Source organism: Schistocerca cancellata, chromosome 7 (assembly GCF_023864275.1).
Source record: "Schistocerca cancellata isolate TAMUIC-IGC-003103 chromosome 7, iqSchCanc2.1, whole genome shotgun sequence".
Lineage (NCBI taxonomy): Eukaryota > Metazoa > Arthropoda > Insecta > Orthoptera > Acrididae > Schistocerca > Schistocerca cancellata.
Genome location: NC_064632.1, coordinates 299628051 through 299772229, shown reverse-complemented (window position 1 = coordinate 299772229; position 144179 = coordinate 299628051). Strand labels below are relative to the sequence as shown.

The 144179-nt window shown below is 40.1% G+C and overlaps 1 protein-coding gene and 1 long non-coding RNA gene across 2 annotated transcripts; one reads left to right on the top strand and one right to left on the bottom strand.

The window, feature by feature from the left end:
• Positions 1-27902: 27902 nt before the first annotated feature.
• LOC126092039 (protein SYS1 homolog) lies at positions 27903-76678 on the bottom strand. Its single transcript, XM_049907442.1, has 3 exons — positions 76309-76678; positions 52173-52240; positions 27903-28248 (listed from the first exon to the last, which is right to left on the bottom strand). The coding sequence occupies exons 1-3, from the start codon at positions 76477-76479 to the stop codon at positions 28008-28010; spliced, it is 480 nt and encodes a 159-aa protein (XP_049763399.1). The 5' UTR covers positions 76480-76678; the 3' UTR covers positions 27903-28007.
• Positions 76679-78702: 2024 nt separating this feature from the next.
• LOC126092394 (uncharacterized) lies at positions 78703-127068 on the top strand. The gene is made up of 2 exons (XR_007521328.1): positions 78703-78864; positions 126621-127068. It is a non-coding gene; the product is annotated as an uncharacterized LOC126092394 (long non-coding RNA).
• The last annotated feature ends 17111 nt before the right edge of the window (positions 127069-144179 follow it).

Below are 144179 nucleotides of genomic sequence, written 5' to 3'. Positions count from 1 at the left end.
GTTGACAATAAATGTCACTAGTGACGGTTACATCTTAGGGATGCAACTCAGTACATCACACCATTACTCCTCCAACAGATGCATAACATTATCTTTTGTCGAAGTGCGCAGGTCTTTATACTGGGAGCTGCTGCTTTGTTAGGGCTCAACCATTCCTTTCTTTTCCTTATGTTAGTGTAAAGACACCATTTCTTGTCACCAGTAACAACACAGGACAGGAATGGTTGGGGTTTTTCATGAGCCAACTGGTGACGAGCAAGCAGAGATCCACATATGGGCACCTGCTGAGTTCTGTATTTTTAGATTAGAGCATGTGGTACCCATATGCTCAATTTTTTAACCTTCCCCATTGCAATGCAAGTGTTGCATGATGGTGTAATGATCACAGTTCATCACACCTGCCAGTACTCGGGTACACTGACAAGGATCATAGTGGATTAATGCGTTTCAACAATCTCTGCCAAACCCCGCACTTCTTCCTGAATGTGGAGAGTCACTAATGTCAAAATGATTTTCCTTAAAATGAGAAAATCATTCTCTTGCCATGCTCTGTTCAGTGGCATTATCCCCATCTACGCCACAAAAGTTTCTGGCTGCCTCCATTGCTGTTACCCCCTCTATCGAAGTCAAACAGAAAATCTGTCAGAAATATCCTGATTTTCCCATGTGGTACTCCACTTTCTAGCATCCACAGCCTCACACACTACCTCCTAATGACAATATGTAAACTCAAATAGCAACCGTGAACTACAAATAAAAAATGACAGTCGTTAAAGAAACCCATAGCAACCAGGATACCAACACACAATAAAACACTATGAACTTATGCACTAACCTAATCTGTACGTAAAAATATTTCTCTGCATAGACTGATGAGTGTTTGAATACAAAATACTGTTGAGGTATCATGATTTTTAGTCTTGTGGAAGTATATTATTACAGTATGTTATACAGTCATAAGAATTATTTTCAGTAACATGATGATTTGCTAATGATACTGTTTTTTTTTCTATGCAACCTGTGCATGTAACTTCTGTAGATGTATATAAATATGCATTAACAGCAGTATGATTTGGATGTGCTGTATGCTGTGGAAGAATTTTAATATTTTTGCTGCTATTTAATCTATAAGGAATGTTAAAAAAAGAAAAAAAAAAGTTGTGAGACAACACTGTGGGTGTAACTGAAGTATTTATTCAAACGTGATCACCAGAGACCAGGGCACAACTATCCCATTGTTCCATGATCCGAAGGATTCCGTGTTTCCCAAATGCCTGTTACTGTGACAGGAGCCAGTCCTCCACTGCCATTTAGTCTGTCATTCCAGCTGAAGTGCTTCCATTTGCAAAGATATTTTTTAGTGCACCAAACACATGGAAGTTGGCAGGGCGACATGTCCAGGCTGTAGGATCTAACAATACACATCACTATTAATGGTTTGTCCATGCTTGAGGAATTCAATGAGTATCGGACCTCATATGCTGAAAATAATGGTGATCGCCACCTTGCCTGCTGAGGGCACAACTTTGAATTTTTTAGGGAGAGGTGGTGACGCTACATTCACGCCCATAGATGTCTCATTACGTTATCCCAAATTGACATACACAAATTGCAACTGGTTTAGTTGTTACAAAGTTTTGTATCTTTTCATTCGAACACTCCTTATAGTTATATGACAAATTTGTTTTCTACATATTTTCATTGCCTCCTTATAACATATACAAACTAATTGTAAAGATCATAATTATTGGTGTATGGATGAGAGAGTGTGAAGTGTACATGATATTTCTGTTGTATTACAGTATAACAACTCATGAGGGAACCATTGCTGGGTTGTTTGTTAGTTATTTGTTTCCATGAGAATCTTGCTGCTAGCTCAAAATTTCTGTGCGAGTTCTTTTTCTTTTTCTTTTATTTAAAAAAAAAACATTTTTCTGGAGTTTTTACAAAAAAATCTACTGGCAGGATGTAGGGTTCCTCTTTTTGATGTCACAATGTACTGATATTGCCGATCGCTTCTCTTCTCTGAGGGAACATTGCCATGCTGTATAATGACAACAATGCCCCAGCAGTTGTGGTCAAGTGCCATCTTGGCATGTGCACAACAGTCAATGTTGGGCTCCCACATGGAGCAGTCATGCACAGCTGATCAAGAATAAATAGTATGAAGGATTTAGAAGAATGTGGAATTAATAGATGAAAGTGTTACATCAGTTTGTGGAAGAAAAGTATTTTTGTACTTCAGTTATTTTGCACGGATTAATAATGAGATTTATGGTTGATAGTAGAGTAAGGAATGTAGAGATTAGAAAGGACCTCAAACAAGAAAGTATGAGAGAAGAAATTGAAAGAAAGAGATTAAGATGGTACGGGCATGTTAAGAGGATGCATGGGCAGAGACTCCCCAAAATTATGGAAGAACTAAAGATGGATGGGAAAAGACCTAGAGGGCGCCCAAGAACACGGTGGAAAATGGGAGTGAGAATATCTGTTGAAAGGAGAGGTGTGACCTGGCAGCAAGTGGAGGAAGAAAAGTGGTGGGAGGACCGAGCCAAATGGAGAGGACTCGTCAGCACCCAGACCCGGCAGTAGCTGGAGTGGGATTCGGATATAGATAGATAGATGGGTGATAGTGTCATGTTTGAGAATCAGTAATTGTTGTGGAGAAACTTATTGGTAATAGAGTGTAAACTAAAATGCTTTTGTGATCAGTGAATACCTGTTTAATTAATGTGGAAATGCAATGTAGCGCATGTTACTTCACTGTGAATTTGAAACAAACATAACTGTTAAACGAGTCTAAATGAGCAAAGGCGTTGTTAAGGAAGTGTGTTACATGAAAAAGCAACAAGCAAAAAGTAATTTGACTTGTACTTTTATCATTCCAAAGTGAGATTTTTCATTCTTCAATTGGGTATCTTTAATATTTGAAAAGTAAGAGAGACCTATATGCATATTAGGCATGTGATCGGGTTTATTTTGCAATAAAGCATGCTCTCTATGTAAAGCTCCCATAATTGAGTCCAATAACTACAAAATTTAATTAAAAATAAACAGAAAAGGCATTAATAATGAGAGAGGAGCTCTACAACAGGTGCACCTATGGATTTGCATTCTGCCATTAGGTTAGTGATGGAATGTGAAGAAACTGTCATATCTACAGGGGTACAGGGTAGACGTGGGGTATTTTCTGCGAACATTGTGTTATAGGTGTGGATGTAAAGGAATCTGCAGAGACAGTGTCACCAGCCACATCAAAATAGAGGATATAGAAGCTATCAGCAGCAGAATTTTGGTAATGGATCTGGGGGTGGACAAGGAGGTGGTAAAGTGCCATTAAAGCAAGGGGGAACCCAAAGTCCACCTACAGGCATTCCTGTCAAAATTAGATGAAAGAAATATATATGCAGAGGTGGAGTGCGCAGTAATGGGTTTTGTAAGAGGTAAACAGTATAATATTTTGTTGGACACAGGGACACACAGAAACAGAGTGTCTGAAGCAATGGAACTTGTCACACTATAGGTTATATGAGGTCGGCAATAATGATGTGAGGCCATTGGGGTCAGTGACGTACAGTTTCGTATACAAGTGTTTCAGTTTACAGTGTGTGGAAGTGGTACTGGACCAGGGCTACAGCTTGATCCTACGGCTAGGTTTTTCGTATCAGCATTGTGTTAAAACTGATCTTTGGCAACATACCGTAGAATTTAGTGCAACGATATTCCAGATAGGGTAAGCTGTTGCCAGTGTAGAACTGCCATGAGGAGCAGCTAGTGTGTAGGACAGACCAGTTGACATGTACTACTGCACTAGGTTTGATTTGCTTGATTGTTTGCCAGTTGGCACTGGGAAGTCACTTTGGATCAATGTGATGCCAGAAGTACCTGTGGGTATAGAATGATATATTGGATCCAGCAAGCTGTTTTATTAAGGGAACTGTTGTACCTGTAGAAGAGAGGAATGGCGGGAGAATGGTACCCGTAATTACAGATAATTTTGGTGATGAGTAAGTGAAGTTAAGGAAGGTGTTGTGAATAGTAGGTTTAGACATTCTGGTTGAGAATAAGTGGTGCACAAAGAGTGTGAGCCAAAAAGCAGTCACAAGCTGCCATTAAGACTGCATTACATAAGAAAGTGGAGATGTAAAGGAAGTATGTAGAGAGAGAGAGAGAGAGAGAGAGAGAGAGAGAGAGAGAGAGAGAGAGAGAATGGAAGAATTGCTGTTAGAATTTCAGACTTTATTTTTTCCATGGGGTTCATTGCCACCAATGCCTGTGACTCTACACCGAATGGTACAGGAAATGAATCATCAGTGTATTGGAAGCCATATTGCATACCTAGATATTTTTAACTGATCATGTAAGATTTTATTAACCAGCCATCAGCTAAGAGAAGATAGTAATAGACCGTGGGGTGCAGGAATTGTGGTCATAAAAAAAAAAATTCTATAGATAATTTGATAATTTGAGACAATGCAAGTTCTGCTGCAATTACTACGAGGTGCATTCAAGTTCTAAGGCCTCCGATTTTTTTTCTAATTACTACTCATCTGAAATCGATGAAACTGGCGTTACTTCTCGACGTAATCGCCCTGCAGACGTACACATTTTTCACAACGCTGACGCCATGATTCAATGGCAGTGGTGAAGTCTTCTTTAGGAGTGTGTTTTGACCACTGGAAAATTGCTGAGGCAATAGCAGCACGGCTGGTAAATGTGCGGCCACGGAGAGTGTCTTTCATTGTTGGAAAAAGCCAAAAGTCACAAGGAGCCAGGTCAGGTGAGTAGGGAGCATGAGGAATCACTTCAAAGTTGTTATCACGAAGAAACTGTTGCGTAACGTTAGCTCGATGTGCGGGTGCGTTGTCTTGGTGAAACACCACACGCGCAGCACTTCCCGGATGTTTTTGTTGCAGTGCAGGAAGGAATTTGTTCTTCAAAACATTTTCGTAGGATGCACCTGTTACCGCAGTGTCCTTTGGAAAGAAATGGGTAAGGATTACGCCCTCGCTGTCCCAGAACATGGGCACCATCATTTTTTCAGCACTGGCAGTTACCCGAAATTTTTTTGGTGGCGGTGAATCTGTGTGCTTCCATTGAGCTGACTGGCTCTATGTTTCTGGATTGAAAAATGACATCCACGTCTCATCCATTGTCACAAGCGACGAAAAGAAAGTCCTATTCATGCTGTCGTTGCGCGTCAACATTGTTGGCAACATGCCACACGGGCAGCCATGTGGTCGTCCATCAGCATTCGTGGCACCCACCTGGATGACACTTTTCGCATTTTCAGGTCATCATGCAGGATTGTGTGCACAGAACCCACAGAAATGCCAACTCTAGAGGCGATCTGTTCAACAGTCATTCGGCGATCCCCCAAAACAATTCTCTCCACTTTCTCGATCATGTCGTCAGACCGGCTTGTGCGAGCCTGAGGTTGTTTCGGTTTGTTGCCACACGATGTTCTGCCTTCATTAAACTGTCGCACCCACGAACGCACTTTCGACACATCCATAACTCCATCACCATATGCCTCCTTCAACTGTCGATGAATTTCTATTGGTTTCACACCACGCAAATTCAGAAAACGAATGATTGCACGCTGTTCAAGTAAGGAAAACGTCGCCATTTAAAGTATTTAAAACAGTTCTAATTCTCGCCACTGGCGGTAAAATTCCATCTGCCGTACGGTGCTGCCACCTCTGGGACGTATTGACAATGAACGCGGCCTCATTTCAAAACAATGCGCATGTTTCTATCTCTTTCCAGTCTGGAGAAAAAAAATCGGAGGCCTTAGAACTTGAATGCAACTCGTATCTCCTGAACAGCAGAACCATAATGGATGCATACGCCATCCCCAACATTACTGAGAACATCTGTAACTTGGAGCCATGTCGGTACTTTTCCACCATGGATCTCAGAAGTGGTTACCATCAACTGGAGGTTGTTCCTGAAGACAGCATTTTTGGTACCATGTGGGAGCTATCCACTCAAGCAAAAGTCATTTGGATTGACAAATGCACCTGCAACATTGCAGAGGTTAATGATGGTGCATTGAGGAATTTGAAACCGTGTCAGTATCTAGTTCACTTATATGGTATCATCGTATTCTCAGGAGACACAGAGCAGCATAGACAGCATCTGAAAGACATGTTTAAGAGACGGAGGGCTGCTCATCTGGTGTTGAGCACTGAGAAATTCCATTTTACACTAGAAGAGGTAGAGGATTTATGCCACATAATTAGTAAAGATGGAATATGGACAGACTCCAAGACAACTTCAAGTTTATGATAGTTCTTAAGTTGATTAAGGAACTACAGTAATCTTGGGGATCTTAAAGTACTACAGAAATTTATGGAAGGGTTCACTGATATAGCACAACCAAGTACGCAGTTGCTAAGGAAAGGTGTGAAACTCGTTTGGACAGAAGCGCACTCTGAAGAACTAAGAGAATTTGAGATCCAGCAGAGTTCTTGTATTTCCAAAATTTCATAAGGAGTTTATCCTTTTCTATGACACCTCTAATCATGCTTTGGGATGTGTTTTAAGCCAGCAGATTAATGGTAAGGAGTTTTCTGTAGCTTACATGTCAAAACTGCTGAATACAATGGAGAAGCACTATTCAGAGAGAGAGAGAGAGAGAGAGAGAGAGAGAGAGAGAGAGAGAGAGAGAGAGAAAGAGAGAGAGAGAGAGAGAGAGAGATTTTGAGCCTCATTTATGGTGTCACATATTTTAGATGTTATCTTTACGTGAAAAATTTGTGGGTAACTGACCAAGTTGCTTTGCTTTGAAGTTGTTATTGGGACTGAAGGACCTATTTGGTAAGATCCCTGAGACTCAACTATGAAGTAGTACATAAGCCATGGAAGAGACACATTAAGCAGAAAGATAGCAGAGTTGAAAGTTCTTGCCAACTAACTAGCACATTTACCGCAATATAAAGTAGAACAATGGGTGATGTTTCCAGTCCTTGCACGCTGAAAGGGAAGATGAAGTTCATCGCTAGGCATTAAGCACTTTATCAGGTGATGGAGACTACTTTACGAATCAACATGAAGCTACAGTTGTCAACAAGAATGCCAATAGTACATTTTGGGCACCTGAGACCTTTCCTAGGTAATCCATAGTCGATTTCTAGAGTTTCAGGGGTGACGCTGGAGAAGAAGGAACTGGGGGAAGAGACAAGAAAATGCATTTGAGCCTGTGCACAAAGTATTGTATTCATTAACATCAAGAAAATGAGTGGTGTTTCTCAAGGGTTTCTTTTTATTTTTTTATTTTGCATTACTGTAATGGATAAAATACGTTAGTGTAAATATTATTTTCTGTTATTTTTGTTGTTTGTGAATAGGCTTGCCAGAAGCAGCAGCCTTCTGAGGAGGGAGGAAGGGTGATGTTAGCTTGTCCTTAGGTTGTGAGATACTAAGGGCAAGAGTGGAAGTCATAGAACTATTACATTATGTCGCCTGAATAGTAATTGTCAGGGCTATAGATAACAGAAAGATGTGCACAGTGTAAGTGTTACACCTTTCACACGTACCCAGTGAAGTGGGTAGTTCATAGAAAATTCATGCAGGTGAAGATCCAAGGGATTTTGGAAGATGGCAGCAGGCATGCAGTAATGACAAAGGAAGTGTAAAGCATTGTCAAACAGGGAAGAGGAAAGGTCATGGTTTGTCTGACCAAGGTAGCACAAAGCACAATGCATTGTAAAGTTGCCAGAGGGATATCGTGGAATCCAGACTGCATTTCCAGCAAGCAGGATTTCATTGGATTTATTCCATTTATGAAGACATGGTAATAATGGTGAGTTGTCAGAAGCAGGGAAAGCTCATGCAGGTCAGACAGACTGAAAGTAAGTTATTAATCAATGGGACTACATGTTACATAACAGGGCTAATGTTCCATCTACCACCAGCAATTACAGGAATCATGAAAGTGAGCATCTCGCAACCACAGTTTTATTGGCCAGATGTACTCTGGAATTATTGTCAGTGTTGAATATAATGTTCCTAAATCAAACTCTAGAACCTGACCAAATCCATTCCCTGGATCAATTTATTTCTGTGCAGGAAGGAAGCATTTCAGTCAAGCAGTTAAAGCAGCACTCAGAGCAGTTCAGAGAAGGCTGACACATGACGTCGATTTTGAATGCTGCAATACCAAGTGACACAGTGGAACTAACTCTGCTGTGCATAGGTTTCTTTCCTTCTGAGGTTGGAAGTCAGCTGTCAGCATAAACCACCAACAGCCCTGATTCCTGGATTTCTAGAGCATAAGAGAGAGAGTTAGAATGAAACCTTGTAGTGTCAATATGCAAAAGATGTAAATTTAAGTTTAAGATAAAAGGAAGCAACAGGACAAGCTATGAAGGTTCAAATTGTTAGAAGTGTAAAACATGTGTAATAAATAGACTCATAAGTAAAGTAGCAATAAGATTGGATGTGGTATATGATCCATGTGGGCAAACCGTCAGTTGTCTTGGTTAAAATTTGTCTGTATTTTGGTACGAACATGAAGCATGAGACTGTTTTTAAAGCTGACCTGAGGGACTGGGTCTTGTTCATATAGAGGGCTAATGAAGTGTACCAGTAGTACATATTAGTGCAGACCTGAGTGATGTATTGCAACAGTGCTGACAGCAGGCAGTTGCGGGATGTTGTCACTATAATAATTCAACAACACCTACACAATGCTGCGAGGCAGGTTAGCTTGCTGAAACAGCAAACTTGTGCAGTAAAGGGCAAGTCGGATATGAACAGACAGTGGCAACAGTGTTTTATAGGATATATGACTGGTAGCGGCAGTTAAGCAAGAGAGGTGGATACCCCTTGCTGTGACACATCTGCTCAGGGGTGCAGCAGATACACGTTCATAGAGCACACACGTCATTGGTATGTGAACTATGCTGCCAGTTTACATAATGAGGCCACTGGCGCTTGGTGGAGAATCTGTGTCAGCATTGCAGGGCATGCAAGCAAGCAGCCCAGCAGAATTCAGCAACCAGCTTGCCACTGCCCTATGCAGCACAGATGCTTCAACAAAGAACTTGTTACCTTTGCAGCTGCCTTTCTCTGGAGCCATGTGGGCTCCACCACCCACTCACACCATCCTGGCTCATAGCCAACCCACTTTGCATTGGAGGCACTATAGAGGATTTTCAATTGCCTGAATGATGTGTACGAGCAGTCTGTTTTAGACTTTTGAACTGAAATATAAAATTCCACTCTAACCTTGGATAGGGACACACAGTCTACATGGAAATTATTATTACTTCTAATATTGTGGCTGTGAATTGCTCAGCAGTTTTTGTATAACAAATACTTTTTGACTGTAATAGTATTACCTTAAAAAATTGTGCCGTAGGACAGTATTGTGTGAAGTGATTTTTAAGTGCAAAGCAGGCAAAACTGATATTTTTGGTGAACTTATACACATGCTGTGGCCACTTTGGTTTATTGACCATTTGGATGCCTAAGAATTTCAATAGACACAAACTGGATGGGGCTTCACGTGTGATATCCAATGCTTGCGCCTGTAAATGATTTTAATTTGGAATTATGTAACACAAATTTTTCTAATATTAATGGTTAAGCTGTTTGTCTGAACAGTTATTATCGTGTTCTATTACTATCCCGGCTGTTCCATTTTTCTCCTGGTATGGATGTGTTGGTGCTTTTCAACAGTACGTTTGTTTTGTAAGTGAACATTGCACGTTTTCAAAATTCTTCTGATGCCCTGGGCAAATTGTTCCCGTTTGTCTTATTGTCTTGCCAGTGTCTACATGACATACTTCAAGCATCAATATGTTCACCAATCACCAAAGCACAATGATAGGATTATTTTGTGGCCGCAATATGTAGATGATGTATCTACGCTGTACAGAGGTTTGAACAATGATTGTAACCAGTTTGTAAATTGTCTGAACTCTCTGCAGGATGAAATTCGACTTTCAATAGGACACAGTATAGATAACTGCTTACCATATTTAGACCCACGGGTAACTATGGAAGGTGTTACTTTATCTTTCGATGTTTTTCAGAAGCTGACTACCAGCATGACTATCCATCAGTCATCACAGCTTCATTTCTGCCAGTACCTCATCTCCTATCTTCCAAACTTCACAGAAGCTCTTCTGTGGAGTTTGGAAGGCAGGAGATGAGGTACTGGCAGAACTGAAGCTGTGAGGACGGTTTGTGAGTCGTGCTTGTGTAGCTCAGTTGGTAGAGCACTTTCCCGCCAAAGGCAAAAATCCCGAGTTCGAGTCTCAGTCTGGCACCCAGTTTTAATCTGCCAGGAAGTTTCATATCAGTGCACACTCTGCAGCAGAGTGAAAATCTCATTCTGGAGAAATTAGTTGGTTATCAATATATCGGAAGTACATACATTACGTGGGATTTTAAGTATTACTTCAGTTTCTATATAGTTGGTATCTACCGGAACTTATAATATATTCTTCCTGGTGTTATCCAGTAAGCTGTTTTTCAGAGTTCTTCCATTCTTGATGCTTTGGTTCCATATTGGATTATTATTTTTGGGATTATTCCCCGTAGATTCACAGTACTTTCCCTAGACATTAGTTATTTTTAGGCATTTTACCCCAGTTACATTCATTATTGGTCTCCCCTCCCCCCCTCACACGCACCACACACACACACACACACACACACACACACACACACACACACACACACTTTTTTTAGACCAGTTCATTCAGCTGTCATGCTTTGTACACTTTTATAAGCATGCTTTGGGTGTATCCAATTTTATTCAGGCAACCCATCATTGTGGTTTGACTTTTAACATGGATACCTTCCCAAAAGCTGGGACTCTATAATTGTCCATCTACATTACAGAAATATTAGCTCTGTGAACGCTCGTCATTGTTATTTGTTGAATGTCAACACTATGGTTCTGTATTTCGACCATATCAATAATTTCATACATGATACGTATTTCTGACAGATAAACCTGAAGATGTGTCTATACTGACAGGAAACCCATAGTTGCAAATAAAAGCACCTTCATACAGCTATGCGACATCTTAGTCAAAATAAAATGTAAACAAAGGTGAAAGTGAGGTTACAGTATAAAAAACGGGTACCAGTCAAGTACAATTAAAAAGTTACAGAAGGAACATAAATAATGAACTAGTAGCATATTCATCATAACAACAGTCGGAAAAGAGTGTAAATAAAAATTTAATATTATTAATGACAAAAATGAGATGTAGGTAATGTCTGTACTAAAGTACAAGCTTTATGAGCACATAAATACATTAACAACACAGAAGAAGGAAAAATAGACCATCAATCTTATATAGTTAACCCTCTTCAGTTGATTAAGTGCCATGATCACATGTTAAGTGATCCTCATATCAGGTGAGAACCCTAATTGAATGCATGAAATTTCAGCTAGGTATTTATATTGCAAAAGTGTCTTCACACTGTAACATCACTTTCACCTTTGTTCACATTTTATGTCAACTAAGATGTCTCCCACAGATATTCTATCTAGCTCTTGTCAGCTGTCAACTCATTCTAGACATGAACTTTCATATATAGTAATGGAAAAAAAAAGTATTCAGTACCATTGTTTATGTAGAATAACTTCATTTATTAGAACTGAAGATCAAAACCAAATATGTTATTCAGTAAATTAACAGTATTGTGTTTTCTTCCTAATCTGTACATGTTAAAAGGATTAACTAAATTAGCCTTCTTCAAAAAGTAAATAAAAATTCTGAACCAGGTTGCTTCGCAAAGTGTGGTAAGGGAGGGGGGGGGGGGGGGGAGGGGAAGTCTTCCTACACTACTAGAAATGTAAACACAGAAATGACTATAAAACCACTTGCAGCAAGCAATGCCTTCAGTGGCATGCTGCACCTCATGCATGTTGGTTTTGATACACGGCGAATGCTGTGCAACAGAAAAATTGGGCCACAATGTGTAATAGCTTCAAGTTGAACAAATATATTTCAAGGAAGACGCAATACATGAAAGTCACAGATCAAGTAAACAGAGTAAGACGTGTGTACACTTTAACAGTCAAATCATAACTGAGTCCAAGTCTAGCGGCCGCTGGCTGGCTGGTCGCTTAGGTGGCGCTGCTGCTGCATGGCTGGCAGACAGCGCCGCATGTAGAGGATGCGCGTAACTGCACGGCGGCACTTTGAAAGATCGGCAAGTCACAACACTTTTCCCCCCTTTGAAATTTTGGCACAGGTCTTGATGGAGGTGGCCTGTAGATTGCTAACGTCCATAGGTGTCGTTTGACTGGCCGTAACGTCACGACGAGGAGGCTTCCCGTACAGACAGAAGTGTCCCCGATGATAATGGGTCGAGATGACAGGAGACGTGGGGGCCAAATCTGTTGGGGCCCATTGCGGCAAGTCCAGTTGTTATAACAGGAGACATGGGCGATGTGTCCGCCTCTGTAGGAGAAGGAGGCGAGTAGAGTTGCTCAGACAGATGATGGTCATCTGGTTCCTGCATGGGCACGTCTCCTGGTGGCGTCAGTTCTTGTGCTGGCACCGATATGATGGTGAGAGGACTTCGTTGTGAGTAATGAGAGATTCCAGTATCCCGAGCATCAGGTAGAGCCGAAGATGTGTAACGGCATCCGGAACAGGTGCTGCCGGCACACGAGGCCAAAGCTGGTCCGAAGGACGCCCTGCAACACCCATGTCCATCTGGATTTCATACAGGCATTCGCCACGGTGTCGTAAGATGCGGCCAGGACTCCATTTTGGCCGCCTGCCATATCCCTGTACCCATACAAGGTCGTCGGCGGTGAACCGGCCAAGCGACAGCACCCGCGGCCGTCAGGTTGAAGGCCGCAGAAGATGAAGTAGCATGCGGGGCTGTCGGCCATGTAAGAGCTCAGCCGGGCTGTGGTCGCCCATGGGGGTGAAACGGTAAGAAGCCAGAAATTGGAGAAGCGCTTCATCAGCAGAAGAAGTCAGGAGTTTCCTCATCTGAGCTTTAAATGTGTGGACCAGTCGTTCAGCCTCACCGTTTGACTGTGGATGGAACGGAGGGGCTGTGACATGCATAACGCCGTGACGAGCACAAAAAACCGCAAAATCGGAAGAGGCAAATTGTGGACCATTATCAGTAACAAGAGTAGAGGGAAGGCCTTCCAAAGAGAAAATGCGAGCTAGAGCATTGGTGGTTGCCACTGTGGTAGGTGACTTGCAACGGACAACGAAAGGAAAGTTAGAGTAGGCGTCAATAACAAGAAGCCAAGAAGTACCTAAAAAAGTCCCGCGAAGTCACCATGAATACGCTCCCAGGGCTTCTCAGGCGAAGGCCATGGTGACAAAGATGACTTCGGGGCGGCGGCCTGTGACACACAAGGGTCGCAAGCAGCAACCACGTCTGCGATTTCAGAGTCGATGTCGGGCCAGTACACATGGCAGCGCGCCAAAGATTTTGTGTGAGAGACACCCCAGTGCCCTTGGTGAAGGAGGCGCAAGACCAAAGCACACAAAACCACAGGTACCACAACACACGGCTAAGCATTTTCGGTGGAAAGGAGGATAACACCATCCCTAGCAGTGAGGCGGTAACGCAAAGCGTAGTAGTTCCGCAACGGATCAGAAGTCTTAGTGGACGGACGATCTGGCCAACTCTTCTGAATACAGGGTAAAACCAGGGAAAGGGTAGGGTCAGAACCCGTAGCAGTCACCAGCCAGTCCCCGGTTATGGGGAACCCGTCCACAACCCGCTGCTCAGCAACATCCAGGTGGAAACACAATAGTTCGTCCCTATCAAATGACAGATCAGGACCCATGGGAAAGCAAGACAGTGCATCAGCATTCGCATGTTGAGCCGTCAGCTGGACATGAATCTCATAATTGAAACGAGACAAGTAAAGTGCCCAACGCTGGAGGCGGTGTGTAGCCTTGTCAGGAAGTGACGTTGATGGATGAAACAAGGAAACAAGTGGTTTGTGATCCGTAACAAGATGAAATTTAGATCCACAGAGAAAAACACCAAACTTATGAAGAGCATAAATAAAGGCCAAAGCTTCTTTTTCAATTTGAGAATACTTTTGTTGGGCATCCGTGAGCGTTTTGGAGGCATAAGCAATGGGTTGTTCAGAACCGTCAGAAAAACGGTGCGCAAGGACTGCACCGACCCCATATTGAGTAGCGTCCGTGGCAAGAACAAGATGTTGGCCAGGTCGATAAGTATCCAGGCATGGGGCCTCCTCAGTGGTGGAGCCAGTGACAACAATGTCGTTCTGGTAATTTATACACTCAGGGACAGTGAGCAATAATTGTTCCAAGAATCGCTGAAAGAGAGCAGGGGCGCTGGCAACCCCGAATGGCAATCGTTAGTATTCATAGAGGCCGAAAGGCGTGTTAAGGACCAGAAACTGCTGGGAAGCAGCGTCGAAGAAAAAAATGGACGAAAATGTCGTCGACAAGGAATCCAATTGAGCATAAGGAATAGCATCAGAGACGATACTGACATAGATGATATTGACAGAGTCATCTTTGGAGTACCCAAAAACGCGAAAGGCATCGAAACCAAAAAGTTTCTCCGCATTACTATGGTCGACCACAAATATGGGAACAGTGTGAATGACAGATTTGTAAGATACCTCAGCATCAAATTGTCCCAAGAGAGAAATCTTCTGTTTATTGTAAGTCCGTAATTGCCTAGTGACAGGTAACAGGATTGGAGAACCCAACTGAAGATACGTCTGAGAATTGATGATAATAGCAGCAGAACCAGTATCCACCTGTATGCGAACATCTCGACCAAGTATTTGGACAGTGAGGAATAACTTCCCTGAAAGGGAAGAAGTACAATTGACAGACAACACAGAATCAGAATCAGCGTCATTTTTGCATTTGTGACACACGGCCTAACATTGTGGACAATCTTCTTGTGAATGTTTCGTAAAACACCGTGGACATGAAGGAAGTTGCTGTGGGTTTTGCTGCAGTTTCTTAGCATTTTGTTTACGGTTAGGCCGAGGCTGCGCTTGAGAGTGTACTGTGGCCACGTCGGCCGGCGGGGACACGCCACACGCTTCGTCAACATCGCACACAGGTTGTATTTCCCCGACGTCGCACCATGCCTCTATTTGCGCTCCAGTGGCGCAAGAAATTTCAAAAGACTGAGCGATGGATAGGACTTCATCTAGAGTTGGATTTGCCAACTGAAGGGCATGTTGCCTAACTTGTTTGTCGGGTGCCTATCGGATAATAGCATCCCGTACCATGGAATCGGCATAACATTCTTTGTGAACTTCAGTAACAAAATTGACACTTTCTACTGAGGCCATGATGTTCAGCAGCCCAAGTGCGATAGGATTGATTTGGTTGTTTTTGACAATGATAAAAAGCAACACGAGAGGCCACCACATGCGTTTGCTTTTGAAAATAGACGGACAGAAGTGAGCACATTTCAGCAAAGGACAAAGACGCAGGATCTTTCAAAGAAGCCAATTGCAACAACAACCGATGCATTTGAGGTGAAATCCATGAAAGGAACAGAGACTTACACGTTTGTTCGTCCGCGACATGAAATGCCAAGAAGTGCTGTCGAAGACGTTTTTCGTACTCAGACCAGTCTTACGCCATCTCGTCGTAAGGAGGAAAAGTAGGTAGAGATGACGACGAGAGATGCCCCGCATTTGACGCCCCGACGAAATCACGAATCGCATTTGTGAGAAGCATTTGCTGTTCTATGAGACCTTGCAATAGTTGCTCTAAAGTAGCCATGGAATCATGTGGGTCAACGATGGAAAAGAAAAATCACTACCTCGTCGCCAATTGTAATAACTTCAAGTTGAACAAATATATTTCCAGGATGACGCAATACACGGAAGTCACAAATCAAGTAAACAGAGTAAGGCGTGTGTGTACACTTTAACAGTCAAATCATGACTGAGTCCAAGTCTAGCAGCCGCTGGCTGGCTGGCCACTCAGGTGGCGCTGCTGCTGCTGCATGGCTGGCAGACAGTGCTGCACGTAGAGGATGCGTGTAACTGTGTGACGGCACTTTGAAAGGTCGCCGAGTCACAACACAATGGTAAGGAAACAACTGTAGAGGAAAGACAAATAGTTATCTCCCAATATGAAAAGAGAAAATCATTTTCAGAAATAACTGATGTTAATGGAAGCACCTGGTCAGCAGTGCAGTAAATAATATTGTAATTTAGAGAAAGAAATACTCTCATTAATAGTGAAAGAAGAGGTCAACCACAAACCAATGTAAAGAGAATGGAATATGTCAATAAGGATGGTCAAAAAAGATCCTAAATTGACAGCTTCTGCATTATCTGCACATATTAATGATCAGTTAAGGAAGGAAATCACAATAAAAGCTGTTTGCTATATTTTAAGTAGTGCATGTTACGGAGCTAGTATGACCAGAAGAAAACCATACACCAGCAAGAAGAACAAGAAATTAACACTCAAATATGCTTGAGACCACATAAGCAAGATCACAAGTTTCTAGACAAGGTACTGTTCACAGATGAAAGTAAATTTAATATATTTGTAAATGATGGCAGAAGAATGATGTGGAGACAACCAACTGAACTGGATCCCAAACACGTTCAACCCACAGTAAAGCACAGTGGTGAAGGAATTAGGGTATGGGGATATACAGCCACATCTGGTAAATAATTTGTTTTTGTTGAACGTAATGGGGATAGATTTCACTATTCAAATATCCTAAAGGAAAAACTGCAAAGAAGTGTTCATAGCTTGGATTTAGCCACAGATTACTACTTTCAACAAGACAATGACCCAATGCATACAAAAGAAACTGACTGTGTTTGATGTACAATACTCCCCATATTCTCAAGTTTTCATCACAAAGCACATCTTTGGAGTACATATGAAAGAATAGTCAGAAAACATGAAATATTAAGTAAGACTGCTCTGAAACAATGTCTACAACAAGAATTGAGAAATATTATCTCAGAGACCACAAAAATTTGGTTCATTCCATGGCAAACAGGTCAATGGAAGTGATGCATTCAAGACAAATGCTAAAAAAGTGTTAACATTGTCATTACATTTATGTACATTGCAATTTTCTTTGTATGAATGACTACTTTTATCCCCACTGTGTAAAGTTAGCTGGTCCACAATTTTTATTTTATTTTTGCAGAAGGGAAATTTTGTTTATTCTGATCGAAGTAGATTAGAAAGAAATCCACATGCTGGTAGTTTACCAAATAACATCTCTGGTTGTGATCTTTAGTTCTAATAAATAAAGTTATTGTACATGAACAACAGTGTATGAATACTTTTTCTCACGACTGTATATCGATAGAATGTGCTTTGATATTTTCCTTGACTTATACTACACAGGTTACACTGTATAGCCCTAAACTCTTTCATTTCTTAACCATTTGTACATCATTACATTAACTGTTGCTACATTGCCCACATCTCCATTAGAATTTTGTGGAAAATGTTGTGTTCTTTTCTTGTACCTATTAAGACATTTTGGATTTTCTGTTAGACAGAAATCAAAATTATTTATTTATGTACCTGATCTATTTTTGCTTTTTCAGTATTCATGAACAGATTATGCTTATTTACCTATTACACACTTTGCAGTCTGTATTTTTCATGTGCACTTACTAGTTCCATTTTGTACTTTTGATAGATATCATCTGAAGATGGTCCATGACCAAAACTGGTTGATATTAGAGATCAAATAAAAACAGCTGAGGGTTAAAGTATCTTTTTCTACATCAAAAGCAGTCTTGTTCCTGTGGTATCCATTACCTCATGTGGAATTCTGTTTTCTGGTATATATCATTCTACAGCAGCGAGATTTTTGGGGACAATTTAAGTTTATGTCAAAACGACAGGGAAATGGGAACTGGAGGTGGTGTATTTATCACAATAGACAAGAAACTCAAATCCACTGAGACAATATTGAAGCTGCATGTGAGACTGTTTGCGCAAGACTCAGTATCAGGGGTGCGCATAAAATGATAACCGGATCCTTCTGTTGCCTCCCAGAATCATATCCTGATGTAACAGAAAACTTTAGAGAAAACCTCAGTTCTCTTGTACGTAAGTTCCCCAATCAAACCATAATCATCAGTGGAGACTTGAATCATCCCACAATCACTTGGGAAAACTACAGTTTTGTTAGTAGTGGGTGTCATAAGACATCCTATGAAACATTACTAAATGCCTTCTCTGAACACTACCTATAATAGATAATTTGGAAACCCGTTCATGATGGAAATTTATGGGATCTAATGGCAACAAATAGACCTGAACTCTGAGTATATCCACATTGAATCGGGTATCAGTGATCATGACATGGTTTTGGCAACAAACAAAGGACATCTAAAACAAGCAGAAAGATACATCTGTTCAGTAAACTTGATAAAAATCAGTAGTGTAACATTTCAATGAGGAACTTGAAACTTTCAGCACAGGGCAGAGCATGTAGAGGAACACAGGCGCCAACTCCATGGAGCCTGAAGGGGCCCAAGCCCCCTCAAAAATTGGTTTGTGGGAGGGGAAAGAGCCCCCCAATAATTTAATAAAATTATTAGTTATATTATGCTTTGTAAAATCACAAAATTATGTTGGAATTTTTTATTTTCCTTGTTTGATGATAGCTACCTTTCAAAATACATTCAGTAATGAGTATAACAGAAAACGAGTGGTGTGAATCATGATAGTGTTACAGGGCTGCAGGCACACTTAGAATTTGTCCTGGTGCACGAACCTTCGGGTAAAGTCTGGTGCCGGTGGGCCAGCGCTGCAGCCACAATGACATCAAAAAGACTGGAGCAGAAGCACCTGGAACCCTCCGCCTCGCGCCGCCTTGATGCTTTGAGACATTACGACGCTGCAGCTGTATAAAGCCCACCCTGCTGTCACAGTCATTCAGTGAGGATAGTTTTGTTCAGTGCATGCTGCAGACGTGTTTAGTGTTCCAACTTTAGTGTCTAGTGGACTACTTTATATGACTGTATTTTATTCGTTTACTTTAGTCTCTTAGTGTATTGTGAATTAAGTTTGCAATGGATAAATTTGTTACCGAAAAGGTGCACTTGGAAGTTGTTGACACTGCAAGTCAATCTCCAACAATTATTATGTTGTCAATTGCTTTATTATCTTCAGGCAAGAACTGTTCACAGCCGAAACATGGACAACCCGATAAGGGAAGATCATTTCAGAAGTCTTGGTTGATCAAATATACAGGGCTAGAATATGAAGCATCTACCGAAAACGTTTTTGCAAAACCTGCAAAGAGGCAGATGCTAAAAATCTATTACACTTTTCTTCAAAAAAGGAAGATTCATTTACTTCCACAGGGTTTTCCAACTGGAAAAAGGCTTTGGAAAAATTCTGCCTTCATGAAAATACGTTATGCATAAAGAAGGTGTTCTGAAACTAAATTCTATCACTAACTTAAGTGTGGCTCCCAACGGAATGAACAGTTAGATAGTGATATGAAGCAAGGCTGTTTACCTCCTGAGACAATTTATACTACCGTACTATTTCTATGCCAACAAGGACTCGCAATAAGAGGGCGTGAAGAAGTAAACTCAAATTTTTTTTCAATTGTTGGAACTCCAAAAGAATGACATACCTGAGTTTAAAGATTGGTTGGATGTTCGGGGGTATAAGTGGATGTTCCACGATATTCAAAATGAGACCATTGACCTACCAGGAAAGTGTGTGTTGAGAAAGGTATTAGCTTCAATCAAGAAGACTGAACATATTTCTATTTTGGATGACGAAACAAGTGATTCTTCGATTCACGAACAAGTGTCATTTTGTATTCGTACTGCTGATGATTCCTTAATCATCATGAAGACTTTATTGGCTTATACAAGACCCCAAACACTGAATCTCAAACTCTGTTTATTATTTTAAAAGACTTTTTTGCTCATCTTGATTTGTCAATAGATAACTTAAGAGGATAGTGCTATGATGGTACCTCAAGTATGAGAGGTAAGTTCAAAGGACTGAAGAAGTTAGTTTTAGATATACAACCAGAAGCAGGTTATGTGCACTGCACTGCTTACAGTTTAAACTTGGCAGTTGTAGACAGTCTCCGCCATCTTACATCTATGAGGGATATTATGGCTTTAGCCAAGGACTTAATAAGTACCGTAAGGGAATCCAACAAAAGGATGGGACTTTTCAGAATTATACACTGTGGGAGCGCCAATGACCAAGCTCGTCTACAACACCTTTGCCCAACTTGATGGACTATGCGAGCTTCTAGTATCTTGAGAATACTGAAAAACTGTGAAGAACTAGAGTTTTTTTAAACATTTTCTGCAGAGGACAAAACAGAGGCAGGTTACAAATGTGCAGGCTACCTTGAGTCAATGTTACAATTAAGGACTTATTTCTTTTTACATCCTTATTGGCATGCAATGAACCCAGCAGAGAATGCCAATGAAAAAATTCAATGCCCTCATCTAAATATTGCTAATCTGGAAAAAATATATGAGGTTTTGATTTGTATATTGAATGGAAGGCATGATAGTTTAGAACACTTTTGGAAATTGTGTTTAAAAGAAAAACCTTCAAAAGTTGATCATCCTTTGCTTCCCCGGAATTGAAGTATACCAAAGAAGTATGAAAACAATAAAGCCAGCTCACTGCACACTTTCAAAACTCCAAAGGAATCCTACAAAGCTATTTACACTGAAGTTTGTGAAATGATGCACTCTTGAATTACTGAGCAGTTTGCTTCAACTGGACTCACACAGGTCATTGCAGTTGAACAAGAGTGCTTGCTTTTAGTAAACAGAGGTGAAACAAATTTGGAAAAATCAAATGAGTTTTTTTAAAAATGACCTAGACACTGAGAGACTGTGCTTACATTTGAATATGTTAGCCGATGTCGCTAATAAAAAACAGCTTGTCTTAACAAACATGTGTGATGTAAGAAAGTACATTACACAAGAGCCTACAGTTGGAGAGATGTTATGCAAAGTAGTGAAGTGCATTAAGCTTCTCCAAGTAGTTCCAATCACGACAGCAACAGCAGAATAGTCATTTAGTGCCTTTAGACATCTGAAGTCATATCTCCGATCAACAATAGGACAGAAGCGATTGAACAACTTGGATGTTCTTCATGCCCACCAAGATGTTTTGGATGAATTGGATATTCGACCAGTCAGCAATGACTTCATATTCAGTAATCCAGTCAGACGGTTGACATTTACACCTTTCTAAAGATACTCTAGCCCTAATAATGGCATTTAGAGCAATATTAAAAAAAATTATAAAATAGAGAATTAAATATATACTTAATGTTAAATTTTCAGTTTCAAAATATTATTACCAGTCTAATACTGTATTACTATATTACTATAGTACTGTATTAGTTATTTTCAAATACCCAAATATTTTTAGGGTGTAAGACCCAATTAAAACCTGCTATTTACATACTTTTTGACTGAAAGTATTAGGCATACTGTATTAACTTCATTAACTGTATTAAAGCATTCACTTTGAGATAGTGCTTTTATTCAAAGTAAGCTTAAATTGGCTATTTCACTTATTAATCAAAGTGCTATTACTGCACGACAGCAATATTTTATGTTTTATTCTTTTAATGATAGTTTAGGATTTATTTAAATATAATTTATAGTTTAGGATTAATTTAAATATAATTTCAGTCTTTTCAGAGCTATATATTCACTGATCATATGACTCTAGAATGCTTAAAAAAACTCTGAAACTCACTATTTTTCATCTAAAATTTAGAAAATTTGCCAGGGCAAGACCACCCCCGCCCCCCAAAAATTTTTTATATGTTGGCACCCCTGTAGAGGAACTATGACTAAAGTTTAAAAGAATAGTTGGATATGTATCCAGTAGAACAGTTCATAATGGAAAGGGCCCTCCATGGTATACAGCCACTGTAAACTAACTTAGAAACAGATATTAATGGTTGGTTGGTTGGTTGGTTGGTTTGGGAAGGAGACCAGACAGCGTGGTCATCGGTCTCATCGGATTAGGGAAGGATTGGGAAGGAATTCGGCCGTGCCCTTTCAGAGGAACCATCCCGGCATTTGCCTGGAGTGATTTAGGGAAATCACGGAAAACCTAAATCAGGATGGCCGGACGCGGGATTGAACCGTCGTCCTCCCGAATGCGAGTCCAGTGTCTAACCACTGCGCCACCCCGCTCGGTAGATATTAATGCATAATAGATGTAAAAAATAGCATACGGCTACAGATAGAGAGATGCTGAATGAAATGCATTTGGCTGTCATGAGAGCAATGCATGAAGCCTTCAGTGATTAGCCTAGCAGAACATTGTCAAATGATCTGTCACAAAAACCAAAGAAAATCTGGTCATCTGTAAAGGCTGTTAGTGGCACCAAAGTTAAGTGTCCAGTGCCCAGCAAATAGACAGGAAATGAAACTGAGGATAGCAAAGCAAAAGCTGAAATGCTGAACTTCATTTTCAAAAGTTCTTTTGCAAAGGAGAACCCAGGAGAATTGCCCCAATTTGGTCCTCATGCCACTGAAAAGATGAACGCAATAAGTATTAGTGTCAATGGTGCTGAGAGACAGCTGAAATCATTAAAATTAAACAATGCTCCACAGCCCGACAGAACCCCTATCAGATTCTATAGTGAATTTGCAACTGAGGTAGCCCCCCTTCTAACTATAATCTTTCGAAGATCACTCTAACAAAAAACTGTGCCCACTTCTTAGGAAAAAGCAATGGAAGTGGAGTAGAATTGATCCACAAAATTACTGTCCAATATCTTTGACATCGATTTGTTGTATAATCTTAGAACATATTCTGAGCTCCAACATACTGATCTACCTCAAACAAATTACCTTCTCCGTGCAACCGGAATGGAATCTGAAAACACTGGACATGTGAAACCCAACTCCCACTTTTCCTTAATGACATACTGAAAGCACTTGAGTACATGAGGTATTTACTAATTTTCAAAAAGCGACTCAGTACCAAACCTACACTTATTGTCAAAAGTATGGTCATACAGGGTATCAAGTGAAATTTGTGACGGGACTGAGGAGTTTTTGTTAGGGAGGATGCAGCATGTTATCTTGGATGGAAAGTGTTTACTAGATGTAGAAACAACTTCGATTGTGACCAAGAGAAGTGTGTTGGGACCCATGCTGCTCATGTAGTACATTAATTACCATGCAGATAATACTAAGAGTAACGTCAGACTCTTTGCGGATGATGCAGTTACGTATAATGAAGAACTGTCTCAAAGAAGCTGCATAAACATTCAGGATTCAGACAGATCTTGATAAGATTTCAAAGTGATGCAAAGATTGGCAACTTGCTTTAACTGTTCAAACACATAAAATTGTGCTCTATACAATAATAATAATAATAATAATAATAATAATAACAGTAATAGTACCCTATGACTATAATATCAATTAGTTACTGTTTAAATTGGCCAACTCGTACAAACACCTGTGGGAAACACTTTGTAGGGATGTGAAATGGAATGATCACACAGTCTCAGTTGTGGGTAAAGCAAGTGGTAGACTTTGGTTTATTGGTAGAATACTGGGGAAGTGCAATTAGTCTACAAAGGAGTTTGCTCATAAATCAATCATGTGACCGGTTCTAGAATATTGCTCAAGTGCGTGGGAAGGATTAACGGGGGTACTGAATGTATACAGAGAAAGGCAGCACGAATGTTCATAGATTTGTCTGATCCGTGGGAGAGTGTCTCAGAGGTACTGAAGAAAATGAAGTGGCTGACTCTTTAAAATAGATGTTAACTATTCCAAGAATGTCTACTAACAAAGTTTCAAGAACAGACTTTATATTATGATTCTAGGAATATACTACTGCTCACATTGGGATTGTGAGGATAAGATCAGAATAATTATAGCACGCACAGAGACGTTCTTCCTGTAGTCCATATGTCAATAGAAAGGGATGAAACACTAATAAACGATACAATGGGCTGTACCCTCTGCTATGCACTTTAAGGTGGTTTGCAGAGTACTGGTGTAGGTTCTTGCAAGTGGACTGCTGGAAGGTTGTGACAGGACATAGAAAAGGTAAAGGTCGACCAGAACTGAATTTGTGAAATCATTTATGACTCTCTCTGAAGAGAATCCTTTATGAAAGGCAAACTGAGCTGTTGTTAAAAGATTATTCTCATAAAAATGGTTCAATATCCTGTTGTAAGGTACCTTCTCAGACTAAATGGGTGTTACTACTGCATACTTCAGTCTTTTAAGAAATACACATTGATTCATTGATGGATTAAAAAAGTAACTCAAGGAAGGCAGTATCAAGCCAGCAAATGATTGTAATCCTTCACTGCGTTGCTTTGCAGATGTGCAAAGCAAAGTTTCAACTCTCTTTTCGCCGTTGTTCTTGAAGTTTAATGCTTGAAACTGCTTTGCTGATGTGCTATGTTGTATTATGACAGTAACTGATAAGATTCTGCCACTAGAATGTGCTACTGAGTGTATGACGTGCCAATGTGTGTTGCTGTGAGTAGCATTGTAAGTCAGGCTGACATTGCTCTCTTTCGGCAGTGATTGTTAGTAGTTGAATGGAAGAACACGTGAATGCAAAAAATTTGTAGTGCTTCTACAACCTTTGGAGAGTATTCTGCTCCATTCATCTTGTATTTCTGCTAATAAATATGTGAGTAGTATACAAATCAATTTCGTTTGCATATGTGCAGTAGTGCATAATAATACTTCTATCCACAATCGAAGGATGAGAAAGTAGTGTTTCCTTCTTTCTGCTTTTGCTTAGTTTATTGTGATAGTTTGAGTGCTGTAATGGAGTCATTCTCATATTTCGACAATGGACGACGTAAAGTGATGACGTATGAAGAATTCATGTCCCTAGAATGCCCTTCTGGCAGTGAAGATGAGTTAGATTTTGACGATTCAGATAAAGACCCGACAATAAACGTAAATGATCTGGACTCCGCAGATAGTGATAGCGAGCCTGAGGCTACTGTAGTTAATACACATAATTCAAATAATTATTGTTTGAAGGATGATGAGAATGAAGCTGTTGCTGATGCACAGGTACCACAAGCTTCTGAAAAACACCAAAAGGTTCAGATAAACCAAATCATCTGGAAAAAACGAAGTGCTTCCTTTGGAAATGATAAATTTATATTCAAAGGAAAGTCCTCACTGCCACAGTCAGCACTACAGTTGTCCACGCCATATCAGTTTTTAAAATATTTTTTTAATGATGAATTAATGACAAAAATTGTTGATGAAACTAATCTTTACAGCACACAAAAAAAATCCAAACAAACCATTTAATTGCAATGTTCATGACATTCATGAACTTACAGGCATATGTATTATTAGTTCTTTGGCTCCACCTATTGCTGTCCGTGATCTCTGAAATGATGTTATTGGTGTTGAGGTAGTAAAACAGACAATGTCTCAGAGATACTTTGAGAATCTGATGGCCACTTTGCATTTCAATGACAATACAAAGCGGCCAGACCCTGAGAGTCAAGATCATGACAAATTGTACAAAATCAGGCCTATAATTGATCATGTGAATAAAAAATGTCTTTTGATTCCAATGAGTGAGTGTTTGTCAGTTGATGAACAAATCTGTGCAACCAAAGCAAGGCACCACATGAAGGTTTATATGAAAGACAAACCACATAAATAGGGGTATAAACCATTTGTTTTGTGTGGGGATATGGGGTTTGCACACAAAATTGTAATCTACAGTGGGCAAGAAAATAATCCAAAATTCAGGTTAGATAATGAACCAGATATTGGAGCATCTGGAAATGTGGTGATTCGACTCATAAGGGAAGTTCCAAGGTATCAGAATTCAAGATCTACTTTGACAGATATTATACGTCTATGGATCTAGTTGTATATCTTTTCAAACTTGGGATCCAGAGTGTAGGAACAGTACAAAGGAATAGGATACCAAATTGCAAATTTCAAAAGGAAGAAAAGGAACTGAAGAAAGAAGCACGTGGCTATTCTGAGTAATACATCACTACTGTTGACAATGTGGACATTTCCTCTGTTTTGTATAAAGATAATAATATTGTCTGTTTCCTGTCTACATTTGTTGGTGAGCTGCCAAAATCTGAAGTGACAAGATTTGACATAAAGAAGAGAGAGCACAGAATGGTGCAGTGTCCAGTTGTTGTTTCTGTTTACAACTCACATATGGGAAATGTATATTTCTTGGATAGCAACATTGGAAGATGTCATAAAAATTAGATCCAAATGCTGGTGTTTACATTTGTTTTTCCATCTGATTGATATAATTGTAATAAATTCATGGATTCTGTACAGAAGGGTACTAATGGAAAAAACAACAGTAAACATGCCAATGAATCAGAAGAAATTTAGAACTGAGTTGGCTCAAACTCTTCGCCAGATTGGTCCTTGAGCAAAAAAATGATATAAGGGATCATCATTACCTCCAAAGGAAGTAAGGTTAGATCCTTATGATCACTGGCCAGTGCAGAATAAGAAGAGAACAACATGCAAACGCCCTAACTGCAAAGGCTATACCTTTATCATGTGAGAAAAGTGCAAAGTGAATTTATGTTTAAATAAAGACAAAAACTGCTTTCTTGCATTCCACAGTGTTTAAGACATGTGTCTTTCTTTAATTTTCGAATGTCATTAATTCTTTCATATCTGTTGTTAATTCGACACGAAAAAAATATTTTTTACAGTTAATAACCTTTTTGTGTGAAAAACTTCACATGGTTTTGCATATGTGCAAAGTGTCACTTATGAGTGTATAGGATAAGTTTTCCACAGTTTTGCATAAATTCAAACTGAATAAAAATAATTTTTTTTTTTCTGAATTAAAAACATCTTATTTTTTTCAACATTTTTCCTGACATCTTTGAACAATTTGAAATACAAAAAATAAAAATAAAATATATTTTAACTTCTAAAAAAATGTGTAATGAAGGGTTAATACTTGGGTTGAAACAGCATCGTAATCACAAGAATCACTGCTTTTCAGTGACCTAACGATTTTTCTAACCTTTTTAAAAATTGACTCATCAAAACAGTGTAAGTTACTGTGTTGCACAAACATATCACTTCACTTTGGGACCTGACAGTACAAATTCTTATAATATTATGACAAGGATAGTTGCTCCTCACCATACAGCAGAGACGCTGAGTTGCAGATAGGCACAACAAAAAGATTGTCAGAGAGTGAGCTTTCTATCAGCAAGGCCTTTGTCAAAAACACACACACACACACACGACAACACTCTATGGATGCGGAGGTTGGTCTCAGCAGCCAGAGACTGTGATCATGTGTGTGAGATATGCGTGAGCATGAGAGAGAGCATGAGCATATGCGTGTGTTTTGTCTATTTTTGACAAAGGCATTGCTGGCCAAAAGCTCACTCTCTGACAATCTTTTTGTTGTACCTATCAGCGACTCAGCATCTCCACTATATGGTAAGTAGCAACTACCCTTTAATAATATTGTTACATTCCATCCACGATTTTCCTTTATTTGATAGTACAAATTCTTAAGTGTGCATAACCGCTATTCTACCTGAGTAATTCTTACTGTAGACTTACGCTGCTAAGCTTACAGGCATCGCTTTAGTTATGCTTGCCTGCCAGCTGCACTCTCAAAAACATCTGTGGAGCGAATGCCTTCTCAGTGTCTGGAAAAGTAACTGTAGCTAATTAAATCTTGTCTTTCAATGATGGAACAGGATATCCTATAACATCTATAGCAAAAATCTAAAGACTTTGAGCTTTAAAGGGGTAAGAATCACAGCAAAAGGGCAGTTATATGAAAAAAAAATGGATCATATGTAAATATTTCTATCTTTATATCCATTGGTATTTCTGATTAATTGTTGACTTCTCCACATCATATCACAGTCTTGTTATATTTCAATATCAAATTTCATGAAATGCATTTGCAGCTGTAGAACATTTTTATTTTTAAGACAAATGTTACATTTCTCCTAGTCAAACGAGCACAAACATGGAAATTTAAAGTCATCTGTTGCACCATTAATCATCACAGGTCTGCTTTAGGTCCCATATTCAAAGGAATTGCTTGTAGTTCTGTCCTCATGCAAAGAAATTCTCCACACACACACATGATTGTGAGGCACACTATATTCAACAACCACCATGAGAAAGCACTTGGGAAGTGGCTGTTGTAGTACCAGCATATAATGAGGTGTATTAGGTGAGCTGTACAAGAAAAATCCAAGCACTGCTTTGTACGCTGCACAATAAACCACAGTCCTAGAGCACTGAAAAGAAATTAAAATCAAGGTTTATCATCATACCAAAAGGGGTTGTTGATGTAAGACAAGAATATGTAAGTGGCCATCAAAATGTTTCCATCTGAGGGCATTGCTGCATCATATATCCAATGCAGTGCGACTCTGATGTGGGTATACAAGTGCCAACATGTAGGCAAGGGATTAATGTGGCATTTGTGTCTTTCTTATGTGCATGTGGTAAATGAGAAAACAAATTATGGCAGCATTACCCCAAAAGGACTGCTGCTTTTCTTGGCCGCCAAAGGACACACACCTGTACACATCCTTTGGAGAAAGAAGAATGTGTATGGGGCAACATGCCGGCCAAAAACCACAGTTGGGGCACTGGGGAATGGTACTGACCAAAGCTGGAGAAATTATAGCATGCAATTAAGGAGAAATGTCCAAGAAAACTATGAATGGACTACTGCTGCTTCATGATAACATATTTCATATTGCAAATGTTGCAAAGCACGCAGATGTTACACCAATGTAAATAGGAGACACACTAGCACCAGCCCTACAGTCCTGATCTCTCCCAGATGGGATTATCGTGACTTTGGTTCCTTAAAAAAATGCCCCATAGATTTGACAATTCCTTTCAGATGAGGATATGCAGCACGCAGTTACAGACTTATTAATGCAGCAAGACAGTGTTTTACCAAATGGGTATCTTCAAGCTGGTGCATTGGTGGGATGAGTGTGTCAGTGTTCATGGTAATATTGCCCAATTGGCATACTGATTCTGGTCTGTGTAGCCTTCAAACTGAAACTTTTTGATTGCCCCTTATATTTATCATACTTCATTTTTATTGTATATCAGTATTATGATTATTCTTACAATATGTTAACTAAAGATATAACAAGATCATACTCTTTACAAAGTTCAGTTTCAGCCTTAATGTAGTAGGGAAATGTGCATTATATAGCATCAAACATAAGACAAATAAATAATTATAGTAGACTTCATATCTTCTTTGCGGCCTCCATTATTTATTGTACAAAATAATAGATCACAAAGATTTTCATCAATCACAAAAGAAAAAAAAAAAAAAAAAAACGGTGATAAATGGACCAATTCATGTTAAGAGTAAAAGCCCATGTAATATTTGAAGAGAAACTAGACGTGGTTTCAATTGAAATACCCAATTGTTTATGTCTGTTTCCATTTTGTGTACTGCAACTTTGGCTTCAATTTTAACATGAATAAGTGTTTTAACATGAGTAAGTACCTCCAATGTTTTTTTTAAGTCTTTGGTTTTCTTCTGATAACTGACCTGTCTATTTCTCTGCTTCCCAATTCTGATGTTGTAACATGTTTGTGAATTTTTGGCAGACACAAATATGTCTCACAAAGGGTGAGGGGGAGATGGAGAGGGGGAGAGGGGGGGGGGGGGGGGAGAGAGAGAGAGAGAGAGAGAGAGAGAGAGAGAGAGAGAGAGAGATGACAGTCAAATTTTATATTTCATGATGAACAGTGGTACCACTGTGCTGTTCCCAAAACACAATGATGTATATATCACAAATAAGAACATCTTAGTCATCTCTTGGTTAAAGAAAGATCTATAAAGACTCCACACTAACTCTATCGGAATAAAAGTATTGAAAGGAAATAGCTGTGTCTTTACTGGTGGGGTTATAACGACATTCACCTGTACTGATATGTGGAAATAGAAATTACAAATATGGCTGCTCAAATACAAATCTAGTAATTAACTGTGTGCTTCCTGGTGTTCTATCGAGCTGTTGTTTCCATTTTATGCACAATATTTCAACAAGTGATCCAACTGTCTTCTTCACATGCTGTGAGTTTTGTTTTTACGTGTACTTGCTGCCTAGACTCCCACCATACTGTAAACTATTGTTCATAGTTGAGTTTGATTCCCGATGTCCACTGCTCTGTTTGACACGTTCGTTTCTTAGACCTTGCTCTAGTATTCTGTGAAACACAAAAGTTTCTCAGCATTTTCCAACTTTGATGGATATGATGACCAACAAGATTGCAATAAATTGGGTGCCTGACCCCAAGCGTTATTCAAATTGAAACCACTGTCCTTGTTAATGACAGACACTAACTATGCTGCGCCACAAACTTAGCATTTACATCACAATACTGGTCTCATTGTATTTAATTTCATGATTATATTCAAGGTACTGCCTCTGGGACAGCATAATTAAGGATTCTGTTGAAATAAAGATGTCAGAAAACCAAATAATCAGGGATGGTAGTTTTAATTTAAATAACGCTTGAGGTCCAGCACTCAGTTTATTAAAATCTTAACAGCCATCATATCCGCCAGAGTTTGAAAAAGCTGAAAGAACATGTGTTTCACAGAACATCAGTGCGAGGTCTGAAAAACATAAAGCTATACACTGTGAGGTGCGACAACAATAGTTCACAGTCTGGTTGGAGCCCAAGCAGCGAGTAAACATACCAATAAAACTTGCAGCACCTAAAAGATGATGACTGGGCTGATTGTCATACTATTGTGCATAAAATGGAAAGAATAACGTGGCAGAACACCAAAATCACATTATTAAAATCATTCAGACCAAGAAAACCTGAGAATCACAAATCTAGTGTCTTAACCTTGTCTGGATTCGGACCTTGCAGATATGCTGCTAGATTATACAATAATTCGTATTCATTGTAATTGACTACCCATAGAATGGTAAATAAAAGAATGTGAAATCATTCCAGAGTGTTACCAATTTTCTTTCAATACATGCTGGAAGGACAGGTATATCAAGCGTCACTAGTCTAATCATATGTGGGTAACGGACAAAAATGTTATCATCTGTCAAAGAACTCACGATGTTTCATGTGTGTTGTTGATTTCAGTTTTAAGCATTTAATCACATGTCAAGGAGTGCATTAATAGATTTTCATCTGAGCTTGTATCTCCTATCAAACAAATGTTGGTCACTGCCCAAAACAGATCAAAACAAAACCAACCTGATACATCAAATGCCAGAGTAATGTGTCAATTCTGCCTAAGTTGCTGTCAAATGTTAGAAGACAAAGATGTTTTTGGTTAGAGCTGTTTTTATCACAAACCTGAACTTTTATCAAATAGTAAAAATTTCATTCTGGTATTTCTAGTATTACAAAAATATATTGTACAATGAAAGCTTAGTTCCACACAGAAAAGAACTACAAGTAATATCTTGGCTGTATTATCCATGCTCAAAGTTGAGGTCACTAACACATGCCTGTGCAGTTCTTGAAATAGGCTGCTGGTCTGAATCCTTCTGGTGTATGAAATTTTCACAGCCAGCATTTTGCTGGCATGGGGAGAAGAGGCGGTAGCAGTCTCGTGAAGTGAGAGCATGTGACACTATTGATGTTAATTCATCTGTAGGATTGGGACATATAGCTGAGCTGCTCCCTTGGTGCTATTAAAGGGGAGTAAGCTATGTGCCAGCACCAGGTATCACCCTCTCCCTCTGACTATAATCACACAACACAAATGTGACACTACACTATACACACATTCATTACACTCATCTACATTCCACAAATACATATGACACATCTCTCACTTATCTGTAGGAAAGGGGCCAATGTGCGTAGAGGAGAAACACCCTTTTCATCAGGGTAGCTGAACCCACACCTTGGGATATCCCTGACCAACAGTGCCACACGAAATTCAATTTAATTTTTGGTTTTATGGCTTACACTATTATTATTCTTTTTTTCTTTTCTCAGACGTTATGTCTGGTCAAAAATGGAAAGTGACGCGGACCTTGATCAAGCGTGACTTCCTTTTAACTGTACGGTATATGTTATATTGCATTTAGGAACTTTCGGGTGATTGAACATGTATCAATTCTGTAGTTGTATATATAAGTTTGGATGTAGCTGTATTGCATTGATGCACTGGTGGATATTGTGTGGTATGACTCCTGTAGTTGATAGTATAATTGGTATAATGTCAACTTTATCCTGATGCCACATGTCCTTGACTTCCTCAGCCAGTTGGATGTATTTTTCAATTTTTTATCCTGTTTTCTTTTGTATATTTGTTGTATTGGGTATGGATATTTCGATTAGTTGTGTTAATTTCTTCTTTTTATTGGTGAGTATGATGTCAGGTTTGTTATGTGGTGTTGTTTTATCTGTTATAATGGTTCCGTTCCAGTATAATTTGTATTCATCATTCTCCAGTACATTTTGTGGTACATATTTGTATGTGGGAACGTGCTGTTTTATAAGTTTATGTCGTAAGGCAAGCTGTTGATGTATTATTTTTGCTACATAGTCATGTCTTCTGGGGTATTCTGTATTTGCTAGTATTGTACATCCGCTTGTGATGTGATCTACTGTTTCTATTTGTTGTTTGCAAAGTCTGCATTTATCTGTTGTGGTATTGGGATCTCTAATAATATGCTTGCTGTAATATCTGGTGTTTATTGTTTGATCCTGTATTGCAATCATGAATCCTTCCGTCTCACTGTATATATTGCCTTTTCTTAGCCATGTGTTGGATGCGTCTTGATCGATGTGTGGTTGTGTTAGATGATATGGGTGCTTGCCATGTAGTGTTTTCTTTTTCCAATTTACTTTCTTTGTATCTGTTGATGTTATGTGATCTAGAGTGTTGTAGAAGTGGTTATGAAATTGCAGTGGTGTAGCCGATGTATTTATATGAGTGATTGCTTTGTGTATTTTGCTAGTTTCTGCTCGTTCTATAAAGAATTTTCTTAAGTTGTCTACCTGTCCATAACGTAGGTTTTTTATGTCGATAAATCCCCTTCCTCCTTCCTTTCTGCTTAATGTGAATCTTTCTGTTGCTGAATGTATGTGATGTATTCTATATTGGTGGCATTGTGATCGTTTAAGTGTATTGAGTGCTTCTAGGTCTGTGTTACTCCATTTCACTACTCCAAATGAGTAGGTCAATATTGGTATAGCATAAGTATTTATAGCTTTTGTCTTGTTTCTTGCTGTCAATTCTGTTTTCAGTATTTTTGTTAGTCTTTGTCTATATTTTTCTTTTAGTTCTTCTTTAATATTTGTATTATCTATTCCTATTTTTTTCTGTATCCTAGACATTTATAGGCATCTGTTTTTTCCATCACTTCTATGCAGTCGTTGTGGTTATCCAATATGTAATCTTCTTGTTTAGTGTGTTTTCCCTTGACTATGCTATTTTTCTTACATTTGTCTGTTCCAAAAGCCATATTTATATCATTGCTGAATACTTCTGTTATCTTTAGTAATTGGTTGAGTTGTTGATTTGTTGCTGCCAGTAGTTTTAGATCATCCATGTATAGCAAATGTGTGATTTTGTGTGGGTATGTTCCAGTAATATTATATCCATAATTTGTATTATTTAGCATGTTGGATAGTGGGTTCAGAGCAAGGCAGAACCAGAAAGGACTTAATGAGTAGGACTTAATGAGTCTCCTTGGTATATTCCACGCTTAATCTGTATTGGCTGTGATGTGATATTATTTGAATTTGTTTGTATATTAAGTGTGGTTTTCCAATTTTTCATTGCTATGTTTAGGAACTGTATCAATTTAGGATCTACTTTGTATATTTCCAATATCTGTAGTAACCATGAGTGGGGTACACTATCAAAAGCTTTTTGGTAATCAATGTATGCGTAGTGTAGTGACCTTTGTTTAGTTTTAGCTTGATATGTCACCTCTGCATCTATTATCAGTTGCTCTTTACATCCTCGTGCTCCTTTGCAACAACCTTTTTGTTCTTCATTTATAATTTTGTTCTGTGTTGTATGTGTTATTAATTTCTGTGTAATGACTGAAGTTAATATTTTGTATATTGTTGGTAGGCATGTTATGGGGTGATATTTAGCTGGGTTTGCTGTGTCTGCTTGATCTTTAGGTTTCAGATAAGTTATTCCATGTGTAAGTGTATCAGGGAATGTGTATGGGTCTGCAATGTAACTGTTAAATAATTTAGTTAGATGTGAATGTGTTGAGGTGAACTTCTTTAGCCAGAAATTTGCTATTTTATCTTTTCCAGGGGCTTTCCAATTGTGAGTAGAATTAATTGCTTGGGTGACTTCATGTTGGAAAATTATCACTTCAGGCATCTGCGGTATCATCTTGTATGTGTCTGTTTCTGCTTGTATCCACCGTGCATGCCTGTTATCTTGTACCGGATTTGACCATATGTTGCTCCAGAAGTGTTCCATGTCTGTTATGCTTGGTGGATTGTCTACTTTAATGTGTGTGTTATCTATTGTCTGGTAAAATTTCTTTTGGTTTGTGTTGAATGTTTGGTTTTGTTTCCTTCTATTTTAACTTTTTTTGTATCTTCTAAGTCGTTTGGCCAATGCTTGTAATTTCTGCTTCTTTTCATCTAATTGCTCTATTGCTTCTTGTTGTGAGATTTTACTTAACCTTTTTCATTTTTTGTCTGATATTTCATTTCTTATAAATTGTGTCAGCTGTCCGATGTATTTTCTCAGTTTTTCTATTCTGATCTGTAGCCTGTGTTGCCATGCTGGTTTTGTGGGTTTCTTCTGTGTGTTGGTTGGTTCTGATCTCTGCCTAGTGTGTGTATTTAGTGTAGTGAGTGCTCCTATATAAGCCAGTAGTTGTAACTCTTCCATAGTTGTGTTTTCATTTATTTTGTTGTGTATGATTGTGTTGATAGTTGTTATTGTTGTTTCGACTTGTGGGTTATTTGGCGGTCTATGCAAGAATGGTCTAATGTCTGTATTTGTGTCTTTGTATTCTATATACACTCCTGGAAATTGAAATAAGAACACCGTGAATTCATTGTCCCAGGAAGGGGAAACTTTATTGACACATTCCTGGGGTCAGATACATCACATGATCACACTGACAGAACCACAGGCACATAGACACAGGCAACAGAGCATGCACAATGTCGGCACTAGTACAGTGTATATCCACCTTTCGCAGCAATGCAGGCTGCTATTCTCCCATGGAGACAATCGTAGAGATGCTGGATGTAGTCCTGTGGAACGGCTTGCCATGCCATTTCCACCTGGCGCCTCAGTTGGACCAGCGTTCGTGCTGGACGTGCAGACCGCGTGAGACGACGCTTCATCCAGTCCCAAACATGCTCAATGGGGGACAGATCCGGAGATCTTGCTGGCCAGGGTAGTTGACTTACACCTTCTAGAGCACGTTGGGTGGCACGGGATACATGCGGACGTGCATTGTCCTGTTGGAACAGCAAGTTCCCTTGCCGGTCTAGGAATGGTAGAACGATGGGTTCGATGACGGTTTGGATGTACCGTGCACTATTCAGTGTCCCCTCGACGATCACCAGTGGTGTACGGCCAGTGTAGGAGATTGCTCCCCACACCATGATGCCGGGTGTTGGCCCTGTGTGCCTCGGTCGTATGCAGTCCTGATTGTGGCGCTCACCTGCACGGCGCCAAACACGCATACGACCATCATTGGCACCAAGGCAGAAGCGACTCTCATCGCTGAAGACGACACGTCTCCATTCGTCCCTCCATTCACGCCTGTCGCGACACCACTGGAGGCGGGCTGCACGATGTTGGGGCGTGAGCGGAAGACGGCCTAACGGTGTGCGGGACCGTAGCCCAGCTTCATGGAGACGGTTGCGAATGGTCCTCGCCGATACCCCAGGAGCAACAGTGTCCCTAATTTGCTGGGAAGTGGCGGTGCAGTCCCCTACGGCACTGCGTAGGATCCTACGGTCTTGGCGTGCATCCGTGCGTCGCTGCGGTCCGGTCCCAGGTCGACGGGCACGTGGACCTTCCGCCGACCACTGTGGCGACAACATCGATGTACTGTGGAGACCTCACGCCCCACGTGTTGAGCAATTCGGCGGTACGTCCACCCGGCCTCCCGCATGCCCACTATACGCCCTCGCTCAAAGTCCGTCAACTGCACATACGGTTCACGTCCACGCTGTCGCGGCATGCTACCAGTGTTAAAGACTGCAATGGAGCTCCGTATGCCACGGCAAACTGGCTGACACTGACGGCGGCGGTGCACAAATGCTGCGCAGCTAGCGCCATTCGACGGCCAACACCGCGGTTCCTGGTGTGTCCGCTGTGCCGTGCGTGTGATCATTGCTTGTACAACCCCCTCGCAGTGTCCGGAGCAAGTATGGTGGGTCTGACACACCGGTGTCAATGTGTTCTTTTTTCCATTTACAAGAGTGTATGTCAGCTGAAATTTTTCTTCTATATCTAACATGCGTGTCACTTCATGTTCTATTTGTGCTTGTTCTGGTGGCTGTCTTAAGATTTCGTTTTCCCCTGATTGTTTAATTGATGCGTGTTGTTCTTTGTTTGTTTGCTCTGGGATGCTTGAGTCCGTTACTGTATTTTCTTCTTCTTCTTCTGATTGCACATTATTTTGTTCCAGTATTTGTTGTACTTGTTTGATGTTTTCTAATTCTGACTGGGGTATCCTGTTATTTTTTATTATTACACGGATCTGATCAGCTAGTCGTTGTTCTGTTAAAAATTTTAATTCTGGGTATCTGGTAACCAATGTTGTGTATACTTGTGATCTGTATCCAGTTGTGTTGGTTCCTAGGTTTGTTGCTTGGTAATAACAGAACATGAGGTGTCGATTAACTTCATCTGACCATCTCATCCTCTGTCTTTGTTTTCCTTCTAGGGTGGTTGCAGGAAGCATATCCTGCAAAACACCTCTATTTGGATTTAAATCATTTTCCAGTTGGCTAGCAGTGTCGTTACCATTGTGGGCAGGCTTAGGGTTCAAGCGTCGTCCCCGACCATGACGGCACTTGTCCGAGGCTTCTTTAGTTCTGTCCTGAACCAAGTAATCACACTAAAAGGGGAGTTAGCCCTATTAGTGGTTTGTTCTTTTTGTCGCCTTTTACGACTGGCAGAACATACCGGAGGCCTATTCTTTTCTTCTTCTTCTTCTTCTTCTTCTTCTTCTTATTATTATTATTATTCTTTCTGCCAATGCAGGTCATTTAATGGCTTAAAATAAATCAGTATATTTTTTCTCTTATGGGCAACGAATCAAAATAATTTTTGTTTCAATACCTACTCAAACATTAAATCATATTCAACAATGTAGTCTGGAAGATGTGTCTTTGGTACTGACAGCTCAGTATTGTTACTGTATTGTCTGGTGACCACTGCACGCCAGCCAGTAATGGACTGGGCTCGAGCAGGTAGCACAAGCCACATTGCCATGTTGTAAAATTGACATGCATGTGTTTCATTGTTTGTGTAACTAGAAACCTAGTTCATAGTTTATTTTGTTTTTATGAGTTTATTTGCTTCAATTAATTTCAAACTATGTCCACTGTGATGAGTTGTGCTTGCATAACTTGCAAGACCAAGATGTGAAGTGAAACTGGGGAAGAAAATCGTGCTACACAGCCAGGTTTGTGAATCTGCATGTTCAGTGAAGGACTATGTAGACAAAGAAAAGGAGAAAAGTGAGCCCTTTTATCCTGTCAGTGAGGTTGTTAAGGCAACTGAACAGCTTTGAAAGTAAGTGAACACTGTTGTAAAGATATGGGAAGAACAGTACAATATAGATTGTGATGAGAGTGGCAAATCAAGGCTGGAGACACCAGGAAAAAAGCAGCCAAGGAAAAAGTAAGAGATTTAACCGATTCCTACAAACATGCTATATGTCATCAGGCTATTATAACAGAAGGGAAAATCCCAAATTAACTACATTGCTCCTTCATAAAGATGATCTTTTTAAAGGCAGCAAATTTTCACTGCATACAGTGCACAAAGACATAGGCTTCAGCTTCTAAGTGTTTAATGGATGTGATATATTAATGGATAGGACAGGTGTTGTTGCATGGCATTGCACATTTCTGTGCAAAATCATGGCTGTAACATGGTGAGATGAAACTTGGATTAATGCCAGCCATTCTTCAAGTAGCGGCTGGAAAAATGAAATGCCCAAGGATGCAATGGCAGTGCCTGTTGGAAAAGGGGGGAAAATTATTGTTTTATGTGCAGGTACATCGGGCATTTTGTTCCAAACTGTCTGTTAATATTTTTTTCAACACAGACAGGTGATTACAATGAAGTGGTGAACAGCACAGTTTTCTCAAAGTGGTTCATGACACTGCTTATGATAAATCTGACAAGGCCATCAATGCTCATTGTGGATAATGCCCCACATTATTCTATTGTTCACATCTAAGACATAAACTTCGAGGGGAGGGGGGAGGGGGGGGGGGGGCACTGTGACCTCATTCAGTGGATGAAAAGACTAAATGGAGATGGCAGACAACTTTCAAAGAAGGCTGAACTGCTCAAAATTGTAGCACAAAAGAAACAATTTCCAGCATACAGAACTGATGAGTTTGATAAAAGGCAAGGGCATGAAATCATTCAGCTTCCTCCATGCTACTGTAATTTCAATGAAATTCAAGGGGTATGGGTGCAAATAAGAAATTACACTACAAAAAACAACAAAATTAATCTTTATAATTAAGAATCTTCCAGTAAAAGCTGTAAACAGTGACAAGTAAGATGTGTACAAAAACTGTGATCATAACTGCATGTGTCATTAGATAAGCAGCCACAAAGATGTCATGGAAAAATGCACAGAAAATTTAATAATACATCTGTGAGAGAGCAGTCATAGCTCAAGCAAAGGAGAAAAGAGCTATTCTAAATCAGATTCTGACAGTGATACGAGTGGTGTTTTCCCATTAGCACAACTGCAACACACTTGAGAATTTAAAAAGGCACCATGGAAACATCCTGTCATCCCACTGAGTAAATTATTCAGCTGCTCAATGCAGAACTAGTTCATAATGCAATTATTTTACAACGAAAATAAAAACTCTGAATGTTTGCTGACATTGTGAAAATAGTTTTCATTTCTACAGTTAAGTATAACAAATACCTTTATGATAATTTGCCTTACTAGATACTAAATAACACTTTTGAAGTTTTGGAGTTTATATATTACAAACAGCAACTCTAAATAAATTCATGCATTAACTGCATGTTGTCGAGGCTTTTGTTTTTGCCATTTGAGAATGTGATTAGTAGTGACTGGGTGTGGGGTTGCATAACCCATGTCTAGCAACATTGCTGTCTGCCTGCCTGAACTGTCAGTACCAATTATTTGTCCCATGGATTATAAATTCAGCATTCAAAAAATATTCTGCTTTCTAAATGACAGTTTCTATAACTGTTGCACAAAGCTGTTCTATCAAAGTGTACACCCCATTGCTCCAAGTTGGTCCGCCTCATTGTCAGACTTCAAGAGAAGGTCATGATAGAAAATAATGACTTGAAACATGTTAAGATTATTATTGGGAGTGACAGTCACCTGAATGTTACCCAGCTAGTCACAGGGAAGGAATGCCCTTAACTGGGCAGGGGATGCTGTTTTAATCAAAGAAGAATCGCCATCTGTCCTTGTATAAATCAAGTATTGGAGGGAGTATTTCTATGGAGGGAGTATTTCTATACTTGTCGTTTGGCCCTACATTCCTCCCATGGTGTAGCAAGCCAAGGAAACATTTTGTGGCCATCTCTCTGCGCTGAATAAGTTTTTTTCCTTCTGAGTAGGCTGATGGGGCCGTATGACCACAAGTGGGAGAAAACTCCATCTGCTTCAAATGCAAGTCATCCACCACAGTGCCACAAACTCTGAACAGGTGCTTCCCCCGTGGGAGCCACCCACCCTCAGCAATGGCTACCTGGTCAGTAATCTGTTGCTTGGAGTCCCCATGCCCCAGCACCATGGGCACATACTCCTTGGCATACATGGGGAAGTTTCAGCTCAGGCACAATATTGCAGTCCCTGCATGGTCCGGGGCTACCAGCATGCACGTACTAGATGACCCCCTCACAATGGGATGGCCACTAAGCTGTGTTTCAGCATACTATCTCATTGGAAAAGAAAGGTGCTAAGGTGGAAAGGCACAAAGGTGGAACACATATCACACTGGGCGACTTTCCCAGCATGCTATGCACTTCTGAAAAAAACTGGAAAAGTGGTGGCAGATCAAACCCAACAATGGGGACCAAGTATTTATTAATGAAAAGTGTAGACAGTATTGGAACTGAAATAGAAAACTAAGGTGCTAAAACATGTACCAGGGCCAAGCAGGAACTGCACCAGAAAGACCTTCTTTTAGAAAGACAGAGGGAAGACCTTCTTTTAGAAAGACAGAGGGAAGACCTTCTGTTAGAAAGACAGAGGGGGGAAAGGGATAGTGGAAACATAGGCTTGTAGCACAGAAAGGGAAGTTGTGGTGCAAAGTTGTAGGCCCCATGGTAGCCAAGCACATACTCAAAAAGATTTGTGATCCCTGTGGGGGGTGGGGGCTATTGTACCAAGCTCAGTCTTCCAGACAACAACTGTCTGTTTACAAAAGTGAATGATTTCAAAATGTCTTTAGATCAAGATCTTAGATTAATAATTCTTATAAAACTTTCTGAATTTGTGTGCATCAGTAGTACTGTCCTTGCAGTAGTTTAGTTCAGTCTCAAAAACTTGCTCTTTAACATGAGCATTATAATGTGTCAGCACACAAACTGTGGGAAATTTAAACAAATCTCTCAAAACTACAATCTGTCAGGCACTTCTAAAATGTGACTTGATCTTGTGTGTTATACTTCCAACTCATTATCTATGTCTTGTTTCTCATGTGACCACATTTCAGGGTTATTTTCCATCTCCCTAAATTCCTCTATGTAAATTTCTTTTTTACTTCTCCCCATTAAATTTTGTTTTCTCTTTTATGTTAAAACTGATGAAGTTCCAACAGTTGTCCAACATTACTTCTTCCATCTCATCATCTCAACACCCCCCCCCCCCCCCTTTCTTACTGGATTTTTCTATGTTTCGACATCTGGTAGGCAGGTTTCCTTCTGCTTTAAACATTTCCACTTCATTATCATTTATTGATAAGCTTTGTAAGGTACACACTTTTCACACAAAATTGATTTTAGGTCTTAATATTAAAACTGGGGGGGGGGGGGGGGCGGGACTGTGGTAAAGCTGCTTGCATCTGTAACAGTACGTACTCATGCTGCCCTCTCCATTATTTAATACTGCCAGACTGTCTTTTGATCTCCTATCAAACACATTGTGACAAGAAAGAAGCAAACAAAACTCTAAGGACCATTTGATAATTGCCTTCAAAATTAGAATATGCCAAATTAATGTACAAGGCATGAGTTGTAGCAAAAGTGAATAGCCTCGCAAGCTTTCAGGCAAACTCAAACAGTTACATGCCACCTTTATGGTGAATAGCAATCTATCCTTTCATAACTGTTGATATTCCAACATGTTCTTTCCACTGTTTAAACTTAAATTTGGCATTATCTCTCTCTCTCTCTCTCTCTCTCTCTCTCTCTCTCTCTCTCTCACACACACACACACACACACACACACACACACAGGGAGAGAGGGAGATTTTTAACTCACACCACCAGCTCTACAACTTCTTTTGATTTTAAACAGAAACCTATCTTCAAATCTGCAAGATGGAGGAAAGGATATAATCCTGACAACTTTTTTTAACCACAGGCACACAGCTTAGCCATGCTATTAGAGAAAAATGAAATGACTACTGAGATTTGTTATTATTTATCTAAAACTGACAAACTTACTTTGAAAATTAATGATGACACAGAATGTGAAGGGGATGGTGACAATGCTGATGATGAAGAAGAAGATGAAATACAAATGGGTGGTCATAAAACATCAAGTTTACTTGAGAAGAAGATGGAAAAAGATTTTGATTTAGGAACAAGAGATAAAAGCAAAACACTAATCTCACTGCATTCACAAGATCAATGTAAATTTACTCTGTCACTTAGTGATGTCAAGGGCGCAATTAAGTCATTTAGGGCACTGGAAGATGACCAGTTAAAACATGTATCATGGACTTTTGAGTAAATGGCATTTTTAATGGATTGGAGTGAACTGCATATGCTTGTTTTTTCAAAATCACTTGAAGGTTTGGCTAAGATTTCTATTCACGGTGAGAAGGGTCTTACATTGTGGGCTGCATTTAAGAAAGCTTTGCAGGAAGAGTTTGGCATGAAAACAAAAGCTGTGGAGGTTAACCAACTGCTGGCTCAATGAAATAAGAAACAAGAAGAGTCTCTTCAAGAATATTTTCCTGTAATGAAGGAAATTGCCAGCTGTGCCATTAATACTTGACTCCTTATTTCAGTATGTGACTGATGGAACAGAAGCTGACTCCAGCAGAAAACTTCTACTTTATGGAACTGGAAGTGTGAGAAAGTTTAAGGAAAAAATGAGGCATTATGAAAGAGCTGTGAAATTGTTGCTGAAAAGAAATTAAAAAAGTTGCAGCAGTGAAAATTTAAACTCCGTTAAGAAAGAGGCTAAAGACTCAAGTAACAGAAATACTACAAGCACAGCTTGGGATCCAAACAAAAAGTGTTTCAACTGTGATGCGAGCAGTCACAAGTCAAGTGACTGCAACCACAACAACAAGCGACGAGAAGAATAATCAAAAAGCGATTATGAATGCAAACAGTGTTAAGACTGCAAATTTAAATACGTACGAATAACTAACTGAGAAGTGAAGGCATTAATTGGCTGTGGCAACCAATTTAATTTATTATGACATGATGTTCATTAGTCTGTGGATACTCCAATTTTGCAAGAAACAGATGGAGTCTTGACAGGATCTGGAAAAAACTTCATCTCTCCACATGTGTATTTTACAGGCATTGTCGAGACTGATTGTGTGAAAATTGAAACATATTTGTGTGGTTTCCAGAGCCACAATGAATTTAGAAATGGTACATGGAATTGATTTTCTAGATCAAATTGAAGTTTTAATAAACAAGGGTGGAGTTACAATTACAAACTTGAAGGGGAAGCTCATCTTACATGTATCCATGTAATACATAAACTAGAATTAGACACTGAAAACTCTGTTAGTGATGAAACAAAGAAAGACATTGAGGATTTAGTGACTAATTACACCCCAATGAAGACAAAGTCCAGTGATGTCAGAATGAAGATTACTGTGGGAGAACAACAACCGGTACGTAGAAGACCCATAAGATTGTCACCAGGAGAGAAACAAATTGTTAACATCCATGTCCAGAAGTGGCATGATCATCGAATAACAGAACCAAGTTTATCTGAATATGCTAGCCAGGTGTTAGTTGTAAAAAATAAAAATGGAGATTATCACAAATTAAACACGATCACAGTGAAAGATCATTATCCATTGCTCCTCATACAAGATCTTTTAGATAAACTACAAGATACCTGGGTGTTTTCCATGCTAGACCTCCAGAATGTTTTTTTCCACATTGATGTTGAAGAAGAAAGCTGAAAATATACCTCGTTTGTGGCACACTCAGTGTAGTTTCAGTTTAGAAAAGTTCCACCTTGCTTATCAAATTCACCTGTAGTGTTCCAGCATTTTACAATTTTTTTGGGATTGACTCAAGAGAAAATCATATTTATTTACATGGACGATACTATAATATCAACAAAGAGTGATCATGAGGCACTTCAATGGCTTGATTTAGTGTTAGAAACTGCAGAAGAATACAGCTTGGAAATTAATATTGTAAAATGCCTGTTCTTGAAGAGGAACGTTGAATTTCTTGGGTGTGTTATACAGTGTAGACAAATATGACTTCCTCCTGAGAAGACAATAGCTGTTCAAAATTTTCCAGAACCAAAATCTATTGCAGCAATACAAAACTTCCTATGTCTGATAGGATCCTTTAGGAAGTTTTGCTCAAATTAGTATGCAACTGCCAAACCCCTGAGTGATTTATTGAGGAATAATTGAGACCATAGGATTGAAGAGTAGCAGAGGCAAGTATTCAAGCTCAAAGATATTCTTTCATTGGACCCAGTTTAAAAAAGCTACAGCACAACATGCAAAACTGAGTTACACAGGGACACAAGCTAAGAATGTTTTGGAGAAGTATTTTTCAAAAATCTACAGACAATGACAAGTTCCATCCAGTCTCATATATGAGTAAAAAACACCTCAAGAGGAAAAATGCAATAGATATGAGCTTGAAGTTTTAACTATTGTTAATGCCTTAAGGAAATTCAGCATGTCTTTGTGAGGAATACATTTTAAAATTTTAATGGATTGCATTGCAATCAAAAAGATTATGGATACATAGGGTTTGTCACCAACAATAGCAAGATGGGCTTTAGCCTTGGAAGAGCATTCCTACACTATTGAATACCACTCTGATTCTAAGCTGAAACATATAGGTGCCTTAAGTCAGTGTATGAATGTACTGCTTGGTTTTGCAGATGGTTTAATTGCTGGAGACAGTAAGCTCAAGAGAAGGATTATGGTTTAGCAGCAGTCAAGAGCATTCTCAAATAATGGCCTTATGAAAACCTTATAATGAGATGTGGAATTCTTTTCAAGTCTTATGACAGAAGAGAGACTCCGACTATGCAATGTAAAATCATCAAGCTTGTGCATAAGAACTGAGTTAAGCAAACTGAGGAGGAAGTAAAACAAACTTATAAACTGAATTTGTCTAAAAAGGTCAAAAGAAGGGTCTTAAATTATGTTAAATGTTTAATTGTAAGTAAGAAATCAGGAAAGAAAGTTTCCTTCATCCCTTATTCAAAGAAACTCAGCCATTATCAAACAATGGAAAATCCAGGATGGAATATAAAAATATTATGAAAAGGGTAGTTGCTACTCACCATGCAGTGGAGATGCTGACTCACAGATAGGCACAACAAAAAGAATGTCATAAAGTGAACTTTTGGCCAACAAGGCCTTTGTCGAAAACACACACACACACACACACACACACACACACACACACACACACACACACACACACACAACTACAGTCTCTGGCAGCTTAAGCCACAGTCTGAGTTAAGCTGCCAGAGACGCGTGTGCGTGTGTGTGTGTGTGTGTGTGTGTGTGTGTGTGTGTGTGTGTGTGTGTGTGTTTTTCAAAAAAAGACCTTGTTTGTCAAAAGCTCACTTTCTGACAGTCTTTTCATTGTGCCTGTACATGACTCAGCATTCTCCCCTACATGGTGAATAACAACTATCCTTATCATAATAAAGTGAACCATTATGGGCTTATCACATGGATCATATTGGACCACTTCAATCAAAGCACAAAGGATACAACCACATTCTAAGAATTATTTAAAATTAGTGAAGAACAGTCTAGACTGCGATGGTTATTTTATTTAAAATAACCAGTTTTGGCCTCGTCTCAGGTCATCTTCAGAATAGCACCATCAACTGATGTTGACGACATCTGGAACAGTCCTACCTCAGTTGCTGAAACTGCTCTGTTTCAGTAACTGAGGTCTACTGACAGTTCTGGATGTCATCAACATCAGCTGATGGTGTTATTCTGAAGATGGCCTAAGACTAGGCTGAAACCAGTTTGTTCACATAAAATAACCATTATGCTCTAGACTGTTTTCCACTAATTTTATACCTTACAAGATCGCTGTTCTCCAAAAATGTTAGCAAAAACTAAGAATTTTTGATGCATTTATCAAGTTTATCATGTGTAAGACTACAAGATCAATAGAAGCAACTAGCAAGATAGACTTACCAGAAAGCCAATTTTGTAAATCCAGTGCAAGTAATTACTGACAGAGGGACTTGCTCTACTTCTCAAGAATTCAAGGAGTACTGCACTACAGAAGGAACACACTTTAATAATGGCAGACTTCCTACAGCCAGTGGACAGGTTGAGAGGATCAAGTCTACTTTGACTAAAATCACTGTTAAGCTTAGTATTGATAGCTCTAATGAGTGGTACAAGGTGGTACTATCAGTTCAACATCCAACAGAAGTACTGGGAAAACCCTATTTTAATTTGTGATAGGAGTTACGATGCATAAACAGACTGATCTTCACAGCATAAAATTATTACAAGGTGTACAACTTTGCTTCCGCCATTTGCCGGTAGGTGGCAACAACTGTAAGTAGCAGTGGAAAGAAAGAGATCGCAGACATCATGCAGTTAGCTTGGTGCTTCGGTCAACATAACCTCATTCAAACATTGGTTGATTTGTACCTGCATCATAGAGTTGTTCTTGATTGAAAATGTCAGTTTATGAGCCTAATTCTTGTCATTTGTGGGAGGTGTTACTGTTTTGTTTCAATAGAAGAAATCAGCAGCTGAGTCTCATTGAATGCTCTCAAGTACGTATGGTAAGGGCGCTATTAGTGAAAGAACGTGTCATGAGTGGTTTCAACGCTTCACGAATGGTGATTTTAACACCATAGAACACCATAATGGTGGAAGAGAGAATGTTATAGAAGATACAGAATTGGAGACATTGCTGAGTGAAGACTAATGTCAAACTCAAGAAGAATTGGCACAATTAGTGTGAGTGACACAGCAAGCCATTTCAAAACATCTCAAAACCATGGGCATGATTCAGAAAGAAGGAACTTGGGTCCCGTGTGAGTTGAAACCAAGAGACGTTGAACAGTGTTTGTGTGTTTGTGAACAGTTGCTTCAGAGACAAAAACAGAAGGGATTTTTGCATTGCATTGTGACCGGGGATGAAAAATGGGTTAATTACAATAACTCTGAATGCAAAAACTCATGGGGATATCCCAGCCATGCTTCCACATTGATGGCCAAACTGAATATTCACAGCTCCACAATCATGCTCTGCATTTGGTAGCACCAGCTCTATGTCATGTGCTATCAGGTGTTAAAACCAAGTAAAACAATCACAGGTGCCTGTTATTGAATGCAATTAATGCGTTCGAGCAGAGCATTAAAAGACAAACAGCCACAATACAGTGAGAGGCATGATTTTGCAGCACAACAACACTGAAGCCCATGTTGCAAAAGAGGTCAAAACGTACTTGGAAACATTAAAACGGGAAGTCCTATCCATGCCACCGTATTCTCCAGACATTGCTCCCTCTGCCTATCACCTGTTTAGATCAATGGCGCATGGTCTGGCTGACCAACACTTCTGATCTCATGAAGAAGTCAAAACTGGATCAATTCGTGGATCACTTCTAGAGATAAACAATTTTTTCGACATGGGATTCGTACACTGCCCGAAAGATGGGAGAAAGTAATGGCCAGCGATGGAAAATACTTTGAATAACACATGTGTAACCAATTTGTTTCATTAAAGTCTCAAATGTTGGGGAAAAAACGGAGGAATCAAAGTTGTACACCTTGTAGAAGAAGAAATTTGTAGTTCACTTTTAAAGAGAGGCAGTAATTTGAAGGAAGATGCTAAGCTACAGATCAGCAAGGTGCAAGAAGAAAACCAAGCTAACTTTCACCGATGTCGGAAGAAAGCCTTGAAGATTGAAGTTGGTGACCTGGTGGGAGGGTAATGAACACAAACTGGACCAACACTAAAGCTAAAGGCCAAGAACTTAGGTCCCTATTGAGTCACAAAAGTTAAAACTAATGATACCTATGACATATGCCAAGAACATGATAACCACAAGGGTCCTAGAACTGCAACAACATGCACAGATTTTATGAAACCCTGGCCAAGTGACTACTCATAATCTGAGTTGGATGATATCAGGATGACCAAATGTGGGATTCGGATTGAGGGTTAAGGGCTTCCCCTGATGAGACTGGTGATGTGCTCCAGAGAAGCTGAATACTGGACAGTAATTTTGTGTGTTCGAGGAGAAACAATATTCACAGAAAAAACACAAATTTGTTGATTAAGTTCTTTTGTTTCTTTTGACAGTTCAGTATTACAGTTTATAACTAAGCTATAAATAAATAATTCTTCATGAAAATCAGAGCTTATCAAAGTGAACGAACTCAATACTGCAATCAACTTGTAAAAATGCAGAAAAGCTGCACAGTTAGACAACATATATACTGAATTAATGGAACATGTGGCTGCAAACATGTGGTACTGGCTTTTAAATCTTTACAATGATATTCTGCAAGAGGCAAGTTAACAAAACCTTTCAAGAGCAGCAAAGTTATTATTACCCATAAGCCTAAGGAAAACATCACTTTGCCAGAAAGCTACAGACCAGATGCACTTTTAACCAATTGCTTCATAATACTTGAAAGAATGCCTTATGCATGTCTAACACCATTTGTAAACAACAGCATACCAATAAGCAAGATGGTTTTATGACAGGGAGAAGCTCCTGTAATCAGGTCCTCTTGCTCAAAGCCTACATAGGCAGAAGATTCCAACAACAAAAAAACATCAGTTGCATTTCTTAATTTAAGTTCAGCCTATGATACAGTTTGGAAAGGACTGACACTCATGGTATAACAGCTTATTCCTTGCATACACTTTCTTCATCTACTCAACAAGATGTTTAGTGTCAGACCTTTCCAAGAACACATCTATGGAAAGTCAAATATTTTCCATAGTCTACAAATTAGCCTACCTCAATGATCTATACTAGCTACTCTAATGTTTAACATTAGAGTAGCTAGTATAGTCAAATATTTTCCATAGTCTACAAATTAGCCTACCTCAATGATCTATACTAGCTACTCTAATGTTTAACATATACATCACAGATACATTACCAACATCTTGGAAATTCATGTACGCAGATAACACTACCATCGGTACTCAGTGTTTGAGTTTGGCCCAAACAGATGATGTACTGACAGAAGACCTTGTCATAATTAGTGAATATGGTTTCCAGCTGACTCCAAACAAAAATAAAGTCACATTGTTCCATCTTTGCAGCAGAGAAGCTCAAAGAACTCTTTTTGTTCACTATGATGGAGTCACATTGAAAGGTAATCCACATCCTACATACCTCTGCGTCACTATTGAAAGAACACTCACCTTCAAACAGCACTAAAAAAAAAAAAAAATCGTCAGATTCAGAAGCTGGGCAGTATGTTGTGGGATTCTACTGATGAAACTTCAAGAATTACCATAACAGCCCTCATACACTCAACTGCAGAATTCTGTGCTCCTTTGTGAATCAACAGTTGCCATACCAACATTTCCAACAAACAACTAAACCAGGCAATCCAAACCATAACAGAAACTATTAGAACAACTGGCCTCCAATGACTGCCACAATCTCTTGCCTCTCCAAACTAAATGGCTGGCAGCCCTCAAATCACAGTTGGGAAAATGTAATGTCAACCATCCCTTTCCATTTGTGTTGATTTCCCCAAATAACAGCAACTGAGACTGAAGTCAAGACACCCCCTGTAGCATTTGCCAACCAGCTCAATGACTTCAACATCAATGATCACTGGACATCACTCTGGCAAGATCAGAATGTCATGAACCCTCATCTCATGACAGGTCCAACTTTGAAGGTACCAGGATTTTCTCTTTCCTGAAGATAATGATGTAAGACTGTCAGTATAGAAACAGGGATTAGCGATCATTATGTTATTATTGCAACTATACTTACGAAAGTTAATAAAGCAGTCAAGAAGGCTAGGCGAGTGTTTCTGCTAGGTAGAGCATATAAGCAGTTGTTAGCATCTCACTTAGAGAGTGAATTAATGTCACTTAGTTACAGTAAGATGGATGCAGAGGGATTATGGGCAAAGTTCAATGACATTGTAAGTCATGGTCAGGAGAGTTATGTGCCTAGAGTAAGTGGATAAAGGATGGAAAAGAACCATCATGGTTTAATAATGAAATTTAGAAAATGCTGAGGATCAGAGGCTGTTGTTGCACTCTCGGATCAAAAGAGAATGCACAAATGACGACAAGCAAAGGTTAGTAGAGATTTGTGTCTCTGTGAAAAGATCTATGTGCGATACATACAACAACTACCACAGTCATACCTTAGCAAAAGATCTGCTAGGTAACCCAAGAAAATTCTGGTCCTATTTAAAATTGCTAGGGCTTCCACTCAGGCCCTTGTTGACCAGTTTGGCATGGCAGTTGAAGATTACGAAATGAAACTTGAAGTTTCAAATTTCACATTCAAGAAATTGTTCATGCAGGAAAATAGTGCAAACATACAGTCATTTGATCATCGGCCAGACTCCCATACGGACGACATAAGCATTCCTGGCATAGAGAAACAACTGAAAGATTTGAAAGCAAATAAGTCACCATGTCCGGATGGAATCCCAATTTGGTTTGACAAAGAGTACTCTATGGCACTGGCCCCTTACCTAGCTTGCATTTATTATGAATTTCTCATCCAGCACAAGCTCCCACATGACTGGGAAAAAAAGCACAGGTGACTCCAGTATATAAAAAGGATAAAAGAACGGACCTGCAAAATTACAGAGCCAATATCTCCAACTTCGGTTTGCTGCATAACCCTTGAAGATTTTCTCTGTATGAATATAATAAATTTTCTTGAAACTAAGAAGTTTACGTCCACGAATCAGCATGGTTTTAGAAATCATTACTCATGCAAAACTAAGCTTGTCCTTTTGTCACAAGATATACTGCAAACTGTGGATGAAGGGCAACAAGCAGATTCCATACTCCTAGATTTCCAGAAAGCATTTGATAGTGTGCCCAACTGCCGGCTGTTAACGAAGGCATGAGCATATGGAATAAGTTCATAGATATGTGAGTGCCTCAAAGACTTCTTAAGTAATAGAACCCAGTTTGTTGTTCTCGATGGCAAGTGCTCATCAGAGCCAAGGGTACCATCAGGAGTTTCATACGGAAGTGTGACAGGACTACCGTTGTTCTCTACATATATGATTTGGCAGATGGGTGGGCAGAAATCTGTGGTTGTTTACTGATGATTATGTGGTGTACATAGGGTGTCGAAGTTGAGTAACTGCAAGATGATACAAGATCACATAGACAAAAATTCTAGTTGGTGTGATGAATGGCAGCTAGCTCTAAATGTGGGAAAATGCAAGTTAATGTGAACGAGTAGGAAAAACAAACCAGTAAGGTTCAGATACAGCATTAGTAGTGTACTGTTCGACACAGTCACATTGTTTAAATATCTGGACATAATGTTGCAAAGTGGTATGAAATAGAACAAGTATATGAGGGCTTTGGTAGGGGTGATGGATGGTCAACCTTGGTTTATTGGGAGAATTTTAAGAAAATGTGGTTCATCTGTAACGGAGACTGTATATAGGGCACTGGTGCACCCAATTTTTGATTACTGCTCCAGTGTTTGGGATCTGTACCAGCTCAAATAGAAGGAGGACATCAAAGCAATTCAGAGGCAGGTTACCTATGTGTTCAGGAACTTGAGTTGAAACCTCTAGAGGGAAGGCGACATTCTTTTTGAAGAACACTATTGAGAAAATTTAGAGAATCGGCATTTGAAGCTGACTGCCACATGATTCCACTGCTGCCAACATACAGTGCGCATATGGACCATGAAGGTAAGTAACGAAAAATTAGGGCTCATACGGACAGTCGTGTTTTCCCCATTCTAATTGCAAGTGGAACTAGTAGTGCTATAGGATACCCTCTGCCATGCACTTTATGCTGATTTTCAGTGTATCTATGCAGCTGCCGGTGTAGATTCGCACAAACCATGGCATCTGCAACAAAAGCTTGACTCAGTGGGCAGCTTCAGAATGCCCCCAATGTGATCGATGTGGAGCCAAAGAGCAATCAATCACCCACCTGGCCCTGGTTTGCCCCAATACCTCCTTCAAGGGTGTGCTACAAGACATCCACAACCTCACCACTGAAGCATTGGAATGGCTGGGGCCCATAGTGACCTGCGTTTGTAATAAAGAAAGGGAAATGAATGAAACAGATATATGTTCCTTTTGTTTAAGTTTTCAATTGCTATTGTAACTTTAAAGTTATCTGTTACAATGTGTGCAAGTTCATTTGAATATTACTCCCACCAACAAACAGACATGGCATTCAATGAACATGACACTAAATAAATTTAACAAAATGAAATTAAGTACTAATACAAATGGTGGAATCAACTGTGTTCACCAAGCTGTGGACTCGAATGTTTTACAACACTGAAATATTAACTCATGAAAGATCTTAATAAAATACCTATCAAACAGAAAAAAATCTGCAGCAATAATGACCTACCCAACAAGAGCATTTAAGACAAATGCAGTAATGATTAATTTTCCATTAACATCTCGTACATGAACCTCCTGAAATAAAAAGAGAGCAAAATTGTTAAATAGACATCATAAAAGCTACAGAAAAACAACTTAAAATAATTAAATAATATGCCACTGGGCAATAATAATTTTCCACTGGCATGTTAAGAAGATAAAATAAATAACATGTAAAGCCAGTTTAATGTAATATCTACAATTTCAATTTGTTACGAACAAAATAAATAATATCTATGCAGTTCCAATACATTGCAAGAGACATAGTTTAATTCAACGGTGTTACAAATTGTAGTACACTGTGATAAAATTATGTCTTACTACTACACAATTCCTAACACTGTGAATGTGTCACGACTTTTGATCTATTATTTATCCATAATACTGTACATGAACTACAGAAACACACCCCGTCTGCAATTTTTTAAATCTATTCTACCTACATTTAATCTGAATTTTTTCAATCTTTCACATCCATAGTGTCTCTTTTCTGCAAAGATGGTCTGCAGCTAAGTATGCTGTTTACTTGGGCTGTGGTTTATTTCTCTGTTCAACATCTATCCTGAATTTTGTTCTGTCACTAATTTCTGCTACTTTTATACTCAATTATTTATTTGTGAAGCTCCGTCCAGCAGCAAATGTTTTTGCACTTCTCCTAAAAATTGAGTGATCTGTATGTTTGTGGCACACAGTCACACACATTAGAACACATCATTATTTACATCTTTCAAGCTCTGGCTATTTTTCTGGGTGAAAATGAACACAATCACACACACACACACACACACAACCACACAGGCATCCAACAGCACATATTGCAGACATAAAGACATTGACTATTACAGAACAGTTGCCTGATGGAGGGGCAGTGGGATATGGAGGGACACATGCGGCAAGGGAGGAAATAGCTCAAGGCAGCAGTGGAAAAGATAGATGACTCAGTGTCTGCACAATGACAACGAAAGGTGTTCTGAGGGGACAGAGCGTACACGAGATATAGAGAGGGGAAGGTGGGGGGGGGGGGGGGGGCGGAAAGAGGAAGGTGGAGATAGAGACAAGGAGAGTGTGGAACTGGGAAACAGTGGCGGGACAGGGCGGAGAGGGAGAGGGAGAGGGAGGTGGAGGTGGGGAGAGAGAGAGGGGGGGGCAGAGAGAGGGGGGGCAGAGAGAGGGGGGGCAGAGAGAGGGGGAGAGGGAGAGGGAGGGGGAGAGGTCAGTTGGTTGAAAAGAGGGGAGAAGGAAGCAAATTATGAGGTCATCAGTCCCTTGTTCCACATAAAACAATGCCCCAAGTGTGAGATTAAAACAGACAAGAATATAACACAAAATGGAAAGAAAGGGAAAACCACAAGAACGAAGGAAGGGCAACAAACACTAAAAGGAACAAAAGAGGACAAGAAAACAACAAAGTGATGCTAGAAACAGAAGAGAGTAAAACAAGAGAGCAGATCACAGTGGCTGGCTGACCACGAGAATGAAAAGGAAAAGCCAGCCACTCTGCAACGCATTAAAACCTCCACTCTAAAAGCACTAGGGTGGAGGACACAGAGGGACAAATGACGTGCTAAACCTAAGATCAAATGATAAAACCTACCCTCAAGAATGAAACATAAAACTAAATCAGCCAATGAGGCAATGTCAGATAAAATAAGTGGCAACAAGTCTGGTAACCCAAGATTTCATCGCTGGGCAGTCAAAGTGGGACAGTGCACCAGATTACAGGTCACTGTCAACTGGGCACTGCACCGACAATGAGGTGGGTGCAGGTAACCGTGGGTTGCCCAAGTGTGGGCAGTGTGGAGCCGGCAGAGGACAACTGATTACCTGCGAGAGGCCCACATGGAAGACTTCCACACATTCATAGTCTCCTTAATGACGCACTGATTGTTGTGCATACTGTTATGCCATTCCGTTTCCCACAGCTGAAAAACCCTGCGGCGTACGTCAGAACGCAGGTCACGTTCAGAGATGCCAATCTCCAGAAGCGGTTTCTGCATAGCCTGTTTGGGCAGCCTGTCAGCAAGTTCGTTGCCTGGGATACCGACGTGTCCTGGGGTCCACACAAACACCACTGAATGATGGGACCGGTCCAAGGCATAGATGGACTCCTGGATGGTCACCGCCAAAGGAAAGCGAGGGTAACACTGGCTGATAGCCTGTAAGCTGCTCAAGGAGTCTGTACACAGAAGAAACGATTCCTCGGGGCACGAATGGATATACTGAAGTGCACGAGGTATGGCCACCAGCTCTGCAGTGAATGTACTGCAGCCATTGGGCAAGGAATGCTGTTCAATATGGCCTCTGTGGGCAAAGGCGTAGCCAACATTACCATCAGCCATCGAGCCGTTGGTGTAAACCACTTCAGAAACACAGAACACTTCCAGAATCGAGGCGAAGTGACTGTGGAGAGCTGCAGGATTAACGAAGCCTTTAGGGCCACACCAAAGGTCCAGGCAAAGCTTTGGCCTACAGCTAAACCACAGTGGTGTACATGAATTGACTTCGAGGAGACGTGGTACAGGCAAGGGCTTCAGTGCAGACAGAAGCGATCGCACGCAAACTGCAATCATTAGCCCTGACCTGGACAGCCTATGCGGGAGGTGAACTGCCATGGTTGGGAAAAGAAGATGGTAATTAGGATGTTCAGGAGAGCAATGAATGTGTGCAATGTAACTGGTGAGCAGTGGAGGGGTGGGGGAAAGAGAGGAAGGTGGAGCTGGAGAGAGACAGGGTGTGAGGGGGACAGGGAAAGATAGGAAGGTAGGGGTTAAGACACAGTCAGGGACAAGAACAAGGAGGGGGAGGGTTGGGGGAGAGGAGAAGGGGGCAGAGGAGAAGGGTGGAGAAGAGAGGAGGGGGGGGAGAGGAGAAGTGTGTGTGAGTGTGCGGGGGGGGGGGGGGGGGGGCGGAAGGATTGTGAGAACACATAATGTGCTTGCAAGACTATTTCCACATGCATAGTTCGAAAAATATGTGCTCGAAGGGAGTTTCAAATGGCATGCATAGTGAAGCAGCTGAAGTCATTTATGTTGTTGTGTGCAACATGTTCGGAAACTAGGCGGTCAAATTTGTGGTTTGCCATAGTTTGGCTGTGGTCACTCATGTGAGTAACCAGTTGGTTATTTGTTAAGCCAACATAGAATGTTGCACAGTAACTGTACCATAGCTGATGTACAACTAGGCAGCTTTCAAGTGTGGCCCTGCCTTTTAAGGGGGCAGGAAATGCCTGTGACTAGACTGTGGTAGGGGCTGGTGGGTTGGTGTATGGAACAGGTATTGCACCTGGGTTGTCCACAAGGAAATGAACCATGGGGTACATCACTGGAATAGGAATGGACAAGTATATTCTGAATGCTGAGTAGGTGGCAGATTGGGTGATGTGTCTAAGATTTTTGGTAGGACATTCTTCATTGCTCTAGTTAATGCAATGTTCTGTTATGTATGCCTATGTGCCACATGTTAGTCTGCTAAAGGTGAGTGGTTGCATTTTTTGTATTTTATCTATTGTTCCATCCAGGAATTTCCAGTATTATTTAGCATGACCCATGTGTTAGTTATTTCAACAGAGAAATAGGGATAAGGGAACAAAGGGGACAAATTTTACCAACCATGGTGAACAATCCTATAGTAGATGACATGTTGACCAGCATGTTCAGTTCTCACAAACATAGTTTTATTGTTTGGTAGATATGCCTACCACTATTTGTTATGAAGCCAGTTAAATCTGTGATAAATCAGTATTTGGTTCAGGCAGACAAAGCATAAAGCTAGCTGTACACCATCATTTCAGGATCAGTAACGTGATTTCACAATCAATGAATTTCATATAGACAAATAATCCATAGCTTCTTAGCAAGAATGTCCAGAAATAAAACCATGGGCAACAGAATAAATCAGTTATGGAAATTTGTCAATAATTGAACAAATCCATCAAAGTTAAGTAGCATACGCTTATACAGTGGAATCTCGCACAGCGAGCGTAATTTGTTCCAGAATCTTACTCGTAGTGTGAAACACTCATTAAGTGAAACAATTTAACCCCATATAAAAATTAATGTGAAATACAATAATGTGTTCCATGCTAAAAGTTTTATCTTATTCATGCCATTTATTCAAGGAAATTATACACACACTACTATGCACTTTATTATTCATAATACATAACCTAATTCTTCTTCACTAGGAAGCTATCTATAGTAATTTGTTTCTGCTAATGCTTCAACACTTGGTGAAAATGCAACAAAGCATTTTTGTCAAACTTGTAGTGCACATAGCCACTGCTTTATTGGGGTGATGATTTTCAATTGATGCAACCAATCCCCACACTTTCAGCATTTCTCTTATTGCGCCAGAAGACTGCTGCTTTGCTGTTAACTGCCTCTTCCTCCTCCTCCTCTTTCTTTGAAGAACTCCTCTCCACAGCTTCCTGCTGTCAAACACACTGCAACTCCATAAGCTCTTCAGTGATCATTTCGTGGTTATGATCTTCTACAAGCGCATCGATATCATTGTTATGAATTTCTAGTCCCATGTTCTTGGCCAAAGACACAATCTCATAGACTACAGGCTCCACAGGTACTGACTCAAATGCCTCAGAGTCACATTCGACAAAGCACTGTGGCTAAAGCTTCTTCCAAGCAGACGTGAGAGTTCTTTTGGTGACCCCTTTTCAAGCCTTTCTGATCATCTTGTTGCAGGCAGTGATGTTGAAGTGATATTTCCAAAACTCTCTGAGAGTGAGATTGGTAGCTTCAGTCAACTTAAAGCAATGCTTAAAGAGCACTTTAGTGTAGAACTTGGAAATACTGTGCTGGTCCATAGGCTGGAGTAATGGAGTAGTGTTGGGAGGCAGAAATTAGATTTTGATGAATTGAAATTCTTCTAGGAAGTAGTCTTGTAGGCCTGGAGAACGGGCACAAGCTTTGTCCATAACAAGCAAGACATGGAGTGGCAGATTCATCTCAAGCAAATATTTTTTCCCCAAAGAACCAAACACTTCATTGATCAAAATCACAAAATAGATCACATGTCAGCCAAGCCTTGTTGTTGGACCTAAACATCACATTCAACCTGCTCTTCTGGACTTTACACTTCTTGAAGTATCAAAGTTCCTGAATGGTAAACATGCAATGGTTTAATTTTCAAATTGTCACTTGCATTGGCACAGAACGGCAGTGTGAGACAGTCTTTCATTGGCTTGTGACTGGAAAATACATTCTCCTCTGTTAAGCTTTGAAATCTTTTTCCACAATAGACCCGTCTCATCACAATTAAAAGCACGTTGATGCAGATAACCCTCAGAATCTATGAGCATCTTAAAGTTGCCGATGAATTTCTCTGTTGCCTTTGTGTCGGAGCCAGCTGACAGTTGTTCTCTTAAACTCTTCAAACCACCCATGGCTTCCCTTAAACATTTCTTTGGATGCTGATGATCCTGGCGTCTTCCTAACAAGGTCAGTAAAAATCATTCTTTCCTTCTCACAAATGATGTTCTTGTTAATAAATTGCTTTTCATTTATCCATACAAGGAGCAACCTTTCAACGTTTTCCAGAATAAGAAACCATAGTTTAGATACTCTTTCACTCCCTTAGAAGCATGTCTCTCCTTAATCTTGTACTTGTTCTTGAGGATAGTGCAAATAGTTGATGTAGACAGACTACATATATGCATGTTAAATCAGCAACACTCACACCATGTTCGCCTTTTCCAGTGATTTTATGTTTCATTTCTAAGGTCATTTTCTGTCTCTCATGGTTGTATTCTTGTGGCTTTATCTTCGCGGACATTTCTATGAAGGTTATTAAAAACATGAACACAAAAAAACACATGTTTAGAAAAATGTGTAATGACCAACTGCACTAAGATGGTAGCAGAAGAAGCACTACATCCTGACTGGAGTATGTACTAAAGACATTGTTCATATGCTGCTGCTGAAAATGAAAGGTGTTCATATTGTTGAACATTTCCCCACAGCATGTGAACAGCTGGTGACGTCACTTCAAATCGTCGTCACTCATCAGGCGAAACATCACTCATTAAGTCAGTAATTTTTTTACAATTTGTTTTGCTTGCTACGTGAATTGTGCATTATGAGAGGAGCTCATTAAGCAAGGTTCCACAGCACATCATTAAAGCAGATTATGCGACTGTATGAAGTTGTGTGTTAACTAGCCCTACCAGTCAAAATAGACATTCAGTGAGGACGGTGTAGAGCTGAAAAGAGATTTGTTACTGGTACTCTGATTTGCTTATTCAATCTGAGTTATGGACAAATTTTAGGCACCTAATTCAACAGCAGCTTTTGTGAAATAAAAATGCAAGGTAGGTAGGTACATATAGAACCACAGTCTCAATCAGAGGAGTGAAACATCAGCAGACAAACTGTTCTGACATGATTACAAATTTAAAAGTTTTGTAATAAATTGCTGTCACTGACCTCCAGAAAATGGTGCCACACTGTTCCAAATTTTGGAGTCGAGAGACGTAAGCAAATGGATTACAGGGATATGCTGCTGGACACAAACCAAGTGTCGCAAATGGAATGCTTGCTATCTAATAAAGTGATTGAAAACGTATCATCAACACGATCTAAAGTAGGGGAAGGAATCAACTGACCCTATCGACATCTAATGTCGGCTTCGTCTTGTGATGTAATGATGCTGTGGTGTTTGAGGTCATATATGCACAAACCGGAAGACAAGAGAACAGTGACAATATTTCTTTGCAGCTCTGTTTTTCTTTGGACTGTAGAATGGAGTAACACACTGATCTATAGCACAGCCCAAGGTCTAGGTAAAGTTGATAGGTGACTATTTGGTTGTGAGTTGACTAAGTTGACAAATGTGAATACAAAATGTTAGTTGTGGCGAAATACCAATCTGCAGAGTAGCTCAAGGCATAGGTCAGTCTGAAAGGTGACTTTTTAGCTGTGAGGTGGTGAAGCAGCATCAAGGGCTTCAGTTAATCTGAAGAAACATGAAATGAAAAGAAAAAAAAACATTGTTTACAGCGTTTTTAAATATTTATTACAGCAGCCTCAACTGCAAACAGTCACACTTGGTAACTAGTTTCACATGTAATGATCACCTTCAAATGTAAAAATAAGGCATAAGATTTGATAGTGCATTACATTCAAGTGAAAAATTGAATCTGTTGTTCACCAGCAATCTCACTGAAATTTAAGTATTGTTTCTTACATCACAATGCAGTGTTGCAGTTCTCAACTTCATTACATTAGAATTGGCCTATTTCTGTGCTGTGTGTTTGTATTAGGTACTCACGAAACGGAAGGCCCTCAGAGAAGAACATTGTATGATGCTGCTGTCAAGTGTAAAGTAATTCTTTATGCTGAAAAATATGGTAAAAGGAGAGTGAGACGAGTTTAATGTAGCTTAAGGAAGAAAGAGAAATTGGCATTATTTGCAAGTAATGCTACTAGAAATAAATCCACTGGCCCTTGCAAAGGAAGACATCCTGATGCTGAAGCAAAAATTTTGGAATTCATCCATGAATTGAGAAAGAATGGGAAACCTGTGACTAGTGACACCATAAGGAATGAATCAAAACAGGTGGTTGCAGTTGTTAATACACCAAGGCAAGACTGGCTTCTAAATGTATGGGAACTCTGTCCTTGTGGGCTTTCTAAGCTACCATCAATGCTTTGCCTTGATGCATTTCATGATCATCTCACTGATGATGTAAACAAAGAAGCCTAGCTGGTGACCTTGTTATTATTCCTGGAGGAATGACTCCTGTGTTACAACCTCTGAACATTACTATAAACAAACATTTGAAAGGTTATGTTCAGGAACACTAAAAATTTTTGTATGAGCCAACCTGTGACCAACTCCAAAAGGAAAAATTAAGCATGCTGCACTCCACATTATGGCATACTGGGTTTTGGCTGCCTGGAAAGGCAACACTAACCACAAAATTCCAGAAATGGATGGCAGTGAAGATGATGTGCTCTAGAATGACACTGAGGATGATGGGGAAAAAGGAAATGAATCTGTTTCAGATGTAGACTTCTCTGAGGATATCAGTAATGACGACATTATTGAATAACGACTAATAATGCCTGTAATTTACAGTATGTTTGTTTGCATGTCATGTAGGTAATCAAACTAGGCATTCATTTTTAATACTGACTGTGTCATTTAAGACTGGATCACTTAAAAATTGATGATGTTTCGATATTTCATATATACAACCATTGTTGTGTAAAATAAGTTTAGCCTACCAGTGATGCAACAATGAAGTCTTTTTTTATGATTTTAATCTTCAAAATTGGGATGCACATTACATTTGATGGCACATTAGTTTCGTGTAAATACAGTAGCTATTTAAGTGGCAAACAGATGGAAAAAAAATTTTAAAAATTTTAATTGTACTTGAATTAACAGGTAACAGATTGACCATATTTAAAATCCATAAAATTGTATCTGATTAGTCAAAGGGTGGAAAGTCAAAACTATTTAAAAAATAACATAATCAAAGCTGTAAGAAACTGCTAACAACATGAAAGTATGATTGTGGCAACATTACATGGTGACTAGCATTTTACTAAATTGACTATGCATCATAGAGGTTAATGTGTCATGGATGATGGATAGCAGAGGGAGAAAGGTGGGAAGACAAGAGGAAAAAAATACTGACTGTGTGCAATATTAAAATGTAACAAAAAAATGTCTCTGAGCACTATGGGACTTAACATCTATGGTCATCAGTTCCCTAGAACTTAGAACTACTTAAACCTAACTAACCTAAGGACAACACACAACACCCAGTTAAAATGTAACAAAGAACTGTTTAAATGTCATAATACTAGTAATTTAAAATTAAGAAGCAATTTAAGTAATGATGCTAACATTAATACATGAAACTTTTTTCACTTTATAATTAAATTCACTCATTCTGCCTGTGGCCATGCTGCCAGCAAGTGTGGTGAGCTACTAAGGTAGTATTTTACTAAGTGAGGCTTTAGCAATGTTGGAGACTTTCTGATGACTGGCCCATCTGAGTATGTCATTAAAAATCTTGAAGTAGATTGAATTCTGGAAGATACATTGAGGATCAGGTATGTAATCTGGTTTTTTCAAATGATATCTGCATATTTCAAGTTCTTACAAAATGTTTAAAAAAAGTCCTTTAGGCATAGCATGTAAAATTTCAAGATGGGTGACCCTAGGTCCTCCCTAGTGTTTACTATCAGTTAAATGATCTTCAGATGATGTGTTATTACTCTCTACTACAATTTGTTCTTTAACTTGGGTCTCAAAATTTCTACCAGTCTGACCCATATACTGTTTATGACAGTTGTTGCACTTAATCTTATAAGCACCCAATGGACTAACTTTACAACTTAATTTATTTGTATCATGTTTGAGCTTAAAACAAAGTGTTTATTTATGCAGAAGCCTACTCTCAAACCAGTTTTCTGAAACTCTTGTGCTACCATCTCTAACACCAATCCTCTCTATTCTATAGACACATACACAGCTTTTTGCACTTGTATCTGTTCTCCGTATGAGCTCTGTCTTAATTTTTTGAAAAATTTTAGTGACTACTGTAGCCTTGTAACCATAACTTATAGGAAACTGCTTGAGAATGAGTATTTCTTTTCCTCTGTCTTGTTTATTTAGTGGTAGCTTAGGCAATCTGCTAATTAAGTAACAAAAATATGCCATTTTTATAAACAGTATGGTCAATATTCAATGGGTATGACAAGGATATCTAGTAAACAATTGGCTCTAAAATGCATATCTTATGGACTACGAGCACTACTACATCTTCAATTCTGTGGAACGCATCTCTTCTACTGAGTAAGTGCCCGTAGCTATTAAAGTTTGCGTGTTAGAGTCCATGCTCACTGGACATTTTTTTCCTTATTTAGATTCATTCTATCTCCTCCCAATATAAGGAAAGCAAAGAGCTCACAGTAAAAGACATTCATTTCACAGTATCAAAGTTGTAGTTGTGTTCAGAGTTCTTAAAGTATGGATTCTAGAGCCTACATTTACCAGACTTTTTTGTTCGAACAATTGTTCCTGTTGTATCCTTAAATACTGACCATTCCTCCTCAGAAACCTTGTATTGTTGGATGCCATGATGTAGAAGCTAGAATGGCGCAAGTGGGTTTCCTGTAAATGCTTCAGTGACAATTACATCAAATAAACAGATTAGGTGCCCCTTTAGATTCATATTCAACACTAAATTTTACTCTGGGCTGAAAAGCACTAACCTTCACATATTTCATTCTTTAATTAACAGATTGCTTAAGCAACCTTTTGGAGAGCAAGATAGGAAACTGAAAAGACCAGTATTATCCCAGTTGCTATTAGTAATGGTTACAAGATGGAAGCGGTCTTTTGAGAAAGAGAGAGAGAGAGAGAGAGAGAGAGAGAGAGAGAGAGAGAGCACATGCAGGAAACAGCTACTATTGCTTTAAAAGAGGAACATCAAGCAGAAAAATTTATCTACAAGCCTATAGAATACAGAGGAAGGATGTCATACAACAGCACAAAGAGTTTCTGACTACCAGACGAAGAACATGCTTTTGCATAAGTGATACTCTTCATTTTAAGCCAAAATGATACAAAGTAACCAATTCGAAATGAATTTGCTAAAAAAAAAAAATCTTGGCATTAGCTGTATGAGATATAGATGCACTACCTATTAGTGCCATGCGAAAATTTTTGCCAGGGACTCGAACCTGGATTTCCTACACATGATGGTCAGTTGTCTTAACCACTTCAGCTATTCGGGAAGTGTAGATGTCTACAGAATAGAGAGGAATGATGTCAGATACGACACTGCATCAGTTTCAGAAAACCAGCTCTAAATTGGGCAAAAACTGGGCATAGACTGGGCATTTGCACAAATGAAACTCTTTGTTTTAAGCTAAAACATTATACAAATAAATCAAGTTGTAAAGTTAGTGCATTGGTTGCTTATAAGTGAGTGCAACAACTGTTACAAACAGTATATAGGTTGGACAAGTAGAACTTTTGAGGCTCAGTTCAGAGAAAATACTACACTATAAAATAATAAGGCAACATTGAAGATAAACTGACAGAAACTTAACACTATGTTGGAGCAACAGACATGTATCTTGAAGTTTTACAAACAATGCTTAATGGCTGTCTTTGAACATCTTGCAAGAACTTGAAATACACACATGAATAAAAGTTCTGCATCACCTCAGTTCCAAGAGTTCTGGAAGCCGTAGACAAATTGGAATAGAGATAACATAAACATCATTGCTGCCCTTTTTATAGCTCATGAAAACCACACATTGCATGTTGCACCAACATACAGTGAGACCTTCAGATGTGGTCCAGACTGCTGTACACACCGGTACCTCTAATACCTAGTAGCACGTCCTCTTGCATTGATGCATGCCTGTATTCGTTGTGGCATACTATCCACAAGTTCATCAAGGCACTGTTGGTCCAGATTGTCCCACTCCTCAATGGAGATTTGGCGTAGATCCCTCAGAGTGGTTGGTGGGTCACGTCATCCATAAACAGCCCTTTTCAATCTATACCGGGCATGCTGACAGGCTTCATGTCTGGAGAACATGCTGGCTGCTCTAATTGAGTGATGTTGTTATCCTGAAGTAAGTCGTTCAGAAGATGTGCGCGATGGGAGCATGGATTGTTGTCCATGAAGACGAATGCCTCACCAAAATGCTGCCGATATGGTTCCACTATCAGTCAGAGGATGGCATTCACGTATCGTGCAGCCATTACGGCACCTTTCATGAGCACCAGTGGCGTATGTCAGCCTCACATAATGCCACCCCAAAACAGCAGGGAACATCCACCTTGCTGCACTCGCTGGACAATGTGTCTAAAGTGTTCAGCCTGACCGGGTTGCCTCCAAACACGTCTCTGACGAATGTCTGGTTGTAGGCATATGCGACACTCATTGGTTAAAAGAATGTGTTGCCTATCCTGAGCGGTCCAATTGGCATGTTGTTGGGCCCATCTGTATTGCACTGCATGGTGTCGTGGTTGCAAAGATGGATCTCGCCATGGACGTTGGGAGTGAAGCTGTGCATCATGTAGCCTCTTGCATTCAGTTTGAGTCATAACACAATGTCCTATGGCTGCACGAAAAGCATTATTCCACATGGTAGCATTGCTGTCAGGGTTCCTCTGAGCCACAATCCATAGGTAGCAGCCTTTCATTGCAGTACTAGTCCTTGGGCAGCCTGAGCAAGGCATGTCATCGACAGTTCCTGTCTCTCTGTATCCTCCATGTCTGAACAACATCACTTTGGTTCACTCTGAGACACCTGGACACTTACCTTGTTTAGAGCCCTTCTTGGCACAAAGTAACAATGCGGACGTGATCGAACTGCAGTATTGATCATCTAGGCATGGTTGAACTACAGAAAACACGAGCCATGTACTATTTCCTGATGGAATGACTGGAACTGATCAGCTGTCGGACCCCCTCTGTCTAATAGGCACTGCTCATGCATGGTTGTTTACATCTTTGGGCGGGTTTAGTGACATCTCTGAACAGTCAAAGGGACTGTCTGTGATACAATATCCACAGTCAGCATCTATCTACAGGAGTCCTGGAAACTGGGGTGATGCATAACTTTTTTTGATGTGTGTATATGGGTATAACAGAAGCGTCTGATTCCACCCCTCTCCTTTGGCCAATGACATCACCAATATGGCGGAAACGACCATTCACAGCAACTCCAATACTGCTTCTGTGACGTCATCAAGTAAATATGACAACAAACATGAAAATTGATCAAAAGTCTACCAAACAGATATTCCTCCAACAATATAATGAAACTAATGGGACAAGTGGGAGAAATTGGGGTTTTTTGGGTGGGGATAAACTAAATATAAACACACACCACTAGACCAAATGACAAAAAACACTAAAATAACAAGACCCCACAACCTCCCCAAATTCCACTACACACAAAAATCCACTGGAATCGATCACTTCCCTTGACCTATATAGGTCAACAGAAACAACCGATACCACAGTATAAAACCCTAGAAAATCAAATGTGGACTCCCTTGACCTGTTATCCTTACACCATCTCCATAATATAGCTGTCCCTGGTCTGAGATGCCGGAACTTTAGTAAGCCTCATTTCTTCACGACACACTGAACACTTCACGACTTCATCGAACAATCCAAATAGTTGAAGAAATTTTATTAGAGACAATGCACTGTCCCCCATCATCGCTGACAACCAAAAACTGTTGACCTTATCAGTTATATCCATACCTACCAAAGACAAAGAAATTTACCAAATTTCACACACAACAAACACCCAAATGAACCCCATATGCTGCATAACACGCTACCCATAAACACACCACCAAAGAGAACCACTGACCGCAACAATACACCATCTATAAACATGCCACACCTGCAAACTAAACCAAAAACATCACCTAACACACAACACATAAACACACCACCAGAGAGCAACACTGAGCACATCAAAACGACACCTACAAACACGCCACTCTCACAAACTAAATTCCGCACCATCGTGGCGTCACACACCACAAGAAGCCGATGTGTGGAATCAGACACTTCCATTGACCCTGCAAGTGGACTGAGTTGAATGAACACAAACATAACACATCTCAGACACCCTCTGGGGAAATTGCATGCACTCAATGTTTTAATTTAACTAGAAAATTTTAAAAAGACATTCATGTATTACAGTCCTTTGTTACATTCTAATACCATACAAAAGCAGTATTCTTCTTCTTCTTCTCCTCCTCCTCCTCCTACCTTCCTCTCTTCCATATCCATCATCCATATCACACGAGTTTATGTGATGCATAGTGAGTTTAGTAAAATGCTAAATGCCATGGAATGTTGTCATGAGCATACTATTTTGTTGTTCCCTTTACATTACAGTACTATGTCCTTTTAAACAATTTTGACTTTTCACAACTCGTGATTAATTAGGTACAGCTTTAAGGATTTTACACATTCTCAACATGTTACCAGCTTATCCAGGTACAATTAAAAAAATAATAAGTTTTAAATATTTGCAGCCATTGTTATTGTAGAAACAGCTATTTCTTAATGTTTTATTTAATTTTTAGATCTAAGTATGATTATTACATGTGACTGACGTTGTGAGACTGAAAAAGTTGCATTATCTCTCGTGACAATAGGTTTTCCATCATTAACATTTCACAGTTTGCGACAGCCTCATAGATCTAATAAATGCCAGACACATTTACTTTATCCAGTGCACTATCTCCACGCGCAGGACAGTGGCAAATACATATTGGGAAATGGCTCTATTTCATGACTGGGACCACCTATTTTAGTTCCTTGAACCATGAATTCCCAAGCCTACCAAACAACACTGGACACATTCTTTGCTACTGCAATGTGGCAATAATTGAGAAGTAGATGTTTTAATAGAGCCTATATATCCTTAGGTCCCAGAAGCTGGAGCTGATGTAAGTAAACTGTTCCGAGAGTGTGACCATGTCGTACTACAAAAGACTCCAGTACATCAACTTCTGCAGCAGGTAACTTTGATCATTCTCCCTACATTGCACTTCCCTGCATTTGTTACCCCAAGACAGTGACAAATATTATTAATGTGTACAGTGTTGAAGAGGCTACCGCACTTTACTGATCACAAAGTTAATTTGATTCTATTGTGCAGTGAAGCAGAAGACACTGCTGCCATAATACCAGGATGTGTATCACAATGCCATGTGCTTTCACTTTTGATGTTTAATGCTCTGCTTGACAGGGGTGTTCCTTAGTTAATGAAAAAAATTATTTTGACATGGACAAAAGGCGTTAGAAGTACGTCCCATATCACTATAAAAGAATAAAGTATTATTGTGATAGAAAATACCATTTGGACAAAGTAAAACAGAAATGTTGTTCAGAATTAATAAGATAACTAGACACTATGTTGAATCCTTTTCCATTCTGTGGTTACTTGTACTCCAGATCTTGGAAAAAAACTGACAAAGTAGAAATTCTTAAGAAGACACGGTCTCACTTGAATTCAGTTCCGAAAAGCATTTCTCCAAATCCACCAGCTTTGTCTGAAATCAAGCAAGCAAGCTTGGGTTGATCTTCTGATCACAGAAGCTTTCTAAAGGAAAGGAACTTTATAGTTTAACGTCCTTTCAAAAATGTGGTCATTAGAGATGGAGCACAAGCTTGAGCCAAAGAAGAATGGCAAATGAAATTCACCATGCCCTTTTCAACGAAATCACCTTGGTATTTGCCACAGGAAAATCATGGAAAAACTAAATCTGGGAGGCTGACAATGCTTTGAGCTGTTGTCCTCCCAAATGCGTGTTCAGTGAGAAGGTATTGACGTTAGCGAGAAGTGGAAAGACTTTAGGAATAAACATCCACCTTGGAACACGTATCTAATTCAAAACCCAATGAAGATGATTGTGGGGTTGATATTTTCATCGTGAATGATCAAGACTCAACCATACTCAAATAAGACAATGGGGATGTGGTCACATTCTGAAATGGGGTTACTTTGAAAATGCTGCATCTGAAAATGTTCCAGAGGAACACACAGAAAGACATATTGTAGGAACTGCCCACTTTACACTTTCAAAAGTGGTCTGAAAGACTTGCACGAATTGACACTAAGTGTTGTGACCTGATTGACAAACTTAAACACCAAACTATAAATATGTTATCAACGTATATGTATGTGTTTTGTAATGATGATAACAACAACACAAAATGCACACGCACACGCGCGCACACACACACACACACACACACACACACACACACACACACACACACAGAGAGAGAGAGAGAGAGAGAGGGCGGGGGGGGGGGGGGAGAGGGAGAAAGAGAAAGAGAGAGAGAGGGGGGGAGGGGGGAAACAGGCAGAATATGGCCAGAGAAAGAACTGGAAGTACCCATAAACCAGCCAACAAGGAGACAGTCCAACCAGATTAACCAAGATTTGGAAGGAAGACAATCAAAACAGAGCCAGGGCATTATGGAAGATGTCTTTCGAAACAGACCAAAGTGGAGAGCACTCAATCATCAGATGCAAAGAGATGATCAAGATGATGAAACAGAAAGCTAAGTTCTTGGTAAATTAATTATGATCCATTCCTAGCGGCACACAATCAGCTAAAACATATAACATAGAGGTTCATTTCTGCAAATGAGATATTACTGAGTCAATAAACCATTCTTTATCTACAGTAATGCTGAAGAATATGATGTAAGTATACGCTTCGATCAGTGACACTATCAATGAGTATGGTGGCCTCACACAATCACTTATATTTTACCTATCAAAGCACTGGGTCTCTCATAGGAATATGAGGGCTCTGATGAGGCTATTCTTGTTATTACTACTTTCAAACAATAAAAAACTGAAAATGTCATATCGCAGTGGGAAACTAAGGATTTTGATCAAGGATGTCTATATAAATACACTGCATGATAAAAAGAAGTGAAACACCCAGAAGACATGACTGGATATCAAAGTAACTTTGTACACTGCACATCATTGGTGAGTGTGTAAATGATTACAGTTGTAATTCCCTGTGACAGATAGAATGCCCACCGGAGTGGATACATGAAGTTCATGCCTAGTGTTGTCACCATATCTGGTAGGATGTATAAGAGGTGTGAAGAGCATAAGATTTTCAGTTATCACAGAGTGAAGATGCAGCACATTTGTGTGAGACAACGTTATCAGCACCTGACGAGTTTAAAAGGGACCTCATTGTGGGTCTCCAATCAGCCGGTTGACTGAATTGTACAACATCAAGATTTTTGGGGCATTTGGATGTGATAGTGGCCCAATGTGGACTCCATGGGAACATGAGGGCAGGCATACTTGTCATAAGGCTCTGGTTGACCACATCTGACAATCAGAAGGAAGGATCATAGTATTGTGCACCACACAGATCACAACTCTTCACATCTGTGCATGACATCTTGTTAACAAGTAATGGACTGCCTGCAACATTCTGTGCCAGCTTTTTGGAGGCACTGCAGTGTTACGCCTTGCGTCACGTTGCGGGGAGTCATAGGGCATGACGTAAGGTCATGGTCAGTGAGTATAATAGTGACTTTGGGAAAGGTCCCATTCTTCCAATTATTTGGAGAGGTATTGTGGTGTTACTTCTTACACTGTGGGGAGCCATAGCACATGACATCAGATCATAGTCAGTGAGTATAATAGTGACCTGGTGAGAGGTCTTATTCTTCTAATTTTTTTTGGAGAGCCTCTCTGACGTTACTCCTGGCATCATGCTGCAGCTGCTTCAATTATTTCTTTTTTTCTCCAGGCAACGTACACTCTCAACCAAATTGTCATCTTCCAATCTAATTTGGACTCCACTAAAAGTCAGTCCATCATCACAACCTTCATTTTCAAAAACTAGCTGTTGCCGTGATAAATTTGTTGGTTTCACCAACTCTCAGCTGAAGTATCACCTCCCAATTTGGACTACAATTTTAGCATGCTAAGATTGAGTCCATCAACAGAACATTCTTCAAAATACAGACAGGCACTACTGTGATCTTCAACAGACCATTATGGTCACCATGTAAGATAACTTTGTCCCAAATTCGTACTCGGAGGCTAAAAGGAAACTGTGTAACTTCGGTTACTCAATAAATCAGTAAAATCTAAAGGCCACAAGTTCAACTAAATACTTAGGAATTACAATTATGAGAGTACTGACAGGTGGTCTGGCATCCTTACAAGATAGGGTCAACAGACTAGATCGAGAAAGATCAAAGAAGAGCAGCACATTTTGTACTATCAAGAAATAGGGGAGAGTGTGTCACAGACATGAAGATTTGGGGGTCACCAGAAGGGTCCGATAACACGCGTCGGCTTTGACCCGTGATGTAAGTCTGTTGTGGTGTGTGACGCCATGGCGGGGCAAAGTTTAGTTTGCGAGTGTCGCGTGTTTGTAGATGTCTTGTTGTGTTGTTGGTGGTGCTCTCTGGTGGCGTGTCTGTAAGTTGCGGATAGCGTTTTGTTGTTGGTTTAGTGTGTGCTTGTGATGCGTTTGTAGGTGGCGTGCCGTTGCGGTTTGGTGGTGCTCTCTGGTAGGGTTTGTGGGTTGTGTGGTGTGTGTCGTAATTGGTTCATCTGAGTTGTTGATGTTGTCAGCTGTTGTTGTGCTTGTAAGTGAAGATTGGTGGTGTATTGTGCAGTGAGCTGATGGTTTAATTTTTGTTTTGTTTTATAGTAATGTAGTGTTGTATGAGGGTTCTCGTGTTTGAATTTTTGAGATCAGTTTTTTTTGTCTTTAGGAATGGATATGAATGATAAACTGAACAGTTTTCGGCTGTGGGGAATGATGGGTAACACAGCTATGTCACTCATTACGTTTTTGCAGCTCTTTGAACTATTGGCTGAGCTAGTGAAGTGCGGAGAATATATGAAGTTGACGAAAGTTTCGGCGTCTCGGATGCTATATGTGGAGGTGCCGGTGTGACAACATTTGGCACTCCATTCACCTGGGTACCTGGTTCGAGAAGTCTATGTTGGGCATGCGTGAAATTGTTTTGTTGAGTTAACATTTTTGTTATCAGTCCTCACACGGTTTTTGTACACGAGGTGGGTGTGAGTGAGCGACGGTCCTTGATTGGTATTCTTTTTGTTGGGAGGTCTGTTCAGAGTATATTAAATACAGGGATAAGTTGGGTGGGCCTGGAGTAAAGGTTGAGATTGATGAGTCACAGTTTGGTAGAAGGAAGTATGGGAGGGGTAAGCCTGTGGTTGGTTTATGGGTGTGGGGGGCTGTGGTATCGGGGTCTGGTTGTTCTGTGTATGTTTAGGGTTCTGGAAAATCGTACCAAGAGGGAGTTAGTGGGGTTGATTCAAGATTATGTAGAACAAGGTACTACAGTAGTGTCTGATGGGTTTATATCTTATAGTGGGTTGGGTCAGGAGGGTTACAAGCATCTGATTGTTATCATAATGTAGAGTTCAAGAATTATGATAGTGGGACCTGTACAAATACTATAGAGGTATTGGGGGGCTGTTAAATCTGTAATAGGGAAGGGGAAGAGGAGCTCTTCCAACCTTCAGGCTCATTTAGATGAGTACTGTTGGCGGAAGACGGTCCCTGAGGGGTATTGTATTTTTAGGGTTTTCTTAAGGGCTGTTAGTAAGATATACAGGCCCAGGGTTGTGGGTTAGTGAGGTTTTGGGAGGAGGGGGGGGGGTGGTTGGCTGTGGGTTGCGGAAGGGGGGGAGGGGATTGGTAAGGTTTCATGGGGAGGAAGGTGGGTGATGGTTGTGGATTTTTGCTTTTCTGTGGAGGATTTGTTTTGTTGTAGTTTTAGACTGTGAATGGTTTTTTTACTTTGTTTTGGATAGTTTTTTTGGGGGGTGGGAGGGGGGTTGGTAAGTATGTTTAGTGTCATTTATTGTGTGTGTGTGTGTGTGTGTGTGTGTGTGTGTGTGTGTGTGTGTGTGAGAGAGAGAGAGAGAGAGAGAGAGAGAGAGAGAGAGAGAGAGAGAGAGAGAGAGAGTTGTGTTCGATTTAGAAGGCAGTGCCGGAGCTTTCATGTGGTGAGTTTTGGTTTTTTTTTCTCCATGTTTTTATCTGGTTAGATGACTTGTGGATCGTGCGTCGGGGGGGTTGTGTTGCTGTTATTGGTGAGTAGGTTTTGTGTGTTGTTGTTGACCCTGTGAGGTTAAGGGAAGTGTTCGATTCCAGATTTGGTGTTTTCTTGTGGTTTTTGAGGTAGTGATTATTGTGGAAATGGTTGTAGACTTGTGGTTTCTGAATTTGTATCGATACTTTATGTTGACCTATATAGGTCAAGGGATATGTTTGATTCCAAATTTGGTGTTATCTTGTGGTTTTTGACGTAGTGATGATTGTGAAAGTGGTTGTAGGTTTTGTGGTTTTTGAACTGGTATCAATACTTTCCATTGACCTATATAGGTCAAGGGAAGTGTTCGATTCCAGATCTGGTGGTTACTTGTGGTTTTTGAGGTAGTGATGATTATGGAATTAGTTGTAGATTTTGTGGTTTTCGAATTGGTATCAATACTTTCCATTGACCTATATAGGTCAAGGGAAGTGTTCGATTCCAGATTTGGTGTTTTCTTGTGGTTTTTGAGGTAGTGATGATTGTGGAAGTGGTTGTAGGTTTTGCGGTTTTTGAATTGGTATCGATACTTACTTTTGACCTATATAGGTCAAGGGAAGTGTTCGATTCCAGATCTGGTGGTTTCTTGTGGTTTTTGAGGTACTGATGTTTATGGAATTGGTTGTAGGTTTTGTGGTTTTCGAATTGGTATCAATACTTTCCGTTGACCCATATAGGTCAAGGGAAGTGTTGTTTCCCGATTTGGTGTTTTCTTGGGTTTTTGAGGTAGTGATGATTGTGGATGTGGTTGTAGGTTTTGCAGTTTTTGAATTGGTATCGATACTTCCTTTTGACCTGTATAGATCAAGGGAAGTGTTCGATTCCAGATTTGGTGTTTTATTGTGGTTTTTGAGGTAGTGATGATTGTGGAATTGGTTAAAGGTTTTGCAGTTTTTGAATTGGTATCGATACTTCCTGTTGAACTGTATAGGTCAAGGGAAGTGTTTGGTTCCAGATTTGGTGTTTTATTGTGGTTTTTGAGGTAGTGATGATTGTGGAAATGGTTGTAGGTTTTGTGGTTTCTGAATTGGTATTGATACTTTCCATTGACCTATATAGGTCAAGGGAAGTGTACGATTCCAGATTTGGTGTTTTCTTGTGGTTTTCGAGGTAGTGATGACTGTGGAAGTGGTTGTAGGTTTTAAGGTTTCTGAATTGGTATCGATACTTCCCATTGACCAATATAGGTCAAGGGATGTGTTTGATTCCATTGGATATTGTTTGTAGTTGATTTTGCGAATGTTATGGTCGGTTTATTTTACCGGTTTTATCATTTGGTTTAGCAGCGTGCGTTTGTTATGAGTTTGTCCCCACCCAAAAACCCCCAATTTCCCCCGCTTGTCCCGTGAGGCTCATTATAATATCGGAGGAATATGTATGTGATTGTTTTTCGATCTATTTTCATATTTGTTGTCATGTTTACGTAATGGCGCCATACTCGCAATATGGGAGTTGTGAATGGTCGTTTCCGCCATATTGGTGACGTCACTGGTCAAAGCTGATGGGTGGAATCGGATATTCCCATAAACCCACATTTGGGGTGAACATCAGTAAAACGAAAGCGTTTTTTGTTGCGGTGGAATCTTCTCACAAAATTTACCACATTTTTCTTCCGGATGCAAAAATATTTTGTTGGTGATGACCTGCATGGGAAGAAATAATCATCATAATAAAATAAGGGAAATCAGAGCTCGCACAGAAAGATACAGGTGTGTGCTTTTTCTGCGCACTGTTATTGTTAAGGTGGTTCGACGAACCCTCTGCCAGGCACTTAAGTGTGATTTGCAGAGTATTTCTGTAATTGTACATGAAATTACATTCATTGTAACCAGATCATTTGCAGAACTAACTGCAGTTTATTATTTGAAAATTTTCAGCTATTAATCTTGATAAAGATTTGCGACCATCCAACAATAAGGAAACCAAGCATAAGAAAGGCAGTGGACCTTTATTCTACGTTCACAAGCAATGTGTCAGTGTTTGGTTATGAGTTATTTCCAGAAATCACCAGAGAGTTTAATACCCAGAAGAACTCCACTACTTTGTTCATCTTCCTGACTAGAGTGTGATGGTGGAAGCACTCCCCCTCCTGAAATTTTGATTGTGGTGACAGACTGACTGTAGTGCACTCTGAATTCTAAGTTAGGTTTGAAGGTGTTAATTTGGTTGTAGGTGGCAAAGCCAATGAATGTGAAGCAAGGATGTGGTAACAACAATTTGCAGTGTAGCCTGCTTCCTATGTTTGTGCTATATTTAACACTTTTTGTTATAACAACAAAAACTGCTTTCAGAACCTTCATTATTCAATGAAGACGTCTCAAAATTCAACAGGTCCACTAGGTAATGTTTACCTTTCTGAAGCCATTTAAGAAGTTGTGAACATTTCGGTGGTTTTATCTAATTTGTATTTTAATGCTTTAAACAATGTAAAAAAATCTCTGACAAGTCAAACCTGGATGTTAAACAGGGATCTGACCCCTCCCCAATAATTAAAAAAGGCTCCAGCACCTTAATCATTGTACCTCACTCTGTCTCTTAGAAATGCCACCAGGTAATTTTTAGTGTAAAACACCATACCTTTACACTCCAATTATAATCAATTTATGGTTGACATTTCAGCAAGTCGAGTAGTATGTAAGGCCCAAACAAGTGTAGTTCATTCTCGAGCACTGTGGCTCACTGTGTTGCCTGCTGTGCAGATATGTGGAGTGTCTTGTGAAATGTGGCTGGCTGTATGCTGGAAATACTGCCATCCTCCTCCCCCCCCCCCCCCCCCCACGCACACAGCTGCAATCTATCAATCACAAAGTAACTTTATTCAGAACCGCTTGATTGGTGCCTTGTTTCAACACAAGTCATTTTGTATTGATATTAAATCTTGAAGTTTTGAAGAGAGAATCACAAAACTAACTAAACCACTGGGAGGATTTCCCTACATATTTTTGGTCACACACACTAGATCTGCAATCCTTAGCTAAAATAAGATTTAAACACACATGTATATACAAGTGGACTACAATACAGACTTTTTGCAAAATGTAATGAATCTCACTGCAACCACATTGTTTAAAAAGTGTGTTCCACACTTAGCATAAAAGTGTAAATAAATTTATAGAGCTCTTAATGTAAATCTCGAGAAAGCTTTCTTTCAAATATGTGACAGCTAACCTCCACACTGGAGGTGGTACACTCTGGCTTTCCTCCAGTATTTAACTTACTTAAGCAGCTAACTATTAACAGTTTAACATGAACTCTGAGTCACGACTTCATTTGAAATTTTCCATATATACTAATCATTGCCAGAGGTGAAAGAAACAATAACTGCCAGAAGAAAAGCTCTCTGGATTGACTGAATATTGAATCTTTATTGTCTACTAAATGAGTCACATTTACTTCACACACACAGCTGTAACAATAATGCAACTATGTCCAATACCTTTCCAGAATGAAAACAGCCAGTCCACAAATAAAATATTCTTGTGGGGCTATCATCTCCCATAATAAGTAAGAGAGAAAGCTATAGTCTAGCAGTTTTCTTAAGATTTATTTAGCGTTACTTAAAAATGCAACAACATATTACTAAGTGGTCAAGTAGGGATTGTGAATCTGACCACTGGTTTTGACTGGTGACATGACAGAACATATGTGGACTGAAGATTGGTGTGACTGATCTACAGCTCAGTCCAAGAGATACATTAAGTGGAAAGGCTGTAAATTTGGCTGTAATCTGAAACCAATAAAAGTGATACCAAAGCCGGATTGCTACTGTTATTAAACATTTCGAATGGTGAGTCTCAAGTCAGTGTTCACAGGCGGGTATCTCACAAGGATAGTCATTATTTTGATGGACGTGGGTCATCTATACCTTCCGATACCAAATGCTGGCTTCATCCCATAACCTGATTAAGATATGTCATGTGACATAAGACAACAGAAACAGAAAGTGAATAAAACTCCGATAACACTTCCTTTATAACTATATTATTTTTTGCAATGTAGTTTATGATGACAGAATGATCTGCGTTGTAGTCTGAAGCCTTGGTTAGATTGAAAGGTAAGAGTTGGTGGAGCAGTATAATTGATTCTTGGATTAATGGCGCACGAACTTTGTGGGATCGTATATTACTATTGAACTGATAAACTATTTCCCTAGCACTAATATGACTTAGGGACGAAACTTCATAACATATTTCACTACGTACAACGTTTCAAGGAACGTTTATAATCGCCTGCTACACTGAAAACTACATCACTTCACACAAGAATATAGAACATTAGTAACATGAACAGTACTCCGGTAATGATAGGCAATATACATAGAACAAAGGGGTACGAGTCGGTAATAGAAATTATAGACGGGTTGTCCCTCATCACACAAGCACATTGCTACTAATACTGTTCTTATAATTATTCACTTGGTGATTTGACGAAACATGCTCGTCCTTTGATACTCAACCTGATACTTAAATATGTGGTCTAATGAGCGAGATGATCCGACGATAAAATCTACGATGGTGATCCACAGTCCGAGACCAACATACATTACACTTTGTAAGGCTACGATTTGCGATATAATCAGTATTGGATCCCACGTTGTGTTGCGGAATTGACCTGTCATTTTCTTCATTTTTCTCAAAACTGATACTGTAAAGTCACGGAAAAGGAACTACACAAGCACGTAATCGTATACTGCGCTCTGTTTTATACGCCTTTACCACCAACACCACAGCCAAGAAAACTCTTCATCGCTTCTCTTAACTTTCATCATAACAAACTCCGACGTCAACACACATGACAAGTGCTTCCTATGACGCATTCACCAAAACAAATATCTTTGGTTTCGATATACCTCACATCTCTGGGAAATTAAGGGAAGAGAAGAGAAGTATACCTACATCCTTTCGCTTCACAAAATAAGTGATGCCACAACGCTATGATTTCGGCAGCACTTTAGAAGGCAGAAGGGAGGGCAGTGTATAGGAATGCTGATGAAGATAGAACATGTAAAAGAACAACCCATTAATTCAATGTTTTAATTTTCAACATATTATATAATGTTAATTTTATGTGTTTGATCGAAATTTGTAATATTCTGCTGCGCATATTCTGGACAATATTATGACAATTCCTATATCATGTAAATGACGCAAAGGACGATAATAAATGAAATGAAAATGAAATATAGATAGTGGCTTGAAAGACACAAGGAAAGATAACGTGTAAAAGAGAAATTCACACTGACCATCACGTCATGTCACGTCCCATACCGTCAAAACGTTCCATAATGCATTTCAAGTAGCTGCATTCACACAGCCCATCAACGTGTCGTCACGTCAAGGTTTCTTGGGAAGAAAGTTTTAACGTCGTCGTCTGCTAACATCTGAAAACCTATTTTCTCCACGCCGACTCAAGTGATAGTAGTGAATCTTGTGTTTTTGTTTCATCTTAATTTTATTATTGTATTTTGTTTTAGTGACAAATTGCAACTGTCCCGTGACAGTTTGAATAGTTTTTCCGTTGAGGTTTACTCCACAAGCGATGTCAGATATCTAAATGCGAAGAATTATTTAGGTTTATGCCTTACAGTAACAGAATAGAGCTGTCACCCACACTGAATATAAGCAAGAAAACAATTTTCATTAAATAACGTTTTAAGTGAAAAAGTCAGCTACAATGAAGGAGAAAAATATATTTCCTTATGACGGTATTAGTTTCGTAAGGAGGAAACACGATGGTTAAGGTAAAGAGACTCTTTTTGTTCAGTTATAAGTATTGTTTGAGATGTTTGTACGTATTTTCGTTAGCAGATAAATATCAATGTTTATTGTTTATAATGGAAATGTTTCCCTTCACAGTGCAGTAAAGTTCTCATAGAGTACTTGTACTATGCCCCTAGATTGTACAGAACTGAATAATACGCAATTTTGAAGCCAAATCCGACGACGACGAATATTGTATGCTTCGTGTGGCGAAGAAAAGCGAAATGATGAATTTTGCTTAATTTTATTCTTTCAAAACGTCAAATGGTTGGGTGTGCAGCTCCAAAATGCTCAAATAATAGCAGACTGATGGTTATAAGTTTTATTGTTTTCTGTCAGATATAGATGGGCGTAAGAGGTGCCTTGTAAGTTTAAGACGCCAAGACTGGACACCAAAATCGAACAACTACCTGTGTATTGTAAGTAAAACCATTTTCTTTGTTTTGGGAATAGGCACGTTGGCAGAGGGTTGGGTTGTTTTGGGGAAGGAGACCAGACAGCGAGGTCATCGGATTAGGGAAGGACGGGGAAGGAAGTCAGCTGTACCCTTTCAAAGGAATCATCCCGGGATTTGCCCGGAGCAATTTAGGGAAATCACGGAAAGCCTGAATCAGGATGGCTGAACGCGGGATTGAACCGTCGTCCTCCCGAATGCGATGGCAGTGTGCTAGCCACTGCGCCACCTCGCTCGGTGAGACACATTGGCAGAGGGACGGTAATGAAATAATGATATAAGGAGTGTGTTTATTATAATTTTGCTGCAGGTTATGTGTATATAACGCGACGTAACATTGTAAGTTTAAAGTAAGCTACTTCTCTTGATTTTATTTAGAACAAATGTATAAAATCACAAGTCGCCTTAAGGAGCTGTTAATTTAATAGGAGTAAATTAATATTCCTTAATGACAACGTTTTGGTGCTATCAAAATATTTGCAATTATTACTCGAGGTCCATTTTGAAGAAAACTAGTTTGAGCAAAACCAGGCAGACAAGAAGAACCTGCAACCAAATGTCATTCCTACTCTTCTTTGATGTGCCCTATCCTCAACTTCCAGGTTGAGAGCCAGAGATCAAAAGTAGTTCAAATAGCTCTGAGCACTATGGGACTTAACATCTGAGGTCCTCAGCCCCCTAGACCTTAGAACTACTTAAACCTAAATAACCTAAGGACATCACACACGTCCATGCCCGAGGCAGAATTCGAACCTGCGACCGTAGCGGAGAGCCAGAGTAAAAGCATATATAAGAAATGGTGAGTTAGTGAATAAAAGATGTTAATCCTACAATAAATTCAGTGTTTCCCAGATTGTTTTCTCAGTGTGCTATCAACTGCAAGTTCTCCAGCGTAAACATTTACATAAATATGATAGGAGAATATGTTAAGCAAGTTGCAAGTAAACATTTTAAGTGTTAGAGTGTTAGGCATTTGGGGGAAAAAGTGTTAAATATTCCTTGTGACACAAAAATGAAGGCAGTTACTGCAGATGCCAGAGTACCTGGGATATCCTGTATAATATCATTGTAGGAGGGCGCAAGAATGAAGAGTGCCGTGTGTGTGTATGTGTGTGTGTGTGTGTGTGTGTGTGTGTGTGTTTTGTACCATTGGATGTATACCAGTCACAGTGGCAAGGTAGGAATTGCATGTGAGCTGGTAATCAATGCCATTTGTTGTTCGTAGGATAGCCTGAGAGTAGGTTTAGACTGTCAGGGTATCTCATGCCATTTGTTGTTCGTAGGATAGCCTGAGAGTAGGTTTAGACTGTCAGGGTATCTCATTAGCAAAGAAGGCAATTAGTTGTGCGTTAGGCATTGGTTATTCACCACAACGAAAATTCAGCTGCAAAATCGTGATTACAGAAGTGTCCGACTCCACCCGTCTGCTTTGACCCATGACGTATGAAAATGGCAGAAATGACTATTCTAAATGCCCCCAATATCGCGCCTATAACGTCACTACATACACACGGCAAAAAACACAAAAATACATATAAATAAGACAATAACATCTTCCTCCAAAAAATACAATCACACTAATGGGCAACCGTGAGATATTGGGGGTTTTTAGGGTGAGGACAAGCTAAATATAATAATAAAAAAAAATACACACACCACGACCCAAAACACAAAATGACGAACAAAAAGAAAAAAAAAAAAAAAAGAAATTACAACATTCCGCCACACCAACAAAATCTGCAGGAACTGGACACTTCCCTTGACCTCTATAGGTCAACCACAGGTGACGATACCAAAACACCAATATCTACAACTAAAACTACGAAAGTTGGAATTGGACATTTCCCTTGACCTATATGGGTCAACCACAGATGACGATACCTAAACAAGAGTACCCACAACTAAAACTATAATATTGGGATCAGACATTTCCAGTGATCTATATAGGTCAACTACAACTATTGATACCAAAAAACCAACACCTACAACTACAAAAAATAAAACCACAACCTAAAAATCTACAAATCAAACATCCATAAATAAAATAAAACACATTCAAGACACCAAAAAAAACACAAACTCACAACTCGAGACGAATATACAAAAAAAATTACTTACCACCAACAAATTTTGGCATTGCAAACTAGGTCGGCCAGCCCAACCCCCAATCCCCTCCTTCCTACAAACACATTAAACGTCCCACCACACTACAAACAACACATAACGAAAACGCCAAACACACAAACAAAAAAAGTGATAACTCTGAAAAAACTTCCAAACCTTACGTTTGGAATTACAAACACAGCCAACGACGTCACACATCCAACACCAAGGCTCAAATAAACCCAATACAACACATTAGTATATTTCCCCCTACCCCCAATCTCCTATTTCTGTTAATATATTTTGCTGTATTATTTAGTCTGTGGTCTGATTCAACTTCTTGTAGCATGATTATCACCATTCCACAGTTTGCCCTGTCAGCAGCTGTCAATAAGTCCAAAGTTATTCTTTCAACTTGTCATATGCTCATTTTGTGTACAGTGTTGTGTACAAGGAAATTGTAGATGTCCACCTTTTCAGGTCCTTCTCCCTCTGTACTCAAAAACATGTCACAGAATACTAATACACACAGTAAAAATATGTGCTGGTTAAAAGTCCCAATAAATTTTCTGTCTGACATTGAGCTCAGACTTTGCCACTTACAGCCCTGTCACAAGTTTTATGATATAAACCGCCTGGAAAAAAATTTGAAAACCAGCTTGAGCTTTCGGTTTTATCCACCGTTTCAGATCCCTTTGGTTTTTGTTAGAAACTGAAGAAAATCATTGTGATTAATAATGTACTCATGTGATTACGTATTGCAATTTGTAACATTAATGTTGTATAAATATGTAGGTGCAACATGGTTCCTCTGAGTCCATCATGCCTACAATCAAGACATGTAGATGATACACAACTTTGAGCAGATACCTGATTTAGATACAGTAGAACATAAAAACAGGGTTGCTCTGTTTTGAAACATGAGAATTCTTTCTTAAAGAACCGCTGAAAGATTTGATAGGACATTAAGTAATTTCCAGACTTCAGAACAGATCAACAGACTTGGTAACAATACAGTTTGGAAGTGATCAGCAGACAGCATTGTAAAAGGTATGAAGTTAATATTTATATTGGGCAAAGGAGGTTATAAATCCTTAATATGAAACCCTGAACAATTATATTGGTGGTGTGAAATTATATTTTGGAGTTTTTGATTGTATTGTTGTATTGCTCAGATCAAAGTAGATCTTCTGAAAGATATTAGAAAGGATTTTGTCCTAATGATTGATGAGATGGAAGCCTCTGGCAGTGATCGATCTGATGATTAGAGGCAGATGTTTTGTGATTCTTTTGCTTTGCTTTGGGAAACAGTTCAGCAACAGGTAGCCATCTGACTGTTGTAATTTTGAGACTGGAAGCAGACGGTTGAATATTTACACAAAATTAATGTTACTGGCCCTAGCACAGCAGGAAATGATACTGGAACTCTCACTTTTGTCCTTATTGATAAGACAACAGAAATTGATTTACATGTCTCCGCTGTTGTTTCTGATATGGGAGGAATGAACAAAAGTCTGTGATGTGGAGTGGGTATTTCAGCTACGTGCTCTGAAGAATTTCTTTCCAACATGCTAGATCTGATACCTGTGTTGTTGCAAGTGTTCGTCAACTTGTAAGAAATTGGCATTCTGGCATCTGGAGCAGTAACACTGTTATCCTTCAGAAAGTAGCAGATAAAGACGGTTACACTCAACAGTGGTCACACCTTATTATCTTTCAAAATTGTGGACTATGGAGTTAAGCAGTGAGAGTAGACTCAGATCATTGCACCATCTTTCAAACAGCTATATACCTCTACCAGATTATTAAAAAAAAATGAATGTTGGCCTTGCATTAAGATATCTGTCCTTGAAAAGAGCTAGTGCACAGGAAATGTCAGTAACTGTGCAAATTTTGCCACCTGAAGCTCTTACCATAGCCTGGTGTAATAGATTTCTGAATGAATGGTCCACTTTATTGATGTCCTGAACAATTAAGACATTATTGACGAAAAACAATTTAAAAGAAGTTGGAGTTTCTGGAAAATTTTGTGAAAATTGTTGATGAAACCAAGAGAGAAGATTCTGGGTGGAAGCCATTGCATACAGGTTATCTTGTGAGCACACTATCATTTATATGCCTGGCTAAAGCTGCTTTCAATAAGGGCTACAGATACCTGATGGGAAGCAGGTAATCTTTGGAAAACATTTTTGCCCAGATATGTAAGAAAGCTGGTTTGAATCTTTCTGCATTAGCTGCGAGAAAATAACTCAAATTGATTACTGTGATACAGTTTCTGACACCATTCAGTAATACAAACTACTACTTAATAGTGACAGAGCTTTGCTCAGTTTCTCTGACACTAATCAGAATGGCCTTAAGTCAGATGTTCCAACTAGTTTGCTTAGACCAAGTGCTTCCACTGATGACTTAAGTGGTCAAGACATAAATAATGTGTGTTACTTAGTGGGTATTTCAGTATCTGCTGTTTTGAAAAAGGGGGTTTGCACTGAGTGCACATATTTTTGACAAAAGTGGACATGATGACCTAGAACAAAATGAATTTTCAGACTTTGGGGGCTTAAAGTACATTTCACAAGTTGAGTTGGACATTTTAAGGACTGCAGAAAGGTTCATTAAGAAATATAGAGAAAATTAGTTATCAGCAAGTATCAGTAAGCAAACTATTGTAAATTATATTTTTGATTTACATACGGAAGTACCGCTTTGCCGTAATGTGATCAAGGGATTAGTCACCCATTATGTAGGTGTTTGAGGTATTGGTTTATCTGGGTTCAAGGTGACAAAAAGAAAATTACAAACCACACACTGTCCCAGACTGAGGAAACAGAAGTAATGTATTGTGATTTGTAACAATTATAACAATTTAATTGAAATGTATGCATTTTCATATAAATTTATCTGAGTGCGAGTTCAGCTGCCCCTTACTTGTTGAGTTGTACATTATATTTACAAATTACAAGTTGTATTTTGTGTAATTCCTTTCCCTGTTTCAGTTAACTTTTTGCATCTTGTACCTGACTTACAAAAATATGTTTTGTCATTTGTGAATGTAATATGTAACTATAGTTTTATAATAAATAAAATTATTGGAAAGATTTAGCGTGTTATGCGCATTTTTTAATGTGGAGGAAGTTAATTGGACCTGCCTTGGGGGGGGGGGGGGGGAGCCCTTTACATGGTTGCAAAGTATCATTTGCAAATATAATCTACAACTAAACAATGGAAAATCTAGGATGGAATGTAACAATATTGTGAAAAGGAAAGTTGCCACTCACCACATAACAAAGATGATGTGTCGCAGATAGCCACAACAAAAAGACTGTAACAAATGAAGCTTTCGGCCACTAAGCCCTTCGCAAAATTAGACCACACACACACACACACACACACACACACACACACACACAACTGCAGTATCATGCAACTGAGGCCAAACTGTGAGCAGCAGCACCGGTGCATGATGGGAGTGGCAACTGGTTGAGGGTGAGCAAAAGGCTGGGGCTGGGAGGGGGAGGCACAATAAGGTAGGGGTGGCGGACAATAACATGCTGTTGGGGAATGTGCAGGGATGAGGTGGAAACTGGGTAGGGCAGCTGTATGCAGAAGGGAGGTTCAGCAGAGGGCAGCGGAGAGGTTGGGATTGGGCCCTGGGAGGGGGGATAGCGGAAAAGAAGAGAAGTAAAAAGACTGTGTGCAGTAGAGGAATGAGAGCTGTGTAGTGCTGGAATGGGAACAGAGAAGGTGGTGGATGGGAGAGGACAATGACTAATGAAGGTTGAGGCCAGTAAGGTTACGGGAACATGGGATATATTGCAGGGAAAGTTTCCACCTGCGCAGTTCAGGAAAGCTGGTGTTGGTAGCAAGGATCCATACGGCACAGGCTGTGAAGTAGTCACTGAAATGAAAGATGTCTTGTTTGGCAGTGTGCTTAGAAATAGGGTGGTCCACTTGTCTCTTTGCCGCAGTTTGTTGGTGGCCATTCATGTGGACAGACAGGTTGATTGTCATGCACACTGGGCATTCTATGACAACCAACAAGCTGTCTGTCCCCATGACTGGCCACCAACAAACTGTGGCCAAGAAACCAGTGGACCACCCTGTTGGTGAGCACGCTGCCAAACATGACACCCTTCCTTTCAATGACAGGTTTACAACCTGTGCCTTATGGATCCTTCCCACCAACACCAGCTTTTCTGAATTGCAGAGGTGGGAACTTTCCGTGCAATATGTCATACATTCATGTCATTGTCCTCTCCCATCCAACCCATTCTCTATTCGCATTCCAGCACTACACAGCCCTCATTCTTCCATTGCATCCAGTTTTTTTACTTCTCATGTTTTCTGCTATCCTCCCCCACTCCCACTCGCCCCACCTCCCACCCCCCAGGTCCCACTCCCGACCTCTCTGCTGCCCTCCGTCTAATCTCCCAACTGCACATAGCTGCCCTACCCACTTTCCATCTAATTCTTGCGCACCCCCCAATAGCATATCACTGTCCGCCACCCCTACCTTAGTATCCCTCCCCATCACTGCTCCAGCCTCCTCCTTACCCCACACCCAGTCACCACACTCACCATACCCCCCTGCGGGTCCGGGGTCAGAATAGGCCCGAGATATTCCTGCCTGTCATAAGAGGCGACTAAAAGGAGTCCCTCCTCATCAAGGGGATAGTTCGCACCTGCGTCCAGAGACAGACGGTTCAACGACTTACATTTGTGGTCATTTTGGTTTTTCACTTATTCTGGTTTCTTCCTTCCTTTATTTGTTTCCTTTCTTTGTCCTTCTCCCTTTCTCACTCTCTTCCTTATTTCTTTCCTTGCCTTCTTCTGCTTGCCTTCTTGTCCACCCTCTGGTATCCGCCTCGGCGTTTGAGACAGTCTGTCCTTTCTCTCCCCCTCTCCCTTTTTTTTTTCCCTATTCTTCTTTCCTCCCTGTTCATGCCTGAAGGCCGACCCACGCGTTCGCACGCATAGCCTGTGATGGGGTAAAGCATAATTCCCTGCCCTGGGTCGACAAGTAGAGCCTGTGCGACCCCCTGGTAAAGGCCAGGCCCAGGGAGGGGTGATTGCCCGAGCTAACACCTTCTGACCATGCCGATTGGTCCCTCCATCCGTTTCTCGGGAGGTGTGACCTGAGGTGTAAACATTCACCTAAGGCAGGAGCGCCCTCTGAGAGGGTCCCCACAAGGAAGGAGTGCGCCATCGGAGACGCTGGCAATCATGGGGGATTCATCTGCAATGGATTTCTCTTCTTCTTATGTCTTGGATTATGCCCAAAAACGGAAACTTGACCAGCCACCAGTGACAAAAGTACTATCGCCTGCCCCAAAGTTCCTCGTCGTTTCTAGATCTGAGGACGGAAAAGATTTTTCATCTGTCAACCCTTTTGTTATTCAGAAGGGCGTAGATGCCATAGCCGGATCTGCCAAATCTTGTACCAGGATGTGTAACGGTACCTTGTTGTTTGAAACTGAGAGTGCCTTTCAGGCACAACAACTCCTTCAGGCCACACTCCTGTACACATTCCCTGTCCAGGTGGAGGCTCACCACACTTTGAATTTGTTGCATGGTGTGGTTTCTACTAGATCACTAGACGGATTGACTGACGAGGAGATTCAGTCTTTCCTCGCTGAGCAGGGCATGACAGCTGTCCGTAGGGTCATGAAAAAGGTCAACAATGACCTTGTACCAACCCGGACAGTTTTCTTGACCTTTGATAGTGTTCAGCTGCCGTCGCGCATCAGAGCGGGCTATGAGGTTATTTCTGTTCGCCCCTATGTCCCGAGACCTACGCGCTGCTACCAGTGTCAGTGTTTTAACCACACCCGCCAGTCTTGTTCTAATGTGGCTAAATGCATCACTTGTGGCAGGGATGCCCATGAGGGTGACTGTCCACCTCCATCTCCTCGTTGTCAGGGTGACCATGCAGCGTCCTTTCGCGACTGTCCCATCTACAAGGATGAACGCTGTATACAGGAAATTCGGGTTAAAGAGAAAGTGTCCACCTCGGCTGCTCACAAGCTTTTTGCTAGTAGGAAGCCCACGCTGCTCCTAGCAGGGAAATACAGTACTGTCCTCGCCTCTCCTCGGCCTACCAGGGAGGTATTGATGCAGACATGTGATCTGACCTTTAGTGCTATGGTCGTCCATTTGGCCAGTGCTAAGATCGCCCGGTCAATGTCTCCTCTTCCTCGCGTCACCCCTGAGACACAAGCACCTTCATCAGCTTCTGCCAAGACTAAGACCCAGAAGTCAGATGCACAGGCCATCAAGAAGGAACTTACAACGACCCTTTCACCTTCTCGTCAATACAGTACCAGAACGTTTAAGTCCTACCACTGTAAATACTGAAGATCCACGATTCGGAATGTCAGAACTGTATCCACGATTCAAAAGTCAGAACCGTGTAGTAAGTAACGGCAGGAACACCACCAAAAAATCAGGCAGCACTAACACTCAAAACCATCGACTCTCAGAGAGAGATTTTAACCGTGTTCAACCGAATGGTAAAGTATTGAACTATTTTTCTCCGAATCATACAGTTTGGGAGAAAGCAGTGAGAATAATTACTTTTGGAAACCTTTTATCAGACAAAGCCTGTTATAACAATAAACTGTTTTGCTTAATAAAACAGCCGCCAGCCCAAATCGGGCACAGTGGCTACACAAAAAGATGAAGTTAATTTTCAACACTGAATAAATAACTACTTTCACTTACTACGGTCACTTGGCAGTAATTACTATTAATCCCACTTTCTGTTACTTATGGAATTTATCACTATACTTCAGCAGTTATTTAAAGAGAGACACGCATGTTTCAACAAGGATACAAAAAAATAGTAAACTTATAGCTATCATTCATATGATCAAAACTATTATCTAGCATGACTAAATTTCATTTCTTTAGGACTGTTATTTGTTAACGTTTTACTAACACCAATATTTGTCTGACTTTCTTTGACATGGAGTAGCAACACGAACAACTACTGTTAAGATTGTTGCAGTTAAACAATTATGTTACTTTACTTTCAGAAATACTATTGAAAACTTATCCTCATGGTTACACAAAGCAGTTGCCCTTAAACTGATACGTGCAAACCTTAGTATTTAATAATGATTTTCAGAATTTACTACCGAAACAGTACTAGTGCCAGTAATTTACTATTATTCAAGGTTCAATAAACATCAGGATACTCGGAATAAATTCGTTTAGGTAAGGACCCTACTGAGGCAAATGACATAGGAAAATCATGGTTAAACACAAAGGTACACTTAACACTTATATTCCACTGATTGAAGATGGATGGTTCATACTGTGATACACTTCTAAATGAAGTACTTTGCCTGTTACCGATGTCGAAGGTGGCGTGAGGCGGTGCCGCATAGTAACATTGCGCAGGTACGGCTCTTGATGTACATAGCTCTGTCTTCCTCTTGGTGGCGATGATAAAATTGCAAATTTCTGAGCTATTAATTTATTGCCGCTATGTGCCAATCATGTAGAACATGTCCGAGGCCAAAAACCCAGTCTTGAGGATAAATTCCGGGCCTCCAGTGCTTGACCAACGTAATGCGTGTTCACTACTTGCAGGGCAGCTGCCAACTGTGTGAGCCACTTGCGCGCCAAAATCTCATTCGCATGCCCCACCACCTTTTCCATTCCACCACAGAACGGAGTTCCGTTCTACCTATGATCCCTATACCTTTTCAATTTACACTTCTGCTTACAAAAACCCTAAGTATGAACCATCTACAATTGCATGACAACATATACATACAAAATTGACCTAATTAATTATTGTTGTACTTGAAATATTACATAATTATTTACAAAATATGTTTTAATACATTTATTCCACCTACGCCAAAGAGGTTATTTTAAATAGATAAACTACACTTAACAAAAGCTTACTCTCGTTATAGTATTTTCTTAATTTTTCAAAATTATTATGGGACAAAAAAATTTTAAAACATACAGATTAATGGCAGTATTATATTTACAATAGCATTACAAACTGTCCCCTTCTTGCTTCTCCTTTTTCTTCTCACGATGGCACTTCTTCATTGGAATATTCGCGGCATTCGCTCCAACCGAGAGGACTTAAAGTTGCTGCTACGCTTGCACTGTCCACTTGTAGTATCTCTCCAGGAAACGAAGCTACGCCCATGCGATTGTATTGACTTGGCACACTATACCTCTGTGCGTTTTGACCTACCCCCTGTGGCAGTTATTTTGGCTCATGGAGGGGTTATGTTGCTGGTCCGGGATGATATCTACTACGATCCCATCACATTGCACACCGATCTGCAGGCAGTTGCCGTCCAAATTACTCTCCCCACTTTCCCATTTTCCATTTTTACTGTTTACACTCCATCGTCATCTGCCATTACTAGTGCAGACATGATGCAAATTATTGCTCAGCTACATGCACCATTTTTGTTGACTGGAGATTTCAATGCCCGCCATCCCCTTTGGGGCTCTCCAGCATCCTGCCCGAGAGGCTCCCTGTTAGCAGACCTTTTCAACCACCTCAATCTTGTCTGCCTCAATACTGGCGCCCCTACTTTTCTTTCGGACACAACTCACACCTATTCCCATTTAGACCTCTCTATATGTACTACCAACATGCAAGTCGGTTTGAGTGGTACGCTCTTTCTGATACGTATTCGAGCAACCACCCCCCTTGTGTTATCCATCTCCTGCATCATACCTCATCTCCATGACCAACTAGTTGGGGGCTCTTCTCTTCCAGGGTGACATTTCAGGATCAAAACTTTGCAAGCTGCAATAGTCAGGTCGCACACTTCACGGAAGTCATTCTCACTGCTGCTGGATATTCCATCCCTCATACTACTTTTCCATGTCGCGTACCAATCCTCTGGTGGACCACAGCATGTAGAGACGCTATACGTGCTCGTCGACGTGCTTTACGCACCTTTAAATGCCACCCTACGATGGTGAACTGTATTAATTATAAACGATTACGTGTGCAGTGTCATCATGTTATTAAAAAAAGCAAGAAAGCCAGCTGAGCTGCTTTCACAAGCTCCTTCAACAGTTCTACTCCTTCTTCTGTTGTCTGGAGTAGCCTGTGCCAGCTATCTGGCACTAAGGTCCACTCACCAGTTTCTGGCTTGACAGTTGCGAATGATGTCCTTGTGGCCCCCTGAAGATGTCTCCAATGCCTTCGGCCAATTTTTGGCAGAGGTTTTGAGCTTCCTTCCTCCCCCAAAAACAGGCAGAGGAGGCAAGGCCACCTAACTTCCGCTCCTTGAATCATGAAAGTAGTTATAGTGCCTCATTCACCATGCGGGAACTCGAAAGTGCACGGTCCTCTGCTCCGGGGCCTGATTCTATTCATATTCAGATGCTGAAGAACCTTTCTCCTGCGGGTAAAGGTTTTCTTCTTTGTACTTATAATCGCATCTGGATTGAGGGTCATGTTCCCACATGCTGGTGCGAATCTATTCTTGTCCCGGTTCCTAAGCTGTGGAAGGACAAGCACTTGCCTTCCAGTTATCAACCCATTTCCCTTACCAGCTGCGTCTGTAAGGTGATGGAACGAATGGTTAACTCCCATTTGGTTTGGCTGCTTAAATCCTGATGCCTACTTACCAGTGTACAATGTGGATTTCGTAGGCGCCGCTCTGCTGTTCACCATCTGGTTACCTTGTTGACCTTCATTATGAATAACTTCTTGTAGAAGCGCCAGACAGTGCCTGTGTTCTTTGATTTGGAGAAGGCTCATGACACCTGTTGGAGGGTGGGCATTCTCCGCACCATGTATACAAGGGGCCTTTGCGGTCGCCTCCCTCTTTTTATTTGTGCATTTTTAATGGATCGAAAGTTCAGGGTACGTGTGGGTTCTGTCCTGTCCAACGCCTTTCGCCAGGAGAATGGGGTGCCACAGGGCTCAGTTTTGAGCGTCGCTCTTTTCGTCATAGCAATCAATCCCATAATGGATTGCCTCCCAGCTGATGTATCTGGCTCCCTTTTCGTGGACAATTTTACCATCTACTGCAGTGGCCAGCGTACATGTTTCCTGGAGCGCTGTATTCAGTATTGTCTTGACCATCTTTACTCCTGGAGTGTCGCCAATGGCTTCCATTTTTCTAACGAGAAGACGGTCTGTATTAACTTCTGGCACTACAAAGAGTTTCTCCCACCGTCCTTACATCTCGGTCCCGTTGCTCTCCCGTTCGTGGAGACAACAAAATTTTTAGGTCTTACATTTGACAGGAAACTTAGCTGCTCTCCACATGTGTCATATTTGGCTGCCCGTTGTACCCGTTACCTAAATGTCCTCCGTGTTCTCAGCGGTACGTCGAGGGGAACGGATCAAACCATCCTACTTTGCCTATATCGGTCGATCGCCCGCTCAAAGCTGGATTATGGGAGCTCTGTATACTCCTCTGCACGGCCGTCCATCTTACGCCGCCTCAACTCTATACAACATCGGGGGTTATGTCTTGCGATCGGAGTGTTCTATACTAGTCCCGTCGAGAGTCTTCATGCTGAAGCCGGTGAATTGCCACTAACCTACTGGTGCGATATACTGCTTTGTCAGTATGCCTGTCAGCTATTATCAATGCCCGACCACCCGTCTTATCGTTCCTTTTTTGACGACTCTCTCAACCGTGAAGACTGGTTGTATGTATCTGCCCTGCTGCCCCCTGGAGTTCGCTTTTGTCGCCTCCTTCAGCATTTTGATTTTCCACTCCCTGCAACCTTTAGAGTGGGCGAGAGCCAAACGCCACCTTGGCTCCAGGCTCAGGTTCACGTTCACCTTGACCTCAGCTCGCTCCAAAAGGAGGTTACCCCAGCTTCGGTATACCACTCGCGGTTTGTCGAACTTCGTTCGAAGTTCATTAATACAATCTTCGTTTATACAGATGGCTCTAAGACCAATGATGGTGTCGGGTGTTCTTTTATTGTCGGGGCACACAGTTTCAAATACCGGCTCCATGGCCATTGTTCAGTCTTCACAGCTGAGCTATTTGCCCTCTCTCAGGCTGTTCTTTACATCTGCTGCCACCGACATTCTGCTTATGTCATCTGCTCTGATTCCCTGAGCGCCCATCCAGAGCCTCAGTGATCCATATCCGGTTCACCCTTTCGTGCACCGGATCCAACGCTCTCTTCAGCAGCTGGTGGATGACGGTTCTCCGGTTACCTCTATGTGGGTTCCTGGCCATGTCAGTATCCCCGGGAACAAAGCTGCAGATGCCGCAGCCAAGGCTGCGGTCCTCCAGCCTCGGACAGCTTCTTGTTGTGTGTCTTCATCTGATTTTAGCAGGGTCTTTTGTCAGTGCATTTTATTGCTGTGGCATGCTGATTGGTCTACACTTACTAAAAACAAGCTTTGGGCCTTGAAATCTCTCCCCATGGCTTGGACGACCTCTTCACGCCTTTATCGGTGGTAGGAGGTCGTTTTGGCCCAGTTACAGATTGGACACTACCGGTTCAGTCACCGCCGTCTGATGGCGGCTGCGCCGGTGCCGTTCTGCCCATGTGGGCAATTGCTGATGGTACGCCACATTTTAACGTCCTGTCCAACTTTTAATACACTGCACATTGATCTTGGCCTGCCATGTACTCTGGATGAAATTTTAGCGGATGATGCAGGAGCAGCTGCTTGTGTTCTTCGTTTTATCCACTTGACAAACCTGTCCAAGGACATTTGATTATGCTGTTTTCTTTTAATCCCTTGCCTGTTAAAGTGCCTTTTATAGTGTTGTCCTTTTTCGTTGCTGTTTTATCATTGTGCCTCGCAGTGCATTCATAATTTAGTCTGGGCACTAATGACCACTGTAGTTGTGCGCCCCATAATGCACGGGTGCTGCTGCTAGCAGTGTGACCTCAGTTGCCTGAGACTGCAGTTGTGTGTGTGAGTTATGTTTGCATGTGTGTGCATGTTTGTGTTTGTGTGTAATTTTGACTAAGGCCTTACTGACCAAAAGGTATGTTTGTGACAGTATTTTTGTTGTGCCTATCTGCGACACAACATCTCTGCTGAATGGTGAGCGGCAACTTTCCTTTTCACAATATCGTAGTATGCAATTATTAGATTATAACAAACAATGTTTTTGGAAATGTAAATCATTTTGGGTAAGATTTTGGTTAATATGCAAGTTCATTGAACTTGGCTTGTGGCAGCCCATTCTGTGTGTCCAAAGCATGCTGAGTTGGAGTTTAGTATCAGCTTCCTGCTTTCATTGTCTCTTATTCCATCTTTTTCAAGTCCACAGTAAGTTAGCATAACAAAAAGTACAGAGGGTTGATATTATTATGTTATGTGTAAGTGAAGTTTGCTCATTATGCTGCTCCAGAAAGTCTGACAATAAAATTAGTGGCAAAGTAAGAATTGTTTCAACTTAATTTTAAATGTATTTAGTGTGGGCATCTTTGTATGCAAATGCATGTGTTTATGTAATATAACTCCAGCATAATATATGCCTTTCTTACACATACTTGTATGTACTGTAATTAGATGTAAGTTCAATCTCTGCATAGGAAAGGCAGTGGAAAGTTGTGAAAAGGATATTCTGATATCTAAGAGGAACTTCAAACCACGAATTAATATGCAATACAGAAGGAAATGCTAAACTAGACGGTTAAAGCGATGCAGACTGGGAGAGTGAATTGGGATATAGGCACTCCATCACTGGCTGCTGCTTTAAATTAATAGGAGGAGATCTCATTTCATGGTTCTGTCAAAAGCAAAAAACTGTTGCATTGAGTACCGTAGAGGCTGAATATATGGCCCTATCTTACACCACACAGGAAGCGTTGTGGCTAAGAACATTAATGTGTGAAATAGAACACAATTTAATCGTGAAACCTATAACGATCTTCTGTGTCAATAAAGGAGCCATTAACCTACCTAAAATGATTTGACTAGTGCTAGAACAAAACATATTGATATATGGCACCATTTTATTTGAGACCACATAGAGCGACAGAACATCGCCGTGGACTACCTGCGCCCAGAAGACATGTTGGCAGACCTTTTGACAAAACCCTTGGACAAAGAGAAGTTTGTAAAGGTTGTAGGGCTATTTGGTTTTTCTTGTGAAGGCAAGCCACAAAATATATGTTCAAAGGTTGGCTGTTGGAATTGTGTGAACAATATGTTTCATGTGAGGCAGTGGCAAAGTGCATCATGTGGAATAAAATAGACCACTCTGGTGCTATTGTAAGCTCTGAGTTTTATGTGAGTAATGTAATGTTCCTTGGTTGTTGTGTTTGATGTATTTTACCAGGAAGTGCAAATATAGTCACTGGTGCTAAGTGTCTTTAACTCACTATTATTTATTCAACTGTGTTGACTCTAATAAGAAAAATTTTTCTGGTGCGCCCAAGCTACCTGATTTGCACATGTCCAGAGCAGTCCGAGTTTTAGTGGGGGGAGTGAGATTGTCTCCACGTGACCTGTGTTTAAGTTTAGTGATTCCTCTTCATTTACAGTTCTCATGACAAGTGAAAACAATATGGATATCTGTGTCCGGGAGCTATTAAGTGAATTAAAATACATTCATATCATTATGGAAAGCTAAAATATGTTATTAATTTCTGCTTTTTTTATTTGCACATATTTGGTAGTCAAGCATTTTTTGTGTTGCAGAACAATGAAGTTGTGGTGTTGATAGGTCATATCGACCATGAACAACATGATCTTTGACTGAGATTGGACATTTGAGCCGCCATGTATTTTCTTAGAGTCTGCACTGATGTCTCTTGCTGTGTGCGTGTGTACGACTACTGTGGAAATGTATATTTATGTGCAGATATTTGTGGGACAGTTTGTTCAGTGTACTCTTATACACATCACGTTGCCATACTGGTGACCCTGGAGTTTCCACATCTTCTGCAGCTACCACGCTGGGTGTTGTAGCATCAACAGGTTATGTGCACGTCGCCGTGGCCACCTCACCCAACGCTTTGCCCAAAGATTTGGAGGCTCAATAACGATCGCCAGACCTCTTCATTCCTCCACCATTAATTCACAGCGTTTCGCGATCTACAGCCATGTTGACCTCAAACTTTGTCACTCTACAGTGGTCGAGTGCTACACCGCTAACACAAACAATGGACTTGGGTTTTGTGTCGCCGGACTGTGCTCCCCAAAGTGTGAAGTTTGAAGTGAACAATATTCAAAACTGTGTACCTACTGATCAATTGTATAACACTCAAAGCGATCTACACTCACACACGTACTGCGGCAGGCCTTCGACGCGCTGCATAACCTCGCTCACCTTGGCGTCCGTGCCACTACATGGCTCATCTCCAAGCATTTCATTTGGAAAAATATAAAATTGGACTGTCAGACATGGGAATGCAGCTGTGTCCCCTGTCAACACAACAAAATCGGCTGCCACACCGCCCCACCACTGGGCAGGTTCGACATTCCCCCTGGACAATTTCGTCATGTACATATCAATCTTATCGGTCCTCTTCCACTGTCGGAGGGCCACAGATACATTCTATCCACCATCGACCGCATGTCCCACTGGGTAGAGGCAGTTCCTTTACCTAACATCACAGCCAAGACCTTGGCGAAGGGTTTCATCTACTCATGGATTGCTAGGTTCGGTTGTCCAACCACCATCACCACTGACCAGAGTCGGTAGTTTAAGTCTTCCCTGTTCACCATTTTAAGTAATATATGCAGCATAAAGAAAATGCATACCACAGCCTCCCACCCACAAAGCAACGGGCTAGTAGAATGGTGGCACTGCACTCTGAAAACGGCCCTCAGGTGCCACGACTGCCTCTGGTCCAAAGCCCTTCCATGGGTGCTCCTCAGCCTCCGCTCAACTTTCAAGCCCGACTTACAGGGAACTGTCTCAGAATTCGCTTTCGGGGAGAATCCTGTCCTACCAGGGGAACTCATTCAGCCTCAGGTACCCAATGATTCCCCCCCACCCGGATTTCATAAGTTGCATGCGCACTCACTTCAAATATGTGCACCTGCACCCATCTATCAGTCACTATCTGCCGGACACTTATGTGCCAGCCACCCCCAACACTTGCTCCCGTGTAATGCTGAGAGATGATCCAGTCCGACAACCTCTGCAACCACCTTACCTTGGCCCCTTTTAAAGTCCTCTGGCAGGGCAATACAACTTTTGACATTATCATGAAAGGCTCTCCCCAAACTGTTTCGTTACACTGACTCAAACCAGCATTCTTGGACCCTGATGCCCCCCTGCTGGCTCAGTCAGATTCTCTCCCGCCAGTCTCTGTCTCTCGCCATGGAGTCCGACAATGTTTCTCCTTGGGCCACCATTCCGATTTTTTCACCCGACACATCCCCGTCGCCATTCACGGGAATCTCGAATACGTCAACACCACGCCGTGTGCGGGTTTCGCTGCTACCTCACCAACTATGGAGGCAATCCCTCCCATTGTCACCCGGCTCTGCAACGTACCCCACATCGCGTGGATGACATTTCAATCGTAACTCTCGATGACCAAGTTCTCATTCTACTCACAGACACCACGACCTTGCCACCAAACGACAAGCTAAACTCCAGTGTTGTGCATAGCCTCACCCGCCCTCGTGAGTGCGACCCGATGACAATTCGCACCTTCACGGGCCGGCCTCTGCATCGTCCGCCCTCGCTGGCTCAGTGACTTTGAGGTGGACCTGCCTCCCGTCACTCCACCTCCGCACTTCACCCCGGCCAAGGTGGTGGTCCTGGTCGTGCACCTACCATCTCATACAACCAACAACAGCATCAGTGCCCACACTGTCTCCAGCCAAGACTCACCTGTGGCACTCTGTACTGCGGGGCGGGAGGGGGGGGAGGCTGTGTGGCGTCAATAGGTCATATCGACTACGAACAACATGATCTTTGACTGAGATTGGAAAATCTAGCCGCCATATATTTGCTTAGAGTCTGCATTGATGTCTCTTGCTGTGTACATGTGTATGACTACTGTGGAAATATATATTTATGTGCAGATATTTGTGGGACAGTTTGTCCAGTATATCTCTACATGCATCATGTTTCCATAAAGTTATTTTTATCAGTTTGTTAAAAAATTTTGCTTTTATTAATATTTCCCCTGAGTGTCCTCTGGTGTCCAGTTTCTTCTATGACGTAATGTAGGATCTCTTAATGTTTTACATGTATCAATATACGGGCTTCCTTAGGTCATTGTTAGCTACGCAAGTGCAGTAACACCTGTTTTCTGGCATGCTCTGGCAACTGCTGAAAATCTGAAATGAACTTATTTCTGACAGGTAGCAGAAAAATTTTGCGAATGGTTGTTTGAAAAGCATTACAATCAAAATAAATTTCCTTTTATGCAAGATGATCTATGTTACGTGTGAGAATGTGTGATGAATTTCTTAAACCATAGAACGTTTGACTCGCATTGAAAACTTAACACTTTGAGTCCTCAAGAAGAATTTCGAGCCTAGAAAAACAGACATTTATGTCATTATTGAAATTTTACTGGCACGTTTTTGTGTGATGTGTCATGAAGTGGAACACATGCAAAGAAAGACCAATATTACAAGTGAAAGCTTAGCTTTTCTTGTAGCTTATTAATCTTCGAGACCTGTATTATATGTGGAAGCGTAGTTTTTCTTGTACCTAGCTACACTATGTGCATTAATTTAAACCATTAACTTTTCCTATCTGTGTGTTTGCACTACATAACAGTGATGTTGCTATTGGTTGACTAAGTCATACATCATTTATGCTCTGAATATCTGGTGTCATCTTCTGGAGAGACCACATGACATAAGGTATGATTTGCTTACAAAATCGTGTCGCAATCTCAATTTGAATGCTGTGGAAACTAACATACTATGTTTGGTGGAATTCAAATTTATACATTCGTAATATGAAAGTATGGAGCATATCAAATTACGAAAATATGCAGTGTACATGTTGCTGACATCAAAGATCTTTCAAAAACGTGTTATCTCTCTCTCTCTCTCTCTCTCTCTCTCTCTCTCACTAAAGCACTGAAAAATTCTACACCGGTCATTCAAAGGGTTGATAACTTTTACAATTCTGAGGGAAAGTATACTGTCACTTAACATGGAAAATATGTATTTTCAACTGGAGAAACTGTGTTTTTAACCGGGAAATTCGGAAAAAAAGGGATTTTTTTTTTCCCCCATGTCTGCGTATACATCGTGAATACATTCAGGTATTGTCATTTTATAATTTACGGTTAAAGATTTTTGTTCCTGAGCAAATGAGCAGTAAGGGAAGATTCTTCTAAATGCAAAATTTTCAATAAAACAATAATTGCTATTAAATTCTGCTGTATTATTTGCCAAATTATGGTATTCTATTTCAGTAAGAATTTTTGAACTATTAATGTTAATTACTCTGCAACTAAATGAGTGCAGAATTTGCTAACATATTTCCAGCATTTGCTGTATAAATGCTATAATTAATTATCCACATTTTTCCTCTATTCTATCCGAAAGTTAGTAACTGGGTATAAATATACATGTGAATAATGATAACTAAATGAAATGATAATTAAATCAATCCCTTAAGCTGTCAACAGACGTTGATGTACATCAACGGGGACAATTGAAAATGTGTGCCCCAACCGAGACTCGAACCTGGAATCTCTTGCTTACATGGCACTCTATCCATCTGACCCACTGAGGGCACAGAGGGTAGTGCGACTGCAGGGATTTATCCCTTGCACGCTCCCCGTGAGACCCACATTCCCAATGTAATGTCCACACACTACATTTATAGTGCCCCTGCCCACTACACTCATTACTCGTGGCAGACAATCTTACCAAGTCTCGTAAGAGTTTCGGCAGTGCATGTGCATCCACACAGAAGAAGAAGGTCAGTGCCTGGTCTGAAAGAACAGATTCCATCTCCAAATAGTTTCAGCTAACTGGCCATTGACCTCCTTCTTCTGTGTGGATGTAAGCAGAAGATCCCGGGTTCGAGTCCCGGTTGGGGTACACATTTTCAACTGTCCCTGTTGATGTATATCAATGCCTGTTGACAGCTTAAGGTATTGATTTAATTATCATTTCATTCTAGGGAGCTGCATGGTCACCGATGGTATCTGTTCTTTTGGACATGTCTGAAAGAACAGATACCATCTCCACAATGATAACTAAGTTTACAATTAGTGGTATTTGTAATTATCACAGGTTTTTGGTAAACTAAACTAATCACATGAATAACTTCTAACTAACCAAATGAATGTAATGGATAATAATGTCAAATTGCCTAAGTCTTGTGTTAATATTTGAGATTTTTGATATCAAAAATAACACTATTGAAAATACTTGCAAAAAGAAAAATTTTGAGAAGAAGCAAAATGTAACAGGGGGAGGAGTCCACATGCATTCTTACAAGCTGCATGTGTGATATATTCTTGTGTAAAAATACAGAAAGCTATTGCCAGTGTTGACAGGCATTTTGAAATTCTGAAGGTAGCAGGGATAAAATACAGGGAGCAAAAGGCTATTTACAACTTGTACAGAAACCAGATATCAGTTATAAGAGACTAAGGGCATGAAAGTCAAGCAGTCATTGAAGAAAAGAGTGTAACAGCGTTGTAGCCTATCCCCAATGTTAATTCAGTCTGTACATTGAGGCTTTCACAGGATAGAGTTGCATGGAGAACTGCATCCAACCAATCTTTGGACTACAGGCCCACTGCCACACAGTAAAACAGTACACCTGCTACCTTTACATACTCAGCAAATATTGTGAGTGAGTGGAATAAGCGTGAACCAATATACATACTTAATGTGTGCAAACTTTCTTTATGTAGAAATAATGACAAAACCAAAGTGCAAGCTTAGAAGCAATTTCAAAAATGGGACACAGGACAGTAAACTATTGACAACTGCATTTATTACCTTAGGTTATGCTACATGCAAGTGTGCTACAATAATATAACTTAATTGTATCTATTTTCTCTTTTTGATATCTTTTCACAGCAGGAGAAAAGGGTATTGCAAACAAACTATCTCTGCTAGTCCCTCTATTTTATGAGAGAGGGACTATGTCTGTCCATAGAGTAATTTAACAATTTTCCTTCAGTCTCCACTGATACTGAAGTTTAGGCTGATAACACAATGGCACCCACATTTGACTTCTTTTTCAACAATCAGCAAGGGGCAAATTCAAAGAATCTCTCTGGTACTGAAGCTTCAGGAGGAAATGGTTTGATGTATGGATACTGTACAGTACAAAGTGGCAGTTGTTTTACAAACACTTTTATTAGTTCTGTCATTATACATATATACAAATGTACAATAATGCTTGGAGGAAAATTATTTAAGAAGAATCATTTAAGTCACTCAGTGAGAGGAACAATGATAATTTCACTCGTCCCACAAGAGGCATGCTGAATGAAACTACACTATTAATTTCCACAAAATGTTTAACAAATTAATAGAAAAAAATCAGTATGAATGTAAATTCATGGAAATAAACGATTCTAGATATTCTTTGGTAGAAATGCTACTCTTCAGTAGATGAATTCTATCAGGATTAACTGATGAAATGCTTCATGGATCCCATTTGAAGTGGAGTCTTCAGGAATGTGTGCTAGAGTGCAGTGATAGTGTGTACTCCCCCTACATCATTCCCTTGAGAACTAGGTTGTAGTGACTGATATATAGAGAGGCCTGAGGCTTAGGTTTGAAAGGTGCATATGACTTTGGTTGTGAGCTGATTAAAAAAAAAAACGAACATATGTGGGGAAAAAAAATCTTTAGCGTAGCCCATGGTCTATGTTTTCATTGCAAAGTTTCCTGTGTATTTACCACATGGCATTATAACTTGCGAACACTGCTTTATGGTTCATCTATTTCCAATTTTGTACATAAATCTTGGTGTGTGTGTGTGTGTGTGTGTGGTGGGGGGGAATTCAACATGTGATCACTATGTAACTATTGATTTTGCTCTCTCCCCCTCGCCCCTTAAAATCTTTGTTGTGGTGACAGAGCGATCTGCAGTGCAGCCAGAATCAAGGTTGCTGTGCAGCCAGAATCTACAGCATTTACTCGAATCGAAGCTGCACTTTTTTTCCAGTTTTTGTAATCCAAAAAACTGCCTGCGGCTTAGAATCAAGTGCAAAGTAAGCGGAAGTTCTGAAAAATGTTGATAGGTGCTGCCACAACTAACATCTGCCGTTGAAGGTATGTAGCGCTACACAGGCATGCTTTTCAGGCACAAAGATAAATACTGGTGGCAAAACCTCTCCGTCAGTAAATAAATTTAAAAAAAAAGGTGGAAGACGAGCTTTTTTCTCCGCCCCGAGTTTCGACCACTGCATTTTCATACATTATCCAAAGACGTAAATACAAATTCCGTATTGTTGATCTTCGAATGTAACAGCATTTCAATGTACTATGAAAATCCGCCCCCCCCCCCCCCCCCATGAACCATGGACCTTACTGTTGGTGGGGATGCTTCATCTACATCTCCATTTACATCTACATTTATACTCCACAAGCCACCCAACGGTGTGTGGCGGAGGGCACTTTACGTGCCACTGTCATTACCTCCCTTTCCTGTTCCAGTCGCGTATGGTTCGCGGGAAGAACGACTGTCTGAAAGCCTCTGTGCGCGCTCTAATCTCTCTAATTTTACATTCGTGATCTCCTCGGGAGGTATAAGTAGGGGGAAGCAATATATTCGATATCTCATCCAGAAACGCACCCTCTCGAAACCTGGCGAGCAAGCTACACCGCGATGCAGAGCGCCTCTCTTGCAGAGTCTGCCACTTGAGTTTGTTAAACATCTCTGTAACGCTATCACGGTTACCAAATAACCCTGTGCTGAAACGTGCCGCTCTTCTTTGGATCTTCTCTATCTCCTCCGTCAGCCCGATCTGGTGCGGATCCCACACTGATGAGCAATACTCAAGTATAGGTCGAATGAGTGTTTTGTAAGCCACCTCCTTTGTTGATGGACTACATTTTCTAAGGACTCTCCCAATGAATCTCAACCTGGTACCCGCCTTACCAACAATTAATTTTATATGATCATTCCACTTCAAATCGTTCCGCACGCATACTCCCAGATATTTTACAGAAGTAACTGCTACCAGTGTTTGTTCCGCTATCATATAATCATACAATAAAGGATCCTTCTTTCTATGTGTTCTCAATACATTACATTTGTCTATGTTAAGGGTCAGTTGCCACTCCCTGCACCAAGTGCCTATCCGCTGCAGATCTTCCTGCATTTCGCTACAATTTTCTACTGCTGCAACTTCTCTGTATACTACAGCATCATCCGCGAAAAGCCGCATGGAACTTCCGACACTATCTATTAGGTCATTTATATATATTGTGAAAAGCAATGGTCCCATAACACTCCCCTGTGGCACGCCAGAGGTTACTTTAACGTCTGTAGACGTCTCTCCGTTGATAACAACATGCTGTGTTCTGTTTGCTAAAAACTCTCCAATCCAGCCACACAGCTGGTCTGATATTCCGTAGGCTCTTACTTTGTTTATCAGGCGACAGTGCGGAACTGTATCGAACGCCTTCCGGAAGTCAAGAAAAATAGCATCTCCCTGGGAGCCTGTATCTAATATTTTCTGGGTCTCATGAACAAATAGAGCGAGTTGGGTCTCACAAGATCGCTGTTTCTGGAATCCATGTTGATTCCTACATAGTAGATTCTGAGTTTCCAAAAACGACATGATACTCGAGCAAAAAACATGTTCTAAAATTCTACAACAGATCGACGTCAGAGATATAGGTCTATAGTTCTGCGCATCTGCTCGACGACCCTTCTTGAAGACTGGGACTACCTGTGCTCTTTTCCAATCATTTGGAACCTTCCGTTCCTCTAGAGACTTGCGGTACACGGCTGTTAGAAGGGGGGCAAGTTCTTTCGCGTACTCTGTGTAGAATCGAATTGGTATCCCGTCAGGTCCAGTGGACTTTCCTCTGTTGAGTGATTCCAGTTGCTTTTCTATTCCTTGGACACTTATTTCGATGTCAGCCATTTTTTCGTTTGTGCGAGGATTTAGAGAAGGAACTGCAGTGCGGTCTTCCTCTGTGAAACAGCTTTGCGTGCCTCAGCGATACAGATGGCCCTACTGTAGGTGCAACCACAACGGAGGGGTATCTGTTGAGAGGCCAGACAAACGTGTGGTTCCTGAAGAGGGGCAGCAGCCTTTTCAGTAGTTGCAGGGGCAACAGTCTGGATGATTGACTGATCTGGCCTTGTAACACTAACCAAAACGGCCTTGCTGTGCTGGTGCTGCGAACGGCTGAAAGCAAGGGGAAACTACAGCCGTACAGCTTTACTGTATAGTTAAATGATGATGGCGTCCTCTTGGGTAAAATATTCCGGAGGTAAAATAGTCCCCCATTTGGATCTCCGGGTGGGGACTACTCAAGAGGATGTCGTTATCAGGAGATAGAAAACTGGCGTTCTGCGGATCGGAGTGTGGAATGTCCGATCCCTTAATCGGGCAGGTAGGTTAGAAAACTTAAAAAGGGAAATGGGTAGGTTAAAGTTAGATATAGTGGAGATTAGTGAAGTTCGGTGGCAGGAGGAACAAGGCTTTTTGTCAGTTGAATATAGGATTATAAATACAGAATCAAATAGGGGCAGTGCAGGAGTAGGTTTAATAATGAATAAAAAAATAGGAGTGCAGGTAAGCTACCAGAAACAGCATAGTGAACGCATTATCGTGGCTAAGATAGACACGAAGCCTACACTTACTACAGTAGTACAAGTTTATATGCCAACTAGCTCTGCAGATGATGAAGAAATTGATGAAATGTATGATGAGATAAAAGAAATTATTCAAGTAGTGAAGGGAGACGAAAATTTAATAGTCATGGGTGACTGGAATTCGAGAGTAGGAAAAGGTAGAGAAGGAAACATAGTAGGTGAATATGGATTGGGGGAAAGAAATAAAAGAGGAAGCCGTCTGGTAGAATTTTGCACAGAGCATAACTTAATCATAGCTAACACTTGGTTCAAGAATCATAAAAGAAGGTTGTATACATGGAAGAATCCTGGAGATACTAACAGGTATCAGATAGATTATATAATGGTAAGACAGACATTTAGGAACCAGGTTTTAAATTGTAGGACATTTCCAGGGGCAGATGTGGACTCTGACCACAATCTATTGGTTATGAACTGTAGATTAAAACTGAAGAAATTGCAAAAAGGTGGGGATTTAAGGAGATGGGACCTGGATAAACTGACTAAACCAGAGGTTGTACAGAGTTTCAGGGAGAGCATAAGGGAACAATTGATAGGAATGGGGGAAAGAAATACAGTAGAAGAAGAATGGGTAGCTCTGAGGGATGTAGTAGAGAAGGCAGCAGAGGATCAAGTAGGTAAAAAGACGAGGGCTAGTAGAAATCCTTGGATAACAGAAGAAATATTGAATTTAATTGATGAAAGGAGAAAATATAAAAATGCAGTAAATGAAGCAGACAAAAAGGAATACAAACGTCTCAAAAATGAGATCGACAGGAAGTGCAAAATGGCTAAGCAGGCATGGCTAGAGGACAAATGTAAGGATGCGGAGGCTCATCTCACTAGGGGTAAGATAGATACAGCCTACAGGAAAATTAAGGAGACCTTTGGAGGAAAGAGAGCCACTTGCATGAATATCAAGAGCTCAGGTGGAAACCCAGTTCTAAGCAAAGAGGGGAAAGCAGAAAGGTGGAAGGAGTATATAGAGGGCGATGTACTTGAGGACAATATTATGGAAATGGAAGAGGATGTAGATGAAGATGAAATGGGAGATACGATACTGCGTGAAGAGTTTGACAGAGCACTGAAAGCAAGGCCCCGGGAGTAGACAACATTCCATTAGAACTACTGACGGCCTTGGGAGAACCAGTCCTGACAGAACTCTACCATCTGCTGAGCAAGATGTACGAGACAGGCGAAATACCCTCAGACTTCAAGAAGAATATAATAATTCCAATCCCAAAGAAAGCAGGTGTTGACAGATGTGAAAATTACCGAACTATCAGTTTAATAAGTCACAGCTGCAAAATACTAACACGAATTATTTACAGACAAATGGAAAAACTGGTAGAAGCCGACCTCGGGGAAGATCAGTTTGGATTCCGTAGAAATGTTGGAACACGTGAGGCAATACTGACCTTATGACTTATCTTAGAAGGAAGATTAAGGAAAGGCAAACCTACGTTTGTAGCATTTGTAGACTTAGAGAAAGCTTTTGACAATGTTGACTGGAATACTCTCTTTCAAATTCTAAAGCTGGCAGGGGTAAAATACAGGGAGCGAAAGGCTATTTACAGTTTGTACAGAAACCAGATGGCAGTTATAAGAGTCGAGGGACATCAGAGGGAAGCAGTGGTTGGGAAGGAAGTGAGACAGGGTTGTAGCCTCTCCCCGATGTTATTCAATCTGTATATTGAGCAAGCAGTAAAGGAAACAAAAGAAAAATTTGGAGTAGGTGTTAAAATCGAGGGAGAAGAAATAAAAACTTTGAGGTTCGCCGATGACATTGTAATTTTGCCAGAGACAACAAAGGACTTGGAAGAGCAGTTGAACGGAATGGACAGTGTCTTGAAAGGAGGGTATAAGATGAACATCAACAAAAGCAAAACAAGGATAATGGAATGTAGTCGAATTAAGTTGGGTGATGCTGAGAGGATTAGATTAGGAAATGAGACACTTAAAGTAGTAAAGGAGTTTTGTTATTTGGGGAGCAAAATAACTGATGATGGTCGAAGTAGAGAGGATATGAAATGTAGACTGGCAATGGCAAGGAAAGCGTTTCTGAAGAAGAGAAATTTGTTAACATCGAGTATAGATTTAAGTGTCAGGAAGTCGTTACTGAAAGTATTTGTAAGGAGTGTAGCCACGTAGGGAAGTGAAACATGGCCGATAAATAGTTTAGACAAGAAGAAAATAGACGCTTTCGAAATGTGGTGCTATAGAAGAATGCTGAAGATTAGATGGTAGATCGCATAACTAATGAGGAGGTATTGAATAGAATTTGGGAGGAGAGGAGTTTGTGGCACAACTTGACCAGAAGAAGGGATTGGTTGGTAGGACATGTCCTGAGGCATCAAGGGATCACCAATTTAGCACTGGAGGGCAGTGTGGAGGGTAAAAATCGTAGAGGGAGACCAAGAGATGAATACACTAAGCAGATTCAGAAGGATGTAGGCTGCAGTAGGTACTGGGAGATGAAGAAGCTTGCACAGGATAGAGTAGCATGGAGAGCTGCATCAAACCAGTCTCAGGACTGAAGACCACAACAACAACAACAACAACAACAACAACAGCATGAGAGAATGCCCACTAATGGCTGTTCCAGCTCTACAGCTGTCCATCTCATCAGTGTACAGCACACTTTGAGATTGAAGGTTTTTTTTTTTTTTTTTTAGATGTTTTTTCCATCCTTGTGATCTGGGCAGTCAAGCCAAGATACCCATTCCCTGTGACACACAACATTCTGCTACCGCACTGCCTGGTAATCGCCGAATAATGCCCAGAGCTTGAAATGATGGAGGATAGGTGGCGCATACCAGTTCCCAGCTCAGGAACCTTGGCATCACCCTGTGCCAACAGACGAATGCTGACCCCTTGAGCGTGACCAAAACTGTTCCTCACAATTCAGCATAACTATTTAAAACATTTTCTTAGATGCAATTGGTAAGTGATAATCTTAACAGTAGTATAATAGGGATGATATAAAAAACTTAATTTTTAATCTATTGCTTACCTGCAAAAGAGTGGAACTTAAACATGTAGTTCTGGCTGTGAATGCAGCCTGAATGTTTATACGGACTCAATTGAACAAATCAAATTTCCAGATATTCCTGTGTCTGACCCAAGATCATTCTTCATATGCTGTATTAAATACTGTTTGACAAAATTTTGTCATTGCAGACAAGACTTCCAGAATTTGTGTCCATGTTACTTCTGCTTGGCATCCTCTTGCAAGGTGCAGTACAGTAATGTCCTTGTTTGCTGATTGACTGTGTAGAACAGTTAAGTCCTGGTTTGCTGATTGGTTGAGACAGATAAAACAGTGATGTCATCTGTCAACCAAAGAAGACTTTACTGTATGTAGAACCTACCAGATGGTTGGGGTGGCATCTATGTACAGTAAAGTCCTTGTTCCCTGACTGGCTGAAAGAATGACCTGATTAATGTTTCTTTTCAGCCATTCACCAACAAGGTCTTTACTGTCCTGCACAGATAATCAGCAAACAAGGACTTCACTGTCCCGCACATCACACAGGAAGCCAAGCAGAACAATATGGACACAAACTGTGGAAGACTCATCTGCACAAACAAAACTTTTTTCAAAGAAAAGGAGCATATGTTCATGGGGTAGACATGTGAATATCTTGCAATTTCATTTGTTGAGGCTGCATTCGCAGCTGCCAAATCATCTGTGGTATTTCACAATAAGTCTTGGCTAATGAAGAGATGTTACAGTTCCAGGCTTTTGCAGGTAAGCTATGCATTAGAAATTAAGTTTTTTATATTATGGGTATTACTCTAGTGTGCAGATTATTACATACCAATTGCATCTAGGAAAACTTTTAAAATAGTTATGCTGAATTTTGAGGATGACTAACAATTTTAGATGTTTTTTTGCAAAATTTCCATTACTCTTTTGAAAACATAAGAAGCATCCTCAGCATATGCTGCAACAAAACTTTTTCTATGAAAAAGTATCTGAAACTGTGTGACCACACATTGTATGCAAATGTAATTTATCTTGGGTTTTTGGCTGCACTTGCTGCATCCACAACTATGAAGACATTTATACTGATTTCAGTATGTGCCTTTGGCAACTGAAATGATGCAGAAAATCTCATCGTTTTCAGGTGAGCAATTGAGCTGTAAGCATTTTGGTTTTTGGTAAAACTTAGAGTGGACATCATTGCATTTTTTGGTGTATTTACAATATATGTACACAGTAAACCCTTGGCATAAAAATACTCCTCAAGAACATGACCATTATGTTTCTAATATACATTTTCTGAATTTACCTTGGAAAACATTTAGAAGAAATGTGCATTTGAATAAGTTGTGAGAACGTGAGTGATAGGCTGCATTCTTACAACAATCTTTACTTGCGTTTGCATTTGTTGGCTTTGCCAAATTGTCACATTTCATCCTAACCTAGATTCCTGCTGTGATGCATATCAGTCTGTCAAAACAACAATGCTTTTAGGATTAGAGAGAGAGGGGGGGAGGAGGGGAAGGGAGGGGGTCAGGCAGAGAAATGCACGAGGTGCCCACTGTGTAACAAGCGATTTTTCTTGCACCTCCTCCCCCCTCCTCAAATTGTTTTAGTGTTGATAGACTGATATGCAGTGCAGGCAGAATCTAAGTTAGTCTGTTGGTGCTGGCATCTAGTGGGTCACTCTGAAATTATCTCTGCACTTTCTATAGACAGCAAAGTTTAATAAAGCAGATACACTGTGTCTGAAGTTAATTTTGTTGGTATGTAATTAACAGATCATTTTGTCTTTCATACTGAAAAAGCTAAATAATAAAGTATCTTCACAAGCCTCCTCCATAACTTTCAAGAATCTTAATACAGTTCACAGCTTAACCTATAGTCTCAGACCTAGTACTGAGGTTATGTTGTATACAAATTTTCATGATGTTATTGTCTTTAATGTACTGGTGAGACTAATTTGTTTAAGTAATTGACATTTTCAGGAGTGAAGTGTGGCATGGTCAGAAACTATAAAGAAGTTGTAGGGGATGGTGGAAACTCTATAAATATGATGAACATGCAATGGAAAATGCTATTGCAGAGCACAGGAGAGGTGGCAGAAATATAAGGTAAACAGTGGAAGAGTATGGTGTTTCAAGAACTACACTGTCAAATAGGGCAATTCAAAAATTTAAGAAGAAACGTGGGGGTTAGCAGGTTTTAAGTGAGGAGCATGAAAAATTAATAGTAGAAAGAATTTTCACTTTTGCAGAGTGAGGGCATCTTCCTCAAAGTGATGATATTAGGGACACAGTAAAAATTTTTTTGATTGAAATGGATATCATATGAAGAAATTCAAGAACAGTAGACCTGGGAGGGATTGCATTCAGAATCTCTTTCATCAACATCCTCATCTCACATTTTCTGTTTCAGAAAATGTGACGAGATCAGGTGCAGCTGTTGATGAAGACTGCCCCATTGTATACTTCAAAAACTTGGTAGCTAATGTGAAATACATTCCTCCAGAAAGGATTCTAAACATCTACATCTACATCTACATCCATACTCCGCAAGCCACCTGACGGTGTGTGGCGGAGGGTACCTTCAGTACCTCTATCGGTTCTCCCTTCTATTCCAGTCTCGTATTGTTCGTGGAAAGAAGGATTGTCGGTATGCCTCTGTGTGGGCTCTAATCTCTCTGATTTTATCCTCATGGTCTCTTCGCGAGATATACGTAGGAGGGAGCAATATACTGCTTGACTCTTTGGTGAAGGTATGTTCTCGAAACTTTGACAAAAGCCCGTACCGAGCTACTGAGCGTCTCTCCTGCAGAGTCTTCCACTGGAGTTTATCTATCATCTCCGTAACGCTTTCACGATTACTAAACGATCCTGTAACGAAGCGCGCTGCTCTCCGTTGGATCTTCTCTATGTCTTGTATCAACCCTATCTGGTACGGATCCCACACTGCTGAGCAGTATTCAAGCAGTGGGCGAACAAGCGTACTGTAACCTACTTCCTTTGTTTTCGGATTGCATTTCCTTAGGATTCTTCCAATGAATCTCAGTCTTGCATCTGCTTTACCGACAATCAACATTATATGATCATTCCATTTTAAATCACTCCTAATGCGTACTCCCAGATAATTTATGGTATTAACTGCTTCCAGTTGCTGACCTGCTATTTTGTAGCTAAATGATAAAGGATCTATCTTTCTGTGTATTCGCAGCACATTACACTTGTCTACATTGAGATTCAGTTGCCATTCCCTGCACCATGCGTCAATTCGCTGCAGATCCTCCTGCATTTCAGTACAATTTTCCATTGTTACAACCTCCCGATACACCACAGCATCATCTGCAAAAAGCCTCAGTGAACTTCCGATGTCATCCACAAGGTCATTTATGTATATTGTGAATAGCAACGGTCCTATGACACTCCCCTGCGGCACACCTGAAATTACTCTTACTTCGGAAGACTTCTCTCCATTGAGAATAACATGCTGCGTCCTGTTATCTAGGAACTCCTCAATCCAATCACACAATTGGTCTGATAGTCCATATGCTCTTACTTTGTGATGAAACAAATTTCACAGATGACTCTGGATCTTCCAGGGTCATTGTAAGAAGAGGATGATGACATACAGAAAGAGTTATTGACCACAGCAAACAGTCAACCAGTGTATTGTCTGCTGTACCTGGAAATGAAGAAATGCTCCTCTCCTCCCCCCCCCTCCCCCCTGCCCCACACCCCTGCCCTCATGTCTCCTCCCCCAGTTTATTGTGTATAAGATTGTGAGCCCAAGACTATCCAACTTGGACAGAAGGTGGTTTTGATGGCTAATACTATGGAGCAAGTAAACCTGCTTGGTTTGACATGCAATTATTTGAAGAATGGTTTGTCAAATTAGCTCTGCCATGCTCGAGAAGATTTGATGGAAGAAAAGTTGTTATAGGGAATGGTCTTCCAAGTCATCTCTCCCAGGAAGTGATAAGTTTGTGTCACTCATAGTGCTGCCTCCAAATTCTAGACATTTTACATGGCCCCTGACTGTTGTGTATTTAGGCCCATTAAAACAGCATGGAGGGTTGTTTTGGTGAAGTTGAAGAAACTGTCCAAGTGCTGTCTGCCTAAAGTCCAGTAAAAATAATAATAATAACAAAAAGAGCATGTGTCATAATACCATTAGATCCTGAGAAAGGGTTGCAGAAAATTCCAATGAGAGTTCAGCACTCCAAGTCTGAGTCCACTAGAAGCACAGGTAGGAAACTGATTTTCCAACCTGGTATGAGCATTTTGCCTGCAGATTTTGACTTGAATATTTCCACAACTTCTACCACCCATAACAGTATCTTCAAACACCAGTCTTCCACTAATACCCAACAAGTTGAAGTGTTACCAGTAATGGGAGAGAGGAGAAGCAGTGATGGAGACATTCAAATTCCTGCAGTTACAAAGGGAAGTAGTGAAATGAAACCTCAATTTGCACTATCAGCAAGGGAACAAACCAGACTTTATTGTGATGGAATTCATCTCAGAAGAAGACCATTGAACAAAACTCTGTGTGTGAGAAATAATGGGCATACAAAAGGATAAGATGATTTAAATAAAATTTCAATGGAAAAAATGACAGTGTTCCATTTCCCTCAAGTACCTGACAACCGAAATGTTCTGTACACAAATAGTGTATGGAAAATTGATGTGTATCCAGACACTGGGGAGAGGAAGGTTTCTCTCCCCAACACTGCCCAAGGATCTTGATATTACAAAAGTCAAGTAAGTGAAAATTAGCAATGAACAGTATAGCAAAGCTGCATATAGATTTTTAAGATTATTTATTTCATGTATTAGTGTATTAAAATTGTCACATTTTCAGGAAAAGGTTCTGAATGTAACATAAAAATATTCTCCACCAAACTTCGTTATATAGTGGCCTGGACTACTATAAACAGTTTTCTACTTACTACACTTTGTTGTGTTATTTCCCTTTTTAAAAAAGCAAAATCTCTGTTGCACTTCACCTCCATAGTGAACTAAAGGTTCATTGCAGCACAAATGTGGGGCAGGGAGTGAAGTAGGACAGTTCTTCACCCCTCAGAAAGTCCCTCTAATTAATATATGTGACAAATGAGAACACATAGTGTAACACAACGTTAGAAATTACATATTTAACGTTTCATAAAGTATGGAAACAAAATTGATGGGTAAATTTACTAAAAACCTTAAAAGTATGTGTGTATATACAGGGTGAGTCACTAACTATTGCCACTTAGAATAACTCCAAAGGGACAAATGTTGCAGGGGACAAGGGGGATCATAATATGATGGTTTTTTGTTGCTAGGTTGGGTCACATCAGATATATGAAGGTCAACTTTGTTTTTTTAAATGGGATGCTATAGTTGGGTACTTCCCATGTGAAGTTGCTAGTCTCTCATCGGGTACCTCCCCAGGTGGCGGATTGGGGAACGTTCACCAGATATGGTGGACACCAGGGAAATAAAATACCCGGGGCAGACCAAAACTATCAAAACAACAACTGCTGCCGTGCAGTTGGGAGTTGGGTCTCCAAAGGCTAAAGGTAGAAAACCCTGATTAAAAATCACCCGTCCCCCGGTAGGGGTTAGATGCAGAGTTGACAGCCCGCTCTGTAAAAAAACAATTGTTGCGAAACTTCTACAAATTGAAGACGGACGGATGAAGGAAGATGGACCTGGCATGGAAAAGAACAAATAGGATGGAATACAAGCGAATTCAAGAGCGAAAATTAGGAAGAAAAGAAATGTAAGGTGTAGATCTGATCTATATATTGGTACTTGGAATGTGAGATCCTATATCGACCAGGAGCACTGAAAGTAATGTTGGATCAAATAATGAATCTGGAGCAAAGTGTAATAGCATTACAAGAAATTAGAATATATTGGTACTTGGAATGTGAGATCCCTATATCGACCAGGAGCACTGAAAGTAATGTTGGATCAAATAATGAATCTGGAGCAAAGTGTAATAGCATTACAAGAAATTAGAAGGACAGGGAGTGGGGTTTTAGGAAAGCTGCAGCGAAAGAAATCATGAGCTGGGGACAGGATTTGTTGTACACCATCAATTAAAGCATTTGGTAATAGGGTTTACACACGTTAGTCCAAGATTATCAACACTCAGGATAAAGGGGAAATTCTTTAACTATTCCATGATTAATGCCCATGCACCAACAGAAGAAGAGAAAGACGTATTCTATGAATCTTTGGAAAGAGTTTATGATGAGTGCCCAGGGCATGATGATAAAATAATAGCCAGAGACCTAAATGCTCAGGTGGGGAAACAACAGATTTATAGATTGGCCCCCACAGCAAACATGCAACAAGTAATGAGAACAGAACAAGGCTTATACTGTTCGCAGCACCTAGAAACATGGTAATAGGATCAACACTGTTCCCACATAAAGAAATACATGTATGAACATGGAACTCACCGATGGAAACACAGTAAACCAGAAAGTCCATGTATTGATAGATTTGAGACACAAATCAGACCTATTGGACGTGAGGAGTCTCAGAGGCTCAAAGATAGATACAGATCATTTTCTGGTATGAGCATAGGTGTGGGCAAGGATTATAATATAATAACTTTAGAATCAGTAGAAGTTAGAGAATACTATCAGGAGAAGATAACTCAGATTCTGGAAAACATTGGAGAATATAACAATATCAAAGATCAGTGGGAAGTGATAACAAAGACGGTGGAGACATTGGGAAGAGAGATACTTGGAATTGGGACAAGACAAGTAAGACCATCATGGTTTGATACTGAAAGCAAAATAGTAACTTAAAAAAAGAACAAAGCATATAGAAGGACATTGCAATCACACTGTACGAGGAGGATAGTAGAAGAATACAAAGAAAAATGGGGGATTGAAAAGAGCACTCACCAAAGAAAAAAGAGAGAATGGATGAAAGGAAGTGTCAAAGAAATAGAGCTCATGAGAAGCAAAAATGAAATAAGAAAATTTTATAGAGAGGTGAATGTGGCACAGAAGCCTTTTGATAGTAAAACAAGCTTAATAAAAGATGAGACAGGGAATATAATAAGTGAAGAGAAGGGAATTAGCGAAAGATGGTGCAGCTATTTTGATAGTCTCCTCAACCCTAGAATAACTACACCAGGGAATCTAGCAGAAACGAATGGGGAAGAGGATCCAGACAACAACACTACTCCACCAAATATATAAGAAGTGAAAACTGCCATGAAGAAATTGAAAAACCACAAGGCGGTAGGACAGATGGTATTCCAGCAGAACTGTTTAAGCAAGGAGGCAGAGAGCTGGAACGAAGCCATCTGAAAATGGTCACCAGAATATGGGAAGAGGAGAAAATGCCCCAACAATGAAGGGTATCATATGCCCTATATATAAGAAAGGAGATAAGATAGAGTGTGGCAATTACAGAAGGATCACACTACTTAATTTGGGATATAAAATATTCTCTAATATACTATTCGACAGAATACTCCCAATCATACAGAGGACGACGGGGCTGTGCCAATGCGGATTCCTTCCCGGGAAGTCAAGTATAGATCAAATATTCACCTTAAGACATATTCTGGAAAAAGAAACGAATATGGGGTTGGCATGCATCACCTCTTTATAGATTTTAAAGCAGCTTATGATAGCATAAATAGAGAGCAGTTATATCAAGCTCTAGATGAACTGGGAATCTCGAGAAAGTTGGTAAGGCTGGTGAGAATGACAACGAGTGAAACACAAGGTAGTGTAAGAATAGGAGGAATGATGTCTAATACATTGAGTATTAAAAACGGAGTGTGACAAGGTGATGCATTGGCATGTCTTCTCTTTAATGCCGCCATGGAGAAGGTGATGAGAAACGAAAACCACCTGAATTGGGAAAAAATCTTCTATAAATCAGTGCAGATACTGGCCTATGCAGATGACATAGACTATATACTTAAATGTGTACTCTTAACCAAAGCTAATCTCTGCAATTTCCACACAATTGCAGACTGTCACAACTATAACACAAGGAACAAGAATGATCTCCACATAGAACAAGTAAGAAGAATACGAGCTCAGAAGCATGTAAACCACATGGGCATTGAGCTCTATAATGCACTGCCTCAGTACATTAAAGATTTAAAGGACAATACAAATTTTAAATTGGAACTTAGAAAATTTGTAATTGATAAATTTTGCTACTCAGTAAACGAATATCTTGAAGACCAAGAAAATGACTTTACAAACTAAACTAACCTCCAAAATTTTCTATCTTTGTTTGTTTCAGCTTTTATTATACTTTACCATCTATAGAACTAGTTACATATTGTTACTGAGAAACAAATTACTATAAACCATTTATGTGGAAAGAAACTGTAAGTTTGCTGTCATTCATTATAGACAATTTCATTTTGTACATTCTATATTTTAATTTCTGTGTATGACAAATCCAGTTGTAGACAATTTCATTTTGTATACCATATATTGTTTATTTATATGTATGACAAGTCCAATATCGTTTGTACGATGACACAGATGCTAAATAAATAAATAAATAAAATAAAATAAAATAAATAATAGCAAGAATCCAAAAAGCAATGGAAGAGACATTTACAGCTCTCGAACAGGCTAGTAGGAACATGGGGTAAATTATTAATAAACAAAAATATATATATATGGCAGCTGGAAAAGCACATAGAGAAAATATGCCAAATGCAATAACAATGGGCAATTATACGTTTGAGAGAGTTGAACATTTCAAGTACCTGGGCTCGACAGTTATGCATCTAAATGATACCTCCTATGAAATTAAGCAGAGATTAATACTAGCCAATAGAGCCTATTTTGCCCTAACAAGACTTCTATCCTCAAGGCTCCTAACTTGTACCACTAAATTAACAATCTATAAATCACTTATACGACCAGTGCTTACATATGCCTCTGAAGCCTGGACATTAACAACTAAAGATATTGAAACACTGGATGCATTTGAAAGAAAGGTACTCAGACGAATTATCGGCCCAATCTGTGAAAGAGGAAGATGGAGGAGGAGATACAACCATAAGTTGTATATCATATACAAAGACTAATCCATCAGAAGGATAGTGAAATCCTCCAGATTGAGGTGGGCGGGACATGTGGCTCGCATGAATGATACAGAAGTACCAAAAAGAATATTACAAGGCAAGCCAGGAGGGCAGAGAGGACGTGGTTGACCAAGAGCCAGATGGGATGATGCAGTAATTGAAGATCTTGGAAGATGGGTATAGAAACTGGAGAGTATTGGCAAAGGACCGAGAGAAATGGAAGGAAATTGTATAAGAGGCCAAGGCTCATCATGAGCTGTAGAGCCAATAAAAAAGAAGAAGATAGTTTGGTACTTATTTTCTGATAGCGGCTATAAAAATGGATCCAATGAAGTGTAAAAGTAAGGTCTTTGAAGGTCAACAAAGGTCAAAAAGGTGGCATGAACGGCCATTTACAGAAAGTGTTTGAAGTGATGACCGTCGGTATCAATACAGTGCTGCAATCTTCTTATCATGGACTGAGTGGTATTCCGTATGACATTGGCACTTATAGCAGCACATGCTCTCACAATTCTCTCTTGTATATCGTGCAAATAGTAAATATTCGCCGAATACATCGTATCTATCTAATATGCCATTGATTTTTTTTGCAATACAACACTAATAGAAATGGTAAGACTAGTATCGTTGAATCAAGCAAATGTGAATGACGTATTCCTGCGAAGAACAAGTCGATATGCTTCTCATTTACAGAGAATGCCAATGAAATTCAGTGACAGCTAGAGATGTATACGCTGAAAGGTATCCTCAACATACTTACCCTACACATTGTACATTTAAATATGTGAATGATAAATTGAGAACAACTGGATCTTTAATCCATCAGAAACATATCTGGTAAAGGACAGTTACTAATGAGGAAACAGAAATTGGTACTCTTGCCACTGTGGTTCTAGATCCTTGTGTGTTAGTTTGCATCAAATTGCAAGGGACTCTGGTATGAGCCAGAGTACTAGTGTTCATGTTATGCATCACCATAAATATCATCCTTACCATATCAGTCTCCACCAAGAATTAACTGGTAGGGATTTTATGCATCAGATTGATTTCTGCCGATGGGCTCAACTTCAGATTCAGAGGGATGAGACATTTATTAATCTGATTTTATTTACTGATGAGGCTACATTCATGAAACATGGAAATGTTAATTTGCACAACATGCATTATTGGGCAACTGAAAATCCATGTTGGATGTGGCAAGTTGCACACTAAAAGCCAGTGTCGGTGAATGTATGGTGTGGGATTCTGGAGGGCAGAATTATAGGCCCCTATTTCATTGAAGGAAATCTTAATGATAGGAAGTACACCACATACCTGCAAGAAACATTAGGTCTGTTATTGGAAGAAATACCTTTAGGAACAAGGAACAGAATGTGGTATCAACATGATGGGTGTCCGGGACATTTTTCGCTGATGGCTAGAAATGAGTTGCAGAGACAATTCCCAAATCGTTGGATTGAATGAGGAGATGTGTCATGCCTGGCTTATTTGCCTGACTTGACTCCTCTGAATTTTAGTTGTGGGGATTCGTGGAAGACATTGTTTATAAAGACATTCCAACTACACCTGAAGATACGCGAGAGAGAATTGTCAGAGCATGTGCTTCAATAAGTGCCGATGTGGTAAGGAATACCACTCTATCCATGATAAGAATATTGCAGCACTGCATTCTTTGAACACCTTCTGTAAATGGACGTTCATGCCACCTATTTGACTTTTGTTGACCTTCAAAGACATTACTGTTACACATCATTGGATTCATCTTGATAGCTGCTATCAGAAAATAGGTACCAAACTATAGCATCACATTTAAAAAAACAAAGTTGACCTTCATACCTCTGAAGATTATATATAAGAGTGATTATAATTAGAAGAAAAATAAATAGTTACAAACTGTAGCAATAGATGGCGCTGTAAGTGCCATAATTTAATAGTGGTCAACTACATATGATGAAAGAATAATACAACAATGCCAAAGCTGTATGTTTGATGTTAAACAGACTATACTACTCAGTGTACATGGGTGTATAGGTGTGATACAGTTAGTTACATAAGCCCATCCACCATGGCAAGGTCATATTAAATTGTATGGGAAGAATTGGTTTTTAATTGTCCTGAGGCCAAGAACCGCATAAAAAGCATCAATCAAATTCAAACTGGATTATTAATGTCCGTGTGACTGGAGCAAAACGTGTTCAATATGCTGACCACCATTTTCTGCAACAAGTTGAAATTGAGAAACAGCATGTTCCACAACTGATCCAAAGTGTTTCTGGGACCACCTTCAGAATGTGTTGCACAGTGCATGCCTTCAATGCAGCTGTTTTCAATTGGAACACTGAACACATCTTTCAGATAGCCCCACAGCCAGAAGTCGCACAGATTAAGACCAGGTGATCAGGATGGTGTAGCTGTAGGGAAATGGCAGCTGATAAGTCTAGCATTCCTGAAATGGCACTTCAGCAGCTGCTTAACTGGATTTGTAATGTATGGAGATGTGTCATCTTGCATAAAAATGATCCCATCCACATATCCACACTGTTGGAGAGGGGGAATGATGTGGTTGCACAAAAGACACTCATAACACGTACCAGTGACAGTACAGGTAACAGGACTGGAAGCACCTGTCTCTTTGAAAAAATATGGCCCCATGATAAATGATGCCGTAAACACGCACCGTACAATGATCTCTTCAGGATGAAGTGGTACCGGTTGATTTGCATGTGATTTTCTGTTGCCCATATTTGACAATTCTGTGTACTGACATATCCTGTCAGATGGAAGTGTGCCTCATCTGTCCACAAAATTTCCACGGCCAATCGTTGTCCACTTCCAAGTGAGCAAAAAATTCTAAAGCAAAGGTCTCTATTGCTGGCAAGTCAACAGGAAGCAACTCATGCACATGGGTAATTTTGAATGGTTAGCAAAGAAGAATGTTTTATAGGATTTTACACACCGTGCTCACGGGTATGTCCAGTGTTCGTGCAACTCTCCATGCACTACATATCTGCACACCACCACTCGTTTGCTCCTGCATTGCTGTGGCCACTGTTTCCATTGATGTTGATTCAATTTGTTTTCTCCCTCTACCAGGTTGCACACCAAACGAACCCGTCTTTTGGAATTTCGGAATCATTTTCTCCAGACCCATGGAAGTCATTGGACCAACTCCTTTTTTCATTCCCCTCAGTGTCCAGAACTTCTAAATAGCAATGTGTACACAGTCATCATTCTTGTAATACAGCTTTACAAGTGGGGTGTGATCCTGCATTGAGAGAGTGATGGCGAACGTCGCAAATGTGAAAGGAGGAAAAGCTGTGTACCCGGCATATTTATACCAACTTCAATGGGTTGTGCGCATAACAGGTGTTTTCATTTACATATTCTGACAGATACAGCACCATCTGTTGATCAATTTTCACACTATGTTTTTCTTGTGTCATAAGTTTTCTCCCTTCTTCGATAATATTCTGATATATTTTGACGTCATTCTGACCAGTGGTGCTATTTCTGAAGCATTTTGAAAGTTTAATTATAATCACCCTGTGTGTATGTGTCATCATATAGTATGGAAACAAAATTGATATGACAAAGCTGAATAAGTAATTGTTAGAAAGAGACATATAATGCCAGTAACTATATTTGCACTTCCAGGTAAACTACATCGAACACAACAACCGAGGAACATTATGTGACACACGTAAACTCAGAGCGTACAATAGCACCAGAGAGGTCTATTGTATTTCACATGATGCACTTTGCCGCAATCTCACACGAAAAATATTGTTCACACAATTCCAACACCCCCCCCTTTCAACATATATTTTGTGGTTTGCCTTCACAAGATAAACCAAATAGCCCCACAATCTTTTCAAACTTTTCTTTGTCCTAGGGTTTTGTCAAAAGATCAGTGGACATGTTTTCTGTGTGCAGCAATGTTCTGTCGCTCTATATAGTCTCGAATAAAATGGTGCCTGCTATCAATATGTTTTGTCCTAGCACTACTGAAATCATTTTTAGCTAGGTTAATGCCTGCTTTATTGTCACAGAAGATTATTACAGTTTCCACGATTAAATTGGGTTTTGTTTCTCATATTAATGTTCTTAGCCATGATGTTTCCTGTGTGGTGTAAGATAGCGCCATATAATTGACCTCTATGGTACTCAATGCAACAGATTTTTGCTTTTGACAGGACTAAGAAATGAGGCCCCCCATTAATTTAAAGCAGTAGCCAGTAGTGGAGTGCCTATCTCCCAATTCACTCCCCCAGTCCGTATCACTGTAGCTTTCTAGTTTTGCATTACCTCTCTATGGTATCTTAATTTGTGGTTTGAAGTTCCTCTTAGATATTGTAATATCCTTTTTAGAGCTTTCCAGTGCTTTTCCTTTGGGTTTCTGCAAAATCTGCTCACTGCATTGGTGGCAAGAGCAAAGTCGGATCATGATGTTTGAGACCAATATAACAGACTCCCAACTGCGTCTAAGTATGTAACATTCTTATCACGTCTCATTTATACTTAACTTCACTCCTACTTCCATTGGAGTAGTTATGAGTTTACAATCACTTATACCAAATTTCTTTAAGATTTTTGATTTATGCTCAATTCTTGTCTCTATTCATCCTTAGTGATGTGCATACATAAATTACATTTAACTTCTCCAAAATCATGCACCTTAAACTTGGTTTGCAGATGTTTCTTAAAAATTCTCAATTGGCTTTTGTTTGCAGTCAGGATAAAGAAGTTGACCACCCATGTTGCCATTATTATTCTTATTATTATCTCTTCTCTTCCTCTTTTATAGTATATACTGGGATCTGCCTTAGATTCCTTCATATTCATATTTATTAGAGTTTTATGTTCAATTCCAGCAATGTCCACTCTAAGTCCGTAAATACTTTTTTGCAAACGGCAAATCTTTTCCCTTTCTGATCTGGTTTTCATGACTTCTTTTGGTGGAATGACATACATTTACTCGTCCAATTTCCAATTTAAATATGCTGTTTTTACATCCATATGATGAATTGTTAAATTTTGTTTTGTTTCAAGGCTGAAAGATATCTCAGTGAGGCACAGTTGACTACAGGTGAAAAAGTTTCTTTGTAATCTACCCCTTGTTTTTGCAAATATTCTTTGATTACAAGTTGTGCTTTATGTCTTGGTGATGAATTTTCGGGCTCTTCAAAGTGAATACCCACCTTGCCTGTAATGATTTCTTACATGCTGGTATATTTACCCATTCAAATGTTTCGTACTGAGATAAAGATTCCAATTCCCTCTTAATCACTTCTTTCCATTCTTGAGAGTTTGGGCCGCTCATTGCTTCTTCTGCTGTTGCTGGCTCATCATTAAAGGCTGGGCTGCATACATCTCAAAACCTGGATATTCTTTCGGCTTGTGATGAAGCAAGCTTGTTTTGCCATCTGCTTCCTTAAAATTCAGTTTTTTTTTTTTGTTTTTGAATTAATTACCATTAACATATATGAGTATAATCTGCATTTTCATAAAAGGGAAAGGTTGGCCTTCAGTCTGAAAGAATTTAACACCAGATCTAATTTTGTGCTTAGTTTCATGTATGTAACTGATTTTATAATTTATTTTGACCATTCCTACATAGTATCTTTTGTTATAGGGTGAAACCAGTAATTGTTTCATAGCTTGAAGTCTATTGCTGACGTATAAACAAATATAAATTCTGTACTAATTATAAACATTTGGAAGATGAAATACTGGAAATCTTAAAGTATCTATTTGGCTCTCTTCAAAAACATGTTAGCAAAACCAGCCATTCATTAATTCCAAAGTAATTTTCAGTTTCATCAAAAGCAGTGTTTGCGTAATGATATCTGTTAATTTCATCATTTAAACAAATAATCCTGCCTAACTCTTGTAGTAGAAGAAACTGTTAAAAAGAACCAATTTTTGATGTATTCAGTTAATTTATTCAGTTAAGTTTTAATTGTAATTTCTGTAAATTTAACTTCAAACGATGTGTAATTTCAGCAACTATTATTGTGAGGATATATAAGGGCCCGATTTTTTGGTCACAAGACAGACAGTCCACAGCTGAGTTTCAGACAAGAAACCTGTGTTAGTTAGAACAGCAATAATGCTTCAACTTAACTGTGAAATAAGTGTTACACAATTAGGCAGTGTGTTAAAACAATGAGAGTGTCTGCTCCATAGGTACTTTTCTATTCTTCAAGAACATGTGAATTATGTGGTTATGCTTTTACTGCTCATAGATGTTCAACAGTAAACTATTGTAGCAGTATGTGGATGTTCGCCTGAACATATTAATGAGGTTTATTGAAGGTTAAACAATAGTGCACTGGCCATATAACTGTGTATTATTGGGGGGCTGTAAACAGTGAAAGTAAAAGAGTTGCATGCCCACCCCTTATTTTTTCAGCCATTACATTGACACTGAGGACAATCAACAAAGAGAGAAAGCAGGGAACGTTGTCACAGGTTTTGGTATGCAAGAAGAGTGCCTTACATTGTTCTCTTCATTTTGTTCATCCTCAAACTCATTGATCATAAATAGTCTCAATTTATGTTTGACTGTGCTCTTCCTGTTCTTCACTTTCTCTTTCTTCACATAAGGTTTCACTCTTGGAACTAGTTGCATTTAACTTGGTAGTCTTGCCCTCTTCAGAGTCCTTTCTACTTTCAAAGAATACTACATTTTTGTGTGTAACTATCCTTTTATTCAATGGATCCATTTATCTGTAGCCCTTTGAATTCTCACAATAATGTACAAAAATATACTTTTTAGCTTTTGGGTCCCATTTTCCTCTCAGCTGTTTAGGAATGTATGCCAGTGCATCACACCCAAAAACCCTTATGTTGCTTAGATCAGATTTCCTACCAATATCTCATAGGGGGTTCCATTCCTTAATGCTTTTGTAGGTGATCTATTGTTCAAATATATGGTTGTTGGTACCTCCTCTGCCCAAAAATCTTTTCGTAATCCAGCATCAGTTATCATGCTCCTTGCTTTTTTTGACAATGGTCCTATTAGCCCTCTCAGGAACCCAATTTCAAAATAGGCTGTACCTTGTGGTAGTTTGATGCCTGATTACCATTTTTGCCAGAAGTGTCTTCAATTTCTGGTTAATATGTTCACTCCTGTTACCAGACCTGATGATCTTAATCTCCTTTCCCATCCACCTTTTGACCATATTATGATATTCCTCAGAAGTGTCACGCACTTGGTCTTTGGAACGAAGAAAATAAACATGAGTACATCGTGAATAATCATCAATAAGTGGAAGAAAATAACAACTCTCACCTATGGATTCACACTCCATTAGGCCACAGGCATCTGTATGGATTAACTGAAAGACCACTGCAGATTTACTTTACTGGAATTGTTTTCCTTTTATTCATATTTGAAAAGGGACATTGGATACACTTTAATTCTGTATTCCCTTTACCATATCCTTTGTTAAAGACAGACTCTTTCTATTTTTGTGTCCAAGTCTGTGGTGCCATAAAAAACTTTCTGCTAAGTATACTGAATGACTAACATTCCTAGGTTTACAGTCCATGGTATCCAATGGTACCCACAGTTTGTGGTATAGTGACTGTCATTGCTGCTCTTGATCATGGGGTCCTGGGTTCAATTTCTGGCCGGGTTGGTGATTTTCTCTATTGGGGACTGGGTGTTTGTGTTATCCTCATCATCATTATTCATGACAGTGGTGAGAGTGTGTTGTGTAAAAATTAGACTGTGTCAAAATTGGAACTTTGTACGGGTGCTGATGACTGCACAGTTGAGTGCCGCACAAACCAAACCAATTTAAAAATACCCCTTTTGTTACTTGATGTAGTTACAACATCACCATTTTCATTGATTACTCTTGCTCCATAGTCAAATTAAGTCGGGTGATGCTGAGGGAATTAGATTAGGAAATGAGACAGTTAAAGTAGTAAAGGAGTTTTGCTATTTGGGGAGCAAAATAATCGATGATGGTTGCAGTAGAGAGGATATAAAATGTAGACTGGCAATGGCAAGGAAAGTGTTTCTGAAGAAGAGAAATTTGTTAACATCGAGTATAGATTTAAGTGTCAGGAAGTCGTTTCTGAAAGTATTTGTATGAAGTGTAGCCATGTATGGAAGTGAAACTGGACGATAAATAGTTTGGACAAGAAGAGAATAGAAGCTTTCGAAATGTGGTGCTACAGAAGAATGTTGAAGATTAGATGGGTAGATCACATAACTAATGAGGAGGTATTGTATAGAATTGGGGAGAGGAGGAGTTTGTGGCACAACTTGACAAGAAGAAGGGACCGGTTGGTAGGACATGTTCTGAGGCATCAAGGGATCACAAATTTAGCATTGGAGGGCAGCGTGGAGGGTAAAAATCGTAGAGGGAGACCAAGAGATGAATACACTAAGCAGATTCAGAAGGATGTAGGTTGCAGTAAGTACTGGGAGATGAAGCAGCTTGCGCAGGATAGAATAGCATGGAGAGCTGCATCAAACCAGTCTCAGGACTGAAGACCACAACAACAACAACTCTTGCTCCATGCATCTCAAAAGTGACTGTATTTCCCTTCTTGACAATTTCCCCTGCAGACAGTAGGTTAGTTGCAACATTTTTTACACAATGAACTTCATGTGCTGTAACAATAGTGGGTTAACCATTTACACTTACATGTAGGTTTAGTTTCCCAGCCAAATGACATTGGAGCTTGCTGCCATCAACAGTAGATATTCCCAAATGAGTCTTATCTTTAACATCATAAAGAAGAGATTTGTCTTTAACAATATGCAAAGATGCACCTGACTCCAAAATCCATTCCAGTTGACAATTACCCACATCTCCAAAAGAATAGAAACATGGGAGTGGCTTACCTTTATTATTGGTCCCTCTCTCTGGGCTATCAGCAACATACCTCTTTTGCTGCGTGTCTGACATTGGGTTTACTTTTTGTCTGCACTGAGATGCAATATGCCACTTGTTCTGACATCTATGGCAGCTCGCTGATTTCTTCCATTTGTTTTTTGAATAAAGAGCAGATGCAGTTTCCTTCTCCAATACTTGACAGCTTGAAGTACTCTTTACATCCTCTGCGCCTACGATTATGGGACTGGAAAGCTCAGGTATACCGATCACAGTAACAGTGTTAAAGTGAAAATGATGTCCTGCCAACAGTAGTGTCCCTACCCACATGTCAGTGATATTCGTCTACACTCTCGCATTTTTTCAGCTGAGTGTTAATTAACTGACAAATAATCCTACTTTTCTTGTAAGACCTCCATCCTCAAATGCACTTTGTAATTTGCCCCAGACTTCTTTTGCCATCATAGCTTTTTCTGCATGAACATAATTCACGAGTCAACCAGTAATATCAACTATGATTTTGCTTTCCGTCATTTATGTAATATTCATAATATTTGAGTGTACCTTGTTGTTTTTGTTATGTATGAAGAAGACTATATTAAACATGGAGTGAATGTTAACTAAGAAGGATTCATACCAAAACTGGAAATAGCTGAACAATAAGTTGTATTGGCGTATTGTAAATACATAGGAAACTTTGCAGTGGTGAACGTAGACATGGGGCTAGCTCCAGATTGATCTGTTACTGTGGCCTTGTTTTTCAAAATTTGTTGGCTTTCTTAATTCACAACAATAATCACACATTTCAATCAAACTTAGACCTCAGGCTACTCTATAGATGAGTCACCACAACCAAGATTTTTAGGTAGGGGGGGGGGGGGGGGGGAGGGGGGGGAGTGCACACCATCACTGCACTCAAGAATATACTCCTGAGGGCTTGACTTCATGATGAGATCCACAAAATATTAATAAATTAGTAACTCATAGCTTTCTAAAGTCATCTGTTAATCCTGAAAGTATTCATCCGCTGAAGAGCAACATTTCTCCCAGAGAATATCATGTAACCTTCATTTTAAGGATGTAGATTGATACTGACCTTTTTGTATGAATTTGTTGAATTTTTGTGGAGATTAATAGTATAATTTCATTTAGTGTGCTTCTTGTGGGAAGAACAAAATAATCTTTGTTTCCTGTATTGTGTGACTAAAATGGTTCTCCCTAAATAATTTTCCTCCAAATATTATTGTTTATATGTATAGTGACAGACCCAATAAAACTTTATTACTAAAACAATTTGTCACTTTTTACTGCATAGTATCCATACATCTAACCATTTCCCTCTAAAGCTTCGGTACCTGAGATACCCTCTGAATTTGCCCTTTATAGATTTGTTGAAAAGATCGTCAAATGTGTTTGTATTTATATAACTGGCTTAAATTTCAGTATCAGTTCAGACTGAAGGAAAATTAGGAACTTCTCTATGGACAGAAATAGTGCCTCTTCTGGCAAATAGATGAAGTAGCAAAGATGGTCTACTTTCAATACACCATTCTTTTGCTGTGAGAAGATATTCAAAAGAGAACACAGACAGAATAAAACATCACAATTTTTATTTGTTTTAAGTTATATTGTTGTGGCTCACTGAACTGTAGCACAGCCTCAGGGGATAAATGCAATTGTCTACAGATTACTATCACATGTCTCACCTTTATCATTGCTTCTGTGCTTGTCTGGTTAGATTTTGCTGATATTTCTACTTATATATTTAAACACATTCAGTAAGTACGTTGGTTCATGCTAATTCTAATTCCTTACAATATTTGCTGAGTATGTACATATAACAGACCTTCTATATTACTGTGTGCTTTTGTTGTATTTGTGGTCTACAGTCTGAAGACTGGCTTGATGCAGTTCTCTCTCTCTCTCTCTCTCACACACACACACACTCACTCACTCACTCACTCACTCTCTCCCCCCCCCTCTCTCCCTATCCCCCCACCCCATCTCTCCCCCCCTCCCTCATGCACCCCCTCCCCCTTTCAATACTCAACTAATACCTTCTTTTAGTCAAGTTGTCCCACAATTCTATTCAGTACCTCAGTATTAGTCACACCATCTACCTGTCTAATCTTTGGTATTTGAAAAGGTTCTATTTTCTCTTCTTGTGTAAACAGTTTATCATCCATGTTTTACTTCCACGCATGACTAGACTTCAAATACCTTCAGATAACACTTAACTTAAATTTATATTCACTGTTAACAGTTTATCTTCCTCAGAAATGCTTTTCTTGTCATTGTCAGACTAATTTCATATCCTCTCTACTTTGGTCATCAACTATTTTACTGTCAGAATAGCAAAACTTCATTACTACTTTTACTGTCACATTTCCTAATCTAATGTCCCCAGCATCAACTTATGTAATTTGGCATCATTCCAGTAGCCTTCTTTTGCTTTTGTTAATGTTTACCTTGTATCCTCTTTTCATGACACTGGCATTCCATTGCTCTTCATGGTCCGTTGCTGTTTCTGACAGAATGACAGTGTTGTCAGCAAACCTCAGAACATTTATTTCTTTTCCCTGAGTTTTAATTCCCTTTTCCAAATTTCTCATTGCTTCCCTTCATAGCTAGCTATATGTACTGTACAGATTGGATTAACATTGGAGATAAGCTGCAATCCTATTCACTCCCTTCTCAACCAATGCTTGACTCTTATAACTGCTGTCTGGTTCCTGTATAAGTTGTAAATAGCCTTTCACTCCTTGTATTTTGCCCCTGCTACCTTCAGAATTTCAAAGAGTGTATTCACGTAAACTTTCTTTTGCCGTTTTGCCTGTTTCAGGTACATTGCATCTGCAGCTTCTTCCAGAAGTGAGTCTGAAAAGTAATGTTTGTTTGTGAACAAAGCTGAGTGCAGGTGGTGTTCATTTGTAGTTATTGAAAGTTAAATAACTGTTTCAGTGTAGTTGTGAATGTGTAATTTATTCAGCACAAGTACGTACTTCCTACATGTTTATGGCACTGGACTTGACTTGAATTTGGGAGGCTAGGATTTCAAATCCCTCTGCTGTCAGTCAGTCATCTTTGTTTAGGTTTTCCTAAATCTCTTAAGGTGAATGTCAAGATGATAACATTCAGCTCTTTGTCAATTTGCCCAGTCCTGACACTATATAGACTGACAATATGTTAATTCCTACTAATTTTTATGTGGCTATTTCTATAATGTTTTGATGTTAATATACTATTGTTCAAAGCCCAGAGATGAGATGAATAAATAAAATTTCAATTAATTTTGTCTGATCTGATTTATTTTAAAAGAGTAACCATTTTTACATGAGTTGCAAAATGTTTTTATGATGTTTCCACTTATTAACTGGCAGGGATAGATTGTGAACTTTAAAAATTAAATTTTGTTCATTTTTTATGCAAGTTGAGTTTCATGCTTGTCAAATCACCCACAGGAAAAGTTCCTGGGTACTTTGTAACTCTGAAGTACATTACATACTAAGTGTCCAGTCCAGTTTTTCGGAGTATACAAACAGCACATTATTGCTCAAGTAAGCCTTTTTGTAATCAGGTTACCTTGGTACAGGACGACATGATGCCAAAACACTTACAGAGAATTTTATGGAGTGAACAGTTGGCCTATACATTTGTTTGGGACTACTTTGCTGCTTTTATACTAATAGATGTGCACACTTCATGACAAAATACTGTATCTTCAATCATTTCAGTGATATGAGTACATAACAATTGATCAATCTTTGAACCAGTGCCTAAGGTAACACCTTTTTTTAATTCTTGGTGATATCTTCTCTTGATGTACGGATTAATCATTCTCTAATTTCATTGTATAGTTGTGTGAGAATAGGTTATTTTTCAGAATTTTTGGATGCTTATAAAACTATGTTTTCATAAGTTACTGATATGAATGTGTTGGATACATAACTTATTTGTAACACATCAGTGTTTATGGTTGACAGTTACTACCAAAGAGTAGATCATCCCCAAAATTCATTGTATGTCAATGCAAATAAATTTGCATTTTTGAGAATTAAGGGAAGCTACTGTTGTCCTACACATAATCTAATTTGTAGTTACTTCTAGTTTTTCCTTAAAGAAGAGTAGCCCTCTGTATTATTTACATTTAATATAAATTAACTCTGTTTTTGAGTTTCCTAACTCAAAAATATTTTAGGAAACTGCTGATTTTTACCTCAGGTTTTTCTGTTACAGAATAGAAATTTCATTTTGTGTATTTGTTCAATTCCTATAGGGAAGTGGCAGCTTTTTAGCTCAATGAATTGAGAGATAATATACAGGCTTAATTTAAAGTTATTTGTTCACTGCCCTGTAAAACATTGCTCAAGATAAAATGCAGCCCCACTGTGAAAGCTATTCTCGAACACAAAATGAGTTGGCTGATGTTTGTAAGCAGCTGGAAATTGCCCTGTCAAACAGTTGGCAGCTACTGCGAGTTGTTGTATTGGGTTGTTGTGTTGGAAGAGTTCCCGAGAGTCATGTACCTGTGGTACTGGTTTGTATCTGCTCATCTGGATCCTGTCTTCTCTGCAGAAATTATGGGATCTGTCATTTAACTTGTCCACTTGACTGTGAGTGGTGTGTGTCGCTGGTGGTTCCAGGCATCCTTTACAGGATATATGGGGACAGGGAGGACTTAGTGTGTTGTACTGATCTCCCTAACCAACAAGTATGAGGTGGTGTCTTTCACTGGAGCTGAAACTGAGCCAGTGCAAATCACTTCACCTATTTTGAGGAAACTTGTTTTGTCTGGTGTCAAGAGACAGCAAATGCAAAAGGGTAGGGTCCATTAATCATTGGCAGTTCAAATGTATGGCGAATGATGGTACTCCTTAGGGAAATGGCAGCAAGGGACAGGAAAGGGCACATGGTTTACTCAGTGTTTATGTCTGGGGACTCAGTCAACATATTGAAGAGGCTATTGTGGCAGGCATTGAGAGAACAGGGTGCAACCAACTGCAGATTGTGGTGCACGTTGGAAAAAATGATGCCCATTGTATAGGCTCAGGTTGAGAAGACCAGACTTGTGCAGGGAATTTCAATGAAGCTCACAATTTGCAGCATTGTTCCCAGAACTGATTGTGACCTTTTGATTCTGAGTTGAGTGGAAGGCCTGAATCAGAGACTTTGAAGGTTCTGTGACAAGCTACACTGCAACTTCCTGGACTTGCACTATAGAGTTGAAAACTGTAGGGTCCCCCTAAATGGGTCAGGTGTGCACTACACATCAGGGGCTACTACTCAGATAGCTGACTGTGTGTGGGGAGCACACTGTGGCTTTATAGGTTAGGTGACTGTCCATTCAATCCTGATAGGATTGGCTGTGGGAAAGCCAGAAGTATCAGTGTAAAATTAAAAGAGAGGTCTGCCATAAGTGAGAGTATTAAAATGCTAATACTTAACCAAAGTATTTGCAAAGAAGTGCCAGAGTTGCTAGTCTCCCATTGGGTGCCTCCCCAGGTGGCGATGTTCAGCAGATGTGGTGGACACTGGGGAAATTAAACACCTGAGTGGACTAAAACTATAAAACTGCTGCCTTGTGGCCAACAGTTGTATCTCCAAAGGCTAAGGGAAGAAAACCCTGAATAAAAGTTACCCATCCTCTGATCGAGATTGGATGTAGTGTTGACAGCACAGTCTGCAAAAAAAATAGCCTGGTATGAAACTTCAACAAAGAAAATCCAGATAAATAAAGGATAATCAACTTTGCATGGAAAGGTTATGGGGGATGGGCAAAAAATGATAAGAGACGAGAAAAGTAAGAAAAGAAATAAAAATAATATAAAGTTAAATTGGATTTATTCATCGGTACTTGGAAAGTGAGATCACTATACCACCCAGGAGCCCCGAAAGTGATGCTAGACCAAATACTGAACCTGAAGCAGAGCATCTTAGCATTACAAGTAGTAATATGTGCTGGGAGTGGAATCCTAGAAAATAAAGAAACAAACATATTTTATAGTTGTAACAAAAGGAGCCATTGGTTCAGGACAAGATTTGTGGTGCATCATGAACTAAAGCACTTAGTAACAGGATTGAAACCTGTAAACCCAAGACTATCAACATGTAGACTAAAAGGGAAATTCCTCAGTTGCTCCATAATTAACGCCCACACACCTACTGAAGAATCTGAGAATGAGGACAAAGAAGCTCTCAATGAATCTCTGGAAAGACCATATGATGAATGGCGAGGGCATGATATAAAAATAGCAGCTGGAGACCTAAGCACTGTGGTGGGAAGAGAACAGATCTATAGAGTAATAGGCAGTATCTATAGTAAACACACTCTAGGTAATGACAATGGGACAAGGTTGATAATATTTGAACATGTAGACACATGGTGGTGGGCTCCACATTGTTCACATGCAAAGAAATACCGGGTGATCAAAAAGTCAGTATAAATTTGAAAACTTAATAAACCATGAAATAATGAAGATAGAGATGTAAAAATTGACACACATGCTTGGAATGACATGGGGTTTTGTTAGAACCACCCTATATTGCTAGACGCGTGAAAGATCTGTTGCGTGCGTCGTTTGGTGATGATCGTGTGCTCGGCCGCCACTTTCGTCATGCTTGGCCTCCCAGGTCCCCAGACCTCAGTCCGTGCAATTATTGGCTTTGGGGTTACCTGAAGTCGCAAGTGTATCGTGATCGACCCACATTTCTAGGGATGCTGAAAGACAACATCCGATGCCAATGCCTCACCATAACTCTGGACATGCTTTACAGTGCTGTTCACAACATAATTCCTCGACTACAGCTATTGTTGAGGAATGATGGTGTACATATTGAGCATTTCCTGTAAAGAACATCATCTTTGCTTTGTCTTACTTTGTTAGGCTAATTATTGCTATTCTGATCAGATGAAGCGCCATCTGTCGGACATTTTTTGAACTTTTGTATTTTTTTTTTTTTTTGTTCTAATAAAACCCCACATCATTCCAAGCATGTGTGTCAATTTGTACCTCTCTATCTACATTATTCCATGATTTATTCAGTTTTCAAATTTATACTGACTTTTTGATCACCCGGTACATAAGGGAATATGGACAGCATCAGATGGAAGTGCAATAAATCAGATTGTCCATGTTCTAATTGATGCAAGACACAAGTTAGACTTATTGGATGTAAGGACTTTAAAAGGTCCAAATATAGACATGGATCACTTCCTAGTTTTGGCATGGATGAGGGCAAGAATATCAAATGCAGCAAAAGGAACCTGGCCCAGGACACAGCTTTAGAACCAGAGGCAGCAAGGGAATTATACCAGGAGAGAATAATTCAGGCTTTTAAAAATGATGGGGAATGTAACAGCATTGAAGATCAACACAAAAGCATAAAAAAGACAGTGGAAATAGTAGCAAAGAAGATAATTGGGAACAATGTAAGACAAACAGGAGCCTCATGGTTTGTGAAACAGTAACAAATGGGGAAAAAAATGAAACATACAGAAGAAACATTACAACCAAATTGTACCAGGAAGATAATGGAAGAATATAAATGAAAACAGAGAATTCGAAAAGGACTCATCAAAGGTAAAAGAGGGAGTGGATGAAGGCAAATATTGAAGAAATGGAGCTTCTGAGAAGTGCAAATGAGGCAAGGAAATTTTTAGAGAGAGGTAAGTAAGGCACAGAAATGTTTCAGGGGCAGAACAAGTTTAATAAAAGATGAGAAGGGTGAAATTGTAAGTGAAGAGGAGGAGATATGTGAGATATAGCATTGCTACTTTGATAAACTCCTTATTCCGAGACCTGTTGTACCAAGGAACTCAACAGAAATACAGGAGGAAGAGGACCCAGATAACAGAGTGGATCCATGTAACTTAGAAGAGGTGAGAATTGCAATGAGGAAAATAACAACAAGGCAGCAGGAATGGCTGACATTCCAGCAGAACTTTCAACAAGGAAGCTGTGAACTGTCAAGGAACATCCTGAAACTGGTTCATCTAGTATGAGAAGAAAAAGAGAGGACATACCTCAAACAAACATAGAAAGAGGGAGTGTGTGTGTGTGTGTGTGTGTGTGTGTGTGTGTGTGTGTGTGTGTGTGTGTTGAAAGATGAAGTCGGCGTTGTCGGCCTCCAGTTGTGGCATGAGCCAATTTTCCAGCATGTCCAGATACACGTGTCCTGTAATGATTTTTTTGCAGAAGAAAAAGGGGCCATAAACTTTAAACTGTGAGATTGCACAAAACACATGAACTTGTGTGTCTACACACACACACACACACACACACACACACACACACACAGATATACAAAGATGATGTGACTTACCAAACGAAAGCGCTGGCAGGTTGATAGACACACAAACAAACACAAACATACACACACACACACACACACACACAGGGTTATTACAAATGATTGAAGCGATTTCACAGCTCTACAATAACTTTATTATTTGAGATATTTTCACAATGCTTTGCACACACATACAAAAACTCAAAAAGTTTTTTTAGGCCTTCACAAATGTTCGATATGTGCCCCTTTAGTGATTCGGCAGACATCAAGCCGATAATCAAGTTCCTGCCACACTCGGCGCAGCATGTTCCCATCAATGAGTTCGAAAGCATCGTTGATGCGAGCTCGCAGTTCTGGCACGTTTCTTGGTAGAGGAGGTTTAAACACTGAATCTTTCACATAACCTCACAGAAAGAAATCGCATGGGGTTAAGTCGGGAGAGCGTCGAGGCCATGACATGAATTTCTGATCATGAGCTCCACCACGACCGATCCATCGGTTTTCCAATCTCCTGTTTAAGAAATGCCGAACATCATGATGGAAGTGCGGTGGAGCACCATCCTGTTGAAAGATGAAGTCGGTGTTGTCGGTCTCCAGTTGTGGCATGAGCCAATTTTCCAGCATGTCCAGATACACGTGTCCTGTAACGTTTTTTTCGCAGAAGAAAAAGGGGCCGTAAACTTTAAACCGTGAGATTGCACAAAACACGTTAACTTTTGGTGAATTGCGAATTTGCTGCACGAATGCATGAGGATTCTCTACCGCCCAGATTCACACATTGTGTCTGTTCACTTCAGCATTAAGAAAAAATGTTGCTTCATCACTGAAAACAAGTTTCGTACTGAACGCATCCTCTTCCATGAGCTGTTGCAACCGCGCCGAAAATTCAATGTGTTTGACTTTGTCATCGGGTGTCAGAGCTTGTAGCATTTGTAAACGGTAAGGCTTCTGCTTTAGCATTTTCCGTAAGATTTTCCAAACCGTCGGCTGTGGTACGTTTAGCTCCCTGCTTGCTTTATTCGTCGACTTCCGCTGGCTACGCGTGAAACTTTCCCGCACGCGTTCAACCGTTTCTTCGCTCACTGCAGGCCGACCTGTTGATTTCCCCTTACAGAGGCATCCAGAAGCTTTAAACTGCGCGTACCATCACCGAATGGAGTTAGCAGTTGGTGGATCTTTGTTGAACTTCGTCCTGAAGTGTCGTTGCACTGTTATGACTGACTGATGTGAGTGCGTTTGAAGCACGACATACGCTTTCTCGGCTCCTGTCGCCATTTTGTCTCACTGCGCTCTCGAGCGCTCTGGCGGCAGAAACCTGAAGTGCGGCTTCAGCCAAACAAAACTTTATGAGTTTTTCTACGTATCTGTAGTGTGTCGTGACCATATATCAATGAATGGAACTACAGCGAATTTATGAAATCGCTTCAATCATTTGTAATAGCCCTGTATATATATAATAGAGGGAAACATTCCATGTAGGAAAAATATATCTAAAAACAAAGATGATGTGACTTACCAAACGAAAGCGCTGGCAGGTTGATAGACACACAAACATACACACAAAATTCAAGCTTTCGCAACCAACGGTTGCTTCATCAGGAAAGAGGGAAGGAGAGGGAAAGACGAAAGGATGTGGGTTTTAAGGGAGAGGCTAAGGAGTCATTCCAATCCCGGGAGCGGAAAGACTTACCTTAGGGGGAAAAAAAGGACAGGTATACACTCGCGCACACACACACATATCCATCCACACGTACACAGTCACAAGCAGACATTTGTAAACGCAAAGAGTTTGGGCAGAGATGTCAGTCGAGGCGGAAGTACAGAGGCAAAGATGTTGTTGAAAGACAGGTGAGGTATGAGCGGCAGCAACTTGAAATTAGCGGAGGTTGAAGCCTGGCGGATAACGAGAAGAGAGGATATACTGAAGGGCAAGCTCCCATTTCCAGAGTTCTGACAGGTTGGTGTTAGTGGGAAGTATCCAGATAACCCGGACAGTGTAACACTGTGCCAAGATGTGCTGGCTGTGCACCAGGCATGTTTAGCCACAGGGTGATCCTCATTACCAACAAACACTGTCTGCCTGTGTCTATTCATGTGAATGGACAGTTTGTTGCTGGTCATTCCCACATAGAAAGCTTCACAGTGTACGCAGGTCAGTTGGTAAATCACGTGGGTGATTTCACGCGTGGCTCCGCCTTTGATCGTGTACACCTTCCGGGTTACAGGACTGGAGTAGGTGGTAGTGGGAGGGTGCATGGGACAGGTTTTACACCGGGGGCGGTTACAAGGGTAGGAGCCAGAGGGTAGGGAAGGTGGTTTGGGGATTTCATAGGGATGAACTAAGAGGTTACAAAGGTTAGGTGGACGGCGGAAAGACACTCTTGGTGGAGTGGGGAGGATTTCATGAAGGATGGATCTCATTTCAGGGCAGGGTTTGAGGAAGTCGTATCCCTGCTGGAGAGCCACATTCAGAGTCTGATCCAGTCCCGGAAAGTATCCTGTCACAAGGGGGGCACTTTTGGGGTTCTTCTGTGGGAGGTTCTGGGTTTGAGGGGATGAGGAAGTGGCTCTGGTTATTTGCTTCTGTACCAGGTTGTTGGTGTAATGGTTCAGGGATTCCGGACTGGAGCAGATTCATTTGCCACGAAGACCTAGGCTGTAAGGAAGGGACCGTTTGACGTGGAATGGGTGGCAGCTGTCATAATGGAGGTACTGTTGCTTGTTGGTGGGTTTGATGTGGACGGACGTGTGAAGCTGGCCATTGGACAGATGGAGGTCAACGTCAAGGAAAGTGGCATGGGATTTGGAGTAGGACCAGGTGAACCTGATGGAACCGAAGGAGTTGAGGTTGGAGAGGAAATTCTGGAGTTCTTCTTCACTGTGAGTCCAGATCATGAAGATGTCATCAATAAATCTGTACCAAACTTTGGGTTGGCAGGCTTGGGTAACCAAGAAGGCTTCCTCTAAGCGACCCATGAATAGGTTGGCGTACGAGGGGGCCATCCTGGTACCCATGGCTGTTCCCTTTAATTGTTGGTAAGTCTGGCCTTCGAAAGTGAAGTAGTTGTGGGTCAGGATGAAGCTGGCTAAGGTAATGAGGAAAGAGGTTTTAGGTAGGGTGGCAGGTGATCGGCGTGAAAGGAAGTGCTCCATCGCAGCGAGGCCCTGGATGTGTGGAATATTTGTGTATAAGGAAGTGGCATCAATGGTTACAAGGATGGTTTTCGGGGGTAACAGATTGGGTAAGGATTCCAGGCGTTCGAGAAAGTGGTTGGTGTCTTTGATGAAGGATGGGAGACTCCATGTAATGGGTTGAAGGTGTTGATCTACGTAGGCAGAGATACGTTCTGTGGGGGCTTGGTAACCAGCTACAATGGGGTGGCCGGGATGATTGGGTTTGTGAATTTTAGGAAGAAGGTAGAAGGTAGGGGTGTTGGGTGTCAGTGGGGTCAGCAGGTTGATGGAGTCAGGTGAAAGGTTTTGTAGGGGGCCTAAGGTTCTGAGGATTCCCTGAAGCTATGCCTGGACATCAGGAATGGGATTACCTTGGCAAACTTTGTATGTAGTGGTGTCTGAAAGCTGACGCAGTCCCTCAGCCACATACTCCCGACGATCAAGTACTATGGTTGTGGAACACTTGTTCGCCGGAAGAATGACGATGGATCGGTCAGCCTTCAGATCACGGATAGCCTGGGCTTCAGCAGTGGTGATGTTGTGAGTAGGATTAAGGTTTTTTAAGAAGGATTGAGAGGCAAGGCTGGAAGTCAGAGATTCCTGGAAGGTTTGGAGAGGGTGATTTTGAGGAAGAGGTGGTAGGTCCCGCTGTGACAGAGGACGGAACTGTTCCAGGCAGGATTCAATTTGGATAGTGTCTTGGGGAGTTGGATCATTATGGAGTAGGATTAGGATCATTTTTCTTTGCGGCAAGTCGTTTTTCTTTGCTTGGTAAGTCACATCATCATGCAAAAACAGAAAGAGAAAATAAGATGACAGAAAAGATTTCAAAATGCAACAGTCACAATAACAAACGTAATTGTTGGGTTCAAATTGACAAATGTCTGCTTGTGTCTGTGTATGTGCGGATGGATATGTGTGTGTGTGTGCGAGTGTATACCTGTCCTTTTTTCCCCCTAAGGTAAGTCTTTCCGCTCCCGGGATTGGAATGACTCCTTACCCTCTCCCTTTAAACCCACATCCTTTCGTCTTTCCCTCTCCTTCCCTCTTTCCTGATGAAGCAACCGTTGGTTGTGAAAGCTTGAATTTTGTGTGTATGTTTGTGTGTCTATCGACATGCCAGCGCTTTTGTTTGGTAACTGACATCATCTTTGTTTATATATATATACGATGGATATGTGTGTGTGTGCGAGTGTATACCTGTTCTTTTTTCCCCCTAAGGTAAGTCTTTCCGCTCCCAGGATTGGAATGACTCCTTACCGTCTCCCTTAACACCCAAATCCTTTCGTCTTTCCCTCTCCTTCCCTCTTTGCTGACGAGGCAACCGTTGGTTGCGAAAGCTAGAATTTTGTGTGTTTGTTTGTGTGTCTATCGACCTGCCAGCGCTTTTGTTTGGTAAGTCTCATCATCTTTCTTTATATATATATATATATATATATATATATATATATATATATATATAGAGGGAAACATTCCATGTGGGAAAAATATATCTAAAAAGAAAGATGATGAGACTTACCAAACAAAAGCGCTGGCAGGTCGATAGACACACAAACATACACACAAAATATATAAGCGCTGGCACGTCGATAGACACACAAACAAACAAACACAAACATACACACAAAATTCTAGCTTTCGCAACCAACCGTTGCCTCGTCAGGAAAGAGGGAATGAGAGGGAAAGACAAAAGGATTTGGGTTTTAAGGGAGAGGGTAAGGAGTCATTCCAATCCCGGGAGCGGAAAGTCTTACCTACCCGTCCTTTTTTCCCCCTAAGGTAAGTCTTTCCGCTCCCGGGATTGGAATGACTCCTTACCCTCTCCCTTAAAACCCAAATCCTTTCGTCTTTCCTTCTCCTTCCCTCTTTCCTGACGATGCAACGGTTGGTTGCGAAAGCTAGAATTTTGTGTGTATGTTTGTGTGTCTATCGACGTGCCAATATATATATATATATATATATATATATATATATATATATATATGCTTTATTTTTGTATTATTAAAACCTAATGTTCGTAGGATAGATAGTATACGCATTTCTGTTTACGTAGTCAACCAACAGTACACAGCGTACTGAGCTTATTGCCTAAAATGACGGGGCGGCCAGAGAAAGGCAACGAGCAAACCAGCGGATTGAAATCATTAGACGTGTACGACTACGTGGTGTTATAATCAGGTGGTACCGAAAAAAGGAATGTAAACAGTTTTGGGTTGTCAAGAATGTGTAATTCGCTTTACGTGAATTGAATACAACCAGTCTGTTTCGCAACAAGTCGATAACAAAGGTCATAGTAGTAATGACAAGCTAATATCAAACACAATGTATTTCCATTAGTACAAATTCAATCACCAAGTAGATAGTTGTGCATTAATTACAATCAATTGTTTCACCTTTTTATGGCAATGCCATAACGAATACTAAATTCACATTATTTTCCTTCTGTACAACAACATCGTGACAAAATGAAAACCCATTACTTCGTTTCCTCTTACAACAATACTACAATAAATGTTCAAAATGACCACCATTCGCCGACCGGTGTGGCCGTGCGGTTCTAGTCACTTCAGTCTGGAACCGCGTGACCGCTACGGTCACAGGTTCGAATCCTTCCTCGGGCATGGATGTGTGTGATGTCCTTAGGTTAGTTAGGTTTAATTAGTTCTATGTTCTAGGCGACTGATGACCTCAGAAGTTTAGTCACATAGTGCTCAGAGCCATTTGAACCATTTGACCACCATTCGCTTCTACACATGCTTCATTACGGCAATCCCAGTTTCGTCGCACTCGTTCACACACATGCATATTGGCCTTTATGGTATTGGCAGCATCTAAAATCTTCTGCGTCAATTCGTCCACATTATTTACTCGCTCAGCATAAACAAGTTCCTTCATATGGCCCCAAAAGTAAAAATCCAGTGGATTTAAATCAGGGCTGCGTGCTGGCCATCGACTTGGACCCGAACACCCGATCCATCATCCTGGAAATCGACTATCCAAAAATCTGTGTACTCTGTGACCAATGTGGGGTGGAGCACCATTGTGGAGGAACCACATGTTATAACGTATGCCTAACGGAATGTCTTCTAACAACGTTGGTAACAATTTTTCCTCTAGAAACGTTTGGTAATAGTTACCAGTCAAATGTGCAGGTAAAACATAGGGCCCAATAATGTAATTATCGAGCATACCCGCCCACACATTTACGGAAAATTGTCGCTGAAAATGTGTTGCCACTACGTGGCGAGGATTGTGTACACTCTGCGTGTGCATGTTATGAAAATTAGTTATTCCGTCACAAGTGAAACACGCTTCATCTGTGACGAGTATTTTGTTGACAAAATTCATGCTGCGCACTGTGTAACAAAAACCACTCTGAGAATTCACGTCATGGAGGGAAATCTTGTTCTTCCAATGCTTGTACACGTTGATTGTGGTAAGGCTGCAGACGCTCCTCTTGTAAAGTGCAATGAACGACGGTGTGCGATATACGTACGTGGCGGGCAAAGCTTCTAGTACTCTGAGAAGGATCCTCCTGGATGCGGTCCAGAATTCTTTCCCCAGCTTCCAATGTACGATCGGCGCGTTGTGGGCCTCTGCCTTTTGCGCGGGGCAGTAAAGAGCCAGTATCTCTCAATCTAAGGAAATTAAATACGTACTCGTCAGTTGTATACTGTCATGATGTAACAAAAAAGAAAGCATATCAGAACAGAAGATATGTTTCGCATACGGATGAAAATTTACAAAGGTACTGTACTTTATTAAAATGTAAATGCATAATTATCACATGCAGGTAGAGAATTACAATGACACAAACCTTTGGTGCACAGCAGCAAATGTCTTTTGTGCAGGAAATATATATAGAGAGAGAGGGAACCATTCCACGTGGGAAAAATATATCTAAAAACAAAGATGATGTAACTTACCAAGCAAAAGCATTGGCATGTTGATAGACACACAAACAAACACAAACACACACACAAAATTCAAGCTTTCGCAACCAACGGTTGCTTCGTCAGGAAAGAAGGAAGGAGAGGGAAAGACGAAATGATGTGGGTTTTAAGGGAGAGGGTAAGGAGTCATTCCAATCCTGGGAGTGGAAAGACTTACCTTAGGGGAAAAAAGGACAGGTATACACTCGCGCATGCACACACACACACACACACACACACACACACACACACACACACACACACACATATCCATGAATCGTTTTTTCCCCCTAAGGTAAGTCTTTCCACTCCCGGGATTGGAATGACTCCTTACCCTCTCCCTTAAAACCCACATCCTTTCGTCTTCCCCTCTCCTTCCCTCTTTCCTGACGAACCAACCGTGGTTTGTGAAAGCTTGAATTTTGTGTGTATGTTTGTCTTTGTTTGTGTGTCTATTGACCTGCGAGCACTTTCGTTTGGTAAGTTATATATCAGAGGGATAGCACTACTTAATCTGGGATATGAAATCCTCTCTAACATACTGTATGATAGATTCCTTCCAATAATACAGCGGGAAAGGGGCTGCACTAATGGGGATTTATCCCCAATAAGTCAACTATTGCTAGATATTTACCCAAAGGCAAATTCTGGAGAAAACAAAGGAATATGGGATTGGACCGTATCATCTTTTTATTGATTTTAAAGCAGTGTATGATAGTATAGACACAGAGTAGATATATCAAGCTGTAGGTGAATTGGATATTCCAAAAAACTGATAAGGATAGTAAGGATGACAATTAGAGGAACACAGAGTAACATAAAAACTGGAGGAATGTTGTCCAATACTTTGGAAATTAAAAATGGAGTATGGCAAGGTTATGCAATGGCATGCCTTTTATTCAGCGCCATCTTGTAGAGAGTGATGAGAGAAGCAAATATCTTGAGTAGGAAAATGATTTTTCATAAATCTGTGCAGATACTGGACTATCAGGAAGACACTGACATAGTAGGAAGAACTCTGATGATAATGGAAGAGACATTCACTGCACTTTAACAGGCTGGCAGGAATTTAGGACTAAATATCAATTATCAAAAAACAAAATACCTAACTGCTGAGAAAGTGCACGGGGAGAACATGCCATCCAAAATAATGATGGGTAGTTATACCATTGATAGATTTGGACCTTCAAATATGTGGATTTGATTGTAACCAGTCTAAATGATATCTCGTACAAAATAAAGCAGAGGCTAATTGCCGCTAATAAAGCTTATTTTGCCTTAACAAAGCTTCTATCTTCAAGACCCCTTACTAAAACTGCCATACTATCTATAAAATACTGAGCAGACCATTGCTTACATATGCCTTTGGAACCCTGACTCTAGCAGCAAAAGATGCTGAATCAATCACTGGATGTGTTCAAGAGAAGGATACTCAGGAGAATCATTAGCCCAATTTGTGAAAGGGAGAGATGGAAGATGAGATACAACCATGAATTGCATGCCAAAGATCAGCCTGTTAGGATGATTGTGGAATCATCTAGGCCAATGTGGGCTAGAAATGTCGCATGGATGAATGATGCAGAAATACCTGTGGTGAACTGAAAACGATAGAAGGATGGAGTCATAGGAGGCCCTCAGAAGATGGGATACATCTATACTCTGCAAACCACTGTGAGGTGCATGGTAGAGGGTATGTCCCATTATACCATTTATTAGGGTTTCTGCCTTTTCTGTGCATGTATGGAGTGTGGGAAGAATGTTTGAATGCCTGTGTGAGTGCAGTAGTTATTGTAATGTTATCTTTACAATCCCTATGGGAGTGATATTTAGGGGGTTGTAGTATATCACTAGAGTAACAATTTAAAGCTAGTTCTTGAAAATTTGCTAATCTGTCAGTTTAGTTTCTTCAGTATCCCAGTGATACTCTCCCATGTATTAAACAAACCTGTGACCATTTGTGCTGCCTCTCTCTGTATATGTTCAATATGCCCAGTTAGTCCTATCTGGTGTGGGTCCCATACACTACCGAAATATTCTAGAACTGATTGTACGAGTGAGTTGTAAGCAATCTCTTTTGTAGTGTGATGAACTTCCCCACTACTCTATCAATGAACAAAAGTCTACCACCTGCTTTACCCATGACTCAACCTATGTGATCATTACCTTTTGTATCCCTACAAAGTGTTGCACCCAGGAATTTGTATGAGTTGGCTAATTCAAATAGTGACTGTTTGATGATACAGTCATAGGATACTATGTTTTTTTGTTGTGTGAAGTGCATAATTTTAAATTTTTGAACATTTAATGAAAGATGTCAATTTTTACTTCACTTTGAAATCCATCAATTTCTGAGTGAATATTTATGCAGCTGCTTTCAGACAGTACTTCATTATAGATAACTGCATCATCTGCAAAAAGCCTGTGATTACTAATGATATGGTCTAAACTAACTTCTCCCGAACAGGCCATGAAGGTCCAATGGTACCAACTGGCTGCTGTGTCATCCTCAGCCCATAGGGGTCACCAGATGCAGATATGGAGGGGCATGTGGTCATCACACTGCTCTCCTGGCCATATGTCAGTTTCTGAGACCAGAGTTGCTACTTCTCAATCAAGTAGCTCCTCAGTTTGCCTCACAAGGGCTGAGTGCACCCCACTTGCCAACAGAACTTGGCAGAACAGATGGTCCCCCATCCAGATACTTGCCCAGCCCAACAGTGCTTAACTTCGGTGATGGTTAGCCAAATAATATTGTCTGCCAGGTCATTAATAAACAACATGAACAGCAACAGTCCCAACACACCTCCTAGGTGACTCCAGAAGTTACTTCTACATCTGACAATGACTCTCCATCAAAGATAACATGCTGCATTGTCCCTACCAAAAAGTCCTCAATTCAGTCACAAATTTCACTTGATACCCGATGTGATTGTACCTTTGACATTAAGTTAAATGCTTTTCGAAAATCACAAAATACTACAGCAGCCTGAATGCCTTGATCCAAAGCTGGCTTTCAGTAGTCATTTGAGAAACGCGCAAGTTGGGTTTTAGGTGATGATTTTTTTTTTTTAATTCATGCTGGTTGGAATTCAGGAGGTTGTCTGTTTGAGATATCTCATTATGTTGGAGCTGAAAATATGTTCTAAGATTCTAAAACAAATCAGTGTCAAGGATACCGGACAGTAGTTTTCTGGATCAGTTCCACTACCCTTCCAATAGACAGGTGTGACCTGTGCATTTTCCTTGAACTGAGCGCAATTTTTCGATCAAGGGATCTACAATAGATTATAATTAGAAGAGGGGCTAACTCACCTGCAAATTCGGGATAGACTCTGGCAGGGATTCCATAAGGCCCTGGAGATTTGTTTAGTTCTAACAATTTGAGTTCTTTCTCAACACCACCAACACTAATAATTATTTCCCTCGTCTTTTCAGTGGTACAATTCTTTGTATGGGAACATTTGAAAATGGAGTTAAGCATTTCATTTTTTGCTGTGTTACCATCAATTTCAGTTTCTGTCTTATTTGCTAGGGACTGGACGCTAACTTTGGTGCTACTAACAACCTTTACATACAACCAGAATTACTTTGGAGTTCTTGAAATGTCATTTGACTATTGTGTTATGGTAGTCATTGAAGGCATCATGCATTGATCTTGACAGCCAAATGTGTTTCATTCAGCACCTCTCTATCTATAGACACTGTTGGCTTTTTATCTAGTTCACTGAACATACATATCTTTCTGCTTGTTTTAGTTGTCCTACATACTTTGGTAATAATTGTTGCCACAACAGTGTCATGATTACTGATACCAGTTTTGATGTGGACATTCTCAAAGACTTCAGGTCTATTTGTTGCCATGAGATCAAATATATTTCTGTCATGAGTGGTATTCTAAACTATGTGCTGTAAGGAGTTTTTAGAGGAGGCATTTAGTAAAGTTTTGCAGGATGTCTTATCATGCCCACCACTAACAAAACTATAATTTTCTCAATTAACTGCTGGAAGATTAAAGTCTCCACTGATGATTACAGTATGATCAGTGAACTTATGTACAAGTGAACTGAGATTTTCTCTGTAGTTTTTGGTTACATCAGGATACGAGTGTGATGGGTGACAGAAGGCTCTAAGTATCAATTTATGTCAACCTTTGATACTGAGTCTTACCCAAACAATCTCACAGGCACCTTCAGTTTCTATCTCGGTGAGTTTGAGTTTCTTGTCTGACAAATACACTACTTCCATTTCCCATTTGCATATCCTTTTCATATACACTTCTGTTTTCCCCAAAATTCTCACTGCTATCAATTTCAAGTTTCAACCACCTTTCCATAGATTAGAGTAGATTGGATTAGATTAGTACTTGTTCCATAGATCATGAATATGACACTTCGTTACGATGTGGAACATGTCAGGCTAATAAAAGGTGTCTATACACGATATTACATTACACAAAATATTACATGACACTTAATATTTTTATTTATTTATTTTGTGTGTGTGTGGGGGGGGAGGGGGGGGGGAAATTACCCACTTACTATATCCAAAAATTCATCTAATGAGTAGAAGGAGTTGACATTGAGAAATTCTTTTAATTTCCTTTTAAATGCTATATGGCTATCTGTCAGACTTTTGATGCTATTAGGTAAGTGACCAAAGACTTTTGTGGCAGCATAATTTATCCTCTTCTGAGCCAAAGTTAGATTTAACCTTGAGTAGTGAAGATCATCCTTTCTTCTAGTGTTGTAGCCATGTACACTGCTATTATTTTTGAATTCGTTCAGATTGTTAATAACAAATTTTATAAGTGAATATATATATATTGTGAGGCTACAGTGAAGATCTCTAGCTCTTTAAATAACTGTCTGCAGGATGATCTTGGATGAGCTCCAGCAATTATTCTGATTACACGCTTTTGTGCAATGAACACTCTTTCACTCAATGATGAGTTACCCCAGAATATGATACCATACAAAAGCAGAGAATGAAAATAGGTGTGGTAAGCT

Bases quoted from the DNA above. Each gene is read 5' to 3' on its own strand.
- LOC126092039 (XM_049907442.1), bottom strand. From the start codon at position 76,479: ATGAAGAAAATGACAGGTCAATTCCGCAACACAACGTGGGATCCAATA. The intron at 52,241-76,308 runs GTTGAGTATCAA...TTTTTATTTCAG, and splicing joins ACCACATATTTAAGTATCAG to GAGGTTCATGTACGAGATGT. The intron at 28,249-52,172 runs GTAGGTCATTAT...ATTTCTTTTCAG, and splicing joins GTCTTAAATGCTCTTGTTGG to TGCTCTAGGACTGTGGTTTA.